General features: G+C 40.8%; 5 protein-coding genes and 1 long non-coding RNA gene across 7 annotated transcripts; 4 read left to right on the top strand and 2 right to left on the bottom strand.

Moving 5' to 3' along the window:
• The first annotated feature begins 14232 nt into the window (after positions 1 to 14232).
• On the top strand, positions 14233 to 58073 carry pmepa1 (prostate transmembrane protein, androgen induced 1). 2 transcript variants are annotated; one of them, XM_084349537.1, is made up of 5 exons: positions 14233 to 14803; positions 46769 to 46923; positions 49262 to 49315; positions 49420 to 49787; positions 49919 to 58073. In XM_084349537.1, exons 1-5 carry the CDS (start codon positions 14707 to 14709, stop codon positions 50229 to 50231), a joined length of 987 nt encoding a protein of 328 aa, XP_084205663.1. In that variant the 5' UTR covers positions 14233 to 14706; the 3' UTR covers positions 50232 to 58073. The 2 variants fall into 2 exon arrangements, with proteins under 2 accessions (XP_084205663.1, XP_084205664.1); XM_084349538.1 differs by lacking the exon at positions 14233 to 14803 and adding an exon at positions 43419 to 43678.
• An 8197-nt stretch (positions 58074 to 66270) lies between these two features.
• On the bottom strand, positions 66271 to 70608 carry pck1 (phosphoenolpyruvate carboxykinase 1 (soluble)). Its single transcript, XM_084349535.1, has 10 exons — positions 70510 to 70608; positions 69836 to 70110; positions 69188 to 69372; positions 68845 to 69048; positions 68547 to 68734; positions 68294 to 68456; positions 67963 to 68187; positions 67698 to 67829; positions 67495 to 67590; positions 66271 to 67274 (listed from the first exon to the last, which is right to left on the bottom strand). Exons 2-10 carry the CDS (start codon positions 70057 to 70059, stop codon positions 66817 to 66819), a joined length of 1875 nt encoding a protein of 624 aa, XP_084205661.1. The 5' UTR covers positions 70060 to 70110; positions 70510 to 70608; the 3' UTR covers positions 66271 to 66816.
• Positions 70609 to 78410: 7802 nt separating this feature from the next.
• LOC311255239 (ciliary microtubule inner protein 1-like) lies at positions 78411 to 80585 on the top strand. Its single transcript, XM_084349541.1, has 4 exons — positions 78411 to 78585; positions 79822 to 79903; positions 80016 to 80114; positions 80322 to 80585. The coding sequence occupies exons 1-4, from the start codon at positions 78527 to 78529 to the stop codon at positions 80475 to 80477; spliced, it is 396 nt and encodes a 131-aa protein (XP_084205667.1). The 5' UTR covers positions 78411 to 78526; the 3' UTR covers positions 80478 to 80585.
• Positions 80586 to 81272: 687 nt separating this feature from the next.
• On the top strand, positions 81273 to 92893 carry chmp4ba (charged multivesicular body protein 4Ba). Its single transcript, XM_084349540.1, has 5 exons — positions 81273 to 81634; positions 88492 to 88669; positions 88847 to 88961; positions 90029 to 90155; positions 90250 to 92893. Exons 1-5 carry the CDS (start codon positions 81451 to 81453, stop codon positions 90312 to 90314), a joined length of 669 nt encoding a protein of 222 aa, XP_084205666.1. The 5' UTR covers positions 81273 to 81450; the 3' UTR covers positions 90315 to 92893.
• Positions 92894 to 96285: 3392 nt separating this feature from the next.
• Positions 96286 to 106866, top strand: ahcy (adenosylhomocysteinase). Its single transcript, XM_084348765.1, has 11 exons — positions 96286 to 96424; positions 99705 to 99895; positions 102094 to 102169; positions 102600 to 102752; positions 103673 to 103785; positions 104187 to 104394; positions 104723 to 104810; positions 104912 to 105029; positions 105157 to 105279; positions 105394 to 105465; positions 105718 to 106866. Exons 1-11 carry the CDS (start codon positions 96397 to 96399, stop codon positions 105847 to 105849), a joined length of 1302 nt encoding a protein of 433 aa, XP_084204891.1. The 5' UTR covers positions 96286 to 96396; the 3' UTR covers positions 105850 to 106866.
• A 2080-nt stretch (positions 106867 to 108946) lies between these two features.
• On the bottom strand, positions 108947 to 112685 carry LOC311254662. Its single transcript, XR_014622273.1, has 3 exons — positions 112578 to 112685; positions 109512 to 109658; positions 108947 to 109108 (listed from the first exon to the last, which is right to left on the bottom strand). It is a non-coding gene; the product is annotated as an uncharacterized lncRNA (long non-coding RNA).
• Positions 112686 to 135633: the final 22948 nt, after the last annotated feature.

Genomic DNA, 135633 nt, shown 5'->3' with positions numbered 1-135633 from the left:
GAGGAAGGCCGACTTTTGAGGGACAGAGAGTTTAAATAGTGAATATAATGTGAGTAAGACAGGCAGACAAAAGACAGACAGTCATACAGACAGACCCTACAGTGAGACAGGCAGACAGACTGTCTCACTGTAGGTTCACCTTTCTAGATTGGCATCAACTTGAAACCCTGACGTAGAGATCAATTGAATGACAAAAGCCCATCCATCCATCCATCCATCCATCCATCCATCCATCCCGAGGCGTTCCCAGGCCAGATGAGATATCTAATCCCTTCGGCAGGTTCTGGGTCCGCCCCGGCATCTCCTTCAGGTTGGTAAAAACCTCCAAAGGGAGGTGCCCAGGAGGCATCTGGATCAGGTGCCCAAACCACCTCAGCTGGATCGTTTCGATCTGATGATTCGAGCTCCTCACCCTCTTTCTTAAGCTGAGCCCAGCCACCCAACAGAGGGGACTTATTTTGGCCGGTTCTGTCCGTGATCTCATTCTTTAAGTCACTACACAAAACTTATGACCACAGGTGAGGGCTGGAACGTAGATCAGCTGGTAAATGGAAAGCTTCACCCTCCAGCTCTGCTCCCTCTTCACTGCGACGGTCCACCGCAACACCTGCGATACTGCTGAAGGGGCACCAATCCATCGCTCACCTGTGAACAAGACCTCAAGATACCTAAACTCCTTCACTTGGGTCAGGAGCTTCACACTCGGCTGAACAACTTCCCAGTGCCACGTCATCTGCAAATAGCAGTGCATCATCCTCTGAACACCACAGGAGGTCAGGTGTTGTCAGTATTGTATGTTAATGCTTATAAGGAGCTATATTCTGAGCGTGAAACAAAGCTGCCAAGCCCAAACTGTCTCCAGGAAGTAGACTTTTGTTACCGTAAACTCCTGGATTTAAACCACACACCCCACCAGCGCAGACCATTGCATCTTTTTGTGTTTCTTTTAATTATCGTATATTTAAAACCAGCCAGACAGACGGTCACTTACATTTCCAGTCCATCAGCGAGACGGACATAAATCTGACATGTATGCATGTAGACACGTAGACTGACAGTCAGGGGACCGTTGTGCTTTAACATCGAGTGCTCGTCCGACAGCCTCAGAAACCCTCTTTCTCCTCACTCCTGTCTGATATCAGAATCTGGGGCAGCTGCGTCCGACCATTTCTGGAGCTTTTCCAAAAAATGACAACACCCACTTTACACAGCGATTAGCCAGGTGTGCCAGGTTGAGAGAGTAGGCAGGGTTTAAACTTCTCCCTCGAGCTCTCTTTTTTTTCTTCTTTAAACAACTACTTCTGTCCCCGTCTTTGTGTGTACAAACGAGTACAACGCTATAAATGTCCTCCAGGAGAGACTGTCTGAAAAATGTGCATCTTTATCCCCATATTTAAACAATTATGGCGTCTCTCCCGTCTCTATGATAACAGGCTTTTCACTCTTGCCTGCGAGTGCGGCTGTCTGGAAACGGCAATAAACACTTCTGCCTTCCGATGTGGTCGGACGGCACGTCATATAACCCAGTTCTTTTTTCAGAGCACAAGAAGACACAAAGACACACAGACGGACGAGCAGACAGACGTGCAGACAGACGTGCAAGGCTGCGTGTTGGCAAGACAGGAAGACGAGCAGACCGATAAGAAACGGAGAGGCATCAAACCTGTTACACTGTAATCAGATTAGTGTGATCATACAATGACATCATTAAATCCACTGCACACACACACACACACACACAGAAATTAGTCCTGCACCGTGGTGAAAATAATCTACCAGACATTGTGTGTGTGTGTGTGTGTGTGTGTGTGTGTGTGTGTGTGTGTAGTCCTAACTGTGTAATAAGTCTCTCTCCTAAGCACTGTGTTTATGTGTGTGGTTGTCTTAAACACCGTGTCTGTGCTTGTGCGTGCATCTAAATGCGAGTGTGTATTTTAACAGCTTGCCTGCTGTTTTTAATTTTCTGGATTGAAAGAAAGCATGCATAATGTGTGTAGGTGAGTGTGTGTGTGTGTGTGTGTGTGTGTGTGTGTGTGTGCGTGTGTGTGTGTGTGTGTGTGTGTGTGTGTGTGTGTGTGTGTGTGTGCGTGGGCAGGCTGACTCCTCTTTTCATCATTTTAATTTGTCTCGCCTGCTTTCTCTCGGCTTACTCTGTTTTTTTTGTTGGTTTTTTTTTGCTGTTAAAGGGAAATCCCATAAAAAAAGTGCCATCTTCACAAATATTCATATGACACACAACATACACCCACATGAAGACACACACACACACACACACACACACACACACTAAACTGTGACCTCCATCATAGAATTAATGTGCAGTGTCGTCTGAAATTAATGCAAAGCTTAAACAGTCGGCTGTGTAACGTTTGAACGAATACAAGTGGTTTTCTCCGTGCGGACGTTCGAAGAAATGAAAAACACAGCGTGCTGTTGCTGAAGTTTTGTCCACTTCAGTTGGAATCAATTGTTTTCTTTATTTGTTCACATCCACAACGGACATAAAGCAGTTTGCTGTCGGTGTTGTGCCTGCTAACACCAGAGCTAGCAGCTGTATGAGCGGTGCGTTGAGTTTAATTCTGTCGTCAGCATGCTAACGTGCTAATGCCGTTTTTCCACTGGCACTTTTGGCCGCGTCGAGTCAAACCGAGCCACCGTGGTCTCCCCCAAAATCGATACTGAACTCATGTCTGTGCAGGAAACCTGAGAGAATGATGTTTTTAAAGTCAGTGTGTTCAGCTCTCTGTGTTTTTGTATCTTCTAACTGAATCTCTTCTCTCTGTTTGTTCTTTCAAACATCGGCTGTGTTTTACTGTTTCATCGTGTTCACCTTCAGCTGTTTCAGGAGTCGCGTTCTGTCACTGCTGCTGAAAACACAACGTTTCCTGTGATGCTGCTTCGTAATAAAAGCTTTTAAATGACTAAGTAACGGGGGGCTTTTACTGTGAAGAAAGTTATAAGAAATGAAACGTGTTTGTAACTGAATTAGCACTTTGTTAGCGGCGATTCTTCGATAGTTCTGCAGGGATCCAGACAAGCGTGTCATTGTTGTAAGACACACCTTCAAGCAGGTAGAACAGTTGTGATGGAAAATCAAAACTCTGGCCGCACTGAGTCAAATATATATATACATATGTACATATTTGCAGCTGGCTTAGATCAAGTTACAGGTGCTTTGTGTCTGTACTTGAATATAACAACCTTTCGTTCCTTCTAACCGTCTCTGTCATCTTTCAAATGTAAATCTGGCCGATCTCACAGCACAGCTGTTCAACATTTAATGACCCGTATTTCAAAACGGTTCAGAAAACAGTGGTTTAAAAAGAAATGCACATCCCAAATCACAGACAAGCCTATTCGCTATTCACACAGGATAAATTTTATCAAAAGAGCTCTTTGTTTGGCGAAATATGGTCGGTAATATGTGGTGAAAATTTTAACTTTACAAATCATGGATGTGGCGGATTCACACGGGATTAAGATCACAGACGTGCTCTGAAATTATTACAAATGACTAGAGGTCCACAGGTAATACAGTCCAGTGTGAACAGGGCTTTTGTTAGTGTCAGAAAAAGATCATGTTTTGGCTTAAAATACATGATTTGGTTTGCCTACAAAAGTTGAAACGCCTTCTCGAACAGCTGTCTCCTCTGGTCACAGCATCACCATGAAGGTCTGCTCATATGTGTGACCCAAGCATGGTATGACACACATTGTAGAAATGTCAATAAGGTACACGTGTGTTTATTTGTCCTTGTTGTAAAACTGAAAATGAATAAATACGGAACATGTGTAAGATACAAACTTGAACATTTTTGTGGTTTGCAGAAAAAAACCCCACATTTCATTCTGGTAACTGCATGAAGTAATGACACAGTGTGGAGGATATAAAATGGGCACAGTTTTGTATTTTTGGACTCGGACTTGAGATAATCTCTCGTGTCTTTGAAGTCGGACTTGACTCTGTCTTGACCCCTTCGTCTGGACACTTGACTTGAGCGCTTGAAAGAAACATCCACGTGAACGTTTCTGAACGACACCGATGCACATTCTCTCATCCGCAGCCCGGAGAAGCACGTCTGATACTTCAGATGAAGGCAATGTCAAAGTAAACCCGACAAGTCAGAGCAATATGGTAATATGAACACGGCAAGTTTGTGTGTGGCTCTCCCCTCGGGCTCCTTTCATGTGTTTATTTTGTGTTTTTTTTTTTCTGTTATTCTTTTTTTATTTGTCTCTCTTCCTTTTTCACGTGATCCCTCTCCAGCCTCCCTGCCTCACTGTTTCCCTCATCCTCTCTTTGTTTACAACGCAATCTCTTCTCGACAGAGGACATTTTTAATAGTCTACTGCGTCTAGCCTCAAACAGAAGCGGGGGAGTAGGGGGGCGGGCAAGCGAGGAAAAGACGAGTGCAGACAGAAGAGAGAGAGAGAGGGGGGGGGAGAGAGAGAGAGTGAGGGAGGTAAAGGTGGGGGGCAGACAGAAAGACAGGCAGAGGGTGAGATAATGAGATAGAAAAAGGATGAGAGGGAGAGAGAGAGGTGGATTTGTTATTCTTGCAGGGTGTTGCACAGACAGAGACGCAGACAGACATTACCTCACACAGCTGCTGCAGTGAGAGGAGAGGGTGACAGCGTGTGTGTGTGTGTGTGTGTGTGTGTGTGTGTGCAGCCAGGCGTAAACCTGTTTGTAATATCCTAAAGCACAAATGTCAAGCTTCTATCAGAAAGTGTTTTCTCGGAGAGCAGAAACTCGGCTTTATATCAAGTCGTGTCTTTCTGCAGCTTTGGTGATCGTTTCTATCAGGTCGTCGATCAAATTCGACTCGTTATAACGAAGTCCGACATCAAGATGATCAGACGGGTTGTAAAAAAGGAGGCAGTTTAGTTTAACCAGATTATCTGATAACCAGTTTATTTGGTGGTAAAAACTGAAAGTGAGCACGCACGACTCTTCATTGTTTGCCTTTGTGTTTCTCTTCCAAATAGGTTTTAGCCAAACTGGGGGGTTTGTTTAAAAGCTGTTTGTTTGCCTGCCCGCTTGCTGACATTACTCATCCTGGTGAATAAACAGTGGCCAGCAGCAGTTTGAAAAGGACAGCTAAGACTGAGGACAGTAGCAGCAGCAGCAGAGAGGATGGATGTGTCAGTCGTGCTTATGCACCACTGATGTGTAACGTCTGGTGTGAATCTAAGGTCAGACATGTAAAGTACGGTCTGATTTGTGTATGAAGCAGAGCTCAGTAACGCTGCACAACCCCAGATAAAAAAGATTAGAGAAAATCTAAATTGCAATGCTGCTGTAACAATTTGTGGGAGGTTGTACGTTGGACTTAAAAGCAGACACCGAGACAGGGAGAGGGTTAAAGGAAATTTAATTTGAATCGCTCTAGTAGTAGGCAGAGGAAGGTAGCTCAGGCTCAGCAGGTGGCTCAGCAGGTGTAGTAGGCTCACAATGGCGTTGGCTCAGGCTTTGTTGGAGCCTCTGCTGAGTGAGACACAGAGGATCCACAGTGGAGTGAAGGCTGGAGGCAGAGGTGCTGGAGGCTGGAGGCAAAAGAGCTGAAACTCGGAGGGAGCAAACTCACTGGAGAAGCTCACGATTCTGCAAACCTGAACGTGGTACGCGTCGATACATACGCGTCAAATCACGTTCACATTACAGGTTCAGTTCAGTGCACTATAAAGGAGCTAAACACTGCGATATTTAATCAAGCTTAAGTTGTAGTCGACTTTATTTCTTTGCAAAAAAAAGGCACTGTGTGTTTTGATAATGTCGTTTCCCACAGGGAACAAACTGAAGCCTCTCCTTTGATGGCGTGTTTGCAGGATCCTGCCTTCATCTGAGAGACAGCTGGGGAGGAAAACCATAAAACCTCACCTGAACCCTGATCCTCAGCTAACCCCTTGTTGACGTCAGGACCCGTGTACCAGTTTGTTTCTTTGTGTTTGCTCACCTCTCTGCACTTCAATCGACATTAGGGTTCCCATGTACACACAAACACACACCCACGAACACACACGTACTGTACACAAAATGCAGCCGCGGAAGAGTGGGATTGCTCAAGCCTGCCGTTTTTCAGTACAGGGCTAAAGTCAGATTAGTGCTAGTCTGTCTGTCTGCTTTCACGGAGAAACATGCTTAATCCCTGTTTAATCCCACCTGCAACGGGATTGGCCACCGCCTAAGACTCCGATGGCTATTACCCCGAATGCAGGCATTAGACACAGACTACCACACACCTGGGCCGAGAGACGTACACTGGGGGAAAAGAGGGATGTAAGAAATAAAAAATAAAAAAGATTCTATTTGTTTTGGCAATTCTGCGTTTGGCTCGCTCACTCGCTAATAACGTATGTCGAATTGAATTGAATTGAAAAAGAAGGAGAGAAGCAGGAGGATCAGTGGAAAGAAAAAAAATGACAGCGTGAGGGATTTGGACGAGGACGGAGACACGGAAAGTAAGAGAGCTGAAGGAAAAGATGAAGAGAGAACAAGCACAGAATGAAACCGCTTCGACACCGAAACACATAGAAGATGAAATAAGAAAAGACAAAGGGGTGGATGAATGTGTGTAAAATAAGACAACAAAGATAAGAAACTAAAAAAAGGTGTTATGGACAAAGAAAAGTCGTGCTCAGAGTGACTACCTCATTCAGTTTATTTGACATTACCTCAGACACGTGTTAAAAAGGTGTCCAGCAGGGATGCATGATCATATTTGTTGAGACAGTCTTTAAAATGAAATATCGGCATCAGCCTGAATGGTATGTTATGTATGTTACATCACTGCACGACATTATAGAACTTAAGACCCGGGTGAACACACTAAATTCAAAGTGATGACGCGTTATCAACATCCGGTTGGGCGCGTAAATAAAGAAGGAGTTTGGGATGCGGTCTATTCAAAGACCTTTTATTACTGGACACAGTGTTGGAGGTGGAGCCGCGTTCATTCCTGTGAAAGCTGCTCAGTGGTGTTTTGAAGACGAAAATACCTGGATCACTGACCGAGCCGGCTAACTTCCGGTTTAGCGCCCGGCTAACTTGAATGGAGATAAAATGATTTAATCGTGCGGCTCTTCTAGACTTTCCAAGTGTTATTGGGCCGAATGGCTCAAATTCTGACATTGAAACGAGTCATGTCTTGGGGGTTGGGACACTCAAAATACTGTATCCACCGTTTTACAGAAGCTTCTTTCACAATGGGTCGGTTGTTGTTTTCTCTTCTGTTATAACTGTTTCCGGCGCATTCGTTGCGCTTCAGATAAAAATCACAGGCGGGTTGTCTTGCCTGCGGGAAGTGGGAATGGAGTCAATATGCGGTGTACCGTCGTTTAAAAAAACCTGTGTAGACCCGCTAGTTTTAGTGGAAACGCTGCTTTCACAGTTTGTTTATCCATACAGTCGTTTTTCTGAGTAGGAGGGTTCACTGATAAGCTGATGATGCTTTAATTATGGGCAGACGACACAAACCATTGACCAAGTAGTTTTATTATTTTGCTCAGTGAATGTGAACATTTGGAAAAGCATTGTATTCCTGCATCTGTGAGTGGCCCATCACAATAAGAGTAGACATAATAATGTGTTAATTCAACTACAGCACCTCTAATTAGGAGCAAAAGAATATGTGCGTATCGATATCCTGCCAAAATGAGTTGGAGAGTATCAGCACATCGGCAAAAATCCAATAATGAGCACCTGTAGTGTCGACGATAACATTCAAGATGTTTTTCCACGGGGCATTTTTCAAAAAAGACACGCTGACACATCAGAGCAGGAAAAGCACGAGTGTAAATGAGACAATGGATGAGACTATTATTTGGATGTTTTGGTTTCAGGGTCTTGCACAAACAAGGATATTGGTACAAAGAGTATTGAACAAGTTTCGCTGCTGTTAAGTGCACTGAGAGTCTGTTGCTCAAATTCATCCGTCAAGTGCCATTAAACCACTGCAGAAGAAGAGGAAACACTACACAGGTAATGAAAGAGCATCAGTTACACCTCAAACTAACAGAAATGATGTGGAAAATGCAGGAAATGTATATTGCAAGACTTCAGGTGCTTAGGCGACATCATACAATCTGCAACGCAGTCTCCGACAAATTAAACTTACATACTAATTTTAATACATTTAAATAAATAGGGCCAGAGCACCAACTTTATCACTATTAACATTTTTTTTCTAAACTCAAACACATTTTCCGGTGGCTTGAGGTGCTCAAAAACTCACGAAACTTTGTAAAAAGTCGTCAAAGTCGGTGTAACTTTACATCTGATGTGTCTCAGGCGTGGGCGTAGGGAATTGGCTCGATGGCGCCCCCCAACCATTTTCAAAAGTCAGCTTCCCCTTATGAAGTTTGGACGCAGATATAACATCCCCAGACTTAAAAAAAAAAAAGCCTCTTGGGCCAACACCATTCAGGATACCCAACAGGAAGTCTACCTTTTGGAATTTACTATATTATATTTATAACATATCCGACACACTAATCTAAACACTCAATAACAACACATTTCATTTGTTTTCACTGTGCTGCTCCTTCTGCCTACTTAACCAAGGCTTGTGTTTTTATGATTACGTAAGGACAACTTGCTAAAGGTTTGGACACGACTGTCGGCACATAAACTGACTTGAAGCAGAAAACAGGTGGTGTTTACCTTTAAACTTTTTTTACAGATGATCTTTCCCTGACCTAACCTCAACCGTAGCGTATTAGTAGCCTTTACAAATGCAGGAGTGGAACATCGCTCTCCGGTGGAAAGTCTGATGCTTTGCACAGCAGCCAGCCTTGACTTGCCAGTCTGGTCATGGTTGCGATCAGAATATGTATTTACCAAAACAATTTTGCAATGTGAAGGCCGTCGTTCTGCAGCTTATCTCGCAATCATCAAGATGGCAGATAAAACGATCGCTACCTTGATAAATTTCCACGGTTTTGAGATCTTACGTGAAAACAGCTGTGCATTGTCTCGGCGTCTGATAAACCTCCAAAACTCAAGGATTACTCAAACTGGTGTTCCTGGATTGTATTTCATCTTCTCACCAGTTCCCTGAAACAACACTCCCACCTTCCCCTCCCCACCAGCAGAGCCCCTTCTTGTAATCTAGTGCCACTTTCCGTCTAAACACCTCAAAGACAATGATAAATAGATACACTCACGCTCAATGAGAGTCAGACGGGCAGAGTAAGAGCGAGTCTTGAACCCAATGATTCACCCATTTCAGTCTTCAAAGACAAGCTGCAATAAAGAGGCAAAGACAGGAGACAAAGGATGACCACACCTGGGTGTCCGCGTTGGTGACTCAGCCCCTTTAGACGGTAAACTGACTCACTGCCAGCTCGACTATCATTGTCTGAGCCTGCTGTCTGTGCCAAGGCCCCTTACAGATAACACAGACTAATGGAGGAGCTCTGTCTGTTTGGTTTGTACTGCGTTACAAACATGTGCATGAGAGAGATTCTCCGGAAACAAAAAGTGTTGAACCACCCGGCGTCAGCTCACTTTACGCGCACCAAAGTGCATTAAAACTTCATTTTTATTATCCCCCAAAAGCGCACGATCGCAGCGACTACTCCAGTATGAATCATCTTTTTAAATAAATGGGACACAAAAATTATCCCGAGACCTTTTCCACATGTTTGCATGCTACTATTTAAAAAAAATGTGTTTATCTTTGTTAGCCTGCCAAAAACATTTTTGAGGACTATTTTAGTGCACCAACAAACATTAACATGGTAATATGTGTAAATTCATGTAATGTGATGGAAATTAGAAACAAGCACATTTGAATTCTGAAAGGAGCTGCACATGCTAATTCATTATGCTAATGAACTTTAGCATGCTAGTTTTTTTTTATGTAGCATCACCCACATCTGTCACTGGCTGACATGTTGATATCTACGTACCCACACATATATAGACTCTGACATTTTGTACTAATGAGAAGATGTTAGCATGCTAATACGCTAAAGAAAGATGTGCTGAACATCACCTTGTTAGTTTGGTGAAATCAGATTTAAGCCTGAAGATCTCTGCAGTCACATGAGCTTTAACTCTCCAGTTCGCACTGGTGCCTTAAGCAGTATAATCAAACATGTTCAACCTTTATCTCTCGTGAAATAAACCATCGTCTCAAACAGTTATTAGGATTAAGTGTGTTGCCATTATTTTGTCCACCCTCTTCTCAGTCCTTGTGTCAGTGCTGCTGGAGTCCAGCAGGGGTCAGCAGAGGCTCTACACTCTGTTGTGCACCTTGTGTATTGAAATTAGTAGTGAACAGGCTGATGGGCAGACCTCGTTTAACTTTATAATCTGATTTAAGTTTGGCTGAAAGGTGTTGCCGTACTTTTCTGCTTATATCAGTGGCAGTCGGGGTGAAGCAGTCGCCACAGGCTGAGCTTCTGTCGGATGATTCAATCTGGATTAATAAAGCACTTAAATAAACATGATAAAGGCTCAGTTTACACAAATTAAAGAAAAAAGTACTCCTAGGTTTATTTGGTGAAGTTATGAGATTTCTTCGTTTTGCTTTAAGGTTTTAAAAAAGACAATTCACGTCAAAATCAAGAACTAAATCCTGAAAACTGAAGATATTTCATTGTAATCCGGTTGAACAGACCGTTTAATAAGTTAGTTAGACTCCCCAGTGATTGAATGTAACAAAGTACATTTACTCAGTTACTCTGCTTAAGTGCCAATTGAGGTACTTTACTTGAGTAATTTCCATTTTCTACTATTTTATACATTTTGATGGCAAATGTACTTTTTACTCCACTACATGTATTTGATAACTACGTAGCACATTTTTTTACTTAAAAAACCCCCAAACACTTGTGTAAACATGTGTATAATCTCCTTTTCCTTGTAATTTTGTTTAGTATGTTAAATTACTGATCAGATATTTTAAAGGAGCAGTTTGTAGTTTTGGGGAAGAAATTTTGAGCAGAAGAGAAAAATGCCTAAACAAACTAAATAAACAAACTATCTTTGTTTTCATGACTGAATAAACTGAATAAACATATCCATATCCCTTTCCAGCTCCAAACAGTGTTCTATCTATATATATATATATGTATATATATTCTACCACCATATCTTAACTTTTACTCACAATAATCACACATACCAACCAAAATAAATAGATAAATGAACAGAAACTGCTGTAATAATGAGTTATGTGTCATAAACATCTAGTAAACGTACTCGGTGTCTCAAAGCTCACAGCTCAGCAGCTGTATCTCTGCCTCCAGTTCAGTTTTTCTCAGTTTTGATCAGCTTTACAGCAGATTGTAATGTTTCCCTCGCAAATGTTTAACTTTTTTCAAAATGTTCTATTTTCTGTAGCCGCCGAACAATAAATTCGGGTGGTATATTTTTCCCTTCCTACATGATTATGGCCTTTGGCGAGTCCAGCTGGGCAGTAAAAGCACTTAAACATGCAGCTATAAACTCGAGCAGACCTAAATTGAAAGTTGCCTCAGATGAGACATGCTGTTACAGTCTCGCCCCTATTGGTCCCTGGGGCCTGTCAATCACGGGGGTGACGTAATGCTGTCTGGCTTTGTCGATCCACGCACACACACACACACACACACAAACACACTAATAATCAACATTTTGAGTGTGTTTTTACAGCACTTTTGGGTTTATAAATATTTTAAAAGTCACATGGATGTCTGGATACTCGTGTCCGCTGTTGTAAAAATGTTGGACTACGGTGTTAATGCGTTTTGCCTGCATGTCAGTTAAACATGTTCACTTGTAATGAGAATGGGGGGTGATATTTTGGCAACATATTTGGAGTAACAATATAATGTGCTGCGCTTTCGTTTTTTGTCGTTTCACGTTCATTCCACCCCAATGTGGGCCATGCATTAGTGAAGGACACTCAATAAGGGTGAATACAGCAACAACACGCCAGTGGAAGGTTTTCATTGTGAAGCTATAAACTGTCTAAGTCTAGATCAAGTTCAGCCAAATCATCCACAGATGAATCCGAAAAGACGACACAAGACTGAAGTCAAAACAGACGTTATATTCACTGTGAGCGAGTCACCTTTTACATTTTCCTCTGCATTCTGATGTTGTCTGATGATACTGTCGCTTGGCTTCAGAAAACTTTGGTGGATTAATGATTTCAAGCTAAAATAATAACTTATGAACACCGATTAACTCAATGTGCAAATCAATGTCAAGGTTTTCTCACAATGCTAACTGAAATTAAAGGCTTTTAAAAAGGCAAGTAAGGTGACCTGGAGTTAAAATGATTTTGTCATACATGTTGATTCTAGCTAATGGTTAAAATGCGTTTTGTGTGTCACAAGATGTTCCCAGAAGGTGCAACACCCAGTAAGACTACCACTACTACCACTACTACCACCGTTCCTCAAGGCTTGATTGTGAACCCTGCAAGATGATCTTTGATTGGGTTCAACCGGGCTCAGCAGCCTCTACGGACATCATGACCGAAGAAGACAGAAGAAGAGAAGAAGAGAAACAGAAGTGACAGAGCAAGTAGAAGAAGACTTGTGTACTGTCTGGCTGACAGTTGTTGGCAAGACCTTTGCGTAATAAAAGACAGATGCCAAGCTAGCCTTCTGACTGTCGGACTGGGCTAAGTGATATTAACGGGCTTGCTAAGTTATATAATTGATATAGATGTTCGGGCTGCATTAGCAAAGGTCGGCCAGGTTAGCCAGTAGCATGTTATAGGCAGATGTTACAGTCGGCCTGGCAGCATAGTGTCTCTAGTTGTGGTTACATTAGCTCGACATGCTGCTGTTCTGAGTTGCAACGCTTGTGCAAAATTTTGACTGCTGCACGGCAAAAAACGACACAGTATTGTAACCAGGGATGCACGATATGGATATCCACACTGAAACTAACATATATTTTCTTCCTCTTCGCCATGTTTACATATACGCGTCGGAGCACTCTGTCACCCTATTGGTCAACATCAAGGAACACGTCGTAGAAGATGTCAAACTCGGCAGGAAGATACAAGAAATCCTGACATGCTCGACTTTCCGTCGGGGTGTCGTGGATCGTCCCAGCTGCAACATCACTGTTCTTCAATTATGTTACGCTACACGTATGTCGTCGTCCCCCATGTTCATAATCAGGCCGACGCTGGAAATTTATTGGCCACGACCAAATCACCTGAATACGTCTAGTCTGATCCCAACATTAAAGGTGCGTACCAGCCCCAACAGAAGCCATTTTGTTTTGTGTTATCGGCCGTAATTTCTTTATCTGCCGATAACCGCTAATCTAAATTTTCCATTATTGGGCTGATAATTGATCTGTTCCAATCATATCGTGCATCCCTGACTGTTACAGAAACCTGGGTTTGTATTCACGCTGGCGGTGTTGTTCTGCTCAGAAACTGAGGGGGCGCCAGATCGCTTTAAAACATGAATCCTTGCATGTTGCTTTAACGTTACGTTCTTACAAGCAACAATTAAAGTAATCGGTTTGCACGAAGCAACTCCGGAGCATGAATTAGTTATTATGTGAGCGTGTTTTGCTGATGCAGGACCATAATTGCTTGTGTGCACAATGTCGAGTAGTATTTTTTGTATGAATTAGTAATTTTATTCATTCATGAGCTCAAATTAAGTTTCGTGATCCGGGAGTCCGTTTTACGCACAATTTAGACATCTGATGAGCGAGTATGAGCAATTTCTGGGCCCGGTTATACCCGGTCTGATATGAGCTCTCAGCACAGAGGCTGCATCATAACAACAATAGATTATAGTTTGTTTGTTTGTTTGTTTTTCTTTTATGCATGCATGTAAAAAAAAAAAAAAAAAGTGTTAATAATTTATGAGCCATTAGCAAAAAAAACTTCCTCTTGCTCAAGGTCTTGTATGTTTTTTATAGTTATTTAGGTGATGCAGAAAGCTCTCTGGAGCAAATTTTTGAGGGGGCTCAAATAGATAAATAAATAAATAAACATATAAATAAATAAATAAATAAACAGACCCGACATGTCATCGCCTTTTATCTGCTGTTGCCCCTGTCTGTCTGTCTGTGATGTGCCAAAAAAGCAAGTGGAAATTGGAAATGAGAGACAGACAGACAGACACAGACAGTGTCACCGAGAGGAAGAGAGACGGGGGGAGGAGAGAGAGAGGGAGGGAGAGAGTCACTGAGAAATCCCTGGAGACAGAGAGAGAGAGAGAGAGAGAGAGACAGACAGGACCAGACAGACGTCCGTTAGCAGTTTAGTCGCCGGTCACTCGGCTGAAAACACGGAACCATTACGGACGGAACCGGACATCTAAAGTCGGTTCAACTACATTTTTTTTTTTGTGTTTTTTTTTATAGCAGCGTTTTCAAAAACTACATTCAGCGGCTGTGCCGACACTTCTGCGGTGCACCGGCAGATAGATAGACAGATAGATAGACTGATTTCGGAGGAAGGAGACGAAGAAGAAGAAGAAGAAGAAGAAGAAGGAGGAGAAACCGGAGAGAGGAGGACGGACGGACGGACCGGAGGGGAAGGAGAGGAGGCTGGAGAGAAAACAGAGAAGGGAGGATTTTTTCTTTTTAGGGGGGAGTTTGGTGTGCTGCTTTTTTTTTTTTTTTTTCTTTTCGGTCTCCCTCCTCTCCTTCTTCTCCTTCTTCTTCTTCTTCGCTTTCTCTTCTCCAGTCTTCCTTCTTCTGGAGCATTCATGTCTGATCCTAGGAGCCCTTAAATGTTGAACTTGATGGGTGTTTTAAACGCCACCGCCGCCAATGTCTCCTGTACTTGTAACTGCAAGCGCTACACCTCCCTCCAGAGCATGGAAATCAGTGAGTATACAACTTGAATTTCGCTACTTTTAAAGTTGCCACTCGTTTAAATCGTGACCGTGAAGTTACACGCAGTGTATTTTTGATTATTTAGATAAAGGAGGTGGTTTGGGTCTCATCGGCTCGGCTGTACACCTCCTCACAAGTACAGAAAGGGGCGAACATTTACCTGATGTTACAGTTTGTGGAGTGTTAACAGTCACTGTTTGGCTTGAGGGATGTTTGGTTGTGTTTCAGTGTCTTTTTAACCTCACTTCATGTGCTCACTCTTTCATTTTGAATGTATTTAACGTCCGCTTCATGTGTGTAAGTTGAGCTTTATAACGTTACAACCTTGATTATTCACCAACAACCCCGTTAACGTTACGCCTCGTACAAAAAAAGCAAACTATAGCAACTAAGCTAGTAGCTAAGTTAAATCGCTAGCTTAATTAAAAAGGACGCGAAGTTTTTCTCCACCTCATTTTGTGACTATCAACGCTTGATTTTGAACTTGAACCGAAAACCGCAAGCTTCACATCTCTTCTCCGACAGAGCCGATGTGAGCAAACCCCCCGTGTCAATTCACGTATGTGATTTTCAGGCTGCATTTGAGCTGTTTTGTCCGCTAAAGGAGGCGAAGTTTGACAGATAGTGTGATTTTTCAGTAGGGGTTCCTGAGCCGTTGGCGTTGTGTCTGCTTTTGATCCCAACGTCGCTTCATTTGAAAAGAGAGAGAGAGAGAGAGAAAAAGACCAATCTGCCTCTTCTCTGGAGGGTTTTTAACGGGGGGAAAAGAGGACTTAAAGTGTGTTTAAACTACCGGGAAGTCACCGGAGGGGACGTCGGAAGCGTGATATCGGAGGAATAGGTGGGTTTTGCTCGGTGTAAAAAGGGGGAGAGTTGGGAAGTTTTGTCGCCGCTTCGTCATTCGGGCAGAGCCAGACGTCTGTCTAGCCGTCTGCCTGCCTGGCCTGCGTGCGCGCGTGTATATGCGCGCGTGCGTGCGCATGTGTGTGGTCGTATCCGGGAAATCCCTGTTTGTATATGTGTGCGTGTGTTTGTGTGTGTGTGTGTTTATATATGAGTCTGCTTTTTATGTGTGTTGTTGTTTGGAGAAGCAAGGCACTAAACCTTTCCCCGAGGTTCTAGTCCCACCCGTGCTGGTAATGTATACAGTGACAATACTGAGAGCTGTGTGTGTGTGTGTGTGTGTGTGTGTGTGTGTGTGTGTGTGTGTGTGTGTGTGTGTGTGTGTGTCCAGCTGAAGTCACTGGCAGGGCTGACTCAGACACCTTCAGAGGTGAAGCAGGCCGGATTCAAGACAATGCATGCTAGGGCATCGACCGATGTGGCTTTTTTCAAGGGCAGAAATCGATACGTGGGGCCGATATTCACCTGCAGTAAAAATGAAAATCTTAGTGTCAAAGAGTCGAACAACAAGCGACGGAATAAAACTGAGTACAGTTTAATCAAGTTCTTCACGTTTATTTGTTAAATTTAGTTACTAGTTACTCTGCACATTCAGATTATTCAGTGTTTATAGTTGGTGTTGGGCGATGTCTGTCGAATTGGCATATGAAGATGTCCACAGTGGAACATCGTGATGGATGATGACATCGTTGTTTATGAATTTGAGGCAGCGTGTCCCCTCGCTGTTGTCGTGAGGCAGCAGTTGCGTATTAGCTCATCACTGTAGCAGCCGCTGTTTCCCACCGTTGCTCTGACAAGAATCTCCAACTGTCACCCTGCAGAGGAAACTATCTCCCGTTACCACCGACATACGTCCCTGTGCCAGGTTTAAAAGCGTCCTCGTCTCTGCACCACATGTCTGTTACTTAGCTTTGTTCGGCCTCATATGCATCAGACAACATTGGCCAACCAGCCAAGGAAGCTAAGAAAACTGTATAGAAACGTCATAACTGAGAGAACAGAGGCCCACATGAACAGAAACACTGCTGCCACAAATTTAACCGAGTGTCTTGGGTTCTCCTAACTGGTTTAATAAGAAAATAATAAACAGGACATAAAGACATAATGTACTGAGCAGTAACATACTTCTTTTCATTTCCGCTCCCCACATATCAAAAACAACAACAACTTTTTCCCTACGGCAACTCTGAGGGGACACGCCACTTAACTGTGCTCTCTGGTGGGAAGCCTTTTAAATCACGATGGTCAGGGATTAGTAGTCGATGGCTTCCAGCCATCGGCGATTGGACAATGGCATCGTTCATCAGCTCAACCCTAGTTTATAGGCTATTGATTGTGACGTGTTACCGATCAGATAGTGTTGAGGATGGGACACTGTCCGTCCAAAGTAGCACATTTTTTAAATGTGTTTATTTTATCAGCAATCTGACAAAATCACCAATACAGATGATCAAAAAAATGCTGAATATTGACCCTGATAATCGGCCAGCCCTGTCATTAGTCTGCCAGGAAACTGAGCCTATCACAGTCCAAGATATTGTCTTCAAATGTCTTTTTTTTTGACCTAGCAACAGCTCAAAACCCTAACTTATTCACTTTAAGATCAAAGAAGACAAAGAAAACCAGCCAGTATTCACATTTGAGAAGCTCTAACAGGTAGAGAATGATCCAAAATGATTATCAGGGTTGTTACAGATTAATTTCCCGCAGATTGACAAATCAATTAATCTAATAATGGTAATACTAGAAGTAGCAGTAATAGTAGAATAGCTGAAACTATGACCGGTATTTGCATTACAGACATATGGGTTATTCCTTTCAGTGCACTGATGTCATTTTGGACAATACGGTTTATTATTAAACAATAAAATATCCTGCATCCATTACGTAAGTATCTTAAGTGGTGTTCGATAACATAATGTTTATTTATATATTCTGTTTCTAAAGATTTGCTGCTTTATTTTGCTCTATGATTTTTTGCCAATCGTTGCAGCTTGATCCAGTGAATAGTAAACATAATAACATACATTTGAAGTTACTCATAATGGAAGGGAAGCAAGCATTTAGCCTCATGAAAGCCAGACTACACTTCATGAGTTCAGTTTGCGCACATGAATCAAAACAGGAAAAACATGCACAGAGATGGATTCAGCCTTGAGGACCTTAAACCTTGTGAGTAACAATTATAGACCTCAAAAGAAGCGTGATTCAATGACTCCTTGGCCTTTTTCCACCTATGATTTATTTAGAAACGGATTTTCTTGGATGGTTGAGGAGATTTTGACAGGCCTATTATGACTTTCCAGGTTTTAAATTTGGAAGAAAAAATAATTGAGAAGCCAGTGAGTAATGTGTTCACATAATCAAGGAGGGGTTCATGCTGGTGTCACCAGTCATCTGTTTGCCAGGCAGCCTGCTCAAAATGTAATCCGTTGTACGTGGATGCTTAGTGAGCCTTGTCAGACCAATCTAAACACCAGTAACTCCATTATACATGATAGTCATAGCATATTCATCTATCATCTTAATAGCAATCTTATCAGTGTAATGATGTAATTATATCTGTAAGGGTAGTATTTTTAGTAGGCTTAATAGTAACATAAGTAGCGGCGATGGAACGAATACCAGCACTAGTATCGGTATCAGCAGTAGGAATGGTTTCAGTACTGTACTGTCAGTCATGCAGGAGTACAAGCTGTAGTAGCATTGAGGGCTGCAGATAATGTTTATTTTCATTATTGATAAATCTGCTCATTATTTTCATGATTAATTGACAAACATTTAGTTTAAAAAATGTCAAAAATGTGTATAAAAAGGTCATCACACATCACAAGATGCCAAAGAGGCATCTTCTTTGTCTTCTAATGACAAAGAGAAGCAGCAGATGTTCGACAATTTACTTGAAAAATAACTTAAACGATTAACTGATTATCAAAATAGTTTTCTTTCGATCAACTAATTGACTAATCGTTGCAGCATTGTAGCAGTGCTACTACTTCAGTTAGTACTATTGCAGTATTATTATTATTATTAGCAGTAGTAGTAGCAAAATACATGACATGGCCAAAAGTGTGTGGACACTTGAGCATTTGCATCCATATATGACAGTCAGTCCAAAGAGCCTCCACTTTTTCAGCAGCCCAGTCAAGTTCTCCCAGACCAAACAGGGAGAACCACTTCCTTATTGACCTACATATGGGGGCATTGTCATATTGAAACTAGAAAGAGCCTTCACTAAAGTACAAAGTACAGTATTGTCTGAAATATCCTAGCATGCCTAAGATTTCTGCATAGATCATTAAACAGTTGTAATGTTTACAGCAGAAGTAGTAATCAATAAGTGAAATACAGATCATTGCCTGGACTTGTAACAGAAAGAAAAGATAAGAGTGCAGGCAGACACACACACACACACACACACACACACACACACACAATTCCTCTGTCTGAGAACAGACGTGATGTTTAGTCTGGAAGACAGAGGGAGGGAAACGTAAACCAAAGAAGGAGAGGAAAGACTGTGGGGACAAGAGAAAGAAGGGAGGGAGAAGAATATATCAAAACTTAAAAGTCAGAAGAGAAAGGTAGATAAACTGAACGAGAGCGAAGAGCAATGGAAATAAGCAAAACAAGAGAAGGATTCTGGCGAGGAGTTGAATGTTTTGGCCTTTATTAAAAAAAAAGAAACAGGATTTTGTTCAAGGTGTTTCAGCTTTACTGGACATTATGCAGCGGAGTGTGACAGGAAAGATGAAAGACACAGTGAAGAAAGTATAACAGAGGATAATCCACGTTATACACTTGAGATGCGGTGATCAAAGGACGGTGTAGACATGATAGAAAAAGCTGGAGCTCCCTGTATCTGTACTTCAGAAGATCTCTAGATGCATAAAAATCTTTCATTTTAAAAGGTCATCCAAATGAAAGAAATAGAGCTTTTGTGGAGGTTTTTTTCCTTCATTTTATTCACGTTTTGATCATAATACAAAACCCAACAACATGTCTTTCCAGATAAGAATTATTTGTAATGAGCATTCATAATCAAGGAATCCAAAGCAAGATGGCTAGCTACAGCTAGTCACCAAGATAAAATGTCGGCAGTTAACCTTTCTGCAATCCACTGATACGCTCACATTTGTGCATGTCACATGTACCATATTGACATTTCTAATATACGTGCTATTTGTTTTCTGACCTGACTTTAATACTGGGAAGGGGACGGGATGGTGGTGGAGCTAGACAACAAGGCTGCCAAGTGAGTGACCAGTTCAAGACTGCGTTTTCAACCTTTTTAAGTATTTTACCACTGGATAGTTTTAAGGAAACCTCAGGACTATTTCCTGCTGTGTTTGTGCCAACGAAACCGGGTGTTTCTAACAAGACCTCTGAACGTTTCTTGCTGTGTTTGAGCCGACATAAACATGTATTTTAAGCCAAAACATGGTCTTTTCCTAACCCTTACCAAGTGATTTTTGTGCCTTAACCGAACCAGATCATAATCACAGCATTGTCACAACATTAAATTGAAAATTTAACCTATAAAGAAATGTAAAGTTGAAACTTAAAGAAATGTAAAGGTTTAACATAGACGTGGTTTGCAGAAACGTACAGTGACGACATTTATTCTGGTGATTGGGTTGCTAGCTGTGGCTGCTTTATCACTTATATACCACATAGCCTAAAAAACAATAGCAACTCAACTAGCTGAGTCCTGGTCACGTAAGGAAAAGGCCAGTTCACTAAGGCTGTTATATATTACGACCCACCTGCAACAGCTGCATTTAAACCGTTTAAATACTTTAAAGTGGTCAAACTTCCCAGACTTGTAAAGGAGCTGCAGAGACCTTGACTCACGTCCAACTACCATTCATCTGTCTCTCTGTCTCTCCCGCACATTGTCCCTCATCTGGATCTGTGAAGCTGTAATTGCAGGGTTACATATACCTGTTACACCCTCTGACATATAAGAGCACACACATACACACACTAATATGCAAAACACATCTGTTCTGAGCGGCAGTCAGACATCGCTAGTCAAAGCACATGACATCAGCATTACTCACAGGCTAGCCATGTGTGTGTGTGTGTGTTTGCGCGAGTGTGTGTATGTGTGGTGAAGTCATTGCTGGTATCAGCTTGTAAGAATCATTTCCTACCAGCAGCTTGGTTTCCCTGTGCATTTGTTACTACATGTCTGGCCTTCTTGACACCAACACCTCCACAGTCTGCCTCTACAGCCAACATAAATGTTACCCACAGCGTTTGTCTCAGTGTGTGTGTGTGTGCGTGTGTGAGCGTGTGTGTCTGTGAGTTCAGCTGGAGGGTAGTGGTATTTATTTTGGTTATTGAATTCGAGGAAAAGAGTCAGAATGTTCCTCCGTGGAAAGGAGGTGACTGCAGCAGCAACCGCAAGAAGGAAACGCTGTGACACATTCCTGTAACTGTTCAGCTGCGAGTTTGCGACATTAGCCGATGAGCAAGACGCTGAAACTGTAGCTGACGCTTCTTGACTTCATCGTTGTCGGGTTTTGTCTCCAGAGGTGAATAATATGTTGATTTACGGTTGGTGGTCGTTTGTATTACATCAGATCTGAAAACAGTATCACAATCTGCCAACTGCAACCAACGATTATTGTCATTGTCAATTATTGGTTAAACATTTTCTTGATTGATGAATTAGTTGTTTTGGTCTGTAAAATTTGGGCTTTTCTTTCCTTCAAAATCGCTCAAACAGATTAATCAGTTCAAAGATTTGTTGGTGATTAATATGTTATTTGACAATGGATCAATTAATCAATTATTCATTCCTCTATTATCAAATCCTGATGCCTTTTAAATCCCTCATCGAATCCATTGCAGTTCAGCTCTAAACACTGAAAACTCTAAATTAGCTTAAAGCATTAACTCAGTTTTTACTTGCTGAGTGGGCAGAAACATAATTAACAGCTCACAAGTACAACCTGAAAATGAGATGAGCAGCAGAAGATATTAAATGTTGATTTGATATTTATTGGACACACTGTCCACTTGGAGATCTCACAGATTGCTGCTCACAGTCTTTGGCTGAGCACAGACGCCGGCTTGCAGACAGCACTTCCCTCCAACCAGACAACAGCCAAGTCTCACTGTGGCCTTTTTGGCAGGTGACACAGGGCATTAATGTTAATTAATTACAGCTTATGTAACACCAGAGAAAGTCATCGCCGGCTTCAAATGAGAAGCCTGCTTACCTGAATGTTCTCAACATTTCCAATAAGCATCTAATATAAAACATCTATACTGTAGGTATATATAGGTTATTATGTGATTATTGTGATAAAGAAATATGCATATTGTGTTAGCTTAGGGAACATCAGAGCTGCATGACATCATTTTCTGAACATATACTGAATATGAAGTGAACTGCAAATGTCTTTATCTGCTTCCTTTAACAGTTTTTTGGAAGTAAGGTTGATTGAAACTGCGATTCGTAATAAATTGACACAAATATCGCAAAAGGTTTATATGCTTTATATTTGCCTTTTTTTGAAACAATGAGTTAATGTGCTGAATGGGAGACGGAAACAATTTCTGAATAAGGTCTGCCGTAGCAAACAGTTATCTCACATGGCTGATCAGCTGACTATTTCGGCTCTGAAAGAAGAAGAATAATTCCCAGACTAATTTCCACATTTCCCTCCAATAGATGGCCAAGGCGTCTTTATTTCTGGTTTCTCTGTTTTTTCAAGGTATAATATTATAATAATACACTTTATTTATATTGCACTTTTCTTAAAAAAAAGTTACACGGTGCTTTACAAAAGAAATGAAACCAGACAAAGCAGGAGACAGTGGAAATAAAAAAAACATCTATTGCCGATCGACAAACAACTGGTTTTGTTCCTGTTTTGCGAGCTCTACTCGATGTACAGCCTGACATAGCCTATTCCACTTTGCATAACTTAGTTTATTAGCTTTGCATTTTCTTTAGTTTTTCTTTTTTTTGTGACATTTCAAAAGTTTGCCTCAAGTTGCTTAATAAACTGATGGATAAACAAGCTAACGTCTCTTGTATCATCCGCTTGTAGCTTATATGAAATCTGTGTGCAAAAGCGGCAGCACTCAACAATATTTACTGTATTTTTAGCTTGAAAAAAAGTCACCCTGCATCTGAAATCCGTCATGTGTCATTCTGTCATAGTCATGTGTCAATCTCTGCGAGACATCACTCTCCACATCCTGTTCAAGCTGCAGCTCCCATGTGACAAACAGATGATGTCTACAAATCAGTGTTAAAATTTTTCGCTTCCACTTTTGACAGCATATTTGTGATGCAAAACTACATCCTCAGGCAACCCGCATGCAAGTTTGCCTTTGATCGCTCACACTGTAATAGCCGTACAAGAGGCAACTTCTACACCATTTTAACTGAAATAACTGTGATAAATGTGCTGTCACTGTAGCTTCAGCAAGGAGACACAACAATGGAAAGAAAGACAAAGAGTCGACCTCATCAGCTTTTAAGAAGACAAATGGATAAAGGCACAGGCTGCAGCTGAACAGTTTTAGAGGTTTTGTCTGTTCATAGTGCTCTTTTTGACATGGTTGTCAGTTCCTATAGGTGTAATGTTTTGGATCTATTGATGGAAGAATACCAGTCATCCAAAATAATCAGATATGAGCGATGTCTCAGGTGTGAGTGCAGCCTGTAGGAGGCATGTTTGAACAGATCCAAGAGAAACTAAGTGCTCCAACAACAAAACAAAAAAAAAGTGAAATAAGAGTTCAAATCTGTCATATTTTCAAACATTGCCAACCATTTTAATGCACTGTTTATCTTTCTTGTCACTTGTCTTTTAGTTTTCATTGATTGGTTTTCTTCCTTTCCTTCTTTCCGTCTCTCGTTCTGTCTCTTTTTCTCTCTCACTCAGTGAATCATGGAAATTAAATGATTGAGTCTGTTCTGGCTGGCCTCCTAGACTTATTATGTAAACCTCTCTGTCTGGCTGTCTCAGTACTCTGTGTGAGTGTGTGTGAGTGCGTGTGCACATGTGTTAGTCGGCGTTTGTCTATTAATTTCCTGTCTGTGCTACTGTGTGTTTCTCGTGTACGTGATGTTGTGACAGTCAGTTTGAGGGAGGAATGTAAAATATAAAACATTTTGTTCTATATTTGCCCTTTTTCTTGCAGTAAAGAACAGAGGTTGATATCATGCGTGTTTACAGAAGCCTGTGTGGATCAAACTCTGCCTTTTGTGTCTTTTCTTCTTTGACTGACAGCTGGCATCCTCCCAGAACCAGAATCACTTTAATCCTCGTGTAAGATAAACAGACAGTAATTTGTCTCGGAAGAAATGATTAAGCCACCGAAAGTCGACTCAGCTGCAGTTTCTTTTCAATTAAGACATGATACTGGGAGCTGCCCAGTAAAACCACAGTCTCAGTTGAGCAGTTACTCAGGAGCACGTCAGTAGCTGTGGATGCAGGGAGGAGCATTTCCTGTTGACTTTGAGTCCAGTTGACCTTCTGTCGATGTGTCCTATACCGTTCTTCTTGCCAACTTTCATTTCTGCCTTGTTCTTTTCCATCCTCTTTTTGATTTAAGTGAGGGTTAGTTATTAGTCTCATTCATTTTTCCTATAGACAATTTAAGTTGACAGAAATGAGTTGAGATTTTTTACAGAAAACTCTCACCTCCAGTGTTCCCAAGTGGTATTGCTGTTGGTGCACCTGTCACAAAGATAACTGGATTATTTTCCTTTTTTCTCTGAGTAGCACCTAACTAACAACACAGGACCAAACATGAGTTTATTCATTTATTTAGACTGTAATGGAGACATGATAGCAGATTGAAATAGTGCCAGCCTGACTGGATCGCCAGCTAGCATTCAATTTCCTGGAGGATTTTGTGCCTGATGACAAAACTGCATTGTGCATCATGAAACATTGAAGCAAACAACTCTATTTCTATTTTAAATCAGTTCAAGCAGTTTAAGCGCTGAGTCAACTGTGGATGAACTCAGCAACAATGGCACCATGGTTAGTACTTAACTGCACCAACAAAACGTTTTGAATGTGTAACCATTCTCATTTGCACTTCTGACTGCTTCCTTCTCCTTGGCGTTGTTGGCAGAGGCTTTTTGATCTGCTAAAACTGACAAACTGATGGAAAACACCCGATTTCTCAGAAACATAGTGTTTCTATGTGAATAAAACACTGAAGATATTATTAAAAGAAAGATTGAAAGAGGTCATAGTATGCAAATGTTCAGGTTCATACTTTTATTTATGTCCTAGTATAATAGGTTTACATACTTTAATTTTCAAAAAACACATTGTGTCTTGAACGCTCTGCGGGTCATGCCAAGCAAGGTAGTGTGATCTAAAATAACGCTGCTATAGCAGTAGCAACTGTATGTCTTCTGACTGACTGGAGTTTATATATTTTATGATATATATAAAGATATGTATTTATATAATGCCTGTTACATAGTGACGCATTTAAGTTACTTTGGGCTTTGGGCTTTTTCACTATCCAGACCTTTTAAATGCACAAAGATGCTACATAACACAATAAAGGAAAGGCAAAATCCCAAAAAGCACCAAAAAAACTCTCTATTTAACCGTCTTAAATTCTTTCCACCTTATTTTTCCTCCTTTTAAAGGTAGGGAGGGTTGGAATTTGTCCCAAGTTTGAACCCAAAGTGTTGGTATTTCACTACCAAGGAATGAGCCTCAACAATCAACTATCTTTCTCCAGAATCACCTTCCCCACCTTTCAGCTCCTTCCTGGCCTCCTTCCTCTTCAGCTCACATCCTTCTTCCTTGCTTCCTTCCTTTCTTCTCCGCTCCCTTCATGCTTTTCATTCGAACTCTCAGCTGTTCATTGTTTCTCGGTCTAGACGCCAATAACCCACACGCACACACAGAAACCAGAAAAAAAGTCATCATCATGCTCTCATCATGCATATATGTAGATGCATGCAGAGTGTGGGTCGAGGGGTCGAGGTCATCGTCACATTGGGGGTCGTGTGTGTTTGTGTGTGTGTGTGTGCGCTTTCTGCATATAATCTGCATACAAGGCAGCGCTCAGCTGAGGCCCTTGTAGTCTGTTGGACCCATATTGTCCCATTAATTAGTCTGAAGTCAGAGTCGGCCCTATATGTCTGTCTCGCTGTGTGAATAAATCCATACTGAGACTGTCTGAGGACCAAGAGGCTGCGCTATAAATAAAGGCAATGACTGTCTGCCTTATATATGCATAGAGTGTCAGACGACGATGTGGGAAAGATTGTCTCTTGTTTTTCATTAATTAGTCTGAAGCAGAAAAAAATAGCCTGTATGACTGTCTGGTTCTCTAAATACTTCAATTGTCGTCTGTTTAAGAAGCTCAAAACAACTGTGTCTTGTCTTTCATTAATTAGTCTGTGCCAGGGGAAGTTTTGTGGTGTAGGATTGTCTAGTTTCTAAATGTTCAAATTAACATCTGATTACTTGTGAAGGAGAAATTTAAAAGTGTCTTGGCTTTTGTTAATTAGTCTAGTCTAGCCTGGAAGTTATTAATGTCGTCTGCTAATGTGGAATTGATTGCGGATGTAAGGCTGTCCGCTTTTTAAAAGGAGTTATATTTATATCTTTAAATTGATTTAAACTATTATAAACTCTTCTTAATGGACAAAAATGTCTGTGGAGCTGTCTAACAAGCTTAATCAGTCTTACTTTCGGGCCTGAAGTGTTTATACTATGTAAGAAAGAGTGAGCATTACTGAGATCTCGAAAACGTCAGCTGACGACATGGTCGGATTGCGTCGAGTGTTTCAGAGCCATAAGTTCTGTTTGGCTGTCTAGTTTCTCGACAGCTTCCTGTCATTTAGTGTTATTTGTTGCTTGGGTGTCTTTAATTACTCTGATCCACAAAACGTAGTTTTGAAGTGTGTTTAATTAATGAGTAACTGGTCACTGCAGTGTGTGATATGGAAAATAAACTGTCTTCATGAATTAGAGAAGAAGAACAGAAGCTGCTGCTTTATAGATACGCAGTATGACAATATAAACAGACCTTCGAGAAAATGAAACTTATTCAAGATGTATTTGTTTTGCTGTTGGTGACTCTCTTTGGCTGCTTGAACGAGCATCTGTTCGGTGAGCAGATATTAATGTTCGATGTGAAAGCAGCGTTTTGGATGATATGGAAAGAAATGTGGCCTTTAAACAAATACAAATCTATTTTAATGCTATTATATGTCTGTGACAGCCTGATAGGCCCAGAAATAAGAAACATCATGCCTACATCTCCGAGCCGACCTACTTAAGTAATTCAGTTTCAACACATTTGTTCAGCGCATAATTGCCATTACAAATTCAGATATTCAGATGTGTGCATGCAAATGCTGTTTGTTTTGATGGGGGATTTTTTTGCATATGAAACCAACGTTGCTCAGCATCTGTGGGGAGAGGGGGTGAAGAGAGGCAGTCTGGGTGTCTGGGAGGGCAGAGGTCAAGGGTCAGGTCAGGAGAAGGCAGGGAGGGGGAGGGGTGAAAGGTTCATTGTCACGACAGTGGAGGCTGGTTTATGAAGCATGTGTTTGTAATTTTGTGTAATATTTCACCACAGTTTACATCTCGTTGCGTTCCAACGCGCTCATTATTACTCGTTATTTGCGTAAACAGTTATAAACACCCTTTTAAGTTACCAAAATGTGACACTGCATGAGCTTATTGATTGCATTGATCAGTTCAGTTTAATCAGCTTGTTTTATGGAGTGTAGATATGTTTCGGTGTGTGTATGAGGCCTTTAATGAGGTGAGATGATTGACTTGTCATTTCAAAATCATCAAGTATTATCTGATCACAATGCTGCCAGTAATGATGTAATAATACAACTGACAGCAGACTGACAGATTGATATCTGACTGGCTGTACTGTCATTGTTCAGCCAACTAAGTCTCAGGTGAAGTGTTGGAACAGTTGCAAATGCTCCAAATAAGCAAAATATGCACATTGAGTTTACATTTTGATAGCTCTGTCTAGGGCTGGACAACATGTATGATATATATCGTTATCTTGATGTGAGGCTGTTTACCATCTGAGATATCATTATATGACGATATGGCTTAGGTGTTGCCTTTTTCTGGTTTTAAATGTCGCATTGTCTGAACTTCTCAGACTATCCTTTACCTACTTATATCCACATTACTGAGGATTACTTCTGACTTGAACACTTCCATATAGCATACGCAGCATATAAACAATTCATACATGGGTTTATAACACACTAAGATGTAGTAGTAAGGAGATATAAGCAGTAATTGATATATTGTCTAACATTAACTCCTTCTGTGGCACTTATAAGTGGAGGCTGATGTGTAAACAGATAATAATGTTACAATCAAGTTGCAATAATGTGACATATCTTAAAATAAGTCTACCTGGGAGAGTTAATAATAACTGACATATATAGAAAATATCATTGTATCTGCTTACAGCTATATTACAATATAATGCTGTGCTCACACGCAGATTATCTGAGTACTGCTGATCTGTCCCTGACACAGTGATCTACATATAGTATGTTGTTCTTTGAATAAATTGTATTCATATACAGTAGAGCAGAGCCGTCACTCAGTCAGCTGCTCCTGACAGCGAGACCGAGTCTAGACAATCGACGCGCACGCAGTCTCAACCCCCCAACACACATGACATAGACGTTCATGACCGTGGGCTTGACCTCAACACACACACACACACACAACACACACACACACACACAGGCAGACTTGTAGGGAGGACTGTGTCTGCCTCACTTTGCCCTCTGGCCCATAGGAAACAGCTGGGACCACTTCATTTGCATCCACAAACACACACACACAGGCAGACGACACTGTGACCCCGCCTCTCTGTTTATATTACTAAAAATGATCATTATACGTTCGACTATTCAAACACACAAGCAGCTCTTATTATAAGCACGCATCCTGACACAAACCAAGCTCCACCTCGACGACAACAACCCCCACAGAGGCTGCGCTACAGTGTGTCTAGACAAGAAGAGCAGACACAACTTTATTTGCGCTCTAATGATGTGATTTTAATGGTTTTTAGGGGCCAAAGGGGAGAACATAAAAGCCCACGAACACATCAAAATAAAATGTTGAAGTAACCATTCTGATTAGTCACATCTCTTGAGCTGAGGCTAAATTGGCTTAATATGAAAGCACATCTTTTTCTCCCCATCCTGGCTTTTAGTGCACAATAAGATAGTGTTTTTCAAAGCACAAAAAAGTTTTGTGTTGATGGGTAATACTATTACTTAAGCCTGCCCACAATGGAATATACTGTATCTGTGTTTTGGACTGTTGGTTAGACAAAACAAGCAATTTGATGACCTCACCTTGGACTCTTGTATCTTCTTAATTATTACATATCAGACATTTTATAGACAAAATAGTCAATTAAGTGTGAAGCAAGTTCTGATCTCTAGATTTTAACTTTAAGCAAACTACTTGAGCATTTTTACTTGATTGAATCTTGATACTAAAAGCAGAGTGAATAACAGACTTTAATCAAGCAGGTGGACATAAACACAACTCAAAATTAACTATCCATGAATTATCTGTTGGATGTGTAGATAGAGTCAGAGTCTGACAAATCTAATTACTCAACCTAAACTTTACCTACATTTTGACCACTTTTGCTTTGCTTTGACCCTGAATGTGCAAGTTTGACGCAAGAAATAATAATGATGGGAATCAATTTAAAAGCACAAAACACGACATTTAGTTTCACAACCTTGATCGGATTCAGGTGTCTGATCAAGGTTTGCACTGCGAATAATTTTCTGTCTCTAGCCTTGAGACAACAGCCTGTTATCACATCTGACTCCACCTCACCCTTCATGTTGCTTTGAGTTAAGTGTCTCGGTCTGGTTCAGTCACAAGGCCTGAGAAAGAGAAAAGATTTCTAAAGAACTTCTTAAAAAAGTCATATTTCCGCGTCCAACAAATGGGACAGTGAGACGAGTCTTGTTGCAGGAAGTGAACTGTGAGCCAACGGAAAGGTTCCCATCACACCTGAGTTGACAGATTATTGGCAACATCAGAAGCAACTGGGTCCACCAACCTCCCACAACTCGTTCAGTGAAGAGAGGGTCGGCCTTGCCAGCTGGCACACAAACAAACACACATATATGAGGCCCATATCGTTTTGTGCTCCATAGGCACGGAGCCAGATTCCCAGCTTGTTTGCCATCCATCCATCCATTAAGCCTTTATTACTCAACCACAGATCCACTCATGGTAAACATTTCTGACACTGATGCGGCAGAGAAACGTTGACAACATAAGTCACTGTCAGCAGGGAACTGGAATAGATGGAGATTTGCTCTGCCTCCTTACACACAGAGTCCGAATAAGAGTTTCCAGGTGTGTGTTGGATATTTTCCAGATGTCACATTCGATAAACGTTGACTTGAGAATTCTTCCGACCTTCAGAAATTCTGTTTTTGTTAAATTCCCAGACAGTTAAATATATGCGTCACTACACCTCCCTCGCTCAGTCTTTTTCCTTTTTGAAACTTTTCCTTTGCTATGCTTCATTTGAATGTCTTTGTCAGAGAGATGGTGTTTGGGTTCCTGCAGAGATTTGTTTTGTCTAAAGTAGAGGTTATCTCTCGCTCAGACACAAAGGAGAGGGCGAGTTGTTTCATGTGGAGGATCATTTGAGCAGAGTCTCTAAGGAAGAAAAGATCTTTTCAAAGCCAGGTGTTTGTACTGTTTCTACTGTCGGCAACTGAGCCGCCCTGGTGAGGCAGGCGAGGCTGCAGTCTGGTCACACAGGGAGCGTTAACGCATTCGCATGCTTGTGTTGTTTCTCAGTGGTGGTGGACAGACTGAGTTATGAGGATAGGAACAAATTCGATCATAAAAGATTTCAGTATTAATGTAACGCTGTGTGCTAAAGAACCTAATTATCATGAGACCTTAGACTTAAATATTGCTGTTTATTGATGTGGTTCTTGGGAGTATGAGCAGCAAAAGTTATTTTGTTCATCTAGAGCTGCAACAATTAGTTGATGAGTCGCCGTCTGTTTTAATAATCAGTTTATTGTTTCGGTCACTTTTCAAGCAAAAATGTCAAACAATTGTTTGTTCCAGCTTCTTAAACGTGAGGATTTACTGCAATTTTTTATCAGTTATTGTGGTAAGCGTTTGGATTGGACAAAAGAAGCCATTTGAAAATGTCACTTCTGGGCTCATTTTGAGTTTCTGATGAGATTTTTTCTGGCATTTTATAAACTAAACAATTAATTGATTAAATGACTAACTGTGAAAATAAAGATAAATAGAGCAGATGTATCCGCTGGAAAATAGTTGTTGGCTGCGACCCTAGTTTAAATTGCCAGAAGAAATGTTAACAATGTACATGTTGAAACTTAACACTTCTCAAGCTTCAGTTTTGACTTCGATGTTGTGACGACGCTGTGCTTCTGATCTGAGGTTTAGGCACAATCATGGCAAAAACACCCTGTTTTGTCACAAGACACTTGAAGATATCTGGTCTATCTGTCAAGAATAACTAGTTTTTGTCACCACAAACATAGCCTCCTTTTAAAAAATCCAGTAGTTTCGCACTTACAAATGTTGAAATGCAGTCTCGGACTGTGGTCACTGGCTTAGCAGCCTTCTCACCTGTGACCCTCCACCTGCTGATATGAAAGTCTGCTCATAAACATGTAACATGAGCGTGATATGACACGTGTTGTAGTTATGTCAATATGGTACACATGTTATCCTGGCGACTGTGCTTGGGAGAATTATGCAGGATTTCACGAGAAAGACAGTAATACACAAACACAATCTTGTGTTATGGAAATATTGTTTTTTTAGTCTTTTCCTTTTCTTCATCTCAGGACTACACAGTTTTATCTGGAGCCCCCCTGGAGGGTACCAATGGAAATCACTGGCCTGTTATGACTTGACATTTATCTGCTAAAGAGTTTGAGAATGAATTTCATGTAACTGAAATGAACTTGAAACCCTTTGACATTATACGATTCATTGTTAATATAAAGTATTGATTAGTGGGGCTTTCAACAAGACTGCGTATATAGCTGGGGGAAAACAGCCTGTTGAATCACATGACACACACACACACACACACGCAGTTCGAACACACATACTGAAGCATTATTCATGATGTTGACCTGTTTTCCACACACACTCACATAAACCGAAGCTGCAGCTAGATGTTCTTTCAGTTCATTACTGTTGCTTATTAATGTGGAATTGATTTTCCCAGACACACACACACAGACACACACACAGACACACACACACACACACACAGGGTCAGACATTCAGAACATTCAGACATTGTTGTGTCTAGCCAGGTGTGTGTGTGTGCGCGCGCATGTGTGTGTGTGTGTAAGGACCGGCTGAGCTGGTTTTGCTTTGGCAGCAACACACTGTTTGGACAGGACAGCATGTCTGGCTCATACACACACATCCGCACACACATCCGCACACACACACACACACACACACACACATACCCACACACACTCTTACCCACGTCCCCCCCTCCTTTGCAGGCTTGATCTCACACTGTCTCGCACAACTGCATTCACTTTATCTAACACACACACCTGCAGTTTCAGCATAACAGGTTTGCCCTTGAATATTTTTTAGACTCAATTTTTGCCGCCTCAATGCTCGTCTTTTCCTCTTGTCACTGAAACAGACGCACAGCGTTCTCATGAAGAGTAAAAAAACTTTTATTTTCTGAAGCTAAAAAGGAAAAACCTCTTTAACTTCAAGAAAATGATGTGTTATTAAAACACAATCTGGCTTTTTGCGAAGGTTATGAGTCAACCTTCAACTGCAAATGATGTTTTTGTCATTAAAATATTGGCTGTTAGGGCAAGAAATGGATTTATGACACAATGTAACCGTCGATGTGGCTCCACAGAGAAAAAGTTAACGTAGTTTGATTTGTCTTTGCAGCTACGGCAGATTTTAAAAATGTTTACGTGAGAAAAGGTCACCAACTTTATTGAATCTCAATGAATTTTGTTGCAGCCTTAATTTACTCTGATCACATTTTTTTAATCAAACATGAAGTCTGGATCTCCCATAATTTGCATCCGACACAGATGTCCAGAATCTTAATGAGGAGACAAAAACAAAAAGTCAGCACATGAAAGGAAAGTGGAGCTCGGAGGATTAATCGATTCATTGATTAGTCAGTCGACATAAAAGTAACCAGCAAGAAAAACATCATAGTCAATTTACTCTCTTTAGGTTTTTGGATTGTTGGATAAGACACAGTGAGACATTCAGTAACATCACCTTGAGCACTAGAAATATTCTGACACCTTTTCTGATATTTTACAGACGATGAGTTGTTTGGTCTGTGAAAATGAAAGAAAGGTTCAAGCTTCTCAGATGTGAGGATCTGCTGCTTTATTCTGTCGTCTTATTTAGTGCTAATAGTCGCAGCTCTTAACTCAGTGAATCCAGTAAACACTGTAGATATTATTATGAATTAGGGCTGCAACTAACTATTATTCTTATTGTCGACTAATCTGTTGATCATTTGCTCGATTGATCGTCTATGAAGTGTCAGAAAATGGTGGAAAGTGTTGATCAAAGCCCAAGATGAGAGAGCAAATGTCTTGTGTTGTCCGCAAAGATATTCAGTTAAATGGCATAGAGGAGGAAAGAAAACAGAAAGTATCACATTTAAGAAGCTGAAATCAAATTGTAATTACAATTACTCGATTATAAAAAACAGATAGTTATAGTACAAATAGTTGACACCTAAGCGATCAATCAATAATCAGCAGATTCATCGATAATGAAAACGATCCGTGTCGCAATATAATGTAAAACTTGTGATGTAGACTTTAGTTTTAGACACCTTGGATCGGACTATAACTTACCTGATGCGCTGTGTGCACGTGTCCATGCACACACACACACACACTGCAGACTGTTAATGATTACTATTATGTCTAGCATCACATTGGATCAGAGCCATCAAACACACACACACACACACACACACACACACACACCCCTCTGCATGTGACCTGCCCACAGCGACTCTGTCTGACTTCCCTCTCTCTTTCACATTCAAATGAACAGTGTGTGTTTGTGTACGAAGGTCTAACTGTGTGTGTGTGTGTGTGTGTGTTCGTGCACGTTGGACTGAGTGCGTGTATCTGTGTGTGCGGGGGTGCGAGACGACAGGGGTAGTCTAGCTCCTTCTGGCTAGAATTCTAATGAGCATCACACACACACACACACACACACCGCAAACCACACACTAACACAATCCAGACACATGCACACACACACACGCACACTCACAGAGCCAGACAAGCAGCTGATAATGAGGTTTGATTTTCATATGTTTCAGACAGAATGCTCTGCAGGTCAGCTAGTACACAGAGGAGCAGTGTGTGTGTGTGTGTGTGTGTGTGTGTGTGTGTGTGTGTGTGTGATTTCTGGTCTCGTTGGACTTTACATATTCTCACTTTTTCCGTTGTTAACATTAATGACCGTGTGTGTCCATTACAGCACGAGGTGTGTCATTTGCTTTTGTCTGTGTTTTGTCTCTGGTTAGCTGATGTTTCTGATCTCAGCACAGCCAGACTTCCATTTAATTTTTATTTTTTTATTTTATTTATCTATTAAAGAGCAGCCAGACTGCTGTTTGTGGTTACATTACAAAAACCAGCAATGAGTCAAACATTCATTTAAAACACAACTCTCTCTCTGGGTATTAAATGCATCATTTTGTTCTGACAGGGCAGAACCAGAAGCTTAGCATTATGCAATTTCATATTGCTTTGTTATTGCTTTCCCAAAGGTAAGATCGTTTTCTATTTTGTTATTAAAGAAGTACATTTTAACTAACACTAGCCTTCAACCACTTCCCAACTGACATTACCATTTGTTAGCATTACATAATATGATAGGAAAGGCAGAATTAATTCTGAGATACTGGATGTAATCAAATGGCAATGATAGCTAAAAAGTGGCTGAATGCTAACATTAGCCAATGGGTAATCAAATATGGAGTTTTGCCTTGAATTATGTCCCTCCAGATTTTCACTGTCCATCATCTTTTTTCAGTTTCTGATCAATCAGGAAGCAGTGAAATGACAACAATTTGTCAGATTTCATACTTTCATTCGACTTGCATTCCAGCTCCCCACCGAGGAAAATGGCCGCCGCGTCGATACGGTGATTTGCCATAGTCATGCTCTCAAAGGAAGTGAAATAATGAAAGCAGAAACTAATTTGAAGAAGTCGCATCATATATGAAGTCTGACTCATTTTGGTCAGATGTTATGTAATTTGTCTCAAGTCTACATTATTTTTATGTCCTCCGTGCTGGAACGGAAATTCATAGCTCAGGTTTATCACAGCCCACACGCTGGTGAAGAGCGTGCCAACCGACATCAACAGTCTGGAGATATTTTGTATTTATTTCAACTTCAAAAACAACCGTAGTCCACCTCAGCAAATAGATAAATAAATAAGGACATCAAGGAGAAACCCTGGAAAATAAAAGTACAAATAATGTATTTTTTGGTTTCTTTGACATTCTGTTTCACAGTGTTACATCATTCTGGTGTGCTAGCATAGCAAGGTAGGAAGCTAATCCAGTAGTTATTTAATAGCAGACTTTACAGCTCACAGTCTTGTTAATCATGTTGTTATTATGCACTTGTGATAATGTGTAGCTTATAATGTACAGTCTCCATTTTGTTAATTTTTTACTGTTAACTTGAACAACTACAGACACACCTTGGCTCAGGAAGGTGAATTCGTCAATGAAGCTGCTGCGTTGTACAGGTGTGTCGTCAACAAGCTAATCTGTAGCTAATTAGCTTCCTAAACTGCTAAAACGATCAAAATACAAGCCCCACAGAAATATAATATCCATTTCTCACTGATTGTGTGAGCAGCAGCTTGTGTCAGAGTCTGTGACCTACTCACTGATAGCGTTAGCGTAGCTAGCATTCCAGATGGGACTCACAGTTTAACATGGGAGTTCCCTGGATTAGCACGCTAAATTTAGACTAATGCTCCGCTCTCCTTCCCTCTTCTCTGATCTACTTTATTTATTCTTCCCCGTCAAGATCTATTACTTTAGCACGATATACTGTATTTCAGTATGATTCACTGTGATTCTCGCACGTCTGCTGCGTTGTGTCTTTGCAGCTAATCATGACTGTGTTGTCCCAAAATGAAAAAAAAAAAATGAAAATGACGTTTCTTTTTTCAGAACTATAAAACAAAAAGACAAGAATCAGAAAGAAGATGTATATAAAGATAAGTAGGGATGATGATAATTGACTTCCTGAACCACGTACACACACACCCACACACACCCTCACACAAACATGCACACACACCAACACAAAAATACACACCTCCCTCTTATTTCCCACTGTTGAAACCAGCAGTGGGAGTTTTGTGGACCAAAGTTCCCACACTTGTTGGCTGCACCATGACCGTGGCTTCCAAAGTCAATGGAGTGTGTGTGTGTGTGTGTGTGTGTGTGTGTGTGTGTGTGTGTGCGTGTGTGTGTGTGTTTGTGTGTGTCCGTGTGTGTTTGTGTGTGCCCCCCTGCTTCCAGCCCCTATAGCCTTTCTCATGGAAATTGGCAAGCAAGCAAATTGTGTGCACCTATGACCTATAACTCTCTCTCTCACACACACACAAACACACACTCTCTCTCACACTCACACATGCTCTCTCTCTCTCTCTCTCTCTCACACACACACACACACACACACACACACACACACACACACAGCTGTCTGTGCTATTTCTGACTACCCAGACTGTCGAGTCATCCGAGGACTGAGAACGAAGGGGGGAGGGAGGAATTAGCAAGCTTCTCTCTCTCTTCCTGCCCTTTTCTCCTTCCCTTTCTCCCTTTCTTCTCTTTTCATCATTGATTTTTTTTTTTTTTTACTTCGTTCTCCTTCCTCGTCTCTTTCTTTCCTCTTTCCTTCCGTTGCTTCTATATAAACTTCTCCTGATTTCCTGTATCTTTTCCTTTCCTTTCTTTAAACTTCTTTCCATCTACCTTTCAGGAGCCCTTAAACTTCTTATTTTCTCTTTTTCCTCTCTCTGATAATTTCTGTCCTACCTTCCTTTTCTTTATCCTTTCCTGGATGTGGGAAGCATGGGTTCTTAGGGAGCTGCAGCACCTCCTAAAAACCGGCATAATGACGTAATGTCAATTGCACATCTATACTTCCCAAGTTAGGAGACATATAATAAAATGTACTGTACTTCCTGCCAAGTGATGCGACTCACAGCAGGTCCAAGCTTTTGGTGAGATAATTTCATCATCGATTAATCCGCTGATTACTTACTAACAGAATTATTTCTAATATATTAATAGTTTTGTCTATATTTTGAAAAACGCACATCACAATTTCCCAGAATGTGCATTTATTAAGTTTCTAATAATATTGGTATCAGCCTCAAAAAGTATCAGTTAGGCTCTGTCATGTACTAGGCCTGTCATAAATGACAAAGAAAAGCAGCAGGGCCTCACATTTTAGAAGCTGCAACCGGGAAATGTTTGACATTTTTGCTTGAAAAGTGACTTGAATGAACGCGAACACATATGTAGATCCGCATATATGCTCGTCTCCTGTATGAGGTGGCTGTAGCGTCACTGCATTACGCACTACTGTATAATGAACTAATCATCGGACACATCTTCTGCCCATGTGAGCATCCTGTCTCACTCCCTCATCATCTCCTTGCGGGTTTCATGCTTGACTTCAGTGTCGTCTGTGTAGTCGCTGTGGCTTCTCTGACACATGTTGGTGTTTAAGTTTGCTCTTGTCTGCAAAAGAATCTGAAGATAGGCGTTACATTTTGTTAATAACTATTAGATATCAATAATCCAGGCCAGTCTGTATCCTGTATCCTTCCCTCTCCCTCCTTTCCACCCTTGCTTCTTTCCATCTTCCTCCTCCACTCCCTCCCTCCTTCCTTCCCACCATATTTTCTTCTTCCCTGTCTTTCTCTGTCCCTTCCTCTCTCCTACCCTCACATCATCCTCTTTTCCACCCCTCCCTCCTTCCTCCTGACCCCCTCCCTCTCTGTGTCTGTCTGCTCTCTCTGAGCCATCTGACTCGGCAATGACCGGCTGTGACCTTTAGCTGAATGCAGGAGGAGGTGGTGGTGGAGGAGGAGGAGGAGGAGGAGGAGGAGGCAGATAGACGGAGAGCAGGCAGCGGATGACAAATGAGCTAATTGCTTCAGATTAACCATGGAGTGTCTGCCTGCCTGCCAGGCTTACAGCCTCCTCCTGTCTAGACAACACCCCAGAGGGAGGGAAGAGATCAGCAGTCTCTCTCATGCAACATGACTGAGAAGAAGTGAAAAGTGTTTTAATGGCTTTTTTTGTTGTTTTCGTCCAAGTTGCACAAGGCAAAAGACCTGCAACGTAAGTGCAGAATCAGATAAATCCTGTTAGTTTTATGCCCAGCAGGAGCGTGTGAATTAAAGGCGATTTAGTATTTAACTTTCATGTTTCAAGTTTTGAGATTCAATAGAGACAGACTTAATAAAAATGGTACAGCAAAGGCTAAAATATCCTGACTTTTAGTTGCTATCAAGCTCCAAAAATGCTTATTTCCGACAGTTTAACCTTTTTCATCAGCGCTTTCTCGTCTTTCCAACAGCAAACTTCCAGTTTATAACACAGGCTTTTATCACATATTGTTGTCTGCCAGGCTGAGTTTAACTCGGCCGGTCAGTAAATTCTCAGTAAGTCAGTTTGTAATAACCAGAGAGGAGAATATTTAAAGTTGGTGACTCAGCTCTCTCGGGATGGTGCAACAGAGAGATACCAGGTCCGACTTTGGATCGGTCTCTTTTTTTTCCTGCCAGTGACCAAACCAGCAACAGAATGCAATGAGGAAACTCATCACAGCGTCTCAGTTAGTAGGAAAAAAAAAAAAAAAAGACCCAGATGGTCCTCGTGGTGCAGAGATGTCCTCTTCAGTAAAAACAACAAGTCGTTGTTGTTTTGGGGAAATTTGAAACAAAGCGGAAAATTGTCGTTGGCCCGGTCACACTCCATTAAGACCACCGCGAGGCAGTAAGTCGAAAATAGACATCAAGGGCAAAAGAAAATCAGAAAACAACGTCATTTTAAAAGACATGAGTGCCTTCAGGGTGAGGTCATGCCCTCTGTATTTCTTTCCTGAGACTATAGGTACAGGTTAGATTTAAAAGTTTGAGGCGGCTCAGACAGACTTTTTCTGCCCAAACTGAAGTCTGAGAGAGCAGTCACTAAGCCCGACCCGAACTCGACGGGCGTTCTGTTGTTTTCCCAGTCAAACCCGACACAGTTAATAAAGTTAAAACCCTTGGTGCATTCAAATCACGTCCCTTAAATAACAAACTCCTGCACTTAACTGAAAATATAGCACCAACACAGAAGCTCCATCAATTACTATTAGTTATCACTTGGCAATTATTTTTACACTGTATTTTGGACCCTGAAAGCACCATACCAATTTAGCCTACTTTTACACTAAATATAACACAATATAATACTGACCCGGTCCCGATCATCATCCAAACCTGGCCCAGTCTGATGGGTACCTTCAGGACCTATTGGGACCGGTTTTTTTCTTGTATCCATGTTCTGGTAGAGAAAAGTAGAGAAAACTAGTAGAGAAAAGCTTTTTGACCATCATGTAGAAAACTGGAATGGAGAACAGCTGATTGAATGTGTTCAAATAAGCAGAAACTTTACAGCATTTCCAGGTCTTAAGAAAGAAGATGAGCGACTGCTCTGACCTGCGAATAACCTCAGTATTTCTGGATGCACTTATAAAAAAAACATTAGAAAAATGGCGCAGGTGCAAAATTCAGTTTGTGAAAGAAGCTTAAGTAAGTTATGCATTCAGTGATTTTATTTGGCTTTGGCACAAACAACTCATGCAGATATTTTTTGGTGTAAAAAATGTGACAGAAATCAAAGGCAGGAAACCCTGAATGCTGTTTGGCTCCATATTAAAGAGGCAGTGTTATTGTGGATCATCACTGAAGCATGTTTTGGCCTGAAGGATGCTTTTTCACCGGTGCATCTGCACAACACATTTGCTTAAAAAATGATTTTGTCGTTCCAAAAAAGCTTCTGAAATTGAAAAGGAAGGAGACGTAGGTATACAGAATAAGTAGAGAAAGGAAGAGAGGAAGAAAAGAAAGTACATTATCATATCTTTTTATTTGTATTTTTGATGTGCATATTGTAAAAACCTGGAGTTGAAAGTGGGGCTACATATTGCACAGAAAAATATTTTTCTGCTTTGCTGAAGTGGAAAAATGTGTGTAGCGATATTATTATGTAATCGTGTTGCACCTTCTGTTGGAAACTAACTTGCGGTGTGCAGAACATCTGGACGGAAACATGAGAAAATGATTTCCTTGTTAGTATGCAGAGTGGAAGGAGTGAGGTAAAGGAGGGATTAGAGACGGCAGGAAATGAAAGAGAAGAGGCAAAAAGAGAGAAGAAATGAGAAGGGACAAGACAGCGGAGGGAGGAGGTCGGCTGACTGACCTGCTGACCTCCCCATTTGGGAGCTGACAAGTTTTACTGCAGGCTGACACACAGTCACGCGCACAGACACACGCACACACACAGCGTCAGAAAGAGTTTTCGTATGAATTATGAGTCATCAGATCAGAGACGCTGAGCGGAAACAGCACTCTTTCATTACGTTTCCTCAATACTGCAAAAAAAAAGCCCGTGCAAGTCTGTGAATAATGATCCAATAAGTAGAAAAATAATAATTAAATGAAAGTGTAGAAAATATATGTGACTCTTAAACTGGAGGAAAAATGAAATAGAAAGGTTTTATTTTATAACTTATAATGAAATAACATTATTGTTCATAAAATGTGGAATTCACGAAAGTGAAAAAGTCTTTTTATTTTCACGGCAGAGGTTTTAACTCATCGAACACAAGTGTCATTGGTGGCGTTATTGATGGTGATCATTATTGAGCCATCAGTACTCTTTATCGGTCCCACCTGCGCTTTCTTTTCTTGCCGTGACATGCAAAAATATCTGTTGTGAAACACATTTATGAATTACCATAAAGAAACAAGTCAAACAGGACTAATCACTCTTCGAGTTTGGCGACATTTACGAGACAGAAAGCACAAGATTAATGGATTCTTCACAGGGATGAAAGAACAAGTGGGGATTCATGTCAGACAAACACCTCCGTCAAAACCAAAAATATAAAGAAGAAGTCGTAGGAGTCGTGTGTTTGTTGGCATTGTGGGCGAATTCAATACGCCCTCGATCAGATTTAAAATGACAAAGCTAAATTGTCCTTGTCCTCCAATCAGGAGGGCAATTCAGCTTAAAAAACAAGGGAGATATTGAACAAACAAAAAGGATATTGACAAAAGTAAGACTTTGGGTGCCAACACAGTAATCGTTCAACCAGGCACATTTTATAATGCAATGACGACTGGTCAAATTGTTGCATTGGTAACACAAAGTAATGAAAAGTAGAGATCTTGTATAACGTTTCAGAATAGAGACGAACAAGAGCTGCAGACAGACAGAAAGGAAAGGAAAGGAAAGGAGAGAGGAGTTGTGGGAGTGTTTTGGCTGAAAGACGGAGTTCAGCACCAGCTGACAGGATAGAGAGACAGACAAGCTGTCAGCAGGCAGAGTGCCCACACACACACACACACACACACACACACACACACACACACGAACGAGTAGTGGAGGTCTGGGTGGTTTCACACAGATGGCGAGGCTGGCATCGCAGTGTGTGTGAGTGTCTGTTTCTTTTTTGCCTTTTACAATGACAACAGTCTTTAATAAGCATAGGAATGTGACTGTGTTTGTGTTTCTCCCTGTGTGTGTTTGTGTTTGTGCTCTTTCCTTGTTCCTTCCTTCCAATTCATCCTTTCATGAGTTCCTTATAATAGTAACTATAATGAAGAAGAAATCAGGTTACACAGGGTTTAGTGAAGTACATTCAATCTGGGTTCTTTTGGTTTAGGACGGATGTTGACAGAAGCAGCATTGTGGACCAGACCAGCAAGTATTTACCCGTGACCAGTCTATACATAGCTGCACTTCAAACCCGTGTTCAGGAGCCGCCGCTGTACTCGCACTGCTATAATAATTTCCCCTCACGCGTGTCAGACATTCATACATATCTGGTAAAAATACTTGAACGTCCCAAATGCCAGCAGGAAATTGTTTGTTCTACTTTTTTAGTTGTGACGTATTTTTAAACACATTATCAGGTGATTGGTTGAGCTTAGTCAGAGAACACGGTACTCATCCTGTCTGCTCCACCCATTCATATTATCCCATATAACCTTTTTCCCTTTGGTTTGTGGAAGACTCAGGCTACATCCACGCTAATGTGTTTTCATTTAAAACAGAGTTTAAAAACAAAAAATACATCTGTTCAGATTAGTGTTTTAGTTCGAGTAAAGGCTTGCCTCTTGGAAAAGGGTGTAAGTAGTAGTAGCGTGTTAAAACACACGAAAAGATCAACAAAGCCTGTAATTCGTTATCCATGTTGAATTGACCACAGGTAGTCGAGGGTTAGAGATAAATACAGGCCGATGAAGCAAGCTGGAATAAAGGGTGACATGATATGGATTCGTCAAATCAGGGAACGAAATTTTGTGGCTTGTGTCTTCATTTCCAAAAGTCTCAGTTTCCGTCTGTCCACATTGAAATGAAACCCCTGAGTTTTCAAACTGAAACGGGGCCAGCAACATTTCCAGAAGTCTCGGATGTAGTGGCCCTAAAACACAGAGGTTGGCGTAAACGCAGCAGATGTTTTGCCTATTAAAACCCAAAGGTATACGTGTGGATTTGAGTTTCCGGCCCCCTCTACAAAATTGTAGTTTCACGTGATTTTGGATCGTTGTTATTCCCATATCTGTGTACAACAAGCTGGAAAAGCTTGAACAGATAATAAATAAACAAAACTTGCTCACAGTGTCAAGTCGTTAGTTTGCTCTCCACATTAATTATACATTCATTTGGCTTGGGTGCTGCCATAGAAACAGTAAAAGTCAGCCTTGCTCATGTACTGTTGTACACATTAAAGTAGCTTCTCATACCACTCCTGATCCATATGTTCAGTAGTTTCCCATACCTCAGCAGCTCTGCCAGAGACCTATATAGCAACCTACTGGCAAAGTGTTTAAAAAGCAGAAAAGAGGAATAACCCTTTAATACATTTGAATCATATTTGTTGTCAAATTTGATGTTTTTCAGACATAAAACCACAAGACTCACACGTCAACAGATTCAGTTTTTGCTTTAAAATCCCTGATTTTTCACACGTCCTAATGAGAGGAGAAGTTCAAGCTTCACGCCCTCCCTCCCCCGTGTCTCTCATCATTATTCTGTCCCGTCCCTCTGACCCATCTGTGTCTCCCAGACGCTCCCACCACTCCCCCTCTCTTTCTCTCCCCTCTCCTCTCAGTCTCTTTCTCTGCCTCCCCTCCTCCCCTCACGTTGACCCCCTTTTGTTCACAGCTATGGCGGTGGTGGTGGGGGTCTGGTCAGCTGTTTCCTCAGTCTGTGTGTGTCTGGACAGTGTGGGAATGTGTGTGAGAAAAAGTTGCAGACAAAGCTCGCTGGAGCCTCAGAGTGTGTGTGTCAGGCGGTGAGGACACACACGGTGTCGGAGCATCAACGGGACATGTAAGCTTGGAGTTCAACAGCAGCGAGGAGAGATTTTGTTTTTAGTTTGTTTTGTTTTTGTTTGTTGTTTCGGTTCAATTTTTTCAAAGATACTCGGGTTATTATCACTGGAATATAAAACATCTACGTCTTAAGTCTCAGTCTGAGCAAACATCTTGTCCTGTGAAGAGACTATGCAGCCTTCGTCAGGGAGTCACAACCATGACAACTGTGTTCAGACGCAACTGTGCGGTGAGTTTCTCATCTGCGCCTACAGAGAAGAGAGTCTTATCTCTCTGCTCAGATTTTTAGCTTTGGGCTGTTTTTCCTCTGTATTGATGTGTTTTATACTCTGAGGACTGACGCTGTTGCTGACTTGTTGCAGAAGTTGGGAAAGATGATGCTCAACAAGTTATCTGATTTTTCTTTTGAAAATATTGTTATTCAGGGCAGAAAAATACAATGAATCGATTAGATGATTGACAGAAAATGAGCTGTAAGTTATTTATCGAGTTGGAGATGCCAGGTTTTGATGGTTTCAGCTGCTTTCATGTGACAATTTTGCTGCTTTTGTGTGATTTATATCCTATAAACTGAATACCTGTGAGGATTTAGACTGTTGTTTAGACACAAGTGTTAATATTAAGACGTCTTTTTAGGCTTTGGGAAATTCTGATGAGGGTTGCCAGGCAATGAGAGTCTCTGTGGCTGGTGTTCATGCTTTGTATTTGCCAATAACGCACTCATAAATGCTGGTAATCATTAATCAATCCCCACTGTTTTCTCACTTGCTAATAAGCCGTCAAGTCTGCAGTCGTAAATGTTTAATAAGTTGTTAATAGATGGATGTTGGACCTCGTTCTTTGCAGCCCTTTACCAAAAGTTAAAACCTTGAAACTTAAATGCGATTATTAATGGCAAATAACTCATTTTTAACCATTTATACACAACTTATCCTTTAATAAACACATTAGGGAAAGTCGGAGGAAAGAAGCTGCTCTGTAGTCTGGTAGTACGGCACTAAAACAAAGTTTACTTTAGTTTCAACCATCATCCTCTTTCTTCCACGCGGGCCGCCATGATCAACAAAAATAAAAGATGGATCCTCCATCTGATGGAGGAGTTTGTCCAGGCTTAAAAGTGTGAATATCTTCTGGTTTCTTCACTCGTCTGTGACAGTAGACCGTATATATTTGGGTTTTGGGAGAAACTAATATTTTTCACTATTTCCTGACAATCTAAAGACCAAACAACTAATTGATTAATTGAGAAAACAGACTAAATGTTGCAGCCCCGGTCTCCTAAAACTTTGGCAAGATTGCAAATAAACCTGGTTGGAGCTGAGTAAGATCACCTCGAGTGTGGGTTTTTAACCAGGTTTCATTCTTGCACAACTGGTTTCTGATGATTGAGTTTTGTCCGACAGACTGAGACTCTGTGGACTGTTATTTTATGGTCGTATTGATCACGTGAGCAGTTTGCTGTATTTTAGTGTTTTTCCTGCTGGGCCTGTGTGAGCTGTAAATAACATTTTTATTGTTTTATTGATCTCATGTGCTCATGTAGCGTGCGACCTGGTCGGTAGAGGTCTGTTCAGGCCTCAGATGAACTAAACAGGTTAAAAACAGGCTCGGTATAGATTATTTATTAAAGGTTATAAATGAGTCATAAGGGTCACTTGACCTGACTGTCTCTGTGTCTCTACATGTTGTGTAATGGTTAGCTGACCAGACGAACATAACAAGACTGTGAGAACTAGAGTGTGTGTCTGTGTGTGTGTCTGTGTGTGTGTGTGTGTGTGTGTGTGTGTGTGTGTGTGTGTGTGTGTGTGTGTGTGTGTGTGTGTGTGTGCATGTCTGCAGGCTACTTTATGTTCTCCTGTCTGACTTGGCCCTGACCTCCGCCTGCTCCCTGTGAAAAAAACGTGTGAGAAAAAAGCTCCGTTTGTGTGTGTGGTGGTGGTGGTGATGGGGGTGGGGGATGCAGAGGAGAGGGGGTGTTAGAGCAGACTGTCTCTAAACAAAGCTAGCCCTGTCTGGTCTGGTCTGGTCGGGCTGTGTGTGTGTGTGTGTGTGTGTGTGTGTCAGACACCCTGACCCCCACATAAGGACTACATCTCTGTCTGGACTGTGTCTGAAAACCCTTTTTTCTCTCTCACAACACAGAATAGTACAAACCTCTCTGTTGTATTGACACACTACACACTTCACATACATGTAGAATGAGACTATCGTATCCGTGAACTGCAGATTTATGCCGCATTAGGGCGACTGTGTATCAAGTTGTTTTTATAAAATCATGTCTAATAAAAAGCCCAAACCATCAATAAATGTATCAAACTGAAACCACAGGGTGATTTTATCCATAGTGGTCAACAGATGATTCATTAATGTATTAAGTGTCTGGTTCTGCAATGTAAAGATAAATATTGACTGCTGTTTTATATCTTTTAGAATTGGATATCTAGTTATTTAATTGATTCGGTGACACTTTATAATAATCATCATTAATCAGTGGTACATTTATAGTTAATTAAACTTAAGTCATGCACTGTTAACTAACAATGAAATGCTTTAACTAAGTAGGGATGAAACTGCAAAAAGATTTGCTTCCCGAGTCGCGACCCAAACAATGTTTATAGACACAGATTTTATTAACTATTTACAAAATATTATAAATATCAGCTGCAACTTTACAATAAACAATTGCTCAATAAATGGTTTATTAAGCATTATTAACTTAAGTTTGATTAACTCATATATTTATGATGGTCATCATGAAGTGTTATCATTGACTGTCAATATCAGGCCATGTAACCACAGTGTCACATACTGTTGTCCTCTGTGGCTACATAAAAACAGGAAGAGCCACACTGTGAAGGTGAATATTCAAAATACAAAGTTTCCTGCGTCATATTGTTCTTAATAATGATTAATGATGAGTTTTAGTGTTTGACCTTGACAGACTTGTATTAAAGGGACATTCTGGTAATTTTGAGGAACTTGCAAATGACATATGTTTAAAAGAAATGTAATAGTCAAGCAGCAGAGGCCAAGATATTCTGACTTCAGTCTGTAGTTTCAGTCAGAAACCAGGGCAAAAACACTGTACTACAGTTCCCATAATGCAACTGGACAGAATCCTTATACAAGACTCTCTCTGCCTGTTTTGCACCGACACCGTGCTCCTGTTTATGAAGCAGGCTTTCGGCTTTATCTGATGACATCTCTACGACATCATCAGGGTTGTGCTCTCAGACGTAAATCAATCGATGAGCCGCAGCACACTGTAAACATGACGAGTAAACTGACCGCGATCTTTGTTTCTGTGTTGTTTCTGCAGCCCAGCTGGAGTTCGTCCAGATCCTGGTGATCGTGGTGGTGATGATGGTGATGGTGGTTGTCATCACCTGCCTGCTGAACCACTACCGCCTATCAGCTCGCTCGCTCCTCTCCAGACACGCACCCGCACGCAGGAGACACCTGCCATTGGCCAACGTAAGTCCGACGCTACACTCACACTCACTTTTATCCAATAGATTATGTCCAGGTGTAATTTATCCACAACACTAATATTACATATCTGATCGCAGATGGCTGTTTTGTTACCATTACATTGTTAAAAGAACAAAACATTCACTAAAGCACATTGCACTGAATTACTGCCTCAAACTCTAAATTAACTGGGACTTTTAAGTGTGACCAGATGGCTGTTTGATTATTTAGATGCATATTTTTCCTATTTGTAAATGTGGCCACACTCAGAGCCAGAAGCTTTTTTGTTTCTCAAAGATAAATAGCTCCTAAATTAAGGTGAAAATATGTGAATTCCAGCAGGAAAAGTGCTTCACATTTTTATTGTGCGATTTTTTTATTTGTCACATAAAAATAAAGCAGAATCTTAAAACATGAGGAGCAAATGGAGAGCAGTGAATATAAACAGCAGCGTAAAAAATCATCTAATGATTATTTTCATTATCAATTTGGACGTCTTGCATAATCCTGCGGCTTCATCTCTAAAAGGCTGCAACCATCGATTATTTTCATCATTGATTCATCTGCTCTATATAATGTCAAAAAATTGTGGATAAAATCTTGTCACAATTACCAGTGACGTCTTCAACCTTCTTCTTTTGTCCAGCCAAGAGTCCAAAACCGTAAAGGCTCTTTATTTACTGTCATAAATGACAAAAGAACGGTAACAAATCCTCATATTTAAGGAGCTGGAACCACTGAAAAACGATTAATCAAATATAAAATCGTTTTGATCGACTAATAGTCAATAGATCTACAGCAGACAAAGGACCTGAATGGAAGAAGTTACAGCCTGTGTGAGTGTCACCACAACAACTCTGTAACATATTAGAGAAACAAAGAAACCAATCAAACCACTGAATTAAAAAGAGAAAGTGAACGTATCATGAGAACAACAGTCACCGTGGTAACATTATTCGCTGTGTTTTCACTAGTTTAGTCACAGTATGAACACTTCTCAATGAAATCAAACGAGAGTTTGAGTGACAGCATGTGATCACAGTGATTAAACAGCGCCGCGGGCTAAAGCTAACACACTGACTCAGTTCTTCATTAACGGCCACAGCGGCTCACAAAGACTATTTCAAGACGCGCACACACGCAGACACACACACACACGCGCGCTTGACTTACACCTGAGGCTTCTACAAACATATGACTTCACTTGTGCTCCCTGAATCACCTGCTACTGAATCACTGATGTGTCTCCAGTCTCCGAGTGGAGATATATGAGTAAAGGATGAGGCATAATCGTGCATGCACACACACACACACACACACACACACACATATATAGAGCTCCTGATAAGCTCAGGGGAGTCATTGTCCTAGTTAATTTGGATTAGCAGACAGACACACTGACACATATGCAAGACAGGCAGACAGACAGGCAGGAAAACTGTCGCCAGAGAACAAAAAAGTTTTTTAAGAAAGTTCCTTCCGCTGTAGTCGTCTCCTCACTGCGAGCTGTGACCATCGAGGCTAACATGACATAGTTATTTCAAAATGTTTCCGCAGCCGTCCAAGTTTGTTGTTACACAATATATTATCAAGTTGGTTATAGACTCATGTAGACTGATGGACAGTTGTTGCTGTGTTTGTTAACTAGATGAAACTTTATTGATCAATCTGGATCTTTGGGCATCACAGCAGCAAGAAGTCATAAGATTTGCAACAATTAAAGGTCTGAATTGCTCAAAACAATAATTAATTAAACAAAAATATACGTGTGAAGTTTGAGAAATGTTTCAGTTATACCAAAATGTAAAGATGCTGCAGTTAGATCAGGGCTCACAAGGGCATCTACGCAAGTCACTGAGAGATAAAGGCAACACTTAATGAAGATATATGGATATTTAAAAAGGCCCTGTGGCAGTGATGTTTTTATGTGCGCCTGTAGAGCCCTCTAGTGGACACATATGTAATCAAACACCAAAAAAGCACAACAGCACAATTTAATAGCTTCATAAGTCTGTTGGTACATGCTGTCTGTCATAATTAAAGAGAATAAAAACAAGAAGATGCAATAAACATATTTCTCAGATACTAAGTTCTAAAATAAGTAAAAACAAACTTGATCAAAATATTATTGAAATCAGAAAAGAAGCTGCAATTTGTGATAAAGGTAAAGCAGCTGGAGATATGAGGAGACAGGGCCTTTAAAGTGATTAATGAAATAAATGCGACTTTCTTCAGATCGTGTGATTTTTGCAATATTGCATAGCTGATAAAAAATATTGTGTAAATGTGTTTGAATCAAAGTGACTTTATTTAATAGATCATCTCTCTCTCTCTCTGTCAGGAGGGAAGTCTGTGGTCCTCTGAGGGCACGGGGACGAACAGCGGTCTGAATGAGGTAAAGTAACATTTAGACACATCAAGTTCGTTTTTCCAGAGTTTATAGCACTCGGTTTAATGTGATATGACACAGCAGTAATTTGACGTCGTTCCCCTCCACAGCACCAGGTGTATAACCCACGGCCTCCAGACAGAGCGGTCCCTTCATCCTACCTGCAGCGGGAGCCTCAGCACTCCCACTCCCAGTCGCAGCCTCCGCTCCAGTCGCAGCGCTTCCAGCACACGTACGCGCCGAGTCGCTTCCAGCCGACGTACCCCTACCTGCCCCAGAGCCTCATCGATCTGCCCCCCACCATCTGCCTCTCGGACGGGGAGGAGCCGCCGCCGTACCAGGGTCCCTGCACGCTGCAGCTTCGAGACCCGGAGCAGCAGATGGAGCTGAACCGCGAGTCGGTCAGAGCGCCGCCCAACCGAACAGTGTTCGACTCCCATCACCCCCTCGACCCATCCAGCTCCTGTCTGCAGGCCAGGTAACAACTCCCATGATCCCACGCTACTTGTGTCTCTTGTTTTGAATTGTTTGAGAGACCCCTAGTGGCAGAAATTACATGATTCCTGGGCTCCTGAAACTTATTTGTGTCCCTTGTCATTTTGCTTCCAGTCTGCAGGCGCCTCCTCCGAGCGTCCACCCGGGCATCAGTGTGCTAGAAGCCCAGGAGGCCTTGTCCCGGCAGCAGAAGCAGGGCTCTCGAGTGGAAGGAGCTCCACCGACCTACAGCGAGGTGATCGGGCACTACTACCACCCGACGTCCCTGACGCCCAGCCACAACCATCGGACTGTATCGTCCTCACAGGCGCCCCCGTCCTCGTTCATACACGGTCTGCTCCGACCTCCACCTCAGCAGCAAGGAAGTGTGGACAACAGGAACGCACGGAATACCAAGGAGAAATCCCAGAAGCCCCAGCAGGTCTGACATTACTGCTTCCTTATTCCTAGCCTGCGGGAGAACCAGGACTGTGTCTGCTCTCCACGCGGGAGTAGCAAATGAGGAACAACCTGGTCGATGATAACATCCACTCTGATTGGTTCATGTTAGTCGTAGTTGTTGCTGACATGCAGTCAGTTCCCCCTCTTCATGGTTCGGGCTAGGACTGGGAAGCAGCGCACGCTGGCTTCTCGTTTAGGTAAGAACAAATGGAAACCACATCACTCCTGCTGAGCACAACTGCGGGAGAAAATCTGGTACTTCCTGTTCCGCGGCTTCTTACTTCCTGTCTGAGGAGCTCTTCAGATGAACCGATGATGATGTCAGAGAAGAGGGCCGAAGGTGCAACTCCACCTCGTCCCTCCTCTATAGACTGATCTAACTTGTCTTCATTCATTATAAATATTTACTTGTCCTGTTTGTTTCTATAGAACTTTTTTGTTTGTCTTTTTTTTTTTTTTTTTTTTGCGCTTACAGAAAAATTCCTATCCAGGCAAATGGCGAAATGTTGCAATCTTCTTGGTTCTTCCAGGTCTTGTTTTTCTCTGTTTTCTAGTGATAATCGCCCTCGCTGCTTTGGCTCCATTTAGTTCTGTTTCACAGTCCAACGTTGGCAGTGACTCCTGCACCAGGCTTTAGCTACATCACTGGGACACGTGAGCACATTAGAAATATTTCCAGAAAGAGTTTAGATTTAGTTAGCGTGATCTTAAACTAGCTTACCAGTTGTAGCACAGTGCGGAAAGTCCTGCGAGCTAAAAATGTTCTGCCTTATGTCGACCAACTGATGCAGGAGTTGTCGCTAAAAATCCTTTTTTGGTTGTTTATTTTATGTTTTCTAAAGAAGGTTTGCACAAAGTTCAAGACTGTTCACCGCAGAAAAAGAAAGAAATCCGCAATATGGTCGCTGAGAGAGAAAACAGAGAAAGTAGGGGTATTTTTCTAAACTTGATAGATTCTTATGAGTAAAAGAGATGTTTTTTTTCTGTTTTATATGTTGTCTAGTTTTAGAAAAAGAAACAAACATGAGTAATCTGTTGGGGTGCCAACTTTCACATCGAACATTTTTGCTACATACATGTTGGCATGTATATACGTTACAGACTGAGTATATATACACACATGTATGCAAACCGAGAGCGAACTTAAAAAGCACGAATTTAGAGTTATTTATATAAATGCTGAAAAGAATTGCACTATTTTTTAGGATGCGCAGATTGAACGTGTGAGAGAGACTTTTATTGTGAAGGAGCTCTGTCCATTGAGACGTTAACAGACCGAGAGAGGGACCAATCAGAGGGTCCAGCTCAGTGCACGGCGTCCGGTATCACGGTAACATATCATAGAGAGACTCTGACTTTGGTTCAACAGACTCGGATCAACCATTTCTGTACCATTGATTAAAAAGAAAAGAAACCCTACATTTATGCAAATGTCCGAGTCCCGTGAGCCAATCACAAGTCAGCATTCAACCCTGTGGGCCCAATCAGAAGCTCTGCTCGTAGCTCTCTCTCTGTTTCACCCCATTGGCCGAAATCATTAGCCAATCCCAAAGCTGGCTGTCACTACCTCGACCAAACAAGTCAAGCACATACGAGTTTGTTAATCAGACCGTGTCCACATCGACAGACGTCTGAACTAATCAAGACAATGTGAAATGTAACAGTAGAGCAGAGTAAAGTAGAAGTAGAGGATGTAGTTAGTCTTTAATCCTCCTGTGTGTTATTTTATTTTGAATGTCAGATTTTTTGTTCGTTGGGTGAAACGAGAGAGAAGCGCCGCAGATCCAGTGACAGCTATCGTCCCCTCTGTAGTGAACTACTGAGGCAGGAAGCCAGGTCGCCCTACAGGCCCCAAATGAGTGATACTCGGACTGTGCACTGCTGTGGCACCAAACACACACCAACACACACATGCACACGTTAGACCAACACTAGCCATGTTTCCATATGTTTCCAAATGTCAAGCGAATTTCAAATTAAGGAAAATCTAAATGTGAATCTGGTGCGTTTCCGTAAACTGTTTTGAGCGAACGAACTGGGCCGGTGTAGGCTACGTGGCTACGTCACGCGTGGACGTGGAAGCAAACAGAGGGCTAGAGGTAAACAAACCAGGAGACAACATGGAGAGAGGTCTTCAGGAGTTGCTTTCGATAGGGCAAGTTGTAATTGTTCTTGCACGTCAGCTAGCATCGGCCATGTTGCATGCTGTCCGAGATATTCTTCAAAATGCTTTATGGAAACATGGCTACTGTTGGTCACACACCTCCAGTTTCTCTCCTGCCTTCTCAGCACACACACACACACACACACACACACACACACACACACACACTCCCCTCTGCTGGGTCTCTCTCTCTTGCAGGCACCTCTGAGCACTTTACTGCAGCAGGAAACGAGACAACAATCTTCTGTCAGCCAGCGTCAGATGATGAACCTTAAAAACCTACAGTAGAATATTTTAGTTTTATAGGTCACAAACCTTTACAGCCACACTTTAAAGAGATGCAAAGAGTTGTGTTTCAAAACTTTCAACATCCTTCAAGTGGAAAACAAATCAGAACCTCACTACTTATTGATTTATTATTCAGAAGCTAGTTTTAGGGCTGGGTATCGTCTTATTACAATATTCAGTACTACTACTATACGAAATATAGTTATGTTTTTCCCCATAGCACAATTTTAAATTGATTATTTGTAGTCTTATTTTTTATTTTTGACCTCTTCTTCCCTCAGTGGATGTGATAGTTTTGGAGCAGAACTCTTTGTGCGCTGAACGCAGCACGAGATGGGCTGTTAAAAACTGGACACGCTGAAGTGTTGAAAAGTGACACGAGTGTTAATAACAGCTTGTCTTTTGTCGTCTCTTTGAAAGTGTGGAAATAAAAGTTAAACTTAAGTGTTGCTAGAGTAGAAAATTATTCTATTATGCTTTTATTATGTTTTTTTATTTGCTCCTTGTACGAAGCATTTAGTGTTACTTCCACTGTTTTGACCGAATGCTCTGATTGATGTGAAGGTTAACAGAGGTCCAAATGACGCCAGCGCCCTTTAGTGTCCAGTCTTTATGCAACAGCGCCCTCCACAGGGACCGAGCCAAACCGCAGCCAAAACTCCCGAAGCTAAGTCAGCACAACTGTGTAGAGGAGAGAGTCAAAAGGCCAAAAAACAGATTTTATATTCTGAAACCCTTCAATCTTTTCCCAACTTCTCAGATGAATCACAGGCCAGTTTGTGCCTGTTGTGTATTTTTGTTTCAAACATCTGTTTTTCTGAGAGATAAATCTTTCTAACAACACTTCTCACTTTCCAAAATCCTTGAGGAGTCTTGTAACGATCTGGAAATGTATTTCGTCTGCTGTACAACAGAAACGATTATAATTTGTTTCTCAAGTTGCGACTCTGTTTCGTAATCCAAACAAAGATGCCAACCAGAAATGACGGTTAAACATCTTTTCTGTTGTGCGGCAGAGGAATAATTTTTATCTAGAACGAATTAGTTTGAGGACTCTTTGATGATTCTGGAAACACAGAACAGGTTCTTACTTTTCAGACAAACAGATGCTTGGCTCTGTGACTTGACTGATTGAAAGTCTTTCTAAACATCAGTGAACCCACATAAAATTAGATTTGTTTGTGTCCGTGTTAAAAGGGACATCAAAATATGACTTACAGACTCCTCCTCAGAATTCTGCCTTAAACGTCTTTAATACAAAAAAGACAAAAAGTTAATCATCATGTTTGTTTACTGCCTCTCTTTTTCCTTCGTTTCCTGTGCTGCCCCGCCATTTTTTATTTACTTGAAAAGCACTCGAAGAAAAGAAAAATCATAATATTTTGACCCAAAGCAGCTGAGGGAGTGATGACTCGATCAATCAAAGTATAAATCATCTTTGGCCTCAGAATGAGATTATGAGCCCAGTCCCTGCATGAGTTTAGATAACTTATTATACTTTCCTTTCCTTTCCTTTCCTTTCCTTTCCTTCCCTCTTTCCCTCTATTTCTGTTTGGACTGGGCTGTTTCCCTTTTAAAAGAGTTCGGTTCCCTGCTCTGGAGGGTTCGCAGCGGGTATGAGAAGGCTGGACAGGCTCCGATCAGGGCGTCACAGTAGAAACTAATGATAGTAATAATAATTTAATGTAATGTACCTGTCAATTCATGAGAAGTCTAATAGTGTAGAATCAATCTCTCGCTTCAGGGAAACCTGCGCTGGCTGACGATACGAAAAAAAAAAAAAAAAAAAGACGGGAGGAGAGGAGGGACAAACTCTGTGAGAGGCTCGAATCACACATTATTTTACGACCCACGCTGAGAGGTGTTCTCCATCTTTTATCTTAGACGGAGGCATTTCTTCTTCCACCGCGACCAGTAACTCCCAAACATTTCAAGTTCAGCTCAAGTTGAGTCGGTTCAGTCGAATCAACTTAAACTGCAGCTCACAGACGAAACCAATCAGCTCCACGCCAGAAATAATCAGGATCTGTTTGAACTGGTCGCACATTTTCTCCTCGCCTTAAGCCAGCGTGAAGGAAATGTTACAGCAGAGTGTTTTTGTAAAGTCAGCGGACAGTGTCTTTCCCAGGGCACAGTGTGTGTGTGTGTGTGTGTGTGTGTGTGTGTGTGTATGTTCTGTTAATGTACACTGACTTGCCCTGGGAAAGACCTCCAGCTGTCTAGACAAAAACTAAACACACACACACACACAGAGCAGACTAAACAAACCAGACCTTCCACACACACACACACACACACACACACACACAGGTGCACTTTCATTACACGTCTTTATTCTTAGTGTGGACCACACAGGAGAGCAAAAACATTTATCTCACACACACCTGGAGAGTCGCCTCCCTCCTCCTCCTTCCTCCCCCTCCCGCCTGAACGAGCTCTTCCTGCCCCCTGACAGATGCCTGCTGTCCAATGACAGAGCTCCTCTCAGACCAGCCGCTCGCTGCCATTGGCTGGCTGTCTTTTTTTGGTCTCCCGAGGAAACGTTCGTCGTTTTATTGTCGTTTGCTATGTCGTACGAGTGTGCCTGCCTGCGCTGAGACGGGCGAAATGTGAGTGGCCAGTTCGGGCTGTCAATCATCCCGGGCCACGCCTCCTTACTGTCTCAGATGATGATGATGATGATGATGATGATGATGATTGGGTGATGATGATGAGATTGAGGATGATGAAGATAAGATGTTTTTTGATAGTGATGCCGCAGAGAGCGTTGCAATACACCTACTATTTGCCTTTTTGATAATATTAGTCATATTTTAACGTAGTGTGCTAAATGTTAAGTTTTTTTATTGTTATTGTTGTTATTATTGTTGTTTATTCACTTGAGAACAAAAAAAAAGGTCATTTTACTTCAATCCATCGATACACACAAAACTTTTTGGTTTTTTTTCCATTTGTGAAACCAACGTCGAGAGTTTAAAAACTACCTAACACGCACACAAACGCTGCAGATCACTGGGAGGACGTGTAAATACGAGATACTTCTGCTTTTAAGTGCCCTTTTCCAGTTTTAAAGAGCAAATTCTCATCTCAGAACAGCTCACGTTGACTTCACTCAGTGCTGAGGTCGTCTCGCTAACAACATTTTTCGAGCACCATTTTTGCTCGCGCACTTACAAGTTCAAGTATTCTTCTTTGTGTCCTGGAAAAAACCCAGTTAGTCCACCCGCTTCTCTAATCATCGCCTCTCCTCGCCCCGGCCCAGCGTCTACACGTGTGCCTTCTGGTGTCCGGGCCCAAACGGAGACTTCATCCGTCTGTTTAAAGCATTTTTAGTGCAATGAACCCCCACAAATACTCCAAAACTGTTGCCTTGTGACGCTGAGACATCAGACAACACCAAAACATTCAAATGCACTTACTACATAGCCATCGAGTATGGAGGCCCACTGATGCCAGGAAAAGGAAAGAAATGTGTTTTTGCATTTTTTGACTGTAAACTTTCAATCTCTACCTTTAAGTCAACATACAGTCGATGACAGGTCCTTATTATGAACATCTGGGAAGTTATGACTTTGTAAGCCAGAATTATACATCTGCTTTGACTGTCATAGTCCTGATTTACAAAGTCATGTTTTTGGCACGTCTGGGCTTCCACACTGATGAAAAAAAGATGCTGAATGTTTTAAAATTTAGCTCACGGGTTACTTATGCTGCGTTCCAGAGATGTCAGACAGTCAGACATTTTGATAACATCTTCATTTAATTCCACCGGAGTTGTATTTTTAGCACAGCATGACCTTAAAGGTGCAATATGTAAAACAAGTTGGCGTCGGATTGATACACCAGATGTGTCGCCAGAGTAACCGCTAACTGCTGCTAATTGTAGCTACCGTTACCGAAGTGTTGGTGGTTACGACGAGCTGGATAGGGGTGCTAGTGGGGCTAGCCGGTTAGCACGCCAACTTCAGAGGATATCTCTGCAACATCAGTGATAGACATCCTAATGTCAAAACTACTAGTTCTTCACATTTGTACATATTGCACCGTTAAACGCGTCATGTTAGCAGAGTGCTAACAGTTGAACAGTTCTTTCTTCTACTAATTCACGTTGACGTTAAGTTGTCGATACACTCCGAACTAGAAAACAAGATTTTTGTTTAACTTCTGACATTTTTTACGGAACGCAACATGAGAACCGGCGCCAACATGGCTGCCGTGAACACAAAGTAAACAAAGTACAGCCAGTTTTCTGTCCACAGCAGCATCGTTAAAGACATTTCCAAAGAAGGAATCATCCTAAACGAGACTCTTGTCTCTGAAAAGACAAGAGTTACACCTGACTTGAACTTTTCTGTTTTGTTATTTTCTTTGGGCAAACAGTTTTTCTTTACAAACACCTTCGTCCAGTTCTTGTGACTCTTTTGATGACGAGTATTTTGAATCCATAATAACACAAACTTGTGAAGAACTCATGAAGAACTTCTTCGTAGCGGACTGGACGAAGGCGAACTGTAAAAGAAACTGTTTCCCCCGTTTTGTGTTTTTTGCTCATTCTGCATCGTTGTGTTCTGTTCTGCTCGCTCTGCTCTTTGAATCAGCGCCACACGGCGCCTTTTTTCCTCTGACAATGTTGAAGAAAAACACTCTCTTTTGGTTGCAGTTTGTATGTGTGCATATTCAAAACAAGCCTCGATATCTTACAGGGACGCAGCAGTGCTCTGATGCTGGTCCACCGCAGCGACTATTGTAGAAGTCTTCCACCTGTTTTCGAGTTTTATCCTGCAAGCATGTAAAATGTGGGACTTGTACAATAGATCCGTTTGTTCTGGTCGGGATTCCTGCACACAGCTGGTCCAGATGTTTGAAAAATAAAAAAAATCAAGCTGTGATTGTGTCGCTAAACGTGAATAATCATCAGCTCTGGAGAGATCTGTGAACTCTTTCCAGACATCAGATAAAACGTGTGGGAATCCTGATCTGTTTGTAGAAAAAAACGTCGGGTTTCCCTGAATTCAACTTCGGCACCGGGCTCAGAATTCTTCCAGTCGAAGTGGGAGGGCAGACGAACCCGCTGCTGAAGTGTTGAGGGTTTAAATCCACTCTTTTATCCGTCACAGCATGGCTCACATACTTATATAGAGGCCTACTTATTCTCAATGATAATAATTGCTTATTTGTGTATTAAAACAGTTTATTTTAATTTATATTGGATGGTCTACGTGTTGCAAAGGTTTGTTACGTTGTTATTTTTCTTCTCTGTTTGCTGACAAACAGAAGACAATGGTTTATCGTTGTTGTCACAGAACATGGTATGAATCGGACACATTTCAGTTAGCCTTCGATTTAAAAAATGAATAAAAACGTTTTATAAATATGTCTGCGTCTCCTCTGGTTCTTTATTTATCTATTTGTTCTCAGTGTTTTATTTTGGTGCAAAATACCCTCATACAGTGAGTTCAGGAAGTATTTATTAAAAAGGAAAAACTCAAATAACAGTTTTCAGACTGTTTGCTATGACACTTGAACTTCAGCTCAGGTGCCTCCCATTTCTCTTCATCATCTCTGAGATGTTTCTCCACCATGCCTTGAGTCCACCTGTGGTTAATTCAAATGATTGGACATGATTTGGAAAGGCACACACCTGTCTGTCTATAGAAGGTCTCACAGGTGACAAAACCAAGCCATGAGGTCGAAGGAGCTGCATGCAGAGCTCAGAGACAGGATTGTGTCGAGGCTCAGATCTGGGGAAGGCTATTGAAGGTCCCCGAGAGCACAGCGGCCTCCATGAGTCTTGAATGGAAGAAGTTTGGAACGACCCTCGCCCTCCAACAGGACAATGACCCTCAGCACACAGCCAAAACAACGCAGGAGTGGCTTAGGGACAACTCTGGGAATGTCCTTGGGTGGCCCGGCCAGAGTCTCCTGACTCGAACCCGATCCAACATCTCTGGAGAGACCTGAAAAAAGTCCCCATCCAGCCTGACAGAGCTTGAGAGGATCTGCAGAGAAGAATGGCAGAAAATCCCCAGATCCAGGTGTGCAAAGGGTGACGGTTAGTAACATGTGGCTCCACACACAGATCTGCAGAGGGTTTCCCTTTAACTGATGACAACTCTGTACCTGTGCTCTGTGTAATGTCAGCCAGCATCCAGCAGGTGGCGCACTGCATTTATATTTGCTTTTTTAAAGTCTGTCAGGGCTCTTCTCCTCCTGCAGGGAGGCCGAGGCCTCATGAGTTTATACTGTTTATTTTGAGTATTTAATTCATTTTTCTGCTGCTTTATACTTCTACTCCACAACATGAGAGCGACATATTGTCCTCTTTACTCCTCAGTAACAGTCAGTTTATAAATCAAGAGGATTCCAGTTGAAATAAAGTAGAAAAGTTCACGTATTTCCAGGAATAAACACAATATGATCATCATTAAGATCTGAACACTTCCTCAGCCACTGCTGTTCACGTCTTCAGTGAGGAAAAAGAGAGTTAAGATTGTGAAGGAAGGGAAAGAGAAAGAACGAAGTAAAGGATTTCAGTATGAGAGGCTGAGTGGGACGGGAGACGGTTAGATAATGAGGTAACAGAGAGGGAAAGATAAAACCTGATATCAGCTGTGATCCATTGTGTTACCTCGTCTAACCTCGCACACCGAACATATACATACAGTACATGTCAGTAGAGTTGTGTAGATACAGACACTGTGTGTACTGTTAGCATGTTTTTACTTTGATCAAGTGTCTTTATCTTTCCTGTTTGAACTGATAGACCATCTTTGTCTCAGGTATTGTCGATTCATGAGGTAACAGGAGACTTTCACCTGCTCGTCCGAGACCTGAGACCTGACTTGGACTTTTGACTATAGACTTGATAATAAAAGACTTGACTTCCACTTACAATAACTTCAGACATTTCTTGTATTTGTCTGGAATGACTTGAGACTTGGATTTGACTCAGAACAGCAGGACTTGACTTGAACGGGCCTTCAAGAACTCGAGACTTGATCTGAGATGATTAACTTGGACTTGCTGTTCTTCCTTTAAACGCTTGGCCTCAGCTCTGCTCTCACCAGGTCTGACCGGCGTGGGTCAGCTGGCAGCTGCCTGATCACTGGACGATTCCCAGCCAGTTGGATCTGATCCAGTTATTGATCAGATTCCACAACTTCGGACTGCCTCACACTCTTTTCTCTTGCTGCCAAGTTTCTACGTCAGCTCTCACCTCAGCGTCACCTCTGCTTCATGCCTGTCTCTCTCTCTCTCTCTACTATCTAGCTGTCTCTCTGCCTTGCCACACAGCTGGCAGGCTTCAAACACCAGGCGGTTTTATGACTCACTTGGCAGAGAAGGTTTAAAGAGTTACTGATGAGTCATGAAGTGGAGATGGGATGATGTAAAAAAATGTAGGTACTCCAAAGATTGTTCAGGAATCATTTACATGATTGCATCATCCCGGTGCCTTCCTTCATCCCGTCTCTTCGTGCTCAACCTTTGACCCAAATCCATTTTTTTGGACCCACTGTTCTCAAACTGTGCTCGGTGCACCACTGGTGGTACACGGAGGAGTCCCACAAAGTCTAATACAATTTAAAATTAAAACATTTTCAATTAGAGTACCGAAACTGAAATGTAATTAATAATATGTTTTGTCTTTCCTGTAATATTTTATTTCAACCTGTTGTGTAGTTGCATGCGTGTACGTCATCCATGATTAGTTACGAGCTAAACTCAAACTGTGCTGGCAAGATATTGAGCTGAGATACAAACGAAAAGGTAAATATATACTACAATTATGACTTCAAACGGGAACTATGAGGCATATTTCAAGCGGCCTTGTTGAAACTTGGAAGTCGACAACAGGGTGACAGCTGATCAGCCGGCCTGATGTTTCTTCCACCTTCTTCTGCTCTCAGCGTGACAGTTGTGTTTTCTGCTTGACATGACATGTTAGCATTTTTCGTTGTGAGGATGTTAGCACACTGGTGTTAGCATTTAGCTGAGCGTGATTTGTGGAAGGAAAGAAGCACAGAACAAATATATAATATATTACATATATTTGAGCTGACTTTCAGGTTGGGGAGTTGGAGGGGAGGCCAAGCCGGAGACCACTGTTCAAGACTGTGTTTAAACATTTGTAGGTGTGAAATGTTTTTAACAAGACATCAGAACATTTCCAGCAGGTATTTTAAGCCACGACATGATGTGTTCCTGATCGTGACCAAATGTTTTTGTGCTTAAACAAAATGTAACGTTGCAACATATCTGTGGTTTGCAGGGACGGACAACGCCAACATTTATTCTGGCGATTCGGTTGGAAGAATGACAAATCAGTGAAAAGCTTAAGGAAACAAAGAAAGCAGAGAAGAACAGGGTGAGGGAAGAAGCAGCCATCTTTTATTCTGTGATATAACATTAAATGCGGAGTGACTTCAGACTCTGATGATGTCTCAGTGATGTGTGGCGTCCTCAAGCAGCAGCAGGATATCCTCCTCCTCACCTCCTGGGATTCCCCGTCATCAGCGCCCAATCACTGCCCGACCCCGGTCAGCATCACCGCTGACGTCCAACAGTGGGTGAGTGTCCCGGCGGACCCTCTGTGATGTCACTGTGTCACTTGGAGCTGAAGAGCTGAACGCACACTAACAGCTGATAAGCCGTCAACTTTGACGCTCCTGCCAATCAAACCCTCGTTACACAACTTCATTCATGCTCTTCATCTTCATCTCTCTGGATCGTTGCTGCTTTTTTTTTTCTCCTTTCCCATGTGACACACTGTTGGTGTTTCCTCATCAGTACAAACAATCAATTACTTCACGTTCTAATATTTTAAGGTTTTTCTAAACTCCATTAATGAATATTTTTAAGACGGCTGTTATAGAAGCTTTCAGAGAGATGGGAGGAGGGAGATACAGCAGCCACAGCAGTAATAACAGCTTTACTAATTGAGATATGAATATTAATAATATTGTCCCTGAGGACAATTTGAGTGTTGGACACTTTTCTTCCTGAAGAACACAAAATTCAGGAGACAAACAAGCTCCCTCAATCCTAAAGATCCTAAGTTTTATATTTGTTGGCCTTACCAGAGCCTATACGGCAAACCAGGTATGTACACCAGACGACCGTACCGCCAAACAATGCTCAGCTTTGCCAGCTAGTGCTGGGAAGCTAACGTTTGCTAGCCATTAAGTGCTCAGAAGCAAACACCTGGATCCACCCGTGAAGTCTGTATGTTGCAAAAATGGATCACGGATCAGCAGGTGGATGGAAGCAGAACTTCGACCTCTCCATCGTCCGTCAGTCTCCGGTTGGCCGTCCGCCTGCTGGACCAACATCGGTCTGGATGTTTTATGATTCACTTGGAAGCGGCGATATAAAAAGATTTAACGTGATTTACTGAATAATAAAATGTGATGCTCGAATCCGGCAATAAAAAGAAAGTAGGTCGATCACGTGAACGGTGAGCTGAGTCCGAAGGTCGTTAAGAGGATTAGAAATGAAGGAAGCGAGGCAGGAGTGAACAAGGAAGGAAGGAAGGAAGGAAGTGTGAGAGAAAGAGGTGAGAAAGTAAAGAATAAAGAAAAATAAGAGAAAAAGTAAGAAGGAAAAAATGAATGTCAGCACTGTCTGAAAGAAAGGACAATAAAACTTTACTCACTTATTAGTCATTAATGACATTTCTTTAATGTTTAATTAGCAGCCACTGGAAAAGTACAGCCAGTAACACCTTCACAGAGATAACAGCTGTGGTGTTTGATAAATATTTCAGAGTCAGCATTGTTACACTTGATTTACTTCTGAAGATAAAGCTGTTCACGGTGCCAAACGGTGAAGAAACTCTCAAACTGGTTTTATTGTGCTGAGCTGTGATGACGAATTTAAAGGAAATGCACTGACTCACTTATATTCATTCAGTTAATTTAATTTTTAAGCGTTGAAGGAGTTTTTTTCTGTTGACGAACAAGCTGGAGATTTTGTTCAAAGATGGCCCCCATTTTTTGAGCGTGGGCGACTTCCCTAACTCCTAACGAATATAAAAATAGTCATTTAATTTAAGTTTGCAGCCTCAATGAAGCCACAAACAAACTGAAGAACTAAAATAACGCTTTGAAGTTTAAAGTTATAATCAGCACGTAAAGTTTTTATGGGACGCGTCTTTTGTAATCATGTTTTCCTGCTGCAATGACCTGTGTGACATTTTTTATTACACTATACTTTTCTATTATACTTTTATTATTATACTGAATAAAACCGTGCACAGTTTAAAGGGTTGGATAAGAAATGTGCAACGTTTTTATGACGACTGTAACATGTTTTCCTGCTGCAATAACTCAACCTGTGTGTAACATTTTATATTATACTTCACTTTGTGTGTCTAAATATGCTTTTTACATGCAATAAAACAAAATCATAAAGATCACAAGAACATAATGTCTCTGATGGATGAACAAATAACCAGCACAGTTAAAAGGTTAGTTTAGAAATGTGCACAAACACAGGCGGTCTGAGACACACGAGGTGCAGGTACGGCTCTTCATGCATGTCAGGTAATTATTTCCTCGGATAAGACGGCTGAGAAGAGCATGAACACTCAGACGCTCCGTGGTGTGTTGGCGGACACAACAAAGAGTAAATCATTGTCTCAGAAGAAGAATTTCTAGCTACACAATCAGACAAACAATCCTGTCATGACTGAGAGCCAGTGATGGATGAAGGTTTTTCCTGGTACATGGAGTTTGGATTCTGAGGACTGAATTTCTCTTGATTCCTGGACTTTAGACAGTTTATCTGAGTACAGAACATTTTTATCTCATGATAGAAAGAGTCGTGTCCGTAGAGACATTCAGTAAGAAAATATGTGTGATCATAAATGTGAAAACTACATCGCAGACTGCCAGAAATACAAGAAATACAAGAAGCATTTACAAAAATATGTTGTTCTATGCACAAGATTATTTATTTTTACTATTTTGCAACCTTTGTTTACCGCCGAGGCGACACAGCTGATATAGATTTGGTAATTAGATGAGTTTTATTCAACTTTTAAATCCGGTTTGTATGATTTCCAACTTTCTTTACTCCTGCAGCTGCTTTTTCATACAAAGTTAAGTCAGCTATGCAGTTTAGCTCCCAGTTTACATTACATTTTGCATCCTTTATCCTTTCTCCATATTAACAACTAAGCCAGAAACTCAGTTCAACGTTATAAAGTTCCACATCTTTCATACGTTACGAGTTTATTCAACTTTTAAATCCAAACCGTACTAACTGGACGCTTTCCCACTTTCCCAACTCTTCATACTCATTCATCTGCTTCTCCAAATTAAAGCTCGCAATCAAATTTAGCATCAGCTTTTCAACGACCCTCAAAGTATGAATCACCTTTCATACATTATTGATATTATACATTTCAAAACCCAGCAAGGCAGTTTAGCTCCCAGCTTGCATTATGTTCTGCATCCTTCATCCTTTCCCCATATTTACACTCCTTCATACTCTTTTCAACTTTTACCACTTTATACAACTCTTTTTACCTTAAGACAGAAACTTTATTCAAACCTATCCCTGAAATTTTAAAGCCAGCAGTGCGGTTCAGTGTCGGCTTTGTTACATCCGTCACGCTGCAAATTTCTAAAGAAATAAGAAAAATATCAACCTTTCCACAGGAACCCACATTTTATTTTATTTCTATACAAAGATTGTAATTTCTAGACACAGATGGAAATATTAATTCTGCAAAAGCAGATTGTTTTCATGCGTCTATGAGAATAAGACTCATAATATATATATATTTTGTATATTGTATATGTTTTATATATAATAAAACACAAAAATAGCTTGATATGATGGTGATTTATATATATATATATATATATAGTAAGCAAAGACTTTCCAATGACCTCTAATCTTCCTCTAATGCCAGTCTTCATACATGGTTATGTGTTGGACGTCGTGCACAACAACGTTAGTCACAGTGATTGAGATCAGCCTGTTGTTTGTGTTTTTGTCTGCACTTGTTCTGAAAAGCCTTTTTACGAAAAACATTACAACAGCAACATGGGACATAGGAACACACAGGAGTCGGATCACAGATAGTGTCAAAAACAAGTGAGTGATGATTAACTTCTGTCGCTGTCATTATCTTCACGTCTTACACAACAGCTGCAGTGACGCATGGAACAAATACATGTGGTCGCAGACAGACACAGACCGGCTAATGGACATAAAATGTAAATTTAGTGACTGATGTGTTTATTTTTTGACATGTGAGGTGTTTTGTGTGTGTATGAAATTACAATATGTGCTAAAAAATAAGCTTCACTCATGATATTAGTTACTTTAAATGGCAAAATACTTTGTATACCTTGTAACTGTACAAGGTATATTGTTTAACTCGTGACCCAGTGGGGGAATATACAGTATATATATATATATATAAAAATATATATATATATACAGTATATTTAATAAATCAAAGTTTAGGTCGATTTCGTAGGCCTTAATTAACTTTAACTTTATACTTTGACACGTCTTTGACACGTGACATTAACTTTAAATAACCTTGTTAATAATCACATTTAAATTCCAGTTGAATTTACAAAATAATTATATTTACATTTATTGATAGCGTTGCGAGGTAACATGTTCCAGCTGTTGTTCAAAAGCCACGTTAAACATGGCAACAGTAATCTGGTATAGACTAGTAATTGGTTTCATATCTGGTCCTCTTATATAATGTACCTTTAGGTTATTTGACCTGGCGTGCTAATGCTAATATTTAGCTGAACAAACGTGTTAGCAAACAGTTGCTCGTACACCTCCAGCAGTACAGAGCAAAGTTAGCATTCATTTGGAGTCATGTTTGTCTTGCTAATTTAAGCTCTGCGTTAGTGCGCACCAGCTCCTGAGAAAGAATATGTGTCTGTTTAGCAGCTAAACACTTTACTATGTTCACTAGCTGCTCAAAACACCAGCTAGTTTGATTGCGATTTTGGTTAAAACACTTGTTTCATGCTGTTACACAAGTTTAAATGGCTCCATTCCCAACACAGAGGCTATAACTTCAACTAAAGGAGGAAGAAAAAGTCTTTTAAAAAGTCTGAAAGTCTACAGCTTATTGCTCTCCTTTCCAATGGTAGCTGACTCTGTTCTTTTCTATTTTTATATAATGTGACGCTAGCAAAGCAAACACGTGGGCATGATATTGCTTCATACTTCCAGGATGTTGAATCACAAGGAGAAGATGCTTGGCTGCTTTCTTCACCTGACATTTCTCCGACTCATGTGGTCATTCAAGAACTAAAGACACTTTATTAGTTTGTCTTCTAGTCCTGATGCTGTCAGTGTATTTGAGGGGACGGAGAGTAGTTTGTTCCTCACTTTTATCATCAGTGCATTTCATCAGTACTGTGTGTTTTACAAAGGTGATAACTGGAGGGGATGAGTCGCATCTACTCTTTTACATTTCAATGTTGTCTTTGTTTTGCTGCCCTTAGATATCAAAAAATACCTTTAATAAAAACGATAGCAAACGCAGATGAAAACTGAAAAATGAGATGCAGTCACTATTATCTTTTAAATAGCTTTATTGTTGTCTCCCCTCTTTGGGGGCTCAGGATTATAACAAAACAGAACAAGAGTTACAAAGTGTAGACAGTGTACAAAAATAAATTAAGGCACAAAAAACAACATACATTTACCCCAAACAACACTGGAGCTGAGCTAATCTGGACTCGTTTACTCATTCTGAGCCATATAGATCTACATGGCAGTGACGATGTGATGTGCGTCCATAATAATAAGTTACTATTAAATAGTAGAATTCGGACAAAGAGGCCGAAATAGTTTAAAACGTAGATCTGCTGCGACAGGAATGTTCATGTAATTACTCTCGACATCCCCAGATGCATTTTACAGAATAATAATCTGATGAGAAGAACAAGTAGAAGCGAAAATGTAGAGTCGTACGAGATACTACGACGAGCTATTCATGAATTACTCTCATCTCGAATTTCCAACATCTGGTTACAGAATTACTAAAACTCAGGTCTTGAATTGCAAACAAGATTTTCTAGAATCATCATTTTCCTTCAGAATTGCTAACATGCTAACATGCTAATCATCTCTACATCTGCTTCACTCTCTGCTGCAGGAGCTCCAGCTGCCGGGCCACCTCGTTGGGCAGGTCGTCGTTCACCTGCTCGCTGAAGTACTTCCTCACGTCCTCCACCTCCTTTTGCCAGAACTCCTGATCCAGGGAGAACAGCTCATCGAGGTCCACGTCCTCCTTCAGGCCCTGGAGGTTCAGGGAGTCTCCGCAGGGCAGGTAGCCGACAACGGAGGGCATGGCGCCGGCCTCGCCGTTCAACCGCCTGAACATCCAGTCCAGCACGCGGATGTTGTCGCCGAAACCGGGCCAGAGGAATCCGGCGGTGGGGCTCTTGCGGAACCAGTTGACGTGGAAGATCTTGGGGAGTTTGGCGCCGGGGCGGTCGGCCATGCTCAGCCAGTGAGACAGGTACTGTCCAAAGTTGTAGCCGAAGAAGGGACGCATGGCGAAGGGGTCGTGCATGATCATCTTGCCTGCAGAAAAGAAGAGGAGAGAGAAAATTGGTAAATATCGTATACAAATCTCACAAATCCAGTGTTTGTAACATGGATTAAACTGACTTCCAGACTCAAAGGATCTTTGTGTTGGGTGACGTCTACTCAATGTTCAATCAAGCAGCCTGTGCTTCAAAGATCAAGTGCTACTGTCTCTAGGCTCTAAAGTATATTATCATGAGAAAGACTGGATACGGACCTTTGTGTTCAGCTGCAGCGGTGGCCTCTGACCTCATGGCCGCTCCGACAAACACACCGTGCTGCCAGCTGAAAGCCTCGTACACCAGAGGGACACCTGAAGGAAGCACAAGTTAGATCAGTGTTATCTGATACTGTCTCTATCCATCTTCTCTTATTCTACCGGTGTTGTCTCCAGGTTTTAGCTAGATAGTTCCTGCTCACCTTCTGGTCTACGGCCTCCGAAGATGATGGCCTCAATGGGGACTCCCTCTGGGGATTCCCACAGTGGGTCGATGATGGGACACTGACCGGCCGGGGTGCAGAAGCGAGAGTTGGGATGAGCGCAGGGTTCACCTTGGGAGCGAGAAAGACAGGTAAGTAAGCTTCACTTCACAAGATCCATCGACTACAACAAAGACCTTTGTTTGACAAGACCGAACTTCTAAAAAAGTGGCTCATCTGTAAATAAGAAGAACTAAACTCTCACCATCGTCTTTGCTCCAGGGCTTGTTCTTCCAGGAGGTGATGGTGACTCCCTCGGGCAGCGACTGGTCCATTCCCTCCCAGTACACACCGCCATCGCTGGTCTCTGCAACGTTGGTGAAAACAGTGTTTTTGATGATGGTCTTCATGGCGTTGGGGTTGGTTTTGGCCGAGGTGCCGGGTGCAACGCCGAAAAAGCCGTTCTCAGGGTTGATGGCACGGAGGTTTCCTATTGATAGAGAACAAAAGGGGAAAAGGTGTTAATTTGTGTTATTATCAGTGTGATCTTAATGTCCCTGATGGCAAATTTAACTTCACAGTGTTTAGTCCCTCACCTTGGTCATCAAACTTCATCCAGGCGATGTCGTCTCCAACACACTCGACCTTCCAGCCCGGCAGCGTCGGGCAGAGCATGGCCAGGTTCGTCTTCCCGCAGGCGCTGGGGAAGGCTGCTGCCATGTACTTCTTCTCTCCAGCAGGGTTGGTGACGCCCAGGATCTGAGCAGGACAAACATTTGGTTTGGTAAGAAAGGACAGTGGGGGCTGGATCTATCAATTAATAAGTTTTTTTTCTTTTTTGTTCCTCACCAGCATGTGCTCTGCGAGCCAGCCCTCTTCTTTGGCGATACGTGAGGCAATACGCAGAGCAAAGCACTTCTTCCCCAGCAGGGAGTTTCCTCCGTAACCGCTGCCGAACGAGACGATCTGCCTGCGGTCGGGGATGTGGGCGATCAATGTCTGCTCAGGATTACAGGGCCAGTTGTTTACCAAGGGCTCTGAAAGAGAAATCAGTACATTTTAATCAGTTGAGTGGTTGTGATACTAGAAGTACAACAGAATACTTTTTACCAGCTGTATAAGACACAAGATGATGCTGTTGACGTACTTTTGAGCGGCAGAGGACAGCCGACGGAGTGCAGACAACGGACAAAGTCTCCGGTCCCGAGAGCGGACAGCACTGCCTTCCCCATTCGGGTCATCACCCTCATACTGGCCACCACGTAGGGCGAGTCGGTCAGCTCCACTCCGATTTTAGAGAGGGGGGAACCGACTGGACCCATGCTGTAGGGAATCACGTACATGGTACGACCTGAGAGACAGAGATGTCGACATTTTAATGAGGTTTTACTGACGTTGTGTACTTTACTACAGCTGATGAAAAGACTACAGCTGTCTGATAAGCTTTTCGAGGCAGAAGTAACATTCAGTATATTCTTTCTCTGTCGTACCTTTCATGCAGCCGGGGAACCTCTGCGTCATCGCTTTGTCGAACTCTTCCTGGGACATCCAGCGTCCCAGCTGGCTGACTCCACCGCCCAGAGGTGTGGGCACCGTGTCCCTCTGGTCCGGGGTCACGATCACAGTCTTACTCTCCACGCGAGCCACGTCCCTCGGGTCGGTCCTGGCCAACCAGCTGCAGGAGGAGGAGGAAGAAGAAGAAGGATGGAGGGGAAAGAGGAGAGATGAAGAATACATTAACTAATTTAATCTTTTTTTTCTGGAAGAAGAAAAGTTCATGCCTAAGACGCTAGTGCACATTTTTTTTTGCTGCAGGATCAGCAAAACATCTTCGTTAATCACGCCTGAAGCTGTTTAAGCATACATGTGTTTGACAGCTGCGGGTGAGCAGGTGTGCTCTGCACTGAACGAGCCGGACCTGCAGGTTTCTAAGAATGTGGACCTTTTCAACTCATGTTGTTTCTTACAACAGCGGCTGACGGCCGACAAGTGCACATTGTCTTTAACAACAACATGACTGGGCAATCTACCAATTACATCCAGTAACAAAACAACCACTGTTACGACTGCTGACAGTCAAAAATGATTACTGTTATACGACCGAACAAGATGAAATTCTACATTTCGAAATCACCTACCAGTTCTCATATTTGCTGAGCTTCTTGATCAACCCCTGCTCCTCCAGCTGGGCAAGGATGGTGCGATTCTCCTCGTCCGAGCCGTCGCAGATGTGGATGGAGTCCGGCTGACACAGAGTCACGTTTGCATCCAGGAACTCTTTCACGGCCGGACTGAGGGCGCTGAGATCGCCCTGCAGGACCCTGGGACTGCTCTGGTTCTGGGACTGAAGCTGAGGAGGCATGGCGTAGGAGTCTGGAGATGGAGAGAGTCGAAAGGAAAGACGAGAGGAAGTCTAGGAGCGGACGGAGGAAATGAAAGAGGAAGTAGGGGTAAGGAGGATATAAGAGGAGAGGCAAAGAAAGAGTAAAAAGAAGAGGAGGATAAAAAGCAGAGAGAATCAGTTTAGCACATGAATCTTTTCCAAAAAAGCAAAATTCAAACTTGAAAAGTCTCCGTCATTTAACTTCATTTTCCATCTTTCTGGCCTCCGATCCCTTGCCTAGCAGCCAGATTTCCTCTAATTTAAACTATTTTGCGTAAGAAATACTGCACCAAAATTCAAGTACATGCTGCAAACTCCAGTTCAGACAGACTCTGGGCGGTGCAACAGCATCCCATCTCACTCTGCAGACAACTTCAGTTTCCCTGCTCACATTACACACACTGACAAAAAGAGAGAGCGTCAGGTTACCTTCGGTTGTTTTTTGTTTGGAGCAGTGAAACCTTCAGCTCGGCCTCATCAAGTTGATGTCTTCTCGGAGAGTCGGGGACTTGTTTCTCCTTCTTGGTCAGTTGTATCTCTGTGGAGGAGGATTGTCCTTTTTATACTCTGGGGTGTCCCACAAGAGGCGGGAGGGGAGGCAGGGAGGAGGAGAAGGGGGTGGGGGGGGGGTGTTGCATGAACCTGCATATCTGAAAAACACGGTGTTACAGGCCGGCCGGTGAATCATTAATCTGCAAACGGGACGTAACATCGCCTTCACGTAACTGGTTCGCTCTGCCCCCTCCGGGTGAGCACTGATAGCTGGCTCAGAGCCTGAAGAGAGACAGACAGCTCTGTCCTCACCACCGCTGGCACTCAGTGTAACACACACAGTCACTCCTGACCGACAAACACCAGGGTGACGGTGTACAGTTTGATCTGAGGCCAGTCTGAAGTGAACACACTTGAGATTTTTCCTCTCACACAAATCATGCAAACAAGTACTAAATGCAATAAAAATGCAAAAATTGCAACAAAAATTAAATAGCATAGCAAAGAATAGATGTGATGTGTTCAGATCTTTCTTGGTTTGTAAAATAAAAGGTGCATTCCACACTTTTTCTCTAAAATTAAGTGCCACCAAAAGTCATCGTCTCTGCTGTTGAACTTTGACCCACATGACTAAATGATGCAAGTTCAGAGGTCGACACCGGCGGGCCGCAGAGTGACGCGGGCAGCACCTTGGCTGGCCTCCTTTCCTTATAGGCCGATGGACGGGGGCTCGTTCCCTTGTGGTCAGAGGTCAGCCAGACATGTGTGTGTGTCTGTGTGTGTGTGTCTCTGTGTGTGCAGCAGCTGATATGAGTCTCTGAACAAAGACTAAAGATGTATTCAGACTTTAAAGGTAATAATGGTGAGTTTACAGTTGAGTTGAAGTCAGAAGGATTAATAGTTTTAGTTGTATTTTTTATTTTTTGCATTATTGTTTGAAAAATGCATGCCTTACAGTAATATGTGAGCCGAGTGCACAGTAGTTGTACGTTATGACACTATAAAAAGTGTAGTAATCATTTTACTGTACCTTCCTGCACTGGTAATAGTATTATGTAATAGTATAGGACCCCAAAAGTGGCATTAACAGGAGGGTAGCAGCAGCAGCAGTTGCACTAAATCGCTGCGATAGTCGTAAGTCTATTTTGTTCTATTTAAGTGCAAACAGAAAACTTTTCCTCTGATTCCAGGTTGTAATATTGTTGCAAAAACAGCCAGATTGTTTAGTTTTTCCTCAGAGCAGCAACTACCGACTACACAGGATGAAACATGAGTTTATTCATTTATTTAGTCTATGATGGAGACATAAAAGTAGATTGAATTGGTGCCAGGCTGCCACCTGTCTGCCTTCATTTTCCTGGATGTTTTGCACGGTGAAAAGCAGTTTATAGAGAACTAATCATGCTGTTGGTGTCACTATTCAATATCCATTATACTGTATTGTGCAATCAACGTATACGTTAAAGCAACAGCCTTGTCCATTGCCAGTTTTAGTGCAGATAAATACGAGCCGACGTGGCTTGTTTTTTAAAATGCTGAGCAGGCGGGCGAGACCGAGCCTGAACTTGACCTCAGTTCTGGTGAAACAGCCAGTTGTAACTTTATAGGTCTGACTTTAATAATGCACAAGAAGAGGAACAGACAGGAAAGAAACCTGATAATTGCACTTATGTAACACTGTTTGCTCAAGTTTTTTTTATGAACCATTGTCAAGTGTGCTGTACCCTGTCAGCAGTCATAAAGCACAGACGCCGCAGGATCTTTAACCTGGCTGCGTTTTGCTTTTACAACATTTACACCGTCAGAATTAAAATCTTAAAGCGCTGAAGCAGTGAAGGAAAGGCTGGTTGTAGATGTGACACGAGAGCAGCATGCAGGACTTCGAGGAACCGTATCAAACGGCCTTGTGTGTCAGGATTAAAACGGTGTTTACTACACAGAGACGTGAACGCATCGCTGCCTCTCTGTACCTTTTTACTATCTGTTGTTTTGTGATGTAACGGCAGGAAACTTACAGTACGCTATCTGAAAACAGTGAAAACACAGATTAAGTAATCAGTTAAAGAGCCTCAAAGGAAATGCTTTAAAACACAGAGACAGAGTTTCCATTCATGAAGCAACATGTACAGATGAGCCGTTACACAGAACAAGTCCTGCAGATCTTACTGAGAATTTCTTATTCCTCTCTGGTTTGTTTGTTCGCGGGTCGAGCAGCAAGAAGGTCAAACATTTCTAAACCTGAATTATGAATGCAGGTTGCACAAACTGCACAATGTACAACTAACTCTAAAAGCAATGCAGCGTTTTCAAAATAACCCCCAGCTCCCTCAACTTATTAGAAGTTACAGAGAACATGAAGACAAACAACACTTTTTGAACTTTGAGTTTTTGTTAGAGCCGTTTTGGGGGAAACATCCACCAGCCAGTGTCACGGCACCATGAGACAATTTCTCACTGGCAAGGTAAGTTTAATTAAGAACATTTTTTAAATAGCGTTTAAAAGACAATTAAAAAACAAAGCAAACTTTTGCAAATAAATATGTAAATTGTAAACAAATTCGCATTTGAACGACAATTTAAAAAGCTGTCATGATATCAGACTTTCACTACATGATTATTGTGCTCAAACAAATTCAGGATAATAATATCATCGCAATATCTGTGAAATACGAAGATATTACTCTCATAATACGAGTGTGGGGAGGTGAAGAGAGAAGTCTGTAAGCAGATAACATCACAGACAAAAGCTGTACAAGGCCAAACATCTGAACTGGATAAGCAGACGATATTATTATAATGTGTGTGTTATAAACACAATACCAACATTTCATTTTTTAATATCAGCGTTATCGTGAATATCGAGATGTTGGACCAGGGGTGTAACGATACATCGATCCGGATCGATATATCGATTCAGTGATCAACGATCCAATAGCATCGATGCAAAGTAAAAAAACATCGATTCATATCGCCGCCATCGTTAAGATACGCCTTTATTTCTAAACAGTGCTTTGTTTTTATTAAAAACAATAGATTGTTTTCCATTTAAATGTCTGGAACCACTGATAAAATAATATTCCAGTAATACAATTCAAATCAAATCAAATCAGAATCAGAATCAATAAAATATTGATCATGATGAAATTTTGCGACACCCCTAAAAGCGAGCACATAAAAAGTTACAGATTAAAAATGAGTTATCTCATTAACTGTAAAAACACAGCAGCACCTGTGTGTGTGTGTGTGTGTGTGTGTGTGTGTGTGTGTGTGTGTCAGGGCGGTGGTCCGTTTATGAGCTTTCTGGGACAAAAACACTGATAGAGAAACGCTGACTGAACTACTTTCATCAATGGTAACTGATAATGTTATTTTGTGAGCTGTGTGTGTGTGTGTGTGTGTGTGTGTGTGTGTGTGTGTGTGTGTGTCATCTGCCAATCATACTTCACTTTCCACTTGATGCTCCTCATTCGGCGATCGTTACAACTCTTGCTCCGTGTACTGTATTCAGTGGTTATTCAGTGTTTTGGATAAATCGTCACATCTTCATGTAATCAGAAGATCACTGCAACAAAACCAAATCCTCTTCCTTTAATCAGAAAAACATGTGATTGTGTTGTGACCTGGTTGTGTTGTGGGACATTGTGTGTATTTGTGTAACATGAGCTTATGAATTGGAAACTTTACAGCACATCACAGTGTCAAACATAAGCCAGGGCTTTGTGTTAAACTGTTCACAGGGAGATATGATATCTGCAGTCCTTCCTGGTTGGTGCTGTTCTTCTTCATATCATTCAAAGTTACCATTGTTTGTATCATAATTCACGGTACTTGATGCTTCGCGTGCTGCCAATTTAAGTGACATCGGAGAACTGACACTACAACGGCTACAGTGACAAGCATCAGTGATTTAGAGACTGTAAGAACAACAGCAATATACTTTAGTCTTCGCAGTTTTGTAGCTCTGGCTGCTCGAGGAAATTGATAAATCAGCCAAACGCTGCAGGGATTTAGCATTTCCATTAAAACACTTGTACCTGCTTGAAGATGTGTCTTTAACTGATGACTTGCTTGGCATCTATAGCCGTCAGACGATCTGCTGTAAACACTCATCCTCCCTGCGGTGATATTGAAGAAAGCTGCAGACAAAGCTCCATTCATTTGCTGGCAAACACGTTTAGTTTCCTAGAAATTCTTCATAATAGAGCTCCTCTGTTATTTGGTTATTTAAGAGCTTTTATTATGAAGCAACACGGTCAGTTAATGTTGGGCTTTCGCCAGCTGTTACTTAACACGACTCGTGATACAGCTGAAATCAGACAACGCCGGATCAATGAAATACAGCAGGTTTGACTCGGAGCGGCTCAAAGCTCCAGTGGACAAAAACCCAACAATGGACGTAACTTTGTCTAAAAAATGGATTTCCCCTTTAATGTTGTTGTGAAAAAGTCCTTTCAGTTGAAGGCTCAGATACTTCGACCCATTCACGAGTATATACAGTACACAATCTATATCGTATCTGGAGATAGTCTTACTGTATACGACTGGTTTATGGTTTGACCAGTTGTATCTGTAAAAGAAAAAAGGTCCAGATAACACAGGGCGGGTGTGTGACGTACAGACAGGCAGTTAACTTGAGACACAGTCGGCTGTAAGTTCATAAAATGCCTCGAAGTGATCCAACACACAGTCCTGAGAGGCGAAGTTATGGACTGCAGCAGGAGAAAATAAATGTTTATTTCATGTAGCTGCAGTTTCTGTTAAATCTATGTTAGACTCACTCAGATCGAGACCAACTGCACGTTCAGCCACTGAAGTGCTCACTGTACCGCTGTACAACAAATGCTGCAAAGTCACCGTTCATCAGCTCCTTGGACTCCTTCAAGGCTTTCCAATAATGAGCATCATGATCAATGAGTGAACCCATTGAGGGGCTTGTAGTCTGCTGCCCATTTTGATCAATACCTTCAAACTCTGACCCGGTCTGTGAGATTTGTTTCAATATTTCTCAATGAACGAGCCTGGTGTCATCTTCAGATCGTTAGCTTTTTCCAACCAACCGTCTGAAACACAAAGAAATTCAACGAATTATCCTTAAATACTGAGAAATATGTAAGAAGCTGGAGTCGGTGTTGTTTTAGGGGTTTTCTTGCTCATTGTTTCAGCTCGAGAGTGTTGTGTAGGCCTCATCAACTGTCTCTGACACATAGCAGGACAAAGACTTTAACCAAACAAAACCTAAAGTCCACTGGAGTCCACTGTCGGTGTCGCTGCAGTGACGACAGCGGCAGGTAGCAGCGCGTCGGTCCGAACTGTGCACTGCGTGATTCAAACTGTACAGCAAACAGCAGCTGCAGCAGAGCGGGTTAAAGTACCAAGTGCTCTGACGTAAAGACGTGCATGTGCCTGATAACAATGCAGGGGGGGAGACCCTCTGTCGTAACAGTGATAGTGTCATTAGATCAATTAGATTAGATTATTATAAGACTTTAGTCTATACTGTATATAATTACACTTATAAAACAGTATTTTAAAGATCCAGTGTGTGGGATTTTGCAGCATGTGGCTTTGAGGTTGCAGATGCAAACAACTGAACTCCCCTCGCCTCATGCTCACCTACTAAACCCTCTTCAGAGCCTCATTTGTCCCATCTGGGCTCCTGTAAAAAACACGGCGGCGTCTCTGCAGATTACAAAAGCCTCATTCTAAGGTCATGAAAGCACAACGACTCTTAGACACACTGGTGAAAATACAATTATGACTATTTTATTACATTTCTGCCAACAGATCCTCAAACTGGACCTTTTAAGTAATTTGATTAGGATCACACTGATCGGGCCACAAGAAGTTGGTAAAAATACGCAGAATATTACCCATAGTGCTGAAAATATTACTATTTTAAAGACTTTAAAGACAGATGTTATTGGTTAAGTAAAGTCTGTTGTGTCACTTTTTCCACTCTCACTCTGTTTTATTTATATGGAGATATATTTCATTTCATTTTAAAGTAAAGAAGTCATGACACGTTAATTTAAAAATAAGTTTGGGGACAAAGGAAAACGTGTTCCAGGTGTTTGTTGTTTCATCCAGGTTATCCCGTCTCTGGTCCCTCCGGTTCTGCCTGTGTGTTTGGACCTCGTCCTGAGCTGCAGCTTGTGTTCAGGCAGTTGGACTGTGTATTAATGCAGACGGCTGCACGAGGCCTGTTCATCCTCATTCCTTCCCCCTCTCTCACACCGTGTTTTCTTTAGTTTAGTTTGGTTTAGTTGCATCTTTTTTTAGTTGCACCATACAGCTTCACTGATCTACTGACTGTCCTTCATACATTAAGTTTACATATTTTGTTGCAATACCAGTAAATAAAAAAGAGTTTCCCTTCTTTGGTCATGATCTCAGAGCCGGGACGTGACCCTCTGAAATCAAAATTAGGTTTTAAACAAAACAGAAAAAATCCTCATTTTGTCTTTTTCAAAGCCGAATCAGATCAGAGCAGAAGTAAAAACTCAACTCTGACACTCTTACCTACAAGGACTGGAGTCCTTGATGAGACTGCCACCTTGTGTCTGTTTACTATAATGCATTCAGTCCAGAGTTGCAGCACAGACGTCATGATGTTTAGTCACACAGGGTGGTGGAGGGCTGGATTTCCGGATCAACTCTTTTCTCCGCCCACATCAAAAGTACACAGATAAAGAAGTTTATAACAGGTTATAGTCGGTCATCAAGCGACAGGAATGAAACCTGCAGGCAAAACCTGACTTGCTCAGGAAGGAGTCCAGCCTTGAGTCTGACGCCTTAGACGACTCGGTCATCCTGATAACTGAGAGCTAGGTTTCAGTTAAAGGTGTGATATGTAAGAATTTGCCACCTGTCAAATTCATATTTAAAAGAAATCGGTGGCAGCAGATCACTAGAGTAACCACAAACTGCTGCTGACTGTAGCTGTCATTAGCTAGTTAGCTCAGTCAGCTGCGCAGCCAGCGGTTCTGACTGGGAGCTTGGGACCAGGGGGGTGGACATTTTAATCTTTTAGCTTTGGGCCAGGGGCTAGTTGGTTAGCATGCTAACTTGTAGCTAACAACTTTATTGTTCGACTAACGCGTTTCAGCTTGTAGGCTTCATCAGGGTCAAAGGAAGGTGAAGCTGTGTCAGAGGAGCAAGGACACACCGCAGGCAGAATCACTGCCCCACTTCCTCTCAGCATCCATGTTAAACATTTACAACCCAACATGGGACTTGAACCCACAACCCCTGAGATTAGGAGAGTTATGCTCTACTGACTGAGCTAGCCTGGCAGAGACTGACTTGATTTTGGTGCAGCATTAACCCTGATGGCCTGAGGACACTCAGAAAGTTGGATGTCTGTGTCATATGTGCCCCTGATCTGGTGCATTTGTCAGCGATCTCCAAATACTGTTGATGTCGGGGCTAAAATCAGAGAGTGTGAACTCGTTATAAGACGACTCTGCCATCTGATGTCCTGGGTTCACACATTAGCCGCTTTTACGCAGCATGTTTCAGGTGGAAAAGTTGCCCTCACCCATGAAGAGAGAGTGGAGAAAATGTTCTGAATAAGTGAAGACTTTGACCTGCTGGTGGCGCTACATGAAGAGTCAGGTGGGAGTCAAAGGTCAGTGGGGTTCATCCTCTGGGATTAACGTACCAGATTTCACGGCCAATCATCCAATAACTGTCGAGATGTTAAAGTCTGAACTGAAAACCCCCGACGTGCCCGAGCTGCTCGTGACCCTCCAGTGCCTCCATCCCCCCGTCGCCACGGTTACACACACAAGGGCAGAGAGAAGGTGTCGGGGAACGCCGTCTCCTTGACGACGGTAAACAGGTCTGTCAGTGTGACTTACACACAGGTGAAACATTAGCCAGGCTCAGAGAAAGAAACCACACACACTGACACACACACACACACACACACACACACACACACTGGTCGGGACAGATGGCGGATTCGCAGCGAACATCTGAACCCACAAACTTTGTGCATCAAGATGAAATCTGGTAAATCTGCTCCTTTGTATTCAGTGTTGTGTTGGATTTGTGTTTTATTTCAGTCACTGTGTCTGAAAGAGGCTAAAACATACAGAGAAGTTATTTAAATATGTAGTTTAGGTGGGAGTTTATCATGTCGACTGGATGTTTAAAATGACTTCTAGATACTTTCTGATGTTTTTCTTGTTTTAAAACATACAAGATGTGCACGTCTTCCCGTCTGATTGTTTTGAAGGCTATTATCATTATTAGTATTATTATTATTTGTTACACTCTCTCCTCCATCCTCGTTCTATATGTGCCTTTCCTTGTCTTCTTATTCTCCATGTGAAGCACATTGTGTTTTCCCTGATGATGAAATGTGCTACATGACAAATCAAGTGAGAAAAGTTCCCTGTTTTAATGAGATAAGTTGATTTTTGTGGAGTAACTGGACAGTTTAGAGAGTAAATATGTCCTACAATAAGAAAAGTTTGTTGTAAAATTAAATTATTAGGTGTGTCGTACTAATGGGAGAAAGATTTGTTGTTAATTTTTTGAATTTAGTAGAATATCCTCATTATAGCGAGAAACTGCAGATACTTTTTATTTTGTCATAGTTGGGGCAATATACAGCTGGAGCTGCTTATCCTTCTTCATTTTGTTTTAGCAAAGATAAGTTATTTATTATTTTGTTAGTGTTGAACAACTTTAACTCCCACGAGTCCTGCTGCCGTTAGACTCCAGCTTTTCTATGGATTTAAAGGATAACTCCACCAATTTTAAACATTAAAGTGTGTTTACAGGATCTTGGGGAGAACTGCTGCATATCTGAAAAGATGGCATGAAGTTTTTGTGGCTCCAGAGGAAGCTGCAGTGATGTCACTCAGTGGCTACGTTGCATTGTGGGTAATGTAGGCGCCAGGTTTTGAAAAGCGGTCCGCTGGTTAAGCAATGCTCTCCAAACTCCTGACACTGTTGGACTCATCTTCCTTTTCAAAACCTGTCGCCTACATTACCCACAATGCAACTCAGCCACACAACTCAGCGAGTGACATCACTGGAGGCAGTATATCAGATTACATGAAGCTTCATGTGTTTTGTTTGCTTTTATATTATGTAAAGTATCTTTCTGTAACATGGAACAAATGAAATATATGATTATTTCTTTTTAGGTTTTTAGCTGTTTGTTTGGAGCCAGATGATGATGTCACATATGTGTGTGTGTGTCTGTGTGTGTGTCTGTGTGTGTGTGTGTGTGTGTAGGAAAGCACATGTAAAAGTAGAGAAGGATTTGGCTAAAGTCTGGCCCAACAAGTGGGGCTTCCTGACCGAGACCTACAAGGAGGTATGTATGCAAACACAAACACAAACACACGCTTTAGAAGACACTGAGACACTTGACAACTAAGAAATTGTCCTCGTCCACACAAGCACACACATGTTGTGTTATATTTCAGTACGAGAGGGAGAGTTTGAAGCTGAAGGAGGAGGCAAGAATGAAGCTTCCCCATCACCTGGATGCACGACCTCCGACCCCTCCAGAAAAAAACATCCACGTATGATATCTATCTATCTATCTATCTATCTATCTATCTATCTATCTATCTGTCTGTCTGTCTGTCTGTCTGTCTGTCTGTCTATCTATCTATCTATCTATCTATCTGTCTGTCTGTCTGTCTGTCTGTCTGTCTGTCTATCTATCTATCTATCTATCTATCTATCTGTCCTCCTTCCTTCACTCTGTTGATGTGTCTCTCCTCCAGGTCAGCCCCTCTCCTTCGGTTCCCCAGACGACCCAGGCCTTCATCGGTTGGCGTTCAGCTCACTCACATCTTCAGCTGGAGAAGTACGGCACGGTGCATCATGGGAGGCGTAGTTTTCTCAAGGAGCTGGGCTGGCCTCTGGACGCTTGCAGCTGAAGCCACTCCAAGTTGTCTCTCGGCTCATCATTGACTCAGTACTGAATGTGGGGGAAAAACAGAGGGAGCTACGAGGATGTGGCGTTAAATAAAGACAAATGAAATCAACCTCGAGATTATATATATCTTAAAACATTCGTCTGTGTGTCTCAGAAAGTTTAGTTTTTGTATTACTGACCCAAGCTTCCATAAGTGGAAGTCCATAATCAATTAATTTTCTTCATTTTCAATCATCAAAATGTTCAAAAGTGAAAAATAAAAATAACTCAAAAATGAAAATTATTCCTGTGTGGCCCAAAATACAAAACAATATACGATATAAATGATTATTCTCAACATAACTGATCAAAATGGCATACAAACACATTGATTCTAATACGGGTCATTTTGACCCACTTAAGGACGAGTGTAGGGTCCAATCACTCATGAATCTACCTGATATAACAGGTACTGTTACACACAGGTACACTGTACTTCTACTACTACTACTACTACTAATAATAATAATAATAATAATAATAGATTTAGGATAATATTTTTTTTTTTGGCCTACATATGGTATTAATAGTAACAAATGTCATTAGTTTGATTGTGTAAAAATATAAATCGATATTTATAAATATTAATTGGTCATGAATGTGAATAATAGCTAATAATAACCATAATTGAAGAGCAGATGTCTGAACACCTTTGACACACTTCTTCTTTTTTGGGGGAAATTTCCCCTGAACGTCTCACGCATGACTCACGTTACTGCGCTGACGTAATGACATCACGAGGCCTGTGTGGCGAAAAGGCGGAAGAAGAGAAACAACAACAACAGCAGCAGCAGCAGAAACCTTCCGGCTCGGCGACGATTAGTTGACGAGAAGGACGGCGGAGCGATTTAACGAGCACTTGTTCGGTCTCGCAAAGTGCCGGGCGGGTTCTGTACGGTCCAAACAGTCGTACGTGTTGGCATTTAATAACAAACATGTCGATATTTGGTAAGTTGTTCGGCGGCGGGGGTAAGGGTGGGAAGGGGCCGACACCCCAGGAGGCTATCCAGAAACTCAGAGAAACCGAGGAGATGTTGGCCAAAAAACAGGACTTTTTAGAGAAGAAGATCGACCAGGAGCTCACGACGGCGAAGAAGAACGGCACGAAAAACAAACGAGGTGAGAAAAAAGCTGCTGAACTTCTTGATTTTGACGTGTTTTGGTCACACCGCTAGTTAGTTAGTAAGTTAGTTAGCCCGCAGGCTAACTACAGAGGAGGAGGAACAGGAAAGTTGAGCAGTTGACAGCCTCCACCTCACCTCACCTGAGCACAGGTCTCCATTTTTAAATGTCTGTTTTACCAGCAGCCACCGTGTTTGTGACAAAACTACCAGACTGAAAAGTTATAAAACTACCAGTCGGTAAACTAAAGTTTGAGCTACACTTAACACTTAACCCGTAATAAATCTGCGAACTACAAAATGTGGCATGTTCACTGACTTACTGACAAAATCAGCCAAAATTAAACATTTACACTTAAACATAATTAAAATAACCAACGTTTTAAGTAAGAATATCACACTAATAAACTTGATTTTTGCTGTTTTTATAGATTTTATACTTGATTATGTAATTGTAAACACCACAGCTGCTCCTGTTTACTCCAGATGTTTGACGCTAGTCTCAGATTATCTTACAATTATATTAAATTAACAGAGTTAAACATCAGTTTCTGTTTCAAGATAAATCCCTCTTGAACTTTTACAACCTAGAGACTAGATAAACAACACATACAGCTGTGTCGAAAGTATTTCAAGAGTCCTCAAAAGCTCTTCTGAACATTTGGATAAACATATTTAGTCTGCTGTGTGATTCATACAACAGTTTTTCATGGCGACTTCAATCCAAACAAGGAAGCTGACACAGAGACATTTCCTTGTTATTTCCTTCCTTGTTTTAAGGTTTAGTTACTTTATACGGCCTCCTGTCCGACGCATTTGTCTTGCATCAGGCCAGACATCACAATAAAAATAAACATAAATAAGAGCACATGTGCAAACGTTAGCTTGAGATAAAACAAACGAGAAAATTGGTCATAAAGTCAATCCAAGTTTTATAATTTGTCAATAAGAAATATACTTTATTATATAATTTCATACACAATTACATAATTATGCTTTTTATGGTCCAAAAAGTGCAAAGTGACATTTGTGACTACTGTTACTGGGACGTCACTTTTAAAGAATACGATAAAGATGTTTTTTTTATTACGCGGCAGATGAAATTATCCTTGATCCTGGATTAAGGGCTAGAGTAAATACTTGTCGCCCTGTACGACTCTGTATGTTGTCAACGGGGCTACAACTGCTTCTTAGTTCGTTTGCTAACAGTTTGTTCGGTTTAACTGAGGTGACGCTTCTCCTGTTTCACTTCAGAGTGTTTTTGGAGAAGAGGCGAAAGCTCAAGACGGCTGACTGTCCTGATAACCTTTAGTCAGAAAGGGTTTACACTGATTGAAAATGTTACTCAGTACATTTTGTGTATTTACCTCTCAGTTACTTTACTGGTTGTTAGAGATTATTAGTGAATTACACATTGAGGTGTGCCAGTGTAATAAATCCAGGTTTCTGGAGGCCTGTGAACACAGCACAGCGCTCCTGTGTTCCTCAGCAGTTTCATTTTGATTTGTGTCATGGGAGTGCCGTTTTACTGGTCAAACAGAGGCAGAGCAACAACGGGAGGATCTGTTTACTGTGTGTCGACGCTTTAGCCACCGTGGACATGGCTTTTGCTATGCCAACGTTAGATTTTAACCTCCTGAATAACAACCAGCAGGTATTTTACGTGACGTACAAAGTGGAAACTCGCTTACAAAAGACTACACGCACATTATGTTCTTTGTTTCTGCTTTGACTGTGGTGGAGGTGTGGTGGTTTGTTGGATTTGCTTAGTGCTGGCAGTGTTAGTGGCTTGAGAGAGCACAGGATACAGTAACTTTGCCACAGACTGCTCTTAGCACCGGCCACCGGCCAAATGCTTGTAAAATATTAAAGTTTGTACATTTACACAAGTCAAGACCTTTAATATCAAACGTTTACGGTGTTGTATATTTTAAGTTTATGCTTCTACACTTTACAACAAAGTCTTTGTGCAGTTCCCTGTTTGTCTGTTTGGATGAACTCCAGGACAAACATGGTGTAATTTTACTACCACCCAGCTCTAATTGTAGTGTTTCAGGAGCGTTATAAACATATTGTGACTTTACCGATTACCGTGATATTTTTGTCACAATAGTTGAGGCTAGGAGCTATGAGATAGCGCATCCCTAATTACATAGAGCCCAAGTGCCAGCTGTGGTTGCTGAGAGATCTGGGATGCAACCACAAATCCTCTTGAGGAAAAAGGCACAACACTAACACTCAGACCACGAGCACCGTCAGCTCCTTTGAAACTGGTTTTAAAAGGCCCTTCCTGGCATTACACGGTACACAAGCTTCCAACCCTGAAACCTGATTTTCAACATAGTTACCGACCTCACACTGGCCGGCTGGGGGATGAATAACGATAAACACAATCCATAAATTCCTCTTAACAAACCTACCATGATAACATCATCTGCATGAATGCTCTTGGTTGGTGTTTCCACTTTTTACTACCATTCTTCACCTCCTTCTTGCTGTTTTGCTGTCAGGTATTTTTAATAAGGCCCTTTGGCATCGTTGAGCATTTTCCACTTGGGTTTGTCCCCCAAGCTGTAGATCGTCAAAGCAATGAGGAAAGAAATGAAGAATGACATCACGGAAAGAAAATGCCTATGTAACAGCAACTCATGCAGTATGTCAGCTCTTCCGTTAGTCAAATATTATGAAAATTTACAAGCAAAAATGTAAAAGATTTGCTGGGTCCAGCTTCTTAAATGTGAGGTCTTTGGGTTTTGAACTGTTTGTTGGAAGGAAAGAAGCAACGTGGAGACGTCACCTCGGGTTCTGGGATATGTGATTAGTAATTCTCACATTTTTTCTTTATGTTTTATAGACTAAAAGAAACAATCGAATAATAGTGAAAATACCCTGCATATTGATAAGAGTGCATACCTCCACCAAGGCCCAACAGTTCCCTTTTGTACTCACTTATAGAGCCACCTATAACACGACTGATTTCTTTCATCAAGATCCATGCAAAGAACTGATGAAAATGTCTAAAGACGTTTCTATCTCATAATGTTAAAAAGTTCCTGGATCCATCCCTTTATCTGGATCCACACAAAAACTTAATGAAGTCTGTTCTGGGCTGAGATGCACCCTCCTTACAAGTTTTGTGGAAATCTGTTCTGCAGTTTTTGTGTAATCCTGCTGACAACACGGGTGAAAACATCACCTCCTCGGCAGATATAATAATGGCTAGTTTCAGCCCTGACATCAGCAGCGTCTTCCTAAATGTTTTACAGGCAGTCCATCGTAAAAAAGCCACTTTTTCTTGTTAAAATGAGACCAGAATGGCTCATTAATATACACATTTCATGACAGAAGAGACTGTTTGTCAGTCAGTACTGTAAAACACCACTGAGGCTGTGAAGTATTCAGGAGGAGAGAGCAGGACAACAGGAAAAACAAACGGTCACATTAGTGCTCTGTGAAATCAGAGGCGGAGGTCTGAATGCAGCTGGGCAGCTCAGATAATCTCATCATGATTTGTGTGATGTTGGGTAACGATGTTATCAGTCCAGGAATAGGGCCGGGCGCTGATATAATCAGATGAGACTGGAACTGTCAGCTGCCGTCTGGCTCCTGGTGGACCCGACCAACCACATACAGTGGACTGATAAAGGGTGTGTGTGTGACAGAGAGAGGGAAATCAACCCAGTAATGTTTTAAAAGCATCAACAACTCAACCCTGTTGAAACTTTTCTTTATTCTGCAACTTTACATTTCTTTTTTCAGATTTATCTTGTGACAACAGTCTGCTCATGCTCTGCTTTGGTTTAGGCACAGAAAACACTCAGAGTTTGGAAAAGATCATATTTTGGATTAAAACACTTGTTTTGGTCGTCACAAACGTGGCAGGAGATTCTCAAAGTCCTGAGGTTTCCCCTTAAAATAAATAACTTGTGATGTCCTCCTCTCCTTTGTCCTCTAGTTTTGAATCCATAGTATTTGTTTGTCTTCGGGATACAATGTGCAATCAGTGTCTTCAGCCGTGGTAACAATCCCAGACAAATTAAAAACCAACCAGGAAACCATTATAGGACTGTACGTCAGCGAGCTAGACAGCTTTTAATCATTCATGTGGCATTCACTGCCATCCTGTAATGAAATTCCCCACGATCAGCTTATTGTGAGTGTCTTTTTTTCCCAAATCCACAATTAAATCATATGATTATTGCTCCGGATGAGCAGGTGGCATCTTGCATTGTGGCCTCTGCCACCAGCGTGTGAATGTGTGTGTGAACGGGTGAATCCTGACGTGTTGTGAAGCACTTTGAGGGTCGATGAGACGATAAAAGCGTTATATAATTACAATCCATTTAACATTTATCATAACGTGAATCAATATTTGAGGCCTGAGTTTATATGCAGAGACATTATTTCATGACATCCCTGTTAACAGGATACTTGGTTGTGTTTTTCAGTTCAAGGAATTTAAAATAACTTTCTAAAATGTGTTTTAATTAAGTGTATATCTGTGTGACAGATCTTGGACAGGATGAAAGCAAAGATTATTTCTTCTAGCTGTGGATTTTTTGATCATTTTATTAAAAGACCCATTTGAAAACATAAAACATGAATCACTAACTGTTTCAACGTGTCAGTGAACAGCAGACTGACTTCCAACGAACTTTCCACTGACATACGTCATCTTTATTGTAGCTGTCAGGTGATGCAGTTACCTGTTGCTGCTGAAAGAGGGCGTCAGCATGCAGGAAGTATTTCCCAGCTAAACCCAAATCCTCATCTTAACCACCATTAACTTTGATCTTTTTAAAAGCTAAACCTAATATAACTTCTACCTCATCTTCTAATCCTGTTTCTGAAATGAAGCTGTGATCCAGAAACACACCAGCTCACACACTTATCTCTGATGACTTCATCACTGCGCTCCCTCGTCACATGCGAGTGACTCAGCAGCTTTGAGTCATCATGAGGTGGTTTTTCCCATTTCAGCACTAAAGGGGGAATTCCTCGTCTTCTGATTGAGATTACTGAAGACGAATGTCAAAACTTGGCACAGATCACAGACAGATACTGAAGTGCTGCATACAGAACATACAGTAAAAAAAGAAACAGTTAGTGAATTAACAGATCATTTAATTCTGTCAATTAAATAATCGGTTAATTCACTAATTGTTTCTTTAGCTGGCAACAATGTTGAGTTGAATCAGCTTGTTCCATCTTAAAATTTGAGGATTTGTGGCTTTTTTACATTTTATATTAATGTTTATTGAATATCTTTGGATTTTAGACAGTCGGTCGGACAACATGTAAACACATCTCCTCAGGCTCTTACAAGTTGTAATGGCCTTTTTATTGTTGGTATTTTATGAAATGAACGATCATTTAATTGACTGAACAAAATGCAGATTAATCAATAATGAAAAAAGTGTTTGTTGAATCTCTAATATGCTAAAATGCTAAAATTATGCTACACAAGGCTGCAACTGATATACAAGGTTTTCCATCGTCGGTTAATCTGTCAGTTATTTTCTTGATCAATCCCTGAACTGTTGACTCGTCTATTTTATTTTTAGTTTAAAAAAAAATATTTCAGTCTGGCTGTCAGTATTTCACCGTTTAAGAAGTAATAGGGATGGATTTTTTTTTTTTTTTTTAATAAATAAGCTTTAATAAAAATTATTAGTTTTTTGTTTGATTGCACTTATTTCACTGGTTATAATACAAATACAATTCATTCTCATACTTTCTGAACTGGTTGCATAAATGGACCAATAATATCATTATTAGACAGGTTCTGATACCGTGTCCTTTTTCATTATAAAGGTCAAAACTGCAGGAAAGACTGTTGAATCTTTGGGAGGGAAAGGGACTTAACTTAGGACGTGACTTGACTTGCCCAAGAAAAAATGAGTAACATGCCTGTTGTTATATCAGGATATTATGAAAAGGACCAAGTTGATGACTTCAATAGCTGGTTTTGTCTGAACAACGGTCTGAAATCAAAAGATATTCAGTTAACAGCCATCAGATCCAAAAGCCTCTCGTGTGAGAATTGGATTTTTGCTTCATGTACCGCTTCAGCGATGAAGCCGTTATCAAAACAGTTGTCGATTAAAGCGACACAATGTGACCCTCTGGAGAAAGATGGTTGATTGTTGGGTCTGATCCAAGGTTGTGAAGTACTGATGCTTTGGGGCAGTGTTGGACCCGAACTGTCATTTCAAATTTGACGACCTGGGAATGAGACATTTTCTGATGATTCAACTAATTGTTTCAGCAGGACTGCGAATGAAGTGTCACTTTTTAGTACCCAACCAAAACCAGTCAAAGGTTTTCCAATTATTATTATTCCGTCTGTTTCCGATGAGACCAGACCTCTGTGAGTTTGAGCATATTGTGTCTGCAGGCAGAGATTTTGGCTCAGACAGGATTTTATCAGATTAAGAGAGTCCTGCTCCATTAGGACAAACACTGTAACTCAGCAGGCAAACAGCTGAGTGCAGCTCATCTCACAGCAGCACAGCTCCTCCTCCGTCCCTCCTGCAGTCGCACAAAGCGAGCTGTTTCTGCGGCGTGATCACAAAATACCAAAGGTCCACTGACCGTGGCTCGATGTTCTGGTCGTGCTGCAGCTCGTTGTGTCTCTGCCGCAGTTCCCATGTTCACTCGAATTGTTTCAGAAGCATTGTGTCTCCAAGCAGAAGGAATTTATCTTCAGCTGTGTGCTACAGAATTAACTGTCTGTCTCATTGTCTCAGTCCATCAGCACAAATTAAAACAACACTGAGAGTGTAACGCCACTTCATTAAATATGAGCTGTCTGCATAACTAACCAACTTATTCGCCGTTTCTCTTTCCGTGCAGCGGCTCTACAGGCCTTGAAGAGGAAAAAGCGCTACGAGAAGCAGCTGGCTCAGATCGACGGGACGTTGTCTACCATCGAGTTCCAGAGGGAGGCGCTAGAGAACGCCAACACCAACACCGAAGTGCTCAAGAACATGGGCTACGCTGCAAAGGCAATGAAGGCTGCGCACGAAAACATGTAAGAGATTGTATTTTATTATCGTCCTAGCTGTTTTTAACATCCTTTGGTGGGTGGGTGGGTACAGGATCTGAATGGCACATCGTTCATTGTTAGTTTATATATTGAGACAGTTTTGTATTTCTGCACACATGTTCACGTCCTCTCTCGCTCTCTGTGGCCTCCTCGTTTTTACAGGGACATAGACAAAGTTGACGATCTGATGGCGGACATCACAGAACAACAGGAAGTGGCTCAAGAAATCTCGGATGTCATTTCCAGACCGGTCGGTTTTGGAGAGGATTACGACGAGGTGAGAACACTGCAGTAGTTACTTCCTGACGGTCGTGGAACGATCAGGGGGGAATGTATAGTGTTAAACGTTGTCAGACACAAACCTCAGAGCTGCTCAAGCTTCATTCACTCCAGAAACAAGCAAGGATTTATGTGTCGAGAGCTGTAGCTTTGAGAGCTGGACTTGAGTAAAAAAAAATAAGGATGAACAACTCTACTTGGACTCGTCTGCTGTGAGACGTGAGCTGGTGACCTGTAAATGTTGAAAAATGCAATATTGTGCCTTTTAGAGCTCCACCAAACTGTCATGAATGATTTATAACATAACAGGGATGCACGCAATGTCTCCATGACCGAATACAAACTGTCAGGCTGTGTTCAAAATCATAGACTTACACACGAACATACTGCCGACCACATACTGCACACAGCCTGCTAAATGAACATTTAAGCATGTTATTACCAGCAGATGTATCAAGCAAAACGTCTGAATCAATCACAACATCACCGTCTCCTCCGTACTTCCACGTTGGAGCATTTATTTTGGTAAAACTGCCAATATTTGATATCTACACAATTGATTTCTCGTCTAAAATATTCTCAGAAATGAAGTTAACGATGAAATGGCATGTGAAAGATGTAAATAAAACTCCAGTGCGGCGCTTGAACTGACTAGGAGTGCTGAGTATGAGACAAACCAGAATAAAATGTAGGAAATGCTGAATGTATATGAGAGAAATGATCCTTCCATTATAAAAAGGAATAAAACTTTGTGACCTGCCGACACGAGGCGGCTCAAAGTGTTTTTACAGGGGCAGAAAATTACATTGAAACACATTTTAAACAAGAAACAAAACAGTAAAACAAGTTAAATATAGAAAAATAAGCTACAATAGAAAAGAGACAGTAACAGTAACAGTTACAGTGAGGTTCATGATATCGATCAAAGCCTTAAAATTCAATTCAAATTTGATTCAAACTTTATTTAAACTCTTCAAGTTCCTTTGTTCCAGATATGTGGCGCATAATAACTGAAATAATTGCATGATGACCAATGTGTGTGTTTTGTGTGTGTGTGTGTGTCAGGATGAGCTTATGGCCGAGCTGGAGGAGCTGGAACAGGAAGAGCTGGACAAAGATCTTCTGGGAATCGAAGGAGCAGAGGACGTTCCTCTACCCAGCGTACCATCTACATCACTACCATCGAGACCAGGTAATGACACGTCACATGATTCACTCTGACCACATCGCCGACATCTACAGAATGAGACATCTAACTTTCACGTTTATCTCTGTTCCCTCTGTAGCCAAGAAGAAGGAGGAAGAAGACGAAGACGACATGGCGGACCTCGAGGCCTGGGCGGCTAACTAAGCTAGCTGGCCCTGTTAGCTAGTCAGTGCCCCTCACCTGTCTGTCTCTGTGCTACCAGGCTGGTCCCCAGACATCTGGAAGAGAGACAGGGACTCTGGGCTGCTGGCTTGCTGCTCCGTCATAAAAGCCTACGTCTCAATATCTTAACCATGCCCCCAACCTTAAAGTATGCACTTGTCCACATAGTCACTTCAAATGAAATAACCCCAGGCTTCTCTCTTCTGATGAATGTTTCAGTACGAATCTCTTTGCTCCGGCTGTGCACTGCTCTGTTTCTAAAGGGCATAGAGCAAATGTCATACCCGAACAGCCTGCGGTTATGTAAATGGAAGTTCTCCTTCTGGGGGATAAAGAGTGCATGAATGTGCACTTTGGTCAGGAGCGTGCAAGTACATACTTCTAGGGTAAGAGTGTGTGGGGGAACAGGACGAGGCTTGTTTCTGGGAGGAATGTGAAGAATCAACAAATGTGTGAGGATGAGAAAAAACAAAAAAAAACAAACGGAAAGACGACATGACTCAGCCATTTTTCTGCTTCCTGCGTTGTCATCTCTCTGCTCTTCTACAGCGATGGCGACAAATCATCGTCTGCACTCGTCTCTGCGCAATCTCAACAGCAGCAAAATAAGAAACGATGAACATGTAGGACCGCCTCACTGAAATATCACTGTCAAACTACGAGACGATGGGATGTTACAGCAGGGGAAACGTCTTGTAAGGAGGATCTGATCCCTCTGTCATCAGCTGGTCACTTAGTCACTCAGACTCAAATTATAACACTAATGCTGCCCAAACAGGCTTTGCAGCTTCATTTATTTGCATTCTCAGATCTGCAAGCAGACATGGCTGCTTCAAGCGTAGAGGTCCGTTAAAGAATTTGAAGGTTTTTTTAGGTGACGGTATTCAGTACTTCACAAAACGGCAAAAAATAAGATACAAACGGTTAAAAATGAATCAATTTTTTTATGGTTCTTCTTTTATTTTCCCTTTAAATCACCTTTAGCCCCAGAAATATATCTCTGGACCCGTTGGGAAGTTAGGAACCACTGCTCGATTTAGTAGGGTAATCAGGTACCTGTGTGTTTATATGTGGATGGAGTTTCAGCTTCATTGGATAGTGGATGAGCCAGAACTACAAGAACAAGCTCACACCTGCAAAAGCCGCAGGCTGATTCATAGTAAGCAAGTCGATGCAGCTCTTTTCAAGGCTCCCCCATTGGTCAGCTCGTTTTCAGTTATGAAGCGCTGCTCCTCCGTCCCTCAGAGCGACGTTATGATCACTGTTTACAGGAGAGAAGGTGCAGGCTGTTGAGAAACCACCAAGAAACTGCAAGGAACCAATGCAACGATCAATGTTATAATTGATAAATACATTATGACATCAGAGAGATAACGGAGAGTTAACTTTTTTGGAGCTTGACTCACGCCAGGTACGAAGGCCCATTAATAAATTCAGGTCCAACTTTCCTCACCTCCAGTGGTATCTAATCATCCAGTTTGACCAGGTGCACAGATATCTGCCTTAAACATTTCTCCCTACACTCCAGTGGAGGTAAATGAAATTTAATTTGTGTTACTTGCGTTGAAAAACTTAATTTAAGAAACAAAAATCAACATTAACAATTGTTCTGTATTACCAACGTCTCCAACGCTCTGGATAGTCCACAAAACACTGGAGACTGTTTTCACAGGGACTCATTTCTATCAAAAATACAAACATTTGATGGATATGTGGAGTTACGAGCTACTTGTGATACATCGTAGGAGTAGTGTGACTCCAACAGCCGTCTGAGGGCAGGTTACAACACCTCGGAAGGTGTTACTCAATCTAAAGCTGCACACCTGCAGCACCTCGTCTGTCTGTGGTTTAACAGTGATATAAACTCTGAGACGGTCCTACATCGGTTTAATTCAGAGGTAATGTGTGTGATGAGTGTGTGTGTGTGTGTGTGTGTGTGTGATGTTTTTTCAGCCTTTTTGACACAGTGACCTCTTCATGAATATTCAGTCAACCTGAGACGAGCTGGAATACTTTAATTTGCTCTTGGCTCACCTGTAGTGCAAACATGTATTCAAACGTTGAAACGAACGTGAGACGTTTCATGTTGGTCTTCACAGTAAAAACAGCTGCAGCGGCACTTCCCTCCTTCTATCAGCTGACACATTTATGCATGGACGGACTGGGGTCGATCTAGAACCGAACACATGACGTAGACTAACTTCAACTTGAGTAAATTTAATAAAGATTTGACACTTTTGCTGAATTTTTGTAATTAAAAATCACTTTATTCGCGAGTGGGTCGACCCCAGTCCTGATATTTAAAGACGAGCTATTGAAAAGAAACTTGCAAATGCCAATAGAGTTTGTATTTCTTATTTTTTTTTCTGTTTTGTTTTTTTTCCTGTTTACATAAAATATCACTCATATTCTGTCTGGCTGTACAGAAACATCGTGTGGCCTGCAGCCAGTACATAAAAGGTTGGACTTTGGAGATTCTCCATGTGGCAGCCATGTTGCTCTGTGACTGGGGTTGTATACAGTTTATCTTAATAAAGTTGGGATTCAATGCAAAAAATATTGACACTGTTCCATCTGTTCATTCATAAATACGTTTCTCTTTCATGCTTTCCTTTGGATTTTGGTTCTGTGTAGTCAGCAGTGGATGTGCTTTTCCAGTGTACCAACCCGTCTGGTGCGTCAGGTTATTTCTCACGGTCTCCTCGTATTCATCTCAAGTACTGTACTATGAGATTTAGAGGCACAGAAACAGAATATGCAAGTGAAGTGTAACTATGAGAGGGATTTCTCTTGGTAGATGTGACTTAGCAGCATGAAGTTTCTGCACTGAGAACCACAACGAAGAGATTAAACCTTAACCAAGTTCTGTTGACCTCTGAGCTCTGCTGCTCAACGAGCTGTTGTGATCCAATGTTGTTTTTACAGATTTACTCGCCACCTCCAGTCACATTTGATTGGATATTATCATGTATAAGCCTCTCAGTGCAGGATGAGTCGTCAGTAATGCATAAACGTTTTACAGGAAGAGAAAAGAGAAAAATATCTTTATTGAGATTTTATACATTTGTCATAAACTAAGCGATAACAGAAAAAAGTCGTGCTAACACGTTGATCTTACAATGTCACCAAAATGCAGAGCTTTAATTAAAGGTGGTATCATGGAGCTACTTCACACACAATCCTTAAACTGGACCTTCATGTTTACACAAAGTTAACTGAAACCTTTTCTGATCCTCGCCCTCTGCTGCGGTCCGAGCTTTGACCACATTACCTGGTTTCTGCTGCTCGCTGCACACTGTACACCTCAACAATTGTATTTTGTGTATACGCCCGTATGTTGTTTTTTCCATGAAGATATTAATGAATGCTCCCTTATTGCATTTCTAGCTGCTCAGTAATTCCTTTGGCACCTACTTCACATAGCCTGGACACAGTTTTAACAAATAACTAATCCTACTGTGTAAATAATCCTATTTATGCAGAAAATCATAATTCCCTGCGAGTTAAATATTTTCAAATCCGATCAAAGAATCGCAGCGGTGGAATATTACGAACTCTTGAACCTGAGTACAAACCTGTGAGACTTGAGAGCGATTGGGTGACAGCCCGCTGTGGTCCTCATCAAGACCCCCTGAAACAGGCTCTTAAATTAGCTGCAGGGTTGTGTTTCTGCCCTGTAGGCTGAGATTAGACCCTTCAGCTTCAGGCCTTCAGTCTCATGCTGTATTTCTAGTTTTCGGGTGAATCGCACCAGCAAGGATTCACTCTTAAACCCCATGAAATCAGTCAATCAATTTAAGGCTAGCTTAGAAATAATAAAGATTAAGTTTGAACCTGTCTTTTCCTCCTCTGTGCTACTTTTACTGTAATACAGAGCTTGTGTGCAGGACTTTAGCGTCCCATGTTTGTCTTTTATTCGCATAGAAAAGGCCAAATATCAAGTAACTAACTTTTATTGAAGACAACTTCAGTAATCCTATCTGTTGCCTTGCTACACACACATCGACTGACGATTACCTGCAGTTGTGAAAGATTGTTCTGTGAGGACTTTTCCCCTCAGTGACACTGAGACCAGGTCCGGTGTGGAGGAAATACTGGAGCAAAGGTCAAGGCCGAGGTCAGAGTTAAAGTTGGGCAACAACTATTCTTAGTACATTCACACACATACAAATAAGTGTCTATCTTTCTTAACTTTGCCTCCTTGAAGCCACTTGGGAGCAATTTCTGATGCTGGCAACAAATTGCAGCTTCACCCAGAGACTCACAAACCAACAAGTTAACCCTCGTCGAAATCTATTTATGAGCACACGTGATGATAAAATGAAAGAAAAGTTGAGTCTTCCTTCTGAAGCTCAGTAATGATGTGACATCTTTGACCAGCAGGCCCTGCAGTGTCATCATAAATTCACTGAGCACTCTGACAGGTGCCAACAGTTTCTAACCCAGAACCAAATAGACCGGTGAACCGCATTTCTGTTCCCACCTTGGAGTTCAATCTTGGCCAAGCAAAGAGCGAATTCTTAGCTGCTTAACCAAAACTTCAGTTTCTCCTCAGGCTATTGTCTAGCTTCGCTGATGGCAGTTTCATCTGATTATGAGATTGTTCGGCTGCCTTTTCCTGGCTATCTCGCTCCACAAGTCTTAGAGCAGAACTCAGCCCGGTGTTTATTCCTCCAGAAGATCTTGCTCTGCATCAGACTTTCCGGCCAGCACTCCTCGCACGACACTCGCTAAAGTTGAATATTTTAAAATCAGTGAATATGATGCTTATTTTGCATCATGTGTCTCTAGTTTAACTTTCTATGTAATCTCGATGCACCAAAACGTTTGCTTAGCATGGGAACACACTGTGATCGACAGTCTGAATGTCTCAGATATCTGGCCCCAGGATTTATATATATCAGTGTATGGTGAAGTTATGTCGACATCTTCATTTGGACCCGTGAACCACGTGGTATGAATATGAAATATGGGCCGCTGCACAAGACAAGGCCTTAAGATTTAATATTACACAGTCCCGATTTTCAGTGTTGCCAGATGGGAAAAGTTCAACTATCGTACCAGAGGCTTAAAATGATTGTATTTTTGGGAAAAATGATCGTACCCGAGGAGAAACAGCAGCAGCAAGTGCTTTGACAATCAAGCAAAAGCAAAACACAAGGAAGCCTCGTCTAAGGTTCAGTTAAATCAAGAAGGCAGAACAGAAAATGTAAAAACACACAAAGTCAATATGAGTCATTACAAGTAAAAGGAATAAAAGCCATAAAAAAAAATAAGTCATGCAAAAAGAGAAATAAATGAACAGAATCAATAAAGGACGATAAGAGGACGGCATCACATCAAAGAGATTAAGAGCAGATGAAAAGATTACGGGCAGTAAAAAGAATAAAGGACAATAAAATATATTAAAGATAACAAATAAAAGTAGTTCAGGCCGGTAAGAAAAAAGACATCACAAGAGGAGGACTAAAAACAGATAAACAGACTAAAAGCAGGAAGAGGAATGAAAGATGGAAAGACTTAAATAGTTATTATAATTATATTACATATTATGATGAGCCTCCTCTCCTGTCTGGTTCAGTTCACAGATGAATAAACCGGCAGTACAACATTCATGTTAGCACAAGAATTAGCCTGCAGCGTGTGTGTGGAATAAAGTGCACTGTAAGTGTTTGTGTAACCTGAATGTCCCTCTGATTTAACCCCAGGATTATAAACCAGGACTGGATAGTTACTCTGTCACTTGTTTGCCAAATGCTGCCAGACCAAACTTGTTCCAGCAGCCACGCCCCCACCGTGCACCTCAAGTTATGACTGGGTAGCCCGCCCACATTTTACCGCCATCCAATCAGATTGCTCATACGCGGGGCGGGAGCTGCCGCAGCCAATAGGAATCCAGAGTAGATCCGGGTCGGAGCCCGCCCCGTCGTGTAAACTGGTTTGAATGTGGCTTCGACCATAAAAAGCGAGCCGTCATGTTTCTGTCCCTCCCTCTCTGCCTCTGTCCGTCGGCTAGGCTGCCGCTACACTCGACCTCCCCGGAACAAAACACCCGAAAAGCACCATGTCTGAGAAACTTCCCTTCAAAGTTGGTCAGTGTCGTTATTTTAACCGTGCTTACAAGACAGGTCTCGTGAAGTAGGTTGGCAGTTTGCTAGCTAGCATGCCGTTAAGTTTACGGTAACGTGCATGTTGAGTACCTGCTACTGTAGCCAGACGCTTTTAGCCTAAAAGCTAATCATGCAACGACATAAATGTAGTTAGCGTCCTGTTTTAAACGTATGTGTTAATCATTCCGGGTTTTATGTTTTCTTCCTGACTTTGTTACTGCTAACGTAAACTTGCTAGCTTGTCAGAAATTGTATGGCGTTGTTATTGTCAGTTAGCAAGGTGATTAGCATGTTAGCCGGTCGTCTAGCGTCTTGTGTGTAGTCAATAATGTAACATTTCGACACTCGCAGGTCGCTTTTTTGCTCAAATCTGTGAATGAATCGACATGTAACAGTCGTATTAGCGCCGAGCATGGCTTTACTTGCGAGGAGACACGGCGTCCTCAGCCTCTGGGTGTTGTAGTTTATAAGCGGAGCTGGCGGCGTAACGTTCCGTAGCTCGAAACTGTGTTTATGAACCACAATTCCCATGATGCTCGGCGCGTAGCCGCCAGCTTTTGCATGAGTGACAGGAGCAGGCAGGGGCTTGAGCTGCTTTGTATGTAACTTGCACAACGTAGTAATGCTGGCTCCACACGTGGTGTTCCTGTCCAACAGCTTTGAGAGCTTCATGCTTTTTGATTTTACAGTTTCTGCGAAGTTTATACATCTTCATTATATATTATAAAATCTTAATTTATTGCTGTAGTTGTCTTTGTTTGGCTCCAGGAATGGATCAAACGTATGAAGGGAGAGATCAATTAAGAAAAAAAAGCTGCTACATGCTAACCTCTCTGGATGGACATATTGAAAATGCACCCAAAAGTTAAAACACATTTCATTTGAACACAAGGAAAGTGTTTGAATTATGAATTTAAAATAACTCCAGTTGTAATATTTCAATATCTACTAGACGACCACCTGCTGTGACTGCTGTATGTGTGAAGCAGCTGGCTGGAAGCAGATCAAGTTAAACAATATCCTGCTAACAGATAGCCATGGGGCAAAGTGCACCCGCCCCATACAAACAGGTGTCAAGAGTCAACTCGGGGACCGTGTTCGTCAATATCAGATGTGTTAATTAATGCAATGTCACTCATTTATGACAAGCAGTCAATCAGTGAAAACAGTTTGTTTGTGAACCGGTCTTGCATTTCGCCTCTTGTGAATGTTCTACTACAATACCGATGCTTTAGTAAGTGGGTTTGCAGCACAGGGTAGAAAGACTATCATCACAATATTATACTAGAATATATTGTGTTGTTTATTTTCACCTGAATGCAGACTAAAATAAAATGGTGATGACAAAGAAATATAATAATCAAACAGGAGAAGATTTAAATGCACAATCAGCACGACAAATGCATTCCTAAATATCCCCCTGCATTTTCTGGATTTTATAGACTAAAAGATTAGTTAAGGAAGTAATCAGCAGTCTAACTGATGTGTAACTATATTCAACGTTTGACTTTTCAGGCCTGGCTTTGTTGATGTCTGTGGCCATAAACTTATGACATGCATTTGGTAGATAACTGAACTTTAAATGCTAACACCGTGTTGTTTTTATAGGTGATTTCAGATGGGATTTAAGCCCAAATACCTGCTGTTATTGGTGCCCAGCTCATGTAGCTACAAGGACCACACAATGAACCACAAACCCAAAGACTTTTCACTCATTGACTTTTAATTCAGTCACTACTTTGACCTCGATGTGAACTCGTGTCCCTAATCCCGTCCCCGGCTGACCATTCAGCCCAGTGCCAGTTCAGTGCAGTTATCCCGGTTGAGGTGTGTTTGCACAGGCTGTGGTGGTGTTAGAGGGTGGGATGTACTTTGGGACCCTGATGTTTACCTGCATCATGATAAAGCTTCAGTATAGAAGGGAGAGCTTCACTCCACAAGTGTAGAGCTGAAATGGTACCAATACTTCTCTGCAGGAAGATGATTGGCAACAGGACAACTGGGCTTAATGGGGGGAAAAAATAACAATCTAGTACTATGCTATTGTTGTGCAGTCTAATTAAAAAGCCACCTCCTGTAATCTAGCTGTACGCCAATAATGTGGATTTGAGCTTGAGTACCATATGATGCAGATGAAGTGGGACAGCTGTGGCTCGGTTCTCTTTGTGTTCAAGTGACACGTGTCCAGCTGGAGATTTATCAAACCACACTCGCCCGACGTTTAACCTGCTCCTGCAGTGAGACTCTTCACTAATCTCCACCTGATTGTGACTCAGGCTTTATGCGTCCCAACGATTTCATCATGCAGCTCTAAAATGTGACCGTGGGATGTGATTTGTTATTGCTGAGCTGAATCAGACTATTTTGGACTACTTTAATTTCTCGATTAACTCGGCGTCTAGATTATGGCATAACAGGCACTTCACTCATTAAATATGTGGCCTTTTGCTTTGGTTGTTAAGCGCCTCTGTTCTTTGGAACGGTCATAGTTTGTATGGAGAGTTTTAGCTTCACATGATCAGCAGCCTGGTCGGGAAAAACGCATAATGTACAAAAAATTGTAGGGGGAAAAAAACGAAGTGAAATCAAGAACAAGCTGGTGTTGTGTGCTGTCCACGTGACATCCTGTAGCTTTAACCACCGACACATTCATTTATTTAATCACTGAATCAAAGTCTTATTTAGGGCTATGACCCTTGATAACCTGTCGCTATGCTACATCACAAAAGGTAATGATTATGGACAAGATATATTTTGGCCTATGTTGCCCATTTTTAAATGCAGTGGTTGGGGCCGTTTTAAAAAAAAAAAATGTTTTAATGGGTTTGAGATGAGGCTTAAGACTGACCTGCACATGTGCTTCAGCAGCAACAGATGCTGTGTGCAACTGAAAGGAGTGACTGTACAGACAGCTGTGGTCCTCTTCAAATTCTCACTACAGCAGCAACATTAGCAGGCGAAGGCCACTTTCTTTCTTATGAGAAGAGGACAGTGTTTGACATGCATCAGGAAAAATATCGGCAGATATCATTTATCTGTAGTCTTCATTTAAACAGCAGATTTGCAAAGACTGCGTGGTGATTCTCCTGTCAGAAAGAAACGTCTTCAGTACGATACAGTTAAGTTCTCAATTGAAATAATTGCATTAATCTTTTTTTTTTTTCGATGCCTTACTGAACAAGTCATATTCTATATGAAAACACAGACTGAAGGCAGGATGAAGAAACGCTGTTAACATGTCGCCTCTCCCTGTCTCTCCTAGCTGACATCAGCCTGGCCGAATGGGGGCGCAAGGCCATCGACATTGCAGAGAATGAGATGCCCGGTCTGATGAAGATGAGGGAGATGTACGGTAAGAGCAAGCCTCTGAAGGGCGCACGCATCGCCGGCTGCCTCCACATGACCCTGCAGACCGCCGTGCTCATCGAGACGCTCACCGCCCTCGGAGCTGAGGTGACATTTACCGGCTGTTCATGAATATTATGTCATCAAAGAGCTTCCACTGATCATTCATGTCTTTCAGAATAAAAAACATTTTCCCCTCTATTAACACCGAGGTGACGTGTAATGTGCCAGCTGCAGGTCTGTTTTTACAGCCTGATGAATACTCAAGATGACACTTAACTGTAAACTGCACTGCAGATTCACTAAGTATAAATTACCCTAAGCATCTTTTTCTGCATGTTGTCTTGTAGAAATATCTCTTCCTCAATCTGTAATGGATCAGTTTCAACCTATTACATTGGGCAGGCTTCTTGCTTGCTGAAGAGTTTATTGAACTGAACAGAAAAAGAAGGCTCTATTTACAAATTGGCAATTTTCGAAAGTGATATGGAGTCGACAAGCAGATTTAATGCTAGATTAGCTTAAAAATGCTATGTATGTGATGTAGTAGGAACACTACTTAACCAGAATTGCATGTTAAATATCTAAGGCCTCAAGTCCTTGATTGTTTTTGAAAAGGAATATTACAGATCCAACAAATGCACAGAACACAATCAGGAGGCCCTTCATACTTCATCAAGTACAGTGGCACTTCATGTAACATCTTCTTTCAAATCCAGTTAAGTATTTCTAGGAAACAAATCACACACTGCCAGATGAGTGTTTGACTCGGCTAGTCTTTATCATCTTTTGTTTTCTTCATTCACATGAAGCGTCATAAATGGTTTGGGCCGACTACAGGCCGATAGATCATAACATGAAATAATACTATAAAACCTTTTAGAAGAAAGCTGCGTACATTTATGGCACAACAGCTAATTTGTTCAGCTTGTAGTAAACTTTGTGGTGATAACGCAGCGCAGCTTCTGTTCAATAGCAGGAGCTGCCCAGTGTTACTTCAGTCATCTTCTGCCTTGCTACAGACGAGTTTATTGAACTATTTATCGTAATGAACAGTCTGTGCGGGTCTGGGATTTTGTCTCTCCCTCTCTTTGCCTCAAGGCCAGTGTGTTCTGTTATCATGTTAGTTGTTATCTGTCTGACCAGGGCTGGTTCTACCCGGTGGGAACCTGCATCCTGAGAACCGACAGAGAATAAATAACCTGTTCTCTCAGCCTGAGGGCTTTTCCCCCCTCCCTCTGATCATACTTGCAAAGTGACATAATTCGGTCACCTGCAAGTCTAAGTTCCATGTGTTGGTGGTTTTGTCTTTGTATATTCTGACAAAGTTACATTTTAGAAGATCATTGTTAAATTGACTTATCAGTGCCGAGGTTATTGGGAGGAAATTGACTGAAATCCACTTTGACGTGCAGCTGGACGGTTTTCAGATCTGTGAAGCTGCAGTAAACAGATTTAGACACAAGATGGCAGCACAGTGACGGGTCATTCATGTCTGCTTTCAGAATTGATCTGAGACTCAATTTTCAACACTTTGATCATTTTTATTGACAATATTTTATATTTATATTATACCTTGATTAATGCAGCTTTGGGCCGGGCACAGTGAACACTCATTCTGTTTTTGTCTCTTAAAGATGAACTTGGAATTTGACTCTTTGCCCATTTTCTCATAGTGTTTTACGATTTTTAAAATACTGTATCAAGATCCATTTTAGTAACTTATTAATGATCACATTAGTGGATTTAATGCCCCTTGACCAACCGTCAGTGTTGCAGCTGTGTCATAAGGTGGCAGAGAGAGACCGGTGGTAGTCTGCACTGAGACTCTGCAACACGCCGAGGACTCGGAGTGATTTCTCACCACCAACACTCAAACACACAAAGTGAACCGTAGGTGTGACTGTTGTTCCACTGGGTAATTGAACAAATGACCAGGTACTATCAACCTAGGTTGACTATGAATTCAAAGTCCAACTAAAATACAAAAGACAATCGGGGTGTGTATTATCAGTTATCTTGGATACAAAGGATAATGACCTTTTTATATGCAGCCTATAGGTATGTTTAAAAAAAAAAAAACTTGAAGAAAACCAAGAAGAAGAAACTGTCTTTAAGTTTATTTATAGAACAACTGGGTTACTTAAGTTTTTATGTTAATACAGTTAACAGTAATCAGTTGTTCAAGGTTCAAATGAGCTTTGATTATAGCTTAAATTCACTGCTCCAGGAGTTTACTAGTCTTAATCTTTCGTGGAAATGACATTAATCATTTTTTTTTTTTTTTTACTTTTTTCTCTCCTCAGGTTCAGTGGTCGAGCTGTAACATCTTCTCCACTCAGGATCACGCTGCTTCCGCCATCGCCAAGGCTGGTATCCCAGGTAACGCATGCCATCTCTTTTATTCTCTTCAGACTGGATAAATCTAAGATGACTGCCTCATGTTTTAGCTGTGTTGCATGTTTCTATCCCAGTATGGCAGTGCGAGGTAGATGTTAGCGTTTGAGGAGCTCTGCTGTCACAAGGCTGAAAATACAGTTAAAAGATTTCAGTGTGAGAAATTATAAAAAATGTACAAGATGGTAATTGAATGATGAAGGATTTAATGCCCCTTGAGGCGTTGCAGCCCAACTGTGAGTGTTGCAGCTGTGTCATAAGGTGGCAGAGAGAGATTGGTGGTAGTCTGCACTGAGACTCTACAACACGCCGAGGACTCGGAGTGATTTCTCACCACCAACACCTGACAGTTGATGGGAATATTCTGATCTGAGTCTGGAGATGTTTTGCTGATTTACTGTCTTTCTGTGTGTAGTGTACGCCTGGAAAGGTGAGACCGATGAGGAGTACGTGTGGTGCATCGAACAGACTCTGTACTTCAAAGACGGCCAGCCCCTCAACATGATCCTGGACGACGGAGGCGACCTCACCAACATGGTTCACACCAAGTATCCCAAACTGCTGGCAGGTACGTCTGTTTACACACGCACACACTCAAATTGTTTGTTTTCTCCCCGTTCCCAAGTAAGATTTAGAAAAAGGCTCATTGACACAGGTACATGGTCAATCTCTGTTTTATTTACAGACTTAAGCAGATCCTAGAACCATCTGTTTCCAAATCTGTTTTTTTTTTGTGTGTGACCAGATTGGTTGAATTATTTTACCCCCAATCAACTCAGTTTGTTAGTGGCCAGGGTTTGTTTTGGGTTTTTGTATTTTCTGTGGTTGCTGCAAGAAACTAGTTTTGACCAGAAGATGTCAGCATTCAGTGCAAAGCTTCTGTGAAGTTGTGGACAGTAGCTGGTGGCAAGCCAGTTAGCACAGCAACTGCAATTCATTCATGTTACATAAATGTGAACTTTAAAATAACATCACAATTTTATTTGTTGTGAATTTTCAGTTTCCTAAGATTAATTGTCTCATTTTAGCTCCAAAAGAAATAACTGAGGACACCATCTTGAGCTCTAGGAATCACAAATCAACATTTTTCACCATTCACAAACATGTCATACGCCTTAAACTTAATTGATTATTCAGGACACATTATTTATATAAACTTTATTATTTAATGCCACTTGAGGCGTTGCAGCTCAACTGTGAGTGTTGCAGCTGTGTCATAAGGTGGCAGAGAGAGACCGGTGGTAGTCTGCACTGAGACTCTACAACACGCCGAGGACTCGGAGTGATTTCTCACCACCAACACTCAAACACACACACACAATGTAGCTGCATGAACGCACAAAACATACTCCACTTCTTTTTCAAACATAATGCTGTCCATGAAGCTAAAATAGCTACTCCAGTAGAAGTGCGTTTTTGTCATAAACTGGAACATTTTTGTAACTTTACCTAGGAATTTTCCATACTTATGAGACCTTGTGTTTTCAGGTATCCGTGGAGTGTCAGAGGAGACCACTACCGGTGTCCACAACCTGTACAAGATGATGGCCAAGGGCGAGCTGAAAATGCCCGCCATCAACGTCAACGACTCCGTCACAAAGGTAAAGAGCCTCAACCTTTTGATCCTCTTCAGCCACATCCTGTAGTGTGAAGTAGATGAAGGTCGACAGAAAAACACCCTAAAACTACTCAGAAACTACTCACCCTAAAACTACTTCATTAACGAAGGAACAGTGTTGAATATCACAGAGAAAGTTGAGAGTGTTGGTCTTTATTTTCTAACTGCAAAGTGACTTCTAGTCGACCTTTTTGGTATCGAGTGAAATAAAAAAAGAGTTTAGCTTCCTGTACAGCAATTTTAAAAGTGACTGGCTCTAACTTTAGGAAATATATGGTAAAATCTTTGAATCTGACTCCGGGCCCTCAGTTGAACCCGGTCTTATCTTTTCTGTCTCAAAGGTTGAACATGTAATGATGTTTTCTGTCTCTCCTCCTCCCGCAGAGTAAGTTCGACAACTTGTACGGCTGCAGGGAGAGTCTGATCGACGGCATCAAGAGAGCCACTGACGTGATGATTGCTGGTAAAGTTGCCGTGGTGGCGGGCTACGGTGACGTGGGTAAAGGCTGCGTCCAGGCTCTGCGTGGGTTCGGCGCTCGCGTCATCGTCACAGAGGTCGACCCCATCAACGCCCTGCAGGCCGCCATGGAGGGTAGGTGATGTCGGCCAGCAGTATATTCATGCCACAAACATATAATTGTAAATATCGTGAAACCAGAAAAAGAGTCAAGTAGGATTCTAGTCTTTCCCTGAGATTGAGCTTCAAAGCTGACAAGATTGTCCCGAACATGCAAGTTGAGCTGTTAATGACTGAGAATTCATTAAATGAGTAAAATTAACCCATTAGAGATGACATTTGTTCCTAAACGATAACAGGTGGGGTTTCTCTCTTTGAAACACCACCCATTATTTGAGGATTCCTGGTAAAAGATGTGACCTCAAACTGTCAGCCCACAATATAAAGCCCTCTCCTTCTGTAGGTTACGAGGTTACCACCATGGACGAGGCTAGCAAGGAAGGAAACATCTTCGTCACCACCACCGGATGTGAGGACATCATCTTGGGACGGTAAGTCACAAAGTGAAACAGCTGCTATGCTTGAATTACTGAATTCATATCAGATTTGCACAGTAACTAGTTGCACGTTAATAATTGCGTGTTTCCTTCAGTCACTTCGAAAACATGAAGGACGACGCCATCGTCTGCAACATCGGACACTTTGACTGTGAGATCGACATGAGCTGGCTCACCAAGAACGCCGCCGAGAAGGTCAACATCAAGCCTCAGGTATGAAGGCTGAAACGTTTGGGAGCTATTCTTAGTTTTCTCTTCTGTATTCTTTCTGTCTTTGCATCATTCAACGTCTGTTCTGCCTCTGAACGGTCACAGCAGCTGTAATCTTTCGCCTCCTCAGGTCGATCGCTTCCGTCTGAAGAACGGTCATCACATCATCGTCCTGGCTGAGGGCAGGCTGGTCAACCTGGGCTGTGCCATGGGACATCCATCCTTCGTCATGAGCAACTCCTTCACCAATCAGGTACTGTGAGCTGAAGACGACAAGACTTTCAAATTAACATTTCAATTTCCAGCTTTGTCATATTAGCATAAAACAGTGGAGCTGCAGAATCTCATCATCTGTTCTTCCCTGCAGGTTCTGGCTCAGATTGAGTTGTGGACGAACACTGCCAAATACCCCCTGGGAGTCCACTTCTTGCCCAAGAAGGTGAGTAATGACACTAGTGTTTTAATGCGGTACGTCACGTAAACAACATTAGAACTGACCTTGGGCATGATTAGCTTGTGACCCAACAAACCACAAATAAGGGAATTATCTGTAATGAAGATCATTTGTTGCACGATTGCTCTAAAATAAGCAAGTTTTATGTACAACATCAGCCACCAAAAATAGATGCAGAAGAAGTAAAACACCAGTTTGAACTAACAGGAATCATCTTTTATTTCTTTGTTTCAATAGTTGGACGAGGAGGTGGCAGCTGCTCACCTGGACAAACTGGGCGTGAAGCTCACCAGGCTGACAGACAAGCAGGCCAAGTACCTGGGTCTGCCCCAGGATGGGCCCTTCAAACCAGACCACTATCGCTACTGAGCGCCCTGCTCTGCCGGGGAAGAGGAGGAGGAGGTTTTGCGTGGGAGCACTTAGAGTTTGGCCAGGTTGCACTATGAGTACCATTTTTGGCTTGGACTTTTAAATGTCAGCTTTTCAGGGATACAGCGACAGTAGAGTTTGTTTTATTCCCCCTTAAATAGCCTTCCATATCAAGTACTGAAGAAATTTATTTTCCAAGTTACAGCCTGTGTTAATCAAAGTGATTTTGCCTGACCGGAGTTTGGAACCAGCACTTTGTTCTGCTTTACTGAGGCGAGATCAAACCGCATCTTCACAAGACATCCAACCCTGTATTACAACTGAAAACACTTTAGTTTGTCTCATCACCATCTTGTTCTGCTGACACGCCAATATCTTCAGTTCTCGGCTTTCTCTCCTCTCTTCCTCGTCGATACTCTTCTGAAACACCATCAAGTGCTACTGTGGCTGTTAAAGAGAATTCCTCTTGTTGTTTATGTCATTCCCTCCACTTATGGAATAAAATCACCCTGATGCTTTTGTATCTGAGCTCTTCTGTCCGTCATGATGCGGCATCTTAATGAATCGAGGCAAACGGTTTAGTGTACAGCAGCCTTATTCCAGTGTATTAATGCCAATGAAGACCGGCGATGCTCATGAAGTGTTCGGTGTGTTCACAAATGATCCGGGTTGATCGGTAGAGAGTAAAGACACTTACTGCTGCCAAAGCGACCACCAAAGCACATCAAGTTTCTGCCTGATGTCTGAAAATAGTCTTATTCTTTCTGTTGCCTCATTTTATATCCTTTTTAATTGTGATTATTTAATTGACTTGAAGGGCCAAAACTTGTGCAGCGCCCCCCCACCCCTGAGTTCCTTTAATTTTTCCACTGTAGCCAATCAGGATGAAGTTGAAGTGGTGGCCACGGTTCAAACGGTTACAGTCTGAAGTGTAGAGTTCAACTGCCTGTAAACGATGGAGTGACGTTGAAACTGTCAAGTTTGACAATGAAAAATAAAAAAATCATGTTGACTCTGGATTGTTTCTCAGTATTGTCATTTCATAAGACACATTTTATGACAAATGGGAACTCTGTCGCGATTAACCCTTTAATAGCAGAGTTAGAAACATGGCTACAGTTTTTAAAAAAAAGGTCAGACGGGTCAAGAGGCGTTGTGCCCCATGGGACCATCATTTGGAAAAATGTTTGGGGGAAAAAAAAAAAAAAAAGTTAGTCGCAGTTGAAGACAAATTTGTGATCCTGTTTGAATTGTCATGAATTACGCCTTTTGTCAATTTTTAAAAGAAGATGGTCACTTTAATTTAATGAAGGTAAAATACCATTTAGACGTTTGTGAAGCCGCCCAGTGAACTGCATCGTCTCACACAAACGCCAGAATGGCCGTTACCTCGCCAAAAGGTGAAAATGCAGTTATGTGAAGGAGGGCTAGTCAGTTTTGTTAGATAGCTAATATACAAGACCGGCTCTGTGTTTCAATCTTGGCTTTTGGTGAGCCTTAACGACACTGTGTGTAGTCTTTCCAATTAGTTTTAGTCTTTAATCTCAAAAGTTTTGCAACAAACTGCAACTTTCTCATGTTGAATTCTTCGCACAGTTCAAAGAGGATCATATAAGTATTTGTCTGCTGCTATCAAACACTACTTATTTTATTTTAACTAAAGTCCTGTGATGGTCCACTGGAAGAGGAAGGACGCTCTGTAGAAACACTCGCAGTGTTTGGCATCAAAAACCCAGATGAGTCAAATGTATTTCAAAGACTCGAGAAACTAAATGAATATCACAAACATACCTCAGTTTGCATAAAGACTACATAGTTCAAATGTGTCACAGCGCACTTAACGTATCTTAAGAGGATGCAGACTTTGTTGGGCTCCTGGGTCAAAAATGACTTTCTAGAAAAAGTGAGCTGTCTAAAAAAGATGAGCGTCCTCCAGGTTGAGCAGCCTTACGTACTGTAATCACAGAGTTTCGCGTGCTTCGGCCATTCTGCTTCCCATTTTCATTTATTTCTTTGTACCCTTTGTAAAGACATCAACATTTGCTAAATGCGTGTTTCCCTCAGGTAATTGCCCACCTGGTACGATACACAGATCCAGACACATCTCATGCTCAGATTCATGGAAAAAGTCTGAGGCTTTAAGAGGTAATGACTTAAACGGCCTTTAATTAATGATGGCTGTTGAATAACAGCAACGGTACAAACATGTTTGTGCAATTCAGCCATCAAGGCCTTCATCAGGACAGGATGTACCGAGACGTTTTCTACGATTCAGAAAGAATGAGATCTCTAAACTAATGAGCACCAGAGGGACACCGTATTCAACATCCGAGCAGCACCGAGCTCATCCTATTCTTTTGACGTTTCATGCTCAATGTAATTAGTAGAGAACAGCCTAAACAATTAATCATTAATCAGTGGCATCTGATTTGTACTTTCATGAATAATTTAGAAAAACAATTTAAATCATTAAAATAAACCGCGGCTCGACAACCTGACATGAAATATATATCATTTTGGTTTACTTCTCGTTATGTTTCTCAATATTCACTATCACAGAACGAGTGCTCTCATCTTTAACAGCATCCAGAGGGTTCCTGAGCAAGGCACTGAGGTCACAAGTTCAAGAACAGAAGCGTACAGAGATTTTCTGTCTGAGGAGTCACTGCAGGAACTGGCAGGATTTTGTTGAGAAAAGAGAGAAAATTCAGGTTCATTTCTGACTAACAGCAGTGACCTCGAGTAAAATATGCGGCCCAGGCTGTTTGAAAACACCGTTTCAAGTGTAAAAGAAATTCTATTAGTGTCTCTGATGTGAAGGACTGGTTCTGGTCCCTGAACTGATGTTTTGAAAGGGAGGCTGCTGTCAGCTGAATTGTTAACAGTGCATGCAACCAATTTCTAAGAAAAATACCCAAAAAACTAATCTTTATAAAAAGAAACAAAAGGAAGCTTCTATTTGACTCTAAAACTCCAACAGCTTAACACTGATAAGATCGTCTACTGTACGAGTCCTCCAGGCATCGATCAGAGCTTCTACTTTATTATATAAATCGAGTTAGCCGACCAAAACACGAACCAGATGTCAGTCAGCAGATCTGATACAGATGTAAGCGCTTTGAGTCATTTTCAGAGCCACTGTGAAAGTCTGCAGATTAAATTAAAGCTCACAGGAGGGATGAAAACACCATCCAGTGCAGGTGTTGCTCTGAGGCAAACAGAGGAAGCTTGGACAATGTGATCCAACACGACAGCTGACCTGCATGTATGGAGGATGTTTAGGGTCATAATTCAAATTAAAAGTCCAAATAGAAAATAGAGATGAAATATAAACTATCATGTAAAACATGGGGCCCAGGCTGTTAAAAAAACACTTTTTTTTTTTAGATGTAAGGAAATGCTTTTCGTGATGATGATGTATTTTTATGGATTAAGCATCCAAACTTCTCACACTGCATACAGGTCAGGTCACCGCAGTGCTTCACAGGTAACTAACTAATTAAGTGGAAACAGTGGAAGTTTAGCACTCCAAGTAAATGTGTGAGGATTAACGGGCGCAGTGTGGCATCATTAGAGACTCTCAGGTTGTGGTTATCTGAGGAGGGTTAGATCAAGGGCTACCTGACTCTGTTGTAGAAACATTAAAACATTTCTCCTCTCACCTGAAGGGGCCGACGGGGAGTCCCTGGTCTTTATCTCGTACAGGGTCATTTATACCACCTGGTTCGTTACTGCTCCCAGCTGTTGTAATGGCAGTTGCTGGCATCGTCTGAGCCTTCGAGGCCACATGTGAATGATCGTTAACTCTCCTGGGAAGGGATGAAAGAACAGCATTGTCAATGGGAATGTGATGTTGTAGGGTACGGTGTGTGATGAAAACAAGATAGCAAAAAAAACAAACACATTGATAGCCTATGGCCATTGCCAGTGAATCACAGCCACAGACGAAGAAAGTGCGTATTTCCGGCACATAAAATGAGTCGTATGTGTCTGAGATGGAGGCTGAAAACACTTTTTCTGTGAGGAACCAAATGAAAAATATGTTTTTGTTTTCATGAGGAAAACACTTTTTTTTCATGTGAAAGATTCACAATGAATTTTTTTATTATTTCTGTGTGAGGAACCAATTCAATTTTTTTTTTTTCATAATTACTTTTTTTTGATAAGGACATTTTTTCTGTGTGAAGAACAGAATGAAATTTTTCTTTTGCATGAGGAAATTTTTGTCTGTTTCTGTGTGAGGAACCGAGTGAATTTTTAGTTTTTCATTAGGAAATTAATTGAAATTTTTTTTTTAAAATTTTGTTTAAAAGAATTTTTAGAAAAAAAAAATTCTGTGCGAGGAACTAAGTGAATTTTTTTTTTTTTCATGAGGAAAACATTTTTATTTTTCTGTGTGAAACCAAGAGGGGGAAAAAATGTTGTAATGTACTGAATTTTTTAATATTCATATGGAATTTTTTTTTTTTTATGAAAAACCGAGTAAATTTTTCCTTCATGAGGAAAATTTTTTGTTTTTTTTCTGTGTGGATCTAATTCGAAAAAAGTGAAAGATTGACAATAAAAAAAAGTTTTATTTCTGTGTGAGGAACAGAATGAAAAATATTTTTTTTCATAAGGAATTTTTTGTTTTTTTTCCTGTGTGAACAACCTAGTGAAAAACATTTTTTTTCATATGGAATTTTTTTCTTCTTCCCCTGTGTGAACAACCTAGTGAAAAACATTTTTTTTTCTGCGTGAGGAACTGAGGGAAAATTATTATTTTTTATGAGGAAATTTTTGCTATTTCTGTGTGAGGAACCGAGTGAAAATTTGTTTTCATGAGGAAATTTTGTTCTTTCTGTGTGAGGAACCAATTAATTTTTTTTTTTTTCATAATTACTTTTTTTTTGATAAGGACATTTTTTCTGTGTGAAGAACAGAATGAAATTTTTCTTTTGCATGAGGAAATTTTTGTCTGTTTCTGTGTGAGGAACCGAGTGAATTTTTAGTTTTTCATTAGGAAATTAATTTAATTTTTTTTTTTTTTTTTTTAGAAAAAAAAATTCTGTGCGAGGAACTAAGTGAATTTTTTTTTTTTTCCATGAGGAAAACATTTTTATTTTTCTGTGTGAAACCAAGAGGGGGAAAAAATTTCGTTATGTACTGAATTTTTAATATTCATAAGGAATTTTTATTTTTTTAATGAAAAACCGAGTAAATTTTTCCTTCATGAGGAAATTTTTTTTTTTCCCTGTGTGGATCTAATTCGGAAAAAAATGAAAGATTCACAATAAAAAGTTTTATTTCAACAAAATGAAAAAAAAAAAAAAAAATTCATAAGGAAATTTTTGTTTTTTTTCCTGTGTGAACAACCTAGTGAAAAACATTTTTTTTCTGTGTGAGGAACTGAGGGAAATTCAAAAAAATTTTATGAGGAAATTTTTGCTATTTCTGTGTGAGGAACCGAGTGAAAATTTGTTTTCATGAGGAAATTTTGTTATTTCTATGTGAGGAACCGAGTCAAAAAAAAAAAAAAAAAAATCACATGGAATAAAATTGTTTTTTCTGTGTGAGGAACCAGCTGAAATTTTTTTTTTCATGAGGCAATTTGGGTTTTTCAAGAGGAAATTTTTGTTATTTCTGTGTGAAAAACAGAGAATTTTTTTTCCTGTCTGGAACCAAGAGGGGAAAAAATCATTTGTCAGGAAGAAAACTGTTATTTCTGTGTGAGGTACCAAGTGAAAATTTGTTTTCATAAGGACATTGTTTGTCTATGTGAGGAGTGAGAATTGTTTTTAAAAATCATGGAGGGAAAAAAAATGTTATTTCTGTGTGAAGAATGAGTGAAACTTAAAAAAAAAATCACAAAGAAATTTTCCTTTTTCTGTGTGAGGAACTGCATGAACAATTTTTTTTTTCCCATCAGAATTTTTTTTTTTTCCTGTCTGGAACCAAAAGGGGAAAAAAACATTTGTGAAAAAGAAAACTGTTATTTCTGTGTGAGAGACTGAGTGAATATTAAAAAAAGAAAATCACGAGGAAAAATTTGTTCTTTCTGTATGAGGAACCAAGTGAAATTAATTTTTTTCATGAGAATTTTTTTTCCCCTGTCTGGAACCAAGAGGGGGAAAAAAATGTTTGAGGAAAAAAAATGTTATTTCTGTGTGAGGAACCGAGTGAAAAGTAAAAAAAAAAAAAAATCATGAGGAAAAAAATTGATTAAAGTTTTTTTTTTTCTTCTTTTTTGAGTGTTTGCTTTTGTTATACTCATTTTAAACACAAGATGGTGCATACAAACATGGTGGAGACTGGGGAAACGAAACTGTTCCACACACAGAAAAAAAAAACAGTTAAAATTTAGAAAATGGATTCCCATAAAAAACATTTCTCACTTGCCTCTCAAGGCTTCCGTACGAGCCACATACAGCCTCATACAGCCCTATCCTTCACATTTTGTATCTAAAGACACTTGATAACGTTCTGTATCTCTTTTCCAGGACCTTTAGCGCTGCCTAAATAAAACAAAACCATAAAGAGACCTGTAGAGTAAAAGGTCGTTCTGCTTGACATCCCAGGATGCTCATGTTTCAGATCCAAAAACTGAACGTGTGTGACATTTAGTGTTGTGGTCAAAGGGATGATCAGGTCGCTGGTGATGTTTTAACACAAAATGTTGAAAAAAAGAAAAGTAAACAAATATAAATATAACTAAATAAAATGATCCATCATGTGTGAATGTCTCTCACACACTCTGTAGTCGTCAGATGTGTTTCACTGCTCTCTGTTCACCAGCAGATGGCAGCGTTTGTTCTTTAACAAAGATCATGTGTCACTGTGGTCATCACTGTAATCCACCATGCTTGAAAAAGAAAAACAAAAAAAAACAACCCTCATTTAGATGTAAGCAGTAACGATCACATTAAATGAGTTTGTTAAAGCCACTTCCTGTTTTTGTCCTGGGCGCACAGCACTCATATAAAGACTGTGTGTGGTTTTTAACATGTCGCTACTTACTGTGTAGGCTATATATTATCAATTATACTGATTGAGGATGAAAAAACATCTTGTATGAAAATTTAAATTGGGTTTGGAAGCATGTGCTGTTGTAATCAACAGATGTAATAGTGTGAAATAAAACAAGCATGTGCCGCTCCAGAGTCCGGAGTACAGGCAAACAACCTAAAATGTTTGGTGTGCTGTTCAACTTTATATATTCTCCATTTAAGAGAAGCAAAACAGTCTGCAGTACTTCCGACAGGAGGGGAGGGAGCTAACACGTCCCCTTTAATTACAGGTTTCACTTAGCGGTCGTGTCATCCGGCCATCAGCATCACCTTTTCCATGCAGACATGCTGTGTCTCTGCTGGCACTAATCATCATCAGGTTGGGTCAGGTGTAATTTTATTCAAGAAAGGTGTATTTCTGGGGTCTATGTTTTTTATGGATCACCTTATAAGGGAAAAACTAGAATGACTGCCTCGTGGCTGCGTGCCTTTGCGCAGCTGTCAAGTTGCAGTTTACATCCATGTTGGTGGAGACTCATAACTTTAATAGACTTAAAAGGAATTTAATAAAATGTAGGTAATAAAAGGATTTTTTTTTTTTGCAAAATGGAAGTGAACGCTTTATGGACATTTTTATCCCCGTGAATAATAATATCCAGTGAGGAACATGCTTTCACTGAGGTCCTGTTCACACGTACACGCCTACTTCCCTATAACAAAGCTTTTTCTCTGTGTTTTAACTCCTTCCACAGCGAAGATGTTCAAAAACGTAGTGTTCAGTTTCTACATCTTGGACAGGCAGAAACTGATTTTTGGAAACAATGATGAAGATACAGTGGATACTTATCAGTGTCGTTGTTTGTGTTATGATATTGGAGTATTTGAGTTTGTACAGTCATGTTTCCGTGCCTCGTTTATTATATTTTCCGTAACTAAGCAACCCACAGGTGTAAACAATCTGCTTCTTGTTTACAGTGTACATAAACAGCCATGAGATATGTGTTTTCAGGTTCGTGTATGGACAGAGATATTTGTTTCTCTCAAAACTTGTTTACAAAAACACCCGTGTAGGTGTGGACGAGGCCTTGGAGACTGTTTTTACAGGAGTACAGAGAACTGGCGCTTCACACACACGTTCACCCCGGCAGAGCGCAGCACAGTTTTCAGGTGGATTACTTTCACTACTTCAGTATCCGACCGAATGTGAACTATGATCACAATCTCCCTCTTCTGTTCTTGAGTTATGATGTGCTGAATAATGGCCAGACAAGAAATTCCCTCAAACTGAAGAATTTTCCTCAAAGCATTCCTGAGGTGGGGCATCCACAGGAATGGGACGGATGGATGGACAGACAACCTGACAACACAACGCCCTCCAGCCTCCGGGGACATAAAACCGACACAAAACAGAGTCAAAACATGTCAGTCTGCAGGTTTAAGAGAAGGCTTTGGTTTAAGACACATGTTTTGGTTGCCACAGACATGTCAAGACTTCCCATCATGTCAATATCTGGTTTTTGTCACCATAAACATAGCGGGGAATTGTCCTGAGGACTCATTAACATTCAACTTGCCATGTGATGGTTAAACGCTGGAACACAAGCCTCGAGCTGTGGTTACTGGCTTGGCATCCTTCTCACCTATAACCCGGATACCACCACGCACTTCTGGTGGGTGACAAGGGATGATTATGAGGGACGACTTTATGACTTTGACATCATGCATTGTTTTCTTGGAAAATCCTGAATAGTATAACTTACACCAGTCATAGTCTGACTTTAAATACTGGATGACATCATTTCGTTTGAGGTTGAATATAACAAGTAGAAAGTTGGAGATGTGTTCAGGGCCATTCATCATCCTGACTTTACAGTGAAAGCCACCTCAGTCCCTCACTTAAAGATGCCATTCAGAGTTAAAATAAAACCTTAAAAAGCTTTTTAACAAGACAGTGTCATATTAATCTGGCAAACTGCTATGACAAAAACATACTGAAGAAATAAAATCATACCGCAGATTTTATACAATGAATAAAAAGCTTTGAAAAAGAAGCGATCAGGTGGTCCAGGCGTGTACAAGTCTGCCTCAAGGCCAACAAGTCTTGGCTTGCACAGGTTTGCCCTTTTACTTCTCTGCTCATTCATTCTTAATTTGTTGACCTTTAAATGTTTATTATTCCATGTTTACAAAAGCTGCCGTTGGAAGTTCCTCAGAAACCATGCTGTAAAACAATGACATAACCTGGTCTGGAATCCAGGTTTCCAGAACCAACAAATGGGTGATCTGTGCGGCTTTACCTTTGATTTAATAAGAAAACAGCCCATCTCCCCGGGTAGTACAACATAACACAACAGAGGAGAGGAATAAAACTAGGCTCCAGAATACATTAGGCCAGCGTGCTTTTGAAGACACCTGCAACGAACAGTATTTTGGATATTGAAGCTGATCAAATGAGCATGAAATGAGAGAAAATTATCACCAACTGTGCAGCTCTACAGAGCTGTTTAACCCATTCTTGGCCTCAGCAAACTCAACAAACTCTGACCCACTGAACAAAACCCGCTCAGCACCAACAGCACTGTTATAAAAGATACAATACAATAATGACTTTGTGCGTACACACAGTTTAAGTTGTGAGTTATACACTGTAAACACTGTTTGTAGATTTTATGGTAAAGAAATGAAGAGAAGATAAAATGATTTACCATAAATCAATATCATAATATATAGAAAACACACAATCATACTGTAAAAATATAAAATGTTTATGTTTGCAATAAAACACTGTAATATATCATACAGTTGTACTGTGTTTATTACCGAGATGGACTATAAGATTTGCAGAATATATGTTGATTTTAAAGTAGTTTACCGAAAAGAACTTAATTAGGGCCCGAGCAGGGAACCTGCGAGGACCCTATTGTAATTGTAATGATTATTATTTTTTTTTGTTATTTTTCTTCTGCCAAAATGATCGCATTTTTCACTGCCTGAACATACCCCAAAACTCGCCAAACTTGGAATATAGATCACACCTGGCGAAAAATTTTATAATCTGTTGTCATTGTCAAATTTCGCCACTAGGTGGCGCTATTATGAAGGAAAGTGCGTTTTGGCTAATAACTCACACATACTTTGTCACACATTCTAAATCCTTATATGCACGCGTTCAGTGAATCCTCCTGAATCTCTGGGTATAGGCCACGCCCATATCCGCCTACCGTTTTTTTTCGCTAGCTCGCAAAATGTCGCAAACCTACTTTTTCGAACTCCTCCCAGGCAATTTCACCAATTTGCACCAAACTTTGCACACAGCATCTGTGGACCCTCCTGACAAAAAGTTATTAAAAGAATTTTAATATTCCAAAGAATACTCAAGTTATTAAATTACAACTTCCTGCAGATTTCGTTCCAAACAGGAAGTGTTGCATATCTCCACATTGGTGTGTCCGAACGACATCAAACTCAGGATATTACTTCCCCATGAGCCCCTAAGGCTCTGTGCAAAATTTCGGGACATCACCACTAGGTGGCGCTCTTTAAATTTAAGTAATTTATATCTCCACATCCGTTTGTTGGATTAACATGAAACTTGGTACACTCATTGCCAGTGCCCTCCAGAGGATACCTGACGAATGTGTTACCGATCCGACACTAGGTGGCGCTCTGGTGGCAGTTTCATCTTAGATTTGGCACTGTGCCAACACCATAACACTTATGGATATGAAACTCATTGGGGTGGTAAAGACTGGCCCCTGTAACTCACACACCAAAAATGACAAGCAGGTGGCGCTGTTATCAAGAGAAAAGCGTTTTCCGTGAATAACTCCCACATAATATGTCGCACAGTTCAAAGCCTTATATCTACGTGTTCCCTGAATCCAGATGAAGTGATTGATGTAGGCCACGCCCACGTTCACCCCAAATTTCCATTCGCAAAATCGCGCGAACTGAAAAACCTACTTTTTCGAACTCCTCCCAGGCAATTTCACCGATTTGCACCAAACTTTGCACACAGCATCTGTACATGCTCACGACAAAAACTTATTAAAACAATTTTGAGACTCCAATAAACACCCAAAATATAGAATTACAATTTCCTGCAAATTCTGTTCAAACAGACAGTCTTCCATATCTTGACCAAATGCAGTCCCAGTAACACACGGACAGTTAAGACATACATATACAATAATCGGGCAATGCGGCCGGGTAACTGGCAGGCCCCGACCGCAGCACACCCCGACACGCGTGGACTGCGAGGGCCCGTTCATCACTGCTTGCAGTTTTAATATTATAGCTGTTATTTTCTGGGCAAATTACCGTTAACAGGTAAACAAAACAGTTCTCAACTGTAACATTTCAATACCCTAATATCTTTTACCGTTGTTACCTTTTTTTTGTACGGTAAAATTCTGGCATCCACAGCTGCCGGTATTTGACTGGAAATTATACAGAGTCTTTACAGTGTAGAGTTGGTCCTCGGTCAGTTGTCCCGGGCCCTGAGTAGTATCTCTAGAGTGACATAAAAGCTTGCCATTACTATCTTCCTCAAGAATGGTTTGACCATTTGCAACTTTCAGAAGGGCCGGTCGTAAAAAGTCTGATGCTCAGGAAATAACAAGAGAAAATGACAGCAGAGGCACAGGGGACTTTACAGCCTGGTATCTGAACAAAGATACTGAATTGGATGCAGCTGCAACAAATACAGTCCCACCTGCAAAGAGGGAGGAGGGTATGAAACAAGAACAAAGTATCCATTTAGCTAGCCTAAACATCTGGCAAACAGTACCACTAATAGCTAAATTAAACTTCCACTCATTAGCTGGTGAAAAGTCTGAAACAACATGTCAGCCTGCAGGCTAACCTTTTAGCAAGCCAGTGGATGGGGAAGAAAGAAAGAAGGAAAGAAGGAAAGAAAGAAAGAAAGAAAGAAAGAAAGAAAGAAAGTGATCAAGATCACTGTGAAAAGATCAAAGCTAAGATCTCTGTGAGTTGGAAAGGTTTCGTGGAGAGCAACAAACTGGATGATTAGAAGAAAAAGGAGCACAGATGGAGGCAAATAAATAACAGAACTGGAGTTTCTGGTGAGTTCTGAGATTAGTCAGAGGCTGAACACAAACACAAGAACACACTACAACTTTCATGACCGGCACGTCTCTTGCCAGCTAGCTTATCTCTAACATCTGCACACTTGGTACATTTAGTGTTTGCTCAAGTTAACACAAACCAGGGGTGATGTCAGGTATTGTTAGTCAAGCGATGAGCAAACGAGAAGAATAAAGAAACTCTAACGGGACCTTAGTTTCTAAAATCTCTCTGACATGCCACCTATCCAACATCAGACAACAATCACACAGCCGTAAGTTATAATGAGTACACAAACAATACGTCTCAAAGGAAAACTGAGAAAGAAAAAAGGTAAAACTTGTCATGAGGGCAGAGGGAAGGTAGTCAGAAAAACTGCAGTTTCCTTACTTTTAGATCTACAGAAGCCGAGAGCGGCCGTGCCTGCAATTATTGTTTTTTAAAGCCGTCATCTCAACACGTCCTCATACCTAACGACTGAATATGTCAATTCTCTGCATTTCCCAAAACAACATACACTGTTTCCACAACAACATGACCCAATTATTGATCAATTCCTTGTATGACATCTGAGGGAACAGAGCAAAAGAGTCCGAAATGGATGAAACTATCGTATCAGCCATGTCAGTACTTATGAAACCCGCCCGGTCTGCTGTTTGCTGAATAAGAGACGATGAAACATTACATGGACAAACATAGAGAGGGTCGGTTTCAGCCAATTAACTGTACAAAATATGGACGGAGCTTGGAAAGTAACGCCGATGCAGAAGTGATAGAAACCCTGGTGCAACATGGAAATAAGACTCTCCTCTCCCCAGCTCCCTAAAACCATCAGATACACAGAGGTGTCAGCTGATTAAAGGTTTATTTAGAATACATTTCACACAGGAACATTTTCATTGGCAGTCTGGCTAGAAGTGGAGAGAGGAGAGCCCGTGGGAGCCGGAGGATGCCGGTATTTTAAACTGGAGGCTGGAACCCATCAGCTCCACGGGACAATCCACAGACTAACACAATCAATCAAGCCAAGCTCCCCTGCAGCCAATCACTCATAAAGATTCACTCTTGTGCACCGAGTACATAAAGAACATACATGAAAGTATTCTTGCAACCTCGAGGTCAGAACATTTAACAGAAGAATAACCTGAAATATAGTTGACATCGGCCCCCTTATGTTCAGTGCAAATGTCTTTTCATGGCTCAGAGAGGAATCAGAAAACAGCCCAGTTGCCAGGAAGAAATGTCGGCACTACTTCAAACCACTGACATTTCTGCAAAGCGTGTCATATAAAGTTCACATGCTTTTAACTTGACTTTTTATATATATGGTGGAGTGATGGGCAAGAAGGCTACCAAGACAGTGACCGCAAATCGAGACTGCATTTACGACAACTGCAAGTGTGAAACCACTGGATATTGTTGATGAGGGACCACAGCGCTCGGCCTGAGGAAGACAGTTTTCAGCTGCGTTTGTGGCAACTAAAACGGACATTTTTGATGTTCGCATTACATGCTGATTAGCTGACTGTCACATTCGGAGGCGAAGGGAACAGAGGTGGCGTTATTAAAAACCAACAAGGCTGCCAATCCGCTAATCGTAGTTCGAGTTCAGGATATATGCGTAAGAACACCTGGGGATATTTCTAGATGTTTTTGTGGCGACATATGCAGGTGTTTATCGAGGAGCCCTGAGGTCATTTCCAACTGTTTTTCTGGCAATCAAAACCAGCTATTTTTCAGAGGAAGGCTGACCATCTACATCCGAGAACTTGGCGACCACAACAGTTTTAGGAAAACATTGTGGTTTGGCTTAAAATACCTAAAACCTAAGTGTTTTTTGTGCCTAAACCTGAGCACAGCATGAGAACAACGTAAACATAGAAAGAGAAAGGGAAATAGAAAGAGATAAACATAATTCAACCAAAACAGAGGTCAAGTTGCAACATAAAGAAATGTCCAGTTTTAACTTATCTGTGGTTTCATGGAAACGTTCTTGGCAAACATTTATTCAGGTCATTTTGTTGCCACCTATGTCTCAACAAAACCGTATTTTCTTTTAACAAGGCCTCCAGCTGTGTTTGTGAAGAACAAAACAGGCAATGTAAGCCAGAACATGACGCTTTTCAATGCTTTGTTCATGTGCCTTAATGGAGCATAAGCACAGTGATATCAGAAGATAAAATAGAAAACTGACTCTAAAGAAATATAAAGTTGTAACATAAAGACTTGTGTGGTTTGGAGAAATGCCCATGCCAACATTTATTCTGCTGACTGGGTTGATCAAAAAAAGGAAGGCTTGGAAACTTTCTCTGAAGTCAAATCCTTTCTCTTCATATCTTGTTGTTGTTGAATCTTACTTTATAAATGATGACATTTGGCCACGGAGGAACTTTCATTATTAGCCTCCTAAAAGTGCCACATTCCTCTCTGCTGTTTGATCTCTGCTGCAGCACTGGATAAGTTTCCTCAACGGGACAGCTGCTTTTTTATGTTGTTGATCCTGGCTGGTGCTGTCCACTGCCGTACAGCCTCCCGGTTGATTTTTCATTGTTTTTTTAAGATCTGCGATATCTTTAGTATCTCATCAGTCATCATATCTGGACTTCACATGCTTCCAAAGCTTTCTTATCGGCTCCAGCAGCGCGGCCGGTAGCTCTGTTCTTCAGTCGGCAAATACAGTGGACAAGTTCATCAAACCTTTGTATCAACTACCTCCTGATAACGGTTTGTGTGCCCAGACAGGCTTCTCCTCACTGTGATTCAGTTGATTTCTATCTTTATTAATAACTGTTTTCATTACATAGAAGAGTCCTGGAGTAAATCCTCTCTTCACAAAGGTTATAATGTCCATAAACTGTTCAACTGTGTGATCATTTTGTAGGCTTTAGTTTGTGTTTTTGAACTTTATTCCAATACACAGATCATCCTCCAGCTCTTAGGTGTGTTTCCATTCACTGATCCAGATCGATATATCAATTTAATGAGCAACGATTCAATGTGATTGATGCAAAGTTACAACACCGACCCTGTCATACTTTCCTTAGATGTGCCTTTATTTTGAAATTCCCCCTGCACATCTGCAGCATCTTTTCTGTCCAAGCTCACCTCCTTCCTCGACACTCAGACAGACAGCTAAGCAGCAGCAAGCAGCCAAGAACAAGACGATGATGATGATATTTACTCTGCTCTCGGGAATAAATCAGCAGTGTGGAAATATTTTGGAGAAGAGACAAACGTAGCATCTCACTTGGCAGTCTGCTAAGTTGTTGCTCTTACTAGGGCAACATTAGCTCCCAGAGGTGGAAGTAACTTATTACCGGCACTCAAATCATTGTAATTTCTGATAAAACATTATAAAAAATAATAAAAACATACAAAACTGTGCAGCAGGTGCAGGTGTGGAGAGGTGACCACTGAGCAGAAGAGTTTGGAGTAAGTTAGACGGAAGATTTAGAGACACAGAAACCTCTTTGATTGAACGCCTGCTATTGATAACACAATTAACACAAACAGTTGAAAAGTATTTAATACTCTTAGAATACTTTGTACTTTTACTTGTGTATTATTTTAATACCAGTAGTTTTACTTGTAATTGAGTAATATTTCAGTAATGTAACTGTAACTGTCTGCTAGCTGCTAAGCTAAATTATAGAATGTAAAATGCCACTGGCTTAAGCTAATAATGGTGACGAATGTTAGCAAAAAACAATTGTTTTGTCTCCTTGGCTGTTAATATTGAGTCATATTTCACACTTTTGTTAACTGTTATTGTTTATTTATGTATAAACTGTTCCTGTTTATTTATGTGTGTTAGTGGAGTCAGTTTAAAATAAATTTTACTGCACATAACCACTTACAATTATTTAGTTTCCATTAAATCTAGTACAATATGAAACTCAAATTGCAGACTGTGCTATAAATGCACATTGAAACAGTTAAAAGTCTGCACAGCACGATCTTGAAAAATACCAGGTTACAATTATTTTGCATTATACTTGTATTCAAACCATCCAAGCAGGAATCATCAAAGAAAATAAGCTCAACTACTTTAAATGCTACTTTTATGATCAATATAACAGAGGGTTTTCTCTTTTTTCATGGGCCAAGGTTCAGTCCGAAAAGATGAGTGTTGGGTCTGTGATGGAAGATGCGCAGAAGCGTTTCTGCTGTCCTCATGTCAACCAGCAGCTCATTAAACCACCGTGGAGCCAGAAGAGCAAACGATCGAGACATTGCTGAGCGGTAGGTGTGCCCTTTGTTTTTTAGCGAGGGAGGGACAGACTGTCTAGCAGAAAGAGAGCAAAGTGCAGGAGCTGGGGTGTTCGGTTTGACCCTGTACTGGATGTAGGATGGACCTGAGCCATTTACAAGCACGGTAGGCGATTACCAGAGTCTTGAATTGGATTGGAGTAGCCAGTGCAGGGTGGAGGGGAGCGGTGTGTAGTCTGGGCCCTGACTGTGATTGCTCAATGATATTGTAAAACTGATAAAAAATAAGAGGTAAAGAGTCTGCTAACAGATTTTCTTACAGTGCAGAAATGAATAGAAGCCAGAAAGACGCATTCAGGATATCTAAAACAAAATGGTGACGCTTTGTAATGTTTTTATTGGTTTAATTGACCGGGACGGTAGATGTAGGCATCGTTAAATCTACGTAAGATGCAACAGATGCTAGCGATAGCTAACTTGCGATCTTTGTCCCTGGTTATGTTTAACTTTAATTTAGAGGCGAGCACTACATCTGCCTCAGTCATGTGACCGTGCTTTCTGTTATAAACAAAGAAGAGCCAGACTTTCGGGGGTTATAAAACATTTGCAATGGGCAAGAAAGTTTAGAAACCGATTTATTGTCCATATAGTTATAAAACTATATGGAAGATAAAGGTTGACCACACTTTAAGAAAAAAAAATGTTTCTGTTGGTTTTGTGAGTGCATGAAGAGTTACTTCTTTGTTACTAACGGGAAAATAATTGACATGATATACAAGAGATTTTAATAATCAAGATTAAGATAAGATATTAGTGCTTTTTCCCCGTCTTCTTTGTTTTTGTTGTTGTTATCCAGGATGTGGATGGATGTAATGATCTTAATCAACCATCTCATCTTCATTTTTTTATAGTCTGTTGTCTATTTTTTCTTGCCTGTACTTGACACAAAAGACTTCAAAACAAAACACAAAAAAAAAAAAAAAAGTGCAAAACACTTCAAGTATAGCTTTCCCTGAACATGAAACCGTAAAAATAATTTTAATATTTTCAACTGAGAAGGAAACGGTCAAGCTGATGTCTCAGGTGAATAACATAACTTGGGCTGCCAGCTGTTATTAATTGATAAGACACAGCGTTGTACAATGAAATGTAAATTGTAGTCCGTATGGTTTTATGGTGGAGAGTTGAGGATGAGTTCAGGAGTCTCTCCGTCAGACAGACAGACGCTGACTAATGACTTAAATGCCAAGGTCTGTGTCCAGGTCGGTAACATTCCAGTACAAGTCACGTAGGTTTATCTCAGCGGCTTTGAGGCACAAATGCAGCTCATGCAGTCAATGGTTATTTGCTCTGAACCAAAATAATAAAATCTCCACACGAGGAGATAAATTTAACTTCTCTGAGTTTATTCTGCAGCGTGACCAGAACCCACAGCTCCACAATCTGTTTCAACTTCATTTTAAGGTCATTATACATCTGATATTTTATTTGACCGTGTTTGCTGATCCAGAAACAACACTCGCCTGGTTCACGACGAGGAATCCTAACCAGAAAGCACTGTAAATATTGTGCGATGAACAGCTCAACAGGCGCTGGCAGCCTATTAACTGTGTTTTCAGAACAATGAAAGCAGCGCCTCATGCTGTTTTTATTAAACAGCTAGTTTAAACTTGGATGGCCGGCAGTGAGACTTGTCTTTAGTCCAGACCCTCCCAGCGCTCTGCTTATGTTTCTGGTAGGTGTCCTGAAATCTGATTGACTCAAACACAGATGGTCGGTTCTGACTGTTCTTCCAAAATATATTTCCAGCGGCCGTAAAATCACTGCTGGAAGGGTGCGAGGTAAGAAACACTAAAACAGAAAGTGAGCGTGGACCCACCAGAACTCGTAACAAGAACAGAACTATTTGTCTGAGTCCCATCACACTCAGTGGAATTTAATCCTCTGAGGCCATAGCTTTCAAAACACAACTTATAATGTCTATGACACAGTTACAATAGTTGACTGTTTGAATAAATAAATACATGTTAATATAAATAAAACAGCACCATGCAGCACCAATAGCAGATTCGATCCAAGCAAAATCAAATCTGGTTTCTATGATATCTTTATTGCCTCTGTATTATATCTTTATTTTATTTTTTTGGGTAAAACTCCAGTTTGCGTGCACTTCAGCAGTTTAAAAATATATATTATCTCAACCCTTTAATGCATGAATTATTATATCACAAAGTTTTTTTGTTGTTGTTTGTTTTAAGACAAAAAATCATCCCAGTCAAAAACGTTACTTCCATGGGACACCATGCATCAACTGTATAAAAAGTGATTCAGGATTAACTGTTTAAACTTTGATTCTTAGAAAACCAGGCAACACAACAAGATATAAACAATATTTTCCACCTAAATAAGAGAAGCTAGAAGTACTTTTATCCAGATTGTAATATTTGTCTTGCATCTTTTTTCTGTGACTGAAATACATCTGCCTGCTCCAGTGGAAGTTATGCACCCGAGGATATATTCTGCGTATTGGAGCTATATTCAGACAAAAACGCAAGACTAGTTAATATTGCTGTTTAATGAAACTATTCAATTGTATATTAATCATACCTCTGCCAAGGCCCAACAGTCCCCTTTAATTCAATCAAACCTGATCAAATATCCAACAAAACATATTTAAATCCACTAGATCCTGATTTTTATTTGGATCTGCCTCAAATTATCCTCACTCATTGATGCCAGCCACCAAAATACACCCATTTTTATTAACAAAATGCGAAACAAAAATGTGAAAAATAAAGTTTTGAGCAGTTTTTCTGCACTCCTGCAGACAAACAAACCAACAAACACATGCACACGGGTGGAAAACAGTAGACAGATGTATTTTCAGCCACAGAAAAAAATGTAAAAGAAACGTGATTCAAATCTGGATAAAAGTATTTGATACACCTTATTAATATATATTTGGATTTTGCTACGGTTTACTGAGAATAAGAGGATTGAAAAGTTAATCCAGAGGACCTTGATGCATCTCGTCTTCTCTCCGCCATTTTGAATTTATGATGCCGTATTTCAAAATGACAAAGAGATACGAGGGTAATGATCAACTGGAATTGTGGAAGGTTTGGGGGATCCACCACCCGATACCTGGGACATGGTGCTCCAATGTGAAAGGTTAAAAACAACTTCTAAATATGTGTAACACCATGTGTGAAAGGGTTAGCGTAAAAAACAAAAAACAAAAAAAAACAAAAAAACTGACACAGTGCCAAAAGGATGAAGCAACAGGAAAAAAATGCTTTTCAATTAACGACCTAATGAAACCATTCTTCCAGGCTGATAAAGCATCAAAACTACATCACTAGAGAATCCTCTAAAAAGTTTTATGTTTGTCCCAGTTGCACCATAAAAACACAGATACTCCCTAATAAAGGTCAGGATGCAGTAAACGTCTGGAGGTAAACCTGCAACTTAGCTGTATTTGCAAGTTCAAAACGATTTACGCCTTAAATTTGCTTATTTAAAGCCACAATCATGAAACAGGCTCACATTCAAAAAGAAACATATAAGCCTTTTAATTTGAACCTGTTTGACTACCTTAAAGGTAGTAAAGTGACTTCAAACATATAAAACCGTGGGTTCTGTTTTCTGCAAGATGGTAAAAAGTTGCCAAAATGACGTCAGACACATGGCTGAGATTTCCTTCAGAGATTTAATTTCTCAGGGTATATGAAAATAACATCATTTAAGATTAGGCCTTTTTTGCATTGAGTTGTGGTTTGGGCTCTGAAACAAAGGTGTGAACAAGTCCTGGGTGATCTGGCTCTGGTAAATTTAATCTCAGTGGTGCTTTGAAATCCCACCCTGAAAGAAATTCTGGGAAGCTTTTATACGCAGCTTGTGTGGACAAAAGCCATTTAGTTCCCGGTGCTCGGATATTTAATTTATGACAGCAGTTTCCTTTCCTCCCTGCAGTGGGAGAGTTTAAAGTTTAGCAAGGAGGGAAGTTTATTTTGAAATCCCAGTAATCTGATAAAACTCCAGAGATTTGTTCTGGGAAAATCAGCACCTCTCCTCCCTTTGCCACCACACACAGCACGACCCAAAATTATTTACCCCAGGGATCCCTGTAGAAAATCAAATGGTGTAAAATAAAATAAATGTATTAAGTGCCCTGCTTTTAACTGCTTTGCTGTGGTTGCAGTCACATGTCAAACAAAGATGTAAAACGTTAATAACATGGAAAACTGTGAGGTCCAATCAGCTGTTTTATATGGATTTGTTTACTTTTTGTTGTCGTTGATGTCTTTTTTCCTTTGGGTCTTTGGTTCTTCTTCATATACCTATAATGTTTAACAACTAAAGTATGGAATGCATTAATTTTGTGGTATAAATAAAAAGTAAAAAAAAAAAATTAAAGATTGAGAAACAATGAATATATATATTCACTTGGCTATTAAAATATACTTAATTATGAAAATAACACATTTATTAGATCTTTGTGACTGAATGATCAATAACACTGTTAAAGTCTTTTTTGTTTATTTATTAGCTCACTCGGTTACACTTTATTATAACCATCAGTAATAAATGGTACATTTTATGAACCATTTATTAAGTTATTGTTTATTGTTTTTAAACCTTTATAGTTTATAAAGCATTTGATTGTTAGTCAACAGTTTAATTAACTATAAATGTACCCTTATTTTGCACATTTACATTGCACAGGTATGCACACAGGTTCCTTCTAGTGTATATAGCATTTCTATTCTACTTCGTCTGATTTATTTGACTCCTTATTCTATTTTTCTCTTAATCTCCTACCTCACGCTGCTTTGTTTTTATTGTTTACAGACTATTTGTTCCCTTGTGCTTGTGTGTCAATCGAATTTCTCAACAATAATGATCAATAGCCCTACATCTTATCTTTATTAATGATGGTTACTATAAAGTGTTACCGTCCCATTAAAAAAATATTTTGTTGTCATATATTTTTAATTGAAGAATGAGAAAAATTTTCTTGTGCAACTTTTTACATTTACATCTCTTTAAAACAAGTGTGCTGATTTGTTTCTCCATCTTGGTCTGTTGCTGATGGTTAATCGTCTTTTATTATTGGTGACATAAAAACAGACTTTAGACATTCTGTTAGATGTACAGTAGTAGTTCTATAAATTTTAAATACAAATGTTCACGGTGAACTTTAAAAACATCTGCGGGACAGGTGGTTCGGCTGTCCGTGCCATGCAGGACCGTGAACTCCCTGATGTAAAGGCGCCGTCACACACGCAGGTGTTTTCACTCATTCAGAGTCGAGCTGCTGTCAGGACAGCGATGCCACGATGCTCCACGTTTGTGATGCCGCCGTGTGTTTTTTTTATTCTTTATGGATCAAAACTGACATGATTGTACTGTGACAATTGAATATAGCTTAATTCAAATGGCTTTGCTGGCTCTCCCAAATATGTGTACAAAATGACAGTGATATGAACATTCATACAACATTAAGGTTAAACATCGATCGCCCTTCTCCTGCATTAAACTACAGCTGCAACACATCGCAGTGATGCCGAGTTCACACTTCAGGATCTAAGTCCGCTGACACTAAGCCCCGGATCAGAGGTAGATCAGTGCCCCCCGTGAACAACAGCGATATATATCAGGCTAATTATATGGTCGAGTCGCAGACGGGCCGGGGAGTCAGGAACGAGCTACAGCCTCGCGCTTCTGTTGTCATCCAGAGTAGCTTTCTGAACCCCGTTTTATGTATCATGAATCATACACATACACACACGCTGTTCAGTATTTGTAACCATGTCTTCGTTGCCGAACCACAAAATGAGCAGGCTTTTTTCACATTTTCAGTGTAGAAATAATCTCTGCTTTCCTGATTCATCCTCTCACCCATATTCTTTTCTTTTACTTTCACTTATGCTGTGGTGTAACGGCATTATTATTAGGCCTCAATAGGCAATTCAGGAATGACCTTTTGGATCTTGAAGTTGTATTTGTCGGTGATTAGCAAATTATGGTGGCTAACTAATAAAAAAACATTTTAATTTGGAAATTTGAAGTTGGACTGATCTGCTGAAGTGAAGGAATTTGGGGAAAATGTCAATGCTGCATTTATTTGTTTATTTTAAATCTATTTATTATCCTTTGTTTTTACAGCTCTTAATCGTTCTATCTGTTCTTAATTTCTTGTCTTCTCATCGTCCTTTATTGATTGTATTCTTTTATTTATGTCTTGGTTTTCATTCATTTTTTTTGCCTGTTTTATCGATTTTATTCCTTTTACTTGTACTTACTCATATTGACTTTTTGTGTTTTTACATTTTCTGTTCTCTCTTCTTGTTTTAACTCACCTTAGACGAGGCTTCCTTGTGTTTAGCTTGATTATTGAGTGTTTATTCTGCAAGACTGTCTTCCTGAGTTTCCTGCTTTTGCTTGTTTGACAAAGCACTAAACTGTTTTAAAGGGGCCTGGTAACACTTTAGATTAGGGAACACATATTAACCATGAACTAGTTTCTTATTAGCTTATTCTTACTAAGTGGTTTACAACAACTCCCCAACTCACTATCAATAAACAGTGATAAGGAAGTTATTGAGGGAAAACTCTCACAGTAGTTAATGTCCTAGTAGTTGCAGAATATGATCATGCAGAATAAGGCATTAGTAAGTGATTTATAATGGCTTAATCACAGCCAATATGCTACTAATGTGCATGCTAATAAGAAACTAGTTCATGGTTAATATGTGTTCCCTAATCTATTATTATTGTTATAATGTTGGGACTATTTTCAAGGAATTCTGAGGTAATTATTGAGTCATTTCTGGTCTGATCTAAATATCAAATTATGAAACTTTTCAGTTTAAAAAGTACAATCGTGAGAAGACCTATTGTGGTTGGTTTGTTGGTTGGTTGGGCTTGCTGTGTTGTGTTGTTGCTATGTTTTGTTGTTGCTGTGTTGCGTGTTTGGTGTCTTTCAGTGAATGTCCCTTGCTGATGGATCTGGAGGTCATCAAGCAATTGAAGGCAGCTGGTTCCATAAAACCTGCCTGATCCTGGTAGTCTGTTGGCTCCCTCTGCCCCTGGCACCACATCATCTTACCTTAGAGTTCCTTTGATTTTCTCTGTAATTTGGCATCACCTTAGTTCACTAGGTATCATTTTTCCTCCCATTTTCATTTATTAGAAAGATATTTTTATGATGTTTATCCCTTGCATGCTTTTCACTTATTTGGTCTCAGAATTATTGTCTTTACTTGAGTGGATTAGTACTCTTCAACGCACTGCAAGGGCTAAGTGGTTTGTTTACATGATGTAACAGAATGCTTTTTTAACTGATTCAGCGTCGACATTGAACCTCCGACATCGCAGGACATCAGACACTTGAATGCAGTTAGAAAATTGTGTTAATCAGTCTATAAAGTGTTAATAAATTACTTGCAATCCAACAAATATTGTGTTTTTGATGTTTTTAAACAACACTAATAAAGTCTTATCGATGTTAATAAGAATCACATTGGGGCAACATTTTTTTCCTGAGGGCCACACTGAATTACAAAATATAACAGACAAATTGGACGACTGAATCAAAACATTAAACACACAGTGCTGAATTATGTTCAACTTCTGAGTACCAAATGCAGCACTGAGTGACGAAAAGGTCAGGTTACTATTAACCATTCATGAGCAAACGTGGTCTTATACTTCATTCTTCATTTTTTTTACAGTTTTAACTGTAACTAACCTATGATAATGAATAATAACTGTAAGCTATGAATGAATGACAACATGAAAATCATGGATACACACATGCAATTTAGCCTCATGGGAACAGTTTCAACATTCACCTCTCTTCGCAGAACCATCAAAGCCGAACGTCACGTCTGATGACGGATGTTTATCGGTCAGTCGTGATCTGTAACGTGACATCACGTTCAAGTTCAATCATGTCTCCATCCTGACAACCACTATTGCAACTTGTCAAGACAAGAGTCAACTTAAGGCCTATTGCATGTATAAATTACTGTAAGTTTTGGACAAAAGCATCTGCTAAATGCCCTAAAAATGCAGACTCACTGTAGCCATTCCCATAGAGATTCATTAACGCGCTGCCTCATATTGATTTTTTTATTTTTTTGACGCGCCTTATTTTGCCCTTGTGTGACCTCTTCACTAATGTTTTTCACAAGGACCTTGATATACACAACTGGCCTTGGTTTAGGGTTCTTTTACTTGTCAGGTAAATATTGAGCTAATACTACAAAAGGAAGAAAACAAGGAGAAATTTAAATTCACTTCAGCCTCTCTTTTTCCTTGTTGACAGAACAGCTTAACTATTTTGTTCACACACTGTTGCATAAGCAAAAACAATGAACTTTCAAGGTTTGTCAAAATCTCAGATTAATGCACTAATATTGCTTTCAGATGGGCTCAGGTTTCTTTGAAGGAGCACCTGCAATTCAAACACGAGTGGGAGCTTAAACTAATGGGGACAATGAGCGCATATTTCTACAAGTCATCACCTTTTATTGTCAACTGACTTCCAGCAAGAAAATACCAGATGTTGAAAGAAACGCATGACGTGTAGCAGCTCCCATGAAGAACAAGTGAATGATTGTTTTTTTTGAAAATGTGGGCATTTTATAGCTACTGCCTTCATATGTTGGTTAAAAAAGTGTTGTTGATTTTCAGGTGAAGCTGAATCATACATATTTAAAATGAAAGTACAAATCAACATTGCGTTACATCATGATTCAAGTCATTTTGAGGGCTGTTTCAAGGGTCATTCTATGCAAACTTAGCCAGAATTGAGAACTTTGCCTACTTCGTGCTGTTTATTTTCTCGAAAAGATGCACGTGAGAGCCTTGCAGAATCCTATACCTCTCCTCCTGATACTTTTTACAGCAACATTATGTAGAAATTGTGCAACACCACTGTCGTAAACACAAATCCCAGGTCTGTAACAATCTGTCAGATGTAATGTAGGTGCTAACTTCAAACAAACCTCATTACATCATCACAATGTTGTGTTGAAAACTTCTATCTTAAAGTGAACATGTACGTAACGCTGTGATCCTACTTCTTACACATCTGTAATGAATATAATACTTTCCCATAAAACAGTTTCAAGATTTGTGGCACTCAGTGTCTCATGCAGAACCAAATAACTTCTAGATGTGATACATTTATATACAAAGTACCCACATTTGATCGCAAGTCAGCAAAATCTAGCAGAGATATCACCTTTTGAAAGTTAAATATTCCTCATTCAGGTAAGAAATATCTAATTCTATCAATTTGATTCTTGTAAAACATAATGCAAAAAAACAAACATGAACACATGTTGCAAATTATACTGTTTTTAAAAAATTTTTTTGCGCAGCACACATTTTCCCCTGTGGCCAAACGCACTCCCTGAGATAATCAATCAGAACTATATTATCAATTCCAAAGTAGCAATTAAACAAAGGTGATTATTGATTTTCTGTGGAACACCCTGCATGGATAGATCAGACATGTTGAGTAGAACACACCCGCAATAAAGCTGTTTTTAACCACTAATTCAGATGATTTTATCTTTGTTTTAACAAAGATAATTGTTATCTGTGTTACAATTTCTGTTGTCTATATTTAAATTAGCAATTGCCACCGCAATACCTGCTTTTCTTGTGACTTATTGTGTACTTATGTACAGTACTTTGGCACTTTTGTTTTTGAAGGTGCTATACAAATGAAGTGATTATCATTATTTTACCGAATAATCAAGTAAATAAAGTTTTAACATGAATTTTTTCAAGAATATATATGATATGATATGGGAGGTCCAAGATAAATCACTCCGTTAGCTAGATGCATAGGGCCCAGCGATGCATTGCTGAGGTTTGGGAGGCATGCTTGTCACTCCTTTGTGAGCCCCTATGATTTGCAGCAACCCATAAAATCTTTCTCTGTGTATGATTGCAGATATGTTCACTTGTGTATTTGCAGAACTATTTTTCAAAAATGTATCTTTGCTCCTCCTCAGACTCAGAAGTCAGACTCCTGGGCATTTCTCTTCATGCCCAGTATGAACACGATAAATGATTACAGCAATCAAAACCTGTTTCAAAAGCACACCTGAATACATTTTAAGAAAGATTTCTTGGCGTTAAATCCTCCTGGCTCCTTACAGTAAGGCAAATACTTTTATGACAGCATAATATGGTGTGAGTTTCTCTACGCAACCCAAACTTGACTTAACATTCCAGCCTGGAACAAAGCTTCATAAAATAGTGCTGAAAACGTCAAACAGCCTGATTGATTAGCACTTCATTCACTGGATAACCACTGGATTCACCAAGATAAAAGTAAAGAGGATTCGTGACTTGAACTGTGATCTAATTTAATGACCAGCCCAGTCGCCAGACTTAAATTTGAAACATTTCAGTAAACCACTAATACGTTCACATTTGTACACGTCATAGATGTACCATACTGACATCCCTGCAATGCATGTCATACCCAATCATATTAGGAGATGGAGGAGATGGTGGTGAGAAGACCGCGTTTCAAAATTTCTTGTGGCACCACTGGATTCATAAGGAGACCTTGGGACAGTTTTCCAGCCATATTTGTGCCAATAAATCACACATCTACAGCCATTGCATGGTTAAATTAGTGAATTTGATGTTATGAAAACAATGTTTTTTTTGTCTAAGTCACTAATAGAGACAAGATTTCTTATGAAACTGGTCCAGTACTGAGTAGGACTGCTGAAGCCAGCAGCTGCAAAACAGGCCACAGTGTAATACTTGTGGACGATTGGACACCAAAGTACATCCAGTTCTTGATTTGCAACTAACAGGCTCAGACTATTGTTCTAAGATTTTGACAAGATAATATCTACAGAGACAGACCTTTTTCTAAGAATAAGATCCTTTTTATTTAACCACAAACAGCCTTGCCAAATGCTCCAGACTCCGATTGCAGAAACAGAATACTTTTTATCATGACACACTTCACTGAAACCAGACAGAAACAAAACAAAACTTGTTTTTTTGATTTGGTCGAACTTAACCCTATAAAATATCAGGAGAGAAGCAAGATAAATTTACTGGCTCTGTAAACGGAGTTAGTTAGCTAAAAGTGTATTGAAATAGAGTTGTAAAAAGGATAGGATGAGGCCACAGTTGCTGGGGTTTTGGAGGCCCCCGTCATCGGCCCAATTGGCCCAGTGGTTAATCCATACTTGTTGCAAGTTTAAAGGTCTACTTTGTAAGAAAGTTGAGTCTCATTCCCAACTCGTCAAATACTGACACTCTGGGATGGCGACCGACCCAGCCTAAAATCCAAAAGCCTCAGTATTTGACAAATTGGGAAAGCCAAAGTGCAGTATTTGATAAGTTGGGAATAACACTCAAAAACTAAACTTTCTTACAAAGTGGACCTTTAATGTTGAAAGTTTGAATAACGTCTGCACCCGCAAATAATCGTGTGCAGCCTTTTCCATTCAAACATTAGTTTAATGGTGCTCTTGCAAACTCACAAAGTTAAGCAGCATTTTCTTTTGTCATATTCACCAGGTGTCTGTCTTCAGGAAACCAATGAAAAAGCCACTGCAGGATGTAATAAAAACGTTTTGTTCCTGTTACAGATACACTGCTTGTGACCACAGATGAATGAAACGTCTACTGCATATATATCTACGTAAGCAACCTGCCAGATCACTTCCCAGTTGTCCATCCTGTTCTAAAGTAAAGTAGCACAGCCTGCAAGTGAACCTAGAAATGTTTGATTCATGAGTCTTTCAGAGGATCTCATTCCTCCAGTAGGTCTGAAATGTGTCATGGGACATAAATGCTGCCCTGAGACGGAGCTACAACAAGACAATCAGGTCTGGCTATTGTTCCTTTACAGTTCATTACCCCCCCATCCGTGGCTCACATCCAACCAGATCCACATCTGCAGCAGAACTGGCACTCAGCCTCAAGTCTTGGCTACCCGAATGTCCATCTCTGCTCAAGCACAACTGTCAATGAGCAAAGACCATGCATCTGGTAACAAAAAACAACCTTTGTTGATTACAAATAAAGGGAGACCTTGGAGCAGGCTCAGGCTCATGGGTGTAATTATGACAGGGGCTGAAATCCAGAGTTGTGCTTGAAAAATGAGAGACTGATTTTGATTGATTACCTTTAACAGTGAGTTGACTTGATGAACTCCAGTTTCACACAAGTTTGAACTAAGTGAATTCCAAAATGACACATATTGTCGGGGGTTTCTCTGCTCTGCGGCTAACATATGGTTATATTTAAACTTAAAGTACTCAGCAAAAATTAAAGCAATTAACCTAATATGTGAGACCCTGAAGACATATTTTGGCAAAGAACAGTGAGTGTGATTTAAGCGGTTTAAGTTGATGGATTCAATATAAAAAATGCTTTATTTGCTTTTTTTTGCTTTTTGACTGCAGTATGTTATGACATGTGGGATACTGTTCCCAGAACATCATAATTAATGTTGATCCTGGACCATCATTGTAACTGACCAGTCATGTTGTTATGATGGCACAGTTTTGGACTGGTGTTGGTGTTGGTGTTTTGGAAAATCATAATAAATGTTGCTCCAACTTACCAAACAGAGATGACAACAACATCTGGAGCGAGTAGTCGTGGCTGACTGACTCAGGTTTAGTAAAAACTGGTACAAGCCTATTATTCACTTATTTTAACACAAGTTCAATTAAGTTTCTCGTTTCTTTACAGTTTTCTGTCGCTGTTTGGTTAAGTGTAGGCCACAAAATAATTGATTGGGTTCAGGAAAACATGGTTTTGGTTGAATTAAACCCTTTCACAGCTTTAAACACGTTCGAAAGGATAACTTCTCCCGTGTGCGTATTCTTCTGGTCACTTTCCCTGAACTAAAACGTGATTGAATGGTTTCAATGATGCCAGATCATTTTCTAGTAAAAATAAATTTCCTAAGTGAAGTAGCACAGCTTGCAAGTGAACCTAGAAAATGTTTGATTTATGAGTCCTTCAGAGAGTCACTCCTATAACAAGACACATCAAGATGGTGGAGAAGGTCTGCCAACCATCAAAAAACATGTGGTTTATTGAGACGTTAGAATTGTTCGCTGGTGCTGACAAAGACCAGAGCACCATGACTCCCACGCACTTCATTTGCTCTGTTACACAAACACACAAAAAAACACATGCACAAATGTTTGTCTTCTAAAACTTCTGAGGACGCAAATTTTCCCAATACTTTCTGTAGCCCCAAACCCCAACCTTAACCATCACAACTAAATGCCTAACCCTAGCCTAAATCTAATTCTATGCTCAACCTTAAAACCTTACAAGTCTGAACCATCAAACAGTCCTTTGAGGACCCAACCAAAATGTCCTCACAACACAGACGTGTCCTCGCTACAATTGGTTGTCACAAAGATGGCAATACAACTTCAAATACACACGCACACAATTGCCTGTGAGACATGCATTACATATGTTTGTA

The sequence above is a fragment of the Pagrus pagrus genome (assembly GCF_965226575.1).
Source record: "Pagrus pagrus genome assembly, chromosome: 3".
Classification (NCBI taxonomy): domain Eukaryota; kingdom Metazoa; phylum Chordata; class Actinopteri; order Spariformes; family Sparidae; genus Pagrus; species Pagrus pagrus.
This window is presented reverse-complemented; position numbering and strand designations above follow the sequence as displayed.

Excerpts from the sequence above, each read along its gene's own strand:
- pck1 (XM_084349535.1), bottom strand. The coding sequence starts at position 70,059 with ATGCCTCCTCAGCTTCAGTCCCAGAACCAGAGCAGTCCCAGGGTCCTG. Across the intron at positions 69,373-69,835 it reads CTCAGCAAATATGAGAACTG|CTGGTTGGCCAGGACCGACC; the intron begins GTAGGTGATTTC and ends CTCCTCCTGCAG. Across the intron at positions 67,591-67,697 it reads CGGAGGCCGTAGACCAGAAG|GTGTCCCTCTGGTGTACGAG; the intron begins GTGAGCAGGAAC and ends TGCTTCCTTCAG.
- ahcy (XM_084348765.1), top strand. The coding sequence starts at position 96,397 with ATGTCTGAGAAACTTCCCTTCAAAGTTG. Across the intron at positions 105,030-105,156 it reads AGGTCAACATCAAGCCTCAG|GTCGATCGCTTCCGTCTGAA; the intron begins GTATGAAGGCTG and ends TCGCCTCCTCAG. Across the intron at positions 105,466-105,717 it reads TCCACTTCTTGCCCAAGAAG|TTGGACGAGGAGGTGGCAGC; the intron begins GTGAGTAATGAC and ends TTGTTTCAATAG.
- chmp4ba (XM_084349540.1), top strand. The coding sequence starts at position 81,451 with ATGTCGATATTTGGTAAGTTGTTCGGCGGCGGGGGTAAGGGTGGGAAG. Across the intron at positions 81,635-88,491 it reads CGGCACGAAAAACAAACGAG|CGGCTCTACAGGCCTTGAAG; the intron begins GTGAGAAAAAAG and ends CTTTCCGTGCAG. Across the intron at positions 90,156-90,249 it reads ATCACTACCATCGAGACCAG|CCAAGAAGAAGGAGGAAGAA; the intron begins GTAATGACACGT and ends TTCCCTCTGTAG.
- LOC311255239 (XM_084349541.1), top strand. The coding sequence starts at position 78,527 with ATGGCGGATTCGCAGCGAACATCTGAACCCACAAACTTTGTGCATCAA. Across the intron at positions 78,586-79,821 it reads GTGCATCAAGATGAAATCTG|GAAAGCACATGTAAAAGTAG; the intron begins GTAAATCTGCTC and ends GTGTGTGTGTAG. Across the intron at positions 79,904-80,015 it reads TGACCGAGACCTACAAGGAG|TACGAGAGGGAGAGTTTGAA; the intron begins GTATGTATGCAA and ends GTTATATTTCAG.
- pmepa1 (XM_084349537.1), top strand. The coding sequence starts at position 14,707 with ATGTTGAACTTGATGGGTGTTTTAAACGCCACCGCCGCCAATGTCTCC. Across the intron at positions 46,924-49,261 it reads GACACCTGCCATTGGCCAAC|GAGGGAAGTCTGTGGTCCTC; the intron begins GTAAGTCCGACG and ends TCTCTCTGTCAG. Across the intron at positions 49,788-49,918 it reads AGCTCCTGTCTGCAGGCCAG|TCTGCAGGCGCCTCCTCCGA; the intron begins GTAACAACTCCC and ends TTTTGCTTCCAG.